Below are 140,507 nucleotides of genomic sequence, written 5' to 3'. Positions count from 1 at the left end.
GTCGCATACACAATAATGCGACTACTACACAACCGTATAACAACGTTTAACTGCGTACGCAAAAGTGCATCTTTATTACGCGCGCAAAAATGCGACTTAGCCGCGTGCGCAATACTGCAGCGCCCCTTTAAACGTAAGGTTCTATCAAAAAAAGGAAAACAAACTTTTTCCTCTCTTGTCCCTGGATTCTAGTCAGCGTCCTTTGCTCACACGATAACGGGTAGCAATTTCTCAGCACTGAGCGTTTGCAGGTAAACCCTGCGTGTGGCCACTCCACTCTTTGGTGAGATATTGATAACCGTATGTACCGTGTGAGTAGGAAAGTGACTTCACTCTGCGAGCCCCCAACTAACGATACTGACTTTGAACCTCTATACGCTCCTACCTATACCTTCTAAGGCCTGCCTATAAACCTCTAGAATTGACGCTTATTTGCGTACGCAGACATACAGTAAATAAAGACCTTAGACCTGGAACATGTGTTTCCAAAGCACAAAGTATTATTCAAGTAAAAAAGTACAGTCAGTTACACGCTATGATCTAAGTACAATTTAGCGCAAAGAACTATACAGACCCAAGTACAGTATATATATGCATGCACTCTGGACCAGATATCGGCATCAACAAGAAACCTCCGTCAATCAGCATTCAGCAAGAAGACTCCAGACTGGGGTCACAACACACACATTTATACCCTCACAGAAAGAGACAACACAATAGAAAAGTTTGTTGCTAATACCATTGGTCCTAAAGGAGTGTGCATATGTTACAAGGCATTTAACAGGTTGATTCAAATAGACACAGTCCAGCCCCTAACAACTGGTGGTCTCTGGTTTCCCGCCTCATGCAAACATTCACAGAAATACATTTTGCTGCGTTAAATCTCTTTGGTTCATAAGTTGAGAATGCCTGTTGCGATCTTCACACCGACGATACCGGAATGCTGTTGAAAGAGTGCAGATCAGTATAATATCAAACATGACTTACTTATCATGTATTAAATCTTAGCTACCAAATAACCTTTATTTCACAGCAATTATAATAAATGAACAAACTTGAATCTTATACTTTAAAGCTTATGAGACCTTTTATGTGAATATGTACTGTGTAAGTATTTGGGGTTTGATATAAAGACGCTAGTTAACTTGGGGCAGATGCGTGCGCACGAAGCTAAAAAACAGCGTTTTCATACAGGATCTTATGCATTCGCTAATATGCGACTAGTTAACAGCGCAATTGTGCATATTTATGTGTGAATGAGAAATGGTGAAAGATGCAGTCGCATGATGCTAATAGTAATATCGCCATATGTACTTAGGTGTGAGTTTATCTAAAATGGCGCTTGGGCTGCCATTCGCAAAATGGCGTCTTGTGATCTCATTTTCTAAAATGGCGTCTTGCGGCCAGTCACAAGATGGCATCTTTACGATCTAATTTTAAGCTGATCTTGTCTCAGCCAATTATCCAGCTTCGACATCAAGTAATCACATCATAGTGACTGGTTAGCCAAACACAGAGGCTCTGATGCCCTGAGATGTGCATTGTGTGCAAATGATAAATGTGTAGGTGCAGTGTATTAGGGAATAGTTATTATGAAGAAGGTGACGTACTAAATACAGGGTTAAGTAGAGAAATACTGCATGAGAAAACATTTCACCAGTAAAATAAATATAATGAACTGACTTGCAGTATATATAATATTGAACATGGATAAATTACTTGTAGAATATGAATACAATTGATATTAGATAATGATACAATATGATACAGTAGGAAGACGTATGCACAGGAGTATGTATATGGATGCTATACATCTCTAATATATTGATAATTATTGTGACTACTGTATACATAAATGCACAGATGTATATACACATTGTATATTATTTATCATACAGTTGATGTATGGTACTATCACATATTTGTGTAATATACAGTGCATCCGGAAAGTATTCACAACGCTTCACTTTTTTCACATTTTGTTATGTTACAGCCTTATTCCAAAATGGAACAAAATTCATTTTTATCCGCAAAATGTTACACACAAAACCCCATAATGATGTGTAAAACGTTTTTTTTTTAGATTTTTAGATTTTTGCAAATGTAATAAAAAAAACCCACTAAGAAATCACATACACATAAGTATTCATGGCCTTTGCCATGAAGCTCAAAATTTAGCTCAGGTGCATCCTGTTTCCACTGATCATCCTTGAGATGTTCCTACGGCTTAATTGGAGTCTACCTGTGGTAAATTCAGTTGATTGGACATGATTTTGAAAGGCATACACTTGTCTATATAAGGTCCCACACTTGACAGTGCATGTCAGAGCACAAACCAAGCATGAAGTCCAAGGAATTGTCTGTAGACCTCTGAGATAGGATTGTCTTGAGGCACAAATCTGGGGAAGGGTACAGAAAAATATCTGCTGCTTTGAAGGTCCCAATGAGCACAGTGGCCTCCATCATCCGTAAATGGAAGAAGTTCAGAAACACCAGGACTCTTCCTAGAGTTGGCCGGCCGTCTAAACTGAGCGATCGGGGGAGAAAGGCCCTAGTCAGGGAGGTGACCAAGAACCCGATGGTCACTTTGTCAGAGCTACAGCCTTCCTCTGTGGAGAGAGGAGAACCTTCTAGACGGACAACCATCTCTACAGCAATCCACCAATCAGGCCTGTATGGTTGAGGTGCCAGACCAAAGCCACTCCTTAGTAAAAAGCACATGGCAGCCCACCTGGATTTTGCCAAAATGCACCCGAAGGACTCTCAGACCATGAGAGACAAAGATTGAACTTTTTTTGGCGTGAATGCCAGGCGTTATGTTTGGAGGAAACCGGGCACCGCTCATCACCAGGCCAATACCATCCCTACAGTGAAGCATGGTGGTGGCAGCATCATGCTGTGGGGATGTTTTTCAGCGGCAGGAACTGGGACACTAGTCAGGATAGAGGGAAAGATGAATGCAGCGATGTACACAGACATCCTGGATGAAAATCTGCTCCAGAGCGCTCTTGACCTCAGACTGGGGCGACGGTTCATCTTTCAGCAGGACAACGATCCTAAGCACACAGCCAAGATATCAAAGGAGTGGCTTCAGGACAACTCTGTGAATGTCCTTGAGTGGCCCAGCCAGAGCCCAGACTTGAATCCAATTGAACATCTCTGGAGAGATCTGAAAATGGCTGTGCACCGACGCTTCCCATCCAACCTGATGGAGCTTGAGAGGTGCTGCAAAGAGGAATGGGTGAAAGGTGTGCCAAGCTTGTGGCATCATATTCAAAAAGACTTGAGGCTGTAATTGCTGCCAAAGGTGCATCAACAAAGTATTGAGCGAAGGCTGTGAATACTTATGTACATGTGATTTCTTAGTTTTGTTTTTTAATAAAATTTTGCAAAATTTGCACAAAAACTTTTTACACGTTGTCATTATGGGGTATTGTGTGTAGAATTTTGAGGACAAAAATGAATTTATTCCATTTTGGAATAAGGCTGTAACACAGGCTTGCCTACCCTCCCGATTTGGACGGGAGTGCCGCTCCCGGCCCCCCGGAAAGGCAGGCAAGCCTCCTGGCATCCACCAACCATCCCAACCTCCATCCAGAATAAACTAGAAACCTCGCAGCGGGGGGGGGGAGGTGACGCGATTTGCGCTGAATCACGTCATCGGACGCGATTCGCGCTGAATCGCATCATCGTCCCCCCCCCTGCTTCACAATGCCGAAAATAACTGTATGTAACTGTCATAAAGAAAATGAAGAGGACTGGCACATACATTAATGCATATATATTAGGGGTGTGCACCGGCCACTTTTCGTGTTTTGTGTTTTGGTTTTGGATCTGGATCTTTCTTCGTGTTTTGGATCTGGATTGGTTTTGCCAAAACCACCCTTCCGTGTTTTGGGTTCTGGGTTTTGTGTTTTGGATCTGTATTTTTTTGAAAAAAAGCATAAAAACAGCTAAAATCACAGAATTTGTAGGTTTTTCTGCTCCTATGCTATTATTAACCTCAATAACCTTAATTTCCACTCATTTCCAGTCTATTCTGAACACCTCACACCTCACAATAGTGTTTTTATGTCCAAAAGGTTGCACCGAGGTAGCTGGATGACTATGCTAAGCGACACGAGTGGGCGGCACAAACACGTGACCCATCTAGGAGTGACACTGCAGTGGCAGACAGGATGGCAGTTAGAAAAACTAGGCCCCAAACTGTACATAATGCAAAGAAAAAAAAGAGGTGCAAGATGGAATTGTCCTTGGGCCCTCCCACCCACCCTTATGTTGTATAAACAGGACATGCACACTTTAACAAACCAATCATTTCAGCGCCAGGGTCTGCCACACAACTGTGGCTGAAATGATTGGTTCGTTTGGGCCCCCACAAAACAAGCTGGCAATTAATGTGTCCCTGCACAAACTGGCTCTACGGAGGCAAGATGTCATCCTCATCCTCCTCATCCACCAATTCCTCACCCTCTTCAGTGTGTACATCCTCATCCTCACAAAGTATTAACTCGTCCCCACTTGAATCCACCACCACAGGTCCCTCTGTACCTTCTGGAGGCTGGTCTTCCTGGAAGAGCTGATAATTCATTTTGATGAACATCATCTTCTCCACATTCTGTGGAAGCAACCTCCTACACCTTTCGCTGACAAGGTTCCCGGCTGCACTAAACACTCTTTCGGAGTACACACTGGAGGGGGGGCAACTCAGGTAAAATAGAGCCAGTTTGTAAAGGGGCCTCCAAATTGCCTCTTTTTCCTGCCAGTACAGGTATGGACTGTCTGACATGCCTACTTGGATGCTGTCACCGATGTAATCCTCCACCATTCTGTCAATGGTGACAGTATCATATGCAGTGACAGTAGACATGTCAGAAATTGTTGCCAGGTCCTTCAGTCCGGACCAGATGTCCAAACTTGGTCCTGCCTGCCCTGCACCACAGCCAGTGGGTTGCTTAGGATACCTAAGTTTTTTCCTGGCAGTCCCAGTTGCGGGAGAAAATGAAGAAGGAGCCGTTGACGTGTCACGTTCCGCTTCAGCTGACAGTGTGTTCACCAGCAGGTCTTTGCACCTCTGCAGGCTTGTGTCGGCCGGAAAGAGAGACACCACATAGGCTTTAAACCTAGGATCGAGCACGGTGGCCAAAATGTAGTGGTCTGATTTCAACAGATTGACCACCCTGGAATCCTGGCAAAGCGAATGAAGGGCTTCATCCACAAGTCCCACATGCCGAGCGGAATCGCTCCGTCTTAGCTCCTCCTTCACTTTCTCCAGCTGCTTCTGCAAAAGCCTGATGAGGGGAATGACCTGACTCAAGCTGGCAGTGTCTGAACTGACTTCACGTGTGGCAAGTTCGAAGGGCTGGAGAACCTTGCACAACACGGAAATCATTCTCCACTGCGCTTGAGTCAGGTGCATACCCCCTCCTTTGCCTATGTTATAGGTGGATGTATAGGCTTGTATGGCCTTTTGCTGCTCCTCCATCCTCTGAAGCATATAGAGGGTTGAGTTTCACCGCATCACAACCTCTTGCTTCAGGTGATGGCGGGGCAGGTTCAAGAGTGTTTGCTGGCGCTCCAGTCTTCGGCACGCAGTCGCTGAATGGCGAAAGTGGCCAGGAATTTTTCGGGCCACCCAAAGCATCTCCTGCACGCCCCTGTCGCTTTTCAGAAAATTCTGCACCACCAAGTTTATTGTGTGAGCAAAACATGGGACGTGCTGGAATTTGCCCAGATGTAATGCCCGCACAATATTGGTGTCGTTGTCAGATATCACAAATCCCCAGGAGAGTCTAAGTGGGGTAAGCCACTGGGCGATGATTTCCCTCAGTTTCTCTAAGAGGTTGTCGGCGGTGTGCCTCTTACTGAAACCGGTGATACACAGCGTAGCCTGCCTTGTAACGAGCTGGCGTTTCTGAGATGCTGCTACTGGTGACGCTGCTGCTGTTGCTGCGTAAGGTGATACATCTACCCAGTGGGCTGTCACAGTCATATAGTCCTTAGTCTGCCCTGTTCCACTTGTCCACATGTCCGTGGTTAAGTGGACATTGTGTACAACGGCATTTTTCAGGACACTGAGGACACTTTTTCTGACGTTTCTGTACAGTCTCGGTATCGCCTGCCTAGTGAAGTGGAATCTAGACGGGATTTGGAACCGGGGACACACTACCTCCATCAATTGTCTAAATCCCACTGCACTAATGGCGGATACCGGACGCACGTCTAACACCAACATAGCAGTCAAGGCCTCAGTTATACGTTTTGCTTCAGGATGACTCCTGTCGTACTTCATCCTCCTCGCTAAGGACTGTTGGAGGGTCAATTGTTTAGTAAAAGTAGTGGTGTTCCTACTTCCTCTCTGGGATGATGAATGACTCCCAGCAGCAGCAACAGCAGCAGCGGCAGCAGTAGACGTAGCAATGCAGGATCCTCCGGAGGAATCACGGATAGGAGAGTCAGTCATGCCAGTGACATGGCCTGCAGGACTACTTCCGATCCTGACTAAGGAGGAAATTGACGAGGAGGGAGTTGACGGTGTGGTTTGCAGGCGCTTGGATACAACAGGACAATGGGATTTAGGTGTCCCTGGACTGCTTACGGTCTTAGCCAAAGTTTCTGAACTTGACAGTAACTTTTTATGAACGCGCTGCAGGTGCCGTATAAGGGAGGATGTTCCTAGGTGGTTAACGTCCCTACCCCTACTTATTTCACCTTTACATATGGTACATATGGCAAGACAGTTGTTGTCCGGATTTGGATAGAAATATTGCCAGACCAAAGAGGTGGAATGTTTGGTCTTCTGCCCAGGCATGACCGTGATGGGCTTTTTCATCCCACGGACAACAACTGTCTCCCCCGGAGCCTGATTTAAACAAACCACATCACCATCAGAATCCTCCTCGCCAACTTCCTCCTCAGCGCCAGCTACACCAGTATCCTCATCCTGTTGTACTTCAACAGTGACATCTTCAATTTGCATATCAGCAAGTGGACTGTGGGTGCTCCTTTCAGCACTTGCAGGGGGCGTGCAAATGGTGGAAAGAGCCACCTCTTCCCGTCCAGTGCTGGGAAGGTCAGGCATCGCAACCACCACCACACTTGGACTCTCCTTGGGGATTTGTGATATCTTCTTAGAAAGCACAGTTCTTCGCTGTGCTTTTGCCAGCTTAACTCTTTTGATTTTTTTAGTGGGAGGAGGGCTTCCATCGTCATGTGAAGCTGAACCACTAGTCATGAACATACTAGGGATCGACCTTAGCCGTACCTTGCCACTCCGTGTCGTAAATGGCATATTGGCAAGTTTACGTTTCTCTTCATCTGATTTAAATGTTTTTTTCAAGGTCATTTTCCTGAACTTTGGCCCTCATTCAGAGCCGTACGCTCTGAGCAGAGCGCACGCTCTGAATGAGGGCCGGGCTCCATTTTCATGGAGCGTCCTCCTGGACGCTCGTATAGCTGTGGGTCACCACCCACAGGCTATACGAGCGTGCATTGTGATGGTCGCGATGGTCGAGACCATCGCGACCATCGAATTTGCGAGCCGGAGCCTTGCGGAGCCTCCGCAAGCTCCGGAGTGATTTTGGCTCTATCAGAGCCAAAATCACTCCCACTGACATCACTAGTGATGTCAGTGGGCCGGCTTTTGATGGGAGGCGTTCCCGTGGGAACGCCCCCGTCAGGGAGGCACGCCCCTGGCACGCCCACCAAAGGGGGCGTGCTGTCAATCAACATTGACAGCACGCCCCCTTTGATCGGACACAACGAGCGAAGGACTTTCCTTCGCTCGTCGCGTCTGGCGCATGCGCACGACGGAGCTCCCTCCATCGTGCGCATGCTCAGTCCATAACATCGACCCACTTGCGAGCGGACAGCCGCTCGCGAGTGGGTCTGAATCAGGCCCTTTGTCATTTGGGATTGTATGTGCCCTCTACTATGACATTGGGCATCGGCCTTGGCAGACGACGTTGATGGCATGTTATCGTCTATGTCATGACTAGTGGCAGCAGCTTCAGCACTAGGAGGAAGTGGTTCTTGATCTTTCTCTATTTTATTTTTATCGGAGAAAGTTTGGTCCTCCATTTATGTTATATCGATTTGATATATACGTGCGGCTAAACACAGAAAATAATTTTTTTTTTGATTTGGACTGGAGTGTACTTTCGGGGGTTACAGCACCCTTTAACGGTCAAGCCAGCCGGCCCTTTACTTATGACACAGGCGCACGCTTGGCACTACTTTGTTGATGCACGTGCGGCTACTGCGCACACAATTCACAAACACAGAAAATATTTTTTTTGGGGGTTTGGACTGGAGTGTACTTTCGGGGGTTACAGCACCCTTAACGGTCAAGCCAGCTGGCCCTTTACTTATGACACAGGCGCACGCTTGGCACTACTTTGTTGATGCACGTGCGGCTACTGCGCACACAATTCACAAACACAGAAAATAATTTTTTTTTTGGTTTGGACTGGAGTGTACTTTGGGGGTTACAGCACCCTTTAACGGTCAAGCCAGCCGGCCCTTTACTTATGACACAGGCGCACGCTTGGCACTACTTTGTTGATGCACGTGCGGCTACTGCGTACACAATTCACAAACACAGAAAATAATATTTTTTTTGGTTTGGACTGGAGTGTACTTTCGGGGGTTACAGCACCCTTAACGGTCAAGCCAGCCGGCCCTTTACTTATGACACAGGCGCACGCTTGGCACTACTTTGTTGATGCACGTGCGGCTACTGCGCACACAATTCACAAACACAGAAAATAATTTTTTTTTGGGTTTGGACTGGAGTGTACTTTGGGGGTTACAGCACCCTTTAACGGTCAAGCCAGCCGGCCCTTTACTTATGACACAGGCACACGCTTGGCACTACTTTGTTGATGCACGTGCGGCTACTGCGCACACAGTTCACAAACACAGAAAATATATTTTTTTTGGTTTGGACTGGAGTGTACTTTGGGGGTTACAGCACCCTTTAACGGTCAAGCCAGCCGGCCCTTTACTTATGACACAGGCGCACGCTTGGCACTACTTTGTTGATGCACGTGCGGCTACTGCGCACACAATTCACAAACACAGAAAATATATTATTTTTTTAGCACTTGGGGGGAGCACCCCTGATGGACAGAGCACCCCCTGGACAACACTACAGCACCCCTTTAGGACTGGGACACTGCACAGGACTTTGGAGTGGACACAGCCCCTATGGAGAACTGACTGCACAACACAGTCCAGCCAGCCCCTATGGACTTTGAAGTAGTGGACACAGCGACTATTAACAACAGCAGCACAGCACAACACAGCCAGCCCCTATGGACTTTGAAGTAGTGGACAACAGCAGCACTACACTACACTACACTACACAGCCCTAACTCCCACCCTCCCTCTTCACTGTCCACAGCCGAGTGAGAAAATGGCGCCGACGCGGGTACCTTATATAGGATCCAAAACCCGCGAGACTCGGAAGGCGGGATGATGACGTTTTGCCTCGATTTCAGATCCGAGTCAGGCGGGAAAAGTTGAGCCTGACTCGGATCGGACTCGGATCGGGGGGGCTCGGGGGGGTTCGGATTTCAGAAATCCGAACCCGCTCACCCCTAATATATATAGTGGCACATATAGAATAATTCCAGTGCCTGTACAGTAAAATGACGGTAAAAGAACGGAGTTGTTAATTGAAGAGTCTTTGTGGACAGAAGTATCATTGAGCTATAAAAATTATGCTAGATTTATATCTATGTTCATTCCACCCGCCGACCAGTGTGTACCAGCGATATGTCTGTGAATGACGTCGTTCAAGATACATCGCATCGGCTATGCTGCACAGCCAATGGCAGGTATAGCTGTCCATCGCGCTGTGTGTACGGGCAATCAGAAGACTGCCCTTATACCGCTGACAGATGCAACCCGCTGACATATGGAAGATGATGGTTCAGTGTGTATGAACAACCATCATCTGCAGATATATCTGCTAGGTGTGTACGCAGCTGGGGGCAGATTTTTGGTGGAGCAGCTTCCCGGCATGTGAAGCAGTCAACAGTAAACTGGGAATTTTGTGATTTGTAGTTCCACCACGGTAGCAGTCTTACAGTATCTTGACTCAAACAGTCCTCAAAGCCACCACATCAGTTGGTTTTCCCCTCCATCAGAGGTATCAGGAGGGCTCTGAGCCTCATGATAATTGTACTATACAGGTCACTATCTTATCTGTGACTAACACATACCTCCCAACTGTCCCGCATTTAGCGGGACAGTCCCGTTTTTATGGGACTGTCCCGCTGTCCAACCCGCGGGCCACAGTGTCCCGCGGTGGGGGGGAAGTTGGGGAAAGCACGCCCGCTGCTCTGCATAGCAGACCAGCGGATGTGCAGAAGGTGAACAGATGCCGAAGGGTCCCGCGTCCATGGCTTCAAAAGTTGGGAGGTATGCTAACACATAGCTGTATATACACGAAAAAGGGTGTTTTGGGGGGATATCCTGCAAATTTACTTTAGTAAATAGGTCTAATAGAAACAAATTCAAATTATAGCTTGCCGCCGGGCATCTGGGATGAACTTACGCCACTGTGGACGTGTACTGGTACATCTGAGAGGCATGCTATAAAATTGACTTATATCCTAATGTAAACCAGTCCCAAAGCAGTTAGTAAGATCTATTGTTAAAGAAAACACACTGATACTTTTAAGGGCTTGCTCACGTATTGTCAGTAGTGACACCGGGTGCGGACCCATTAGAGGAGATAGTAGTGCCGGTAAAAAAGGTGGTGTAACCTCACGGGTAGGGGGCGTGGCCTCGTGCCCCGAACACCCGTTTTAGTCACACCGGGAGTCCGGAGATGCAGGCTGCCCTCGGGGACCAGCCCGAGTGAAGTGCCGGCTCCCTTACTGTGTCAGGAGCCAAGTGTTGCACTTAATGCTACAGTGCAGCACCTGGCTCCTGTCACTGTGAAGGAGTCGGCACTTTGGTGTCACCCCTAGGCAGGTGACACCTGGGTGCGGCTCACACCCCCCTTGTGACGCCACTTTGTATTGTATTTTACAAGTGGTTCCATATTAGTGGCCACGAGAAACCTTATATGAAAATACATGAGGCCATAGGTATCATTGTGCCAAGGCCGAAACTAAGATATCTGTCACCCGGTGCAAGGCAGCAATTTTGCGCCCCCTCCCTTCCCGTACCTGGATTTTGTCCTTGCTCCTCCATAAGGCAGTGCCACACACCAGAATGCCCATTATACACTATGCCTCACACTGTAATGCCCATTACCAAAGTGCCACTTACATATTTGCCCGACACCATTTTATGCCCCACAGTAAGGCTTCTAATTACTTTAAAATGACCTGCTCGTTGCCATGGGGTTTCATGCTCGTTGCCATGGGGGTTTATGCTTGTTGCCAGGGGTTACATGCTCGTTGCCAGGGGGTTTCATTCTTGTTGTCAGGGGATTTATGCTCATTACCAGGGGTTCCATGCTCAGTGCCAGAGGTTTCATGCTCGTTGCCATGGGGTTTATGCTCGTTGCCAGGGGTTACATGCTCATTGCCAGGGGTTACATGCTCGTTGCCATGGGGTTACCTGTTCGTTGCCAGGGGGTTCCATGCTTGTTTTCAGGGGATTTATGCTCATTAACAGGGGTTCCATGCTCGTTGCCAGGGGTTCCATGCTTGTTGCCAGGGGTTCCATGCTCATTGCCAGGGGGGTTATGCTCGTTGCCAGGGGTTACATGCTCGTTGCCATGGGGTTTCATACTCCTTGCCATGGAGTTCATGTTCATTTCCAGGGGGGTTTATGCTCGTTGCCACGGGGTTTAGTAGGACCTCTAGCATCTGTCTCCTCCTTGGCAGCGGCCATTTTTGGATGGCCATTATCAGCAGAGTCCATGCGGACGGCTAGTCCGCATGGAATCTGCTGAAAACAACCATCCAAAAATGGCCGCCGCCAAGGAGGAGACATACACTAGAGGTCCAGTAAGGATCTCTAGCATTTGTCTCCTCTTTGGCGGCGGGCACTTTTGAATGGCTGTTTTCTGAATCTGCAGCCCCCAAGCCACCGCGAGCAAGCTTTTTTCACCACCCGCAATCCGACACCCGGTGCACGTGCGCCTCTAGCCCTCCCCCCCTAGTTGTGGCCCTGATTGTGCCTTATAACCAATGCAGGAAAATGCCACTGATGATACCAACTGTTTTATTTTATAAGTATATAACAGCTACATACTGTAATAGGGGTAAGATGCAATCAGGGAGATCGCTAGACTCAGAAGGGAGTCAGGGAGATTGCTGCTATTTCAGGAAGTCTCCCTGACAGTCAGGGAAAGTTGGCAAAAAATATGATTATGTGATGTTTGGGAGATGGTCATGTATAGCTTTAATAGATTCAGGGGCCTATACATCATCGGAGGCTGTATGGTCCCCGATGATTAAGGAATGGTCTCGCTGCAAGGGATACTTAAGTATCCAACTCTCATCGGGGGACACGTGACACCAGAGCCATTCATCATTGCTCCGGTGAGAGGACAACTGCTCAGAAAAGCATCTGTCCCCTCGTTTAGTATCGCAGCTACAGAAGTTACTCACCTCGTCCCCATTGGCCTGGCTACGCACAGCCACCGGGGAGGTAATGAGGAGGCGAAGGAGGGATCCGCTCGGATCCCTCTTCGCATCCCCGGAACTCCTTCCCATAGAAAGAAGTGGGGATCCGAGCATAGAGCCGTCTAAAGATGACGCTTGTTCTCGGAAGCAAACTCCGAAAAAAATGGTTACCGGGCCATTTATCGTTTGATGAATAGGCCCCTCAGTGATTAGAAAATCAATATATGAATAACTAGAAAATATAGATATTACTGCAATTTAAAGAACTGCAGATCAACCTTCAGTTTATTGTCCCCATTTATGTAAAATGCAAACATATGTATGGCCCTCATTCAGACCCACTCGCAAGCGGGCGCACGTACGTTAGGCGTACGTACAAAATTATTTAAATTCAATGGCTCGCTCGTATTTTCTTTCGCATCTAAAATTCCTCCCTAAACTCAGGCGACTCCTCCTCTAACGAACGAGCGTGCGAAATAGCGAGCGTACATCCCCGAAATGGCTTGAAGGGAACGCACGCACAAGTGAAACCGGAAGTGGCCTTGTCAGATGTCGATTACCTGCTCCTTTATTCTGCCTACCTCCCTCAATCGTATCATGCCAATCAATGTATCAATTAGCTTAATTGTTTTTTTTTTTTCAACACAGTGCAAGAAACTTTACTCTTGTCCGTGTTTGTGTTTACCCGCAGAATACGTACGGATGGAACATTCGCTTTTATTGTTCAAAAAACATGTGAACCACAATTAAACAATTGTTCTATTGCTGTGGATCCTCGCATATTTTCCGGGGTTCATTTCTTTATTTAAATTTGCAAACGCATGTCACTGCATCAAGCCTATCATAACTCTCCAGAGATTTCTGGCCCTGTTGAACACATGACTCATACACTAACCAATAAAATTTCTCCTGTTAATTTCCAAAATACATTAGCCAATCAGAAATTTATTGCACACTTTATCAAAAATGTTTTGTATGAAAAACTCCATTGCCATCATGAGAGCCTCCGCATTCACCAGGCGCGAGCTGCTGGTGCTTACGGAGGTGATGGATCGCCGTATCACCAGCCAGCCTCCACCCATCACCAACCGGCAGAAGCGCTCCGCGTATGCGGAGGCACGGTCCCGCCTGCGGTCCTTAGGTTCACGCCGCAACATCGGGCAGCTGGAGCGCAGGTGGTCAGACCTGCAACGGCGAACGCCCCGCTTGCTGGCATGCTTTCGCATGCAGATCCTGGAAAGTAAGTGTTATGTATTGTGGTTTTCATGTTTGTGTTTGTGGGGCAAACTGCGTGTGCATGTTTTCCTGTCTGTCCTATTTATTATTTGTCCTCATATCTGCGTGTGCATGTTTTCCCTCTATTTCTGTTTTTTTCATTCTACTCCTATTTGCATGTTTTTTGTTGGTGGTTTTTTTTTTTTTATTTGGGCCCCGGATTTGCCCAGAAACTAACCTCAATTTGTTTGACATATTTTAGGAGGACAGCCAAGACTACGCCGTCACCGTCCGGCCAGACGGCGTTCCCGGCCACTATCCCCAACCCCCAGCCAACACTCCACCCCAAATATTTCCCCTATACCCCACTCCTCCCCAGCCTTCCAAGACCCTCTCCTGGAACTGTCGGGCCTCCTTCCCCTCCGTCCCACTTCCACCTCTCCTCCACCCACCCCTCTTCCAATTACCCCCTCCCCGGAGTCCGTCATTACCCCTCCCCGTTCTTTGGGGAATGAAGGCTCCTCCGAGGAAGAACATGGAGGGACTTCCGGAGCTCCCGTTTTGGCTCTCGGTATGTTTTTCTTTCACATTTTTTTTAACCACAAACTGTTTGTATGTAATGATGTGTCGTGCCTTTATTCGTGCTTGTTTGGTTTACTTTTGGTGATTTAGCAGTTTGCCTTTACCTCTTCCTGCTGATTTCAACATACACATATCACACCTGTGGGAATTTGTACATAGGCCTTGTATTTTTGGCAGCACCCCCTTTTTGTTTTGGTTTTTTTTTTTTAGGTTTAGGAGTGATTTCGTTGTGTTTTTGTTTTTTTAATGTGGATTCCCTATTGTTTTATTAATCCACACACTTTTCTCACCCACAGAGGAACAGAGGCGTCGACAAGAGGTGGACGAATGTGTTGGCCAGATGCGCCAACATGTCATTGGCATTCTTGTGGGCCTTGACCGGCTGTCTGGCATCCTTCGCCAGTAGTTTTTTTTGTTTATTTTCGTTTTCTAAATAAATTTTTTTGTTCTAATATACGTTCTGGCTCATTCTTTTTTTCCAAAACAAAAATAGTTTTCCCTGACATAAGTAGACTGTTCCTGCAAGGATTTCCCTTTTTTAAAAGTTAGATTGTGTTTTGTATTTGTATGTTAAACAGCCACAAGAAACACATAACAGTAACAATGTCATTTCCCTTTTTGGGTGTAGTGTCAATTAGATATTTCGACATTTTACAGGTTCCTAGTTGGTGTGCAAGCTGCTTAGGCCAATCTTCAAAATCCAAAGGTTTGGACAGGCTTCCTTTTGGTGTGGGTTGGGAACCAGAAAACATATTTCAGTTTACATCAACTGGTGTCAGTACTGGATTACCCCTTAGTCAAATGTAAGGTGTGTTAACCTGGTTACACTTGCTGTTAACGTCCAAAAAAAGGAAGACCATTTCACTCTCCAAACATTTATTCACCACATAAATGAGAAATCAAAGTGGTCACTCCCAAAAAAAAAACCAGTGATAATCTCAAATACAACACATACAAATAAAATATTTAAATAAAAAAAACAATCAAGAACTGGTTGACGAAGGACCATGCCAACATGATTCCACAAACATGGCGTTGCGATATGGGTTCCAGAATATATGCCCAAAATCACCAGATCCAGGTTTGGTAAGGGTAGCAGGAAGTAGTGAGCGTTGGAGTGGCAAAGATTATGTGAACAAACAGAAGATGGTGAAAAAAATAAAAATAAATTAGATGTTCGCAAACAAACACAAACACATTAGGTATAAACACTGTAGTTTTGGTCAAACTTACCTAAAAAATCTGGCCACCACATCATCGCGTATGGCCCCCCCACATACTGACCTCCGACCAACCTCGGGGGGGCCATCCTCAGGTAAGGCATCCTCTGGCTGCATTGGGACACCACTCCTTATGGCGATGTTGTGAAATATCCCACACAGGACCACAATTTTCAACACCATATCCGGCAAATACATGAGCTCGCCACCAGAGCGGTGGAGGCATCTGAATCGGCCTTTTAAAAGGCCGATACAGCGCTCCACCACTTGCCTGGTGGCTGTAAGTGCGGAATTATACTCACTTTGTGGGCCTGGTGTGGGAGCCAAATAAGGAGTGAGCAGCCAGGACATGCAAGGGTATCCACTGTCTCCTGTGAAAAATAAGAGACAACATCAGGAACACTGTGTATCAAGCTTAACATTGTTATGTACTAAAGGTCTCCACTTACCCAGAAGCCACGCATCACCAGCTTGTAGGTTGGTTAATTTCTGCCATATCCCTGATTGCCGGATGACGAAGGAGTCATGTGCACTTCCTGGTAATTTAGCATTCAGGGACAGGATCTGGAGGGAGGCATCACATACCACCATTACATTCAGGGAGTGATAGTGTTTCCTGTCTCTAAATATTGGCTCCAGCCGTGCTGGAGGCTGAAGTGGTATGTGAGTACCATCCACAACCCCTATGATGTGTGGGAAGCCAGCTATTTGGTAAAAATTGGCCTTGGCCACACTAAGGGCACCCATATCCAAAGGCATTTGAATAAAATGATGGAGGTGCTGGAAAAGTGCCTCCATCACTGCCCTCAGGATCCGGGAAAAGGAGGATTGTGAGATGCCCGCCACTATTCCCACCGTTGTTTGAAATGATCCTGAGGCACAGAAATGTAACACCGCCATAAATTGCGTCAGTGGTGGTATTGCTGTTGGACTGTCAATTTGCCGCTCAAGATCACTTTCTATTAATGAGAGAGTGTCTATGATGATTTTGGGAGGTAGACGGTAGCGTCTTAAAACCTCATCATCGGGCATTCCAAAAAGGGTGACACGTGTTCGAAATATCTGGGGCCTTGCATGCCTATGATGCCTACGCCTGGGATGAGATTGAGGTTGGTCGGCTTCCGGGAGCATGGCCAGAACAATCCGCCCCAGATCAACCTGAAATTCAAAGATTTCAAAGTAAGGCTTTTGACCCACCCCAAAACTATATTAAAACAACTTAGCTTGATGATACCATCCATTGCTGCTTACATGCCGGGGTATTGTCATGATACGTCCAAACTGAAAATAAACACCAAAATTACTTGACACATTTCACTCTGCATTTTTGTTTAAAAATTTTGTGCTAGACCAAAGTTAAAATATGCCAAACACCCATTTAGCAAAACCGCAAAGCGACATTTAACACAGTACATCAAAACGGGTCGAAATGTTGGCTCAAAAAGCGAAAGATAAACCACCAAAAAGTTAGAATGATTATTAAGCTGTTTAAAATGCGCTAATTAGTTCGCTAATACAACTCACAAGAGTAACTACTAAAAATGCGCTAATTAGTTCGCTAATACAAGTCACAAGAGTAACTACTAAAAATGCGCTAATTAGTTCGCTAATACAAGATAAAAAATGGACTTACCAAGAGCAAATATCTAAGATGCAAAATCAAAAGGTCTTTGGGGTCGAAAATAAACAAAATCTAAAATAGAAAAAATTAGGGATCCAAAAATTACAAAATATACGAAACACAATGAAACAACAACTGAACAAAAGTTAGACTTCACAAAACTTACCAAATCAAGAAACAAGGTCCCAAAAATATAAACCAACAAAGATAACGGGAAAAAAAACGCAAATCTAACCAACAAACGAATCTCCAACCGCCAACTCCTTTCTACGCAATCAATAAACTCCAGCCAAGATAACCTCCAACAATCCAAAAACGCCACCTCGACTTGAGACACACCAAGCCATAAATAGTGTTTCGTTTCCCGCACAAATTAAGGAGGGATCATAGGGCCGCACAATCAATGATGCGGCCGCAAAATAAGGACGCATGTATAAATACGTCACGAAAACACATTCAAATTCTGGTGTATTTCTTGTTTGGACCTCAGACATGGCGACAGACCAGGGAAAAAATGGCCAAGAGTCAGGCGGTAAGTCTTTCATGCATTTTCTATCAACGATTAATTTGAAACATAAGATTAGGCAAGTTGTGATTTTGTGAATTCTGTAAATTTACACAAATAGGTGAGGAGGATGACATGGAAGAGGCTGCTGGGCCCAGTATTCCAGCCAAAGCAGGCAAAAAAAAAAGGCAGCCACATTTCACAAGAAAGGAGATGGAGGTTTTGATCCAGAAGTGTATGGACATCCTGCCACAGGCAGACAGGAATATGAGTCTAAGCCAGAAGTGGAGAATGTGGGAAGAGGTAGCCGTTGCTGTCAATAGAGTGGGTGATTATGTCCGTCTAGCCCGGGATGTCAAACGGCGGTAAGTAAACCCTTGCCCCCCCTAAAAACAAACCCCATTTTAAACCAAAGGATAATGGCTTCCATTTTTCCCCACAGATGGGGCGACTTCAAATATCGCCTAAAGCAAAAACTCGCGGACAGGGCTAGGCATGCAAGGGGGACAGGTGGGGGTCCCACCCCTGTGTCATTGGAGTTGACGGATTTAGAAGAGCTGGCACAGGGGTGTGTGCAGCCTGTGGAGGTGTTTGGCGTGTCCAACATGGATACGGACATGCCTGACTTTGCGGCTCCTCATGTTGGCCCAGGTAAGTATTGTGATGTCACCAACTCTGAAATGCTATTGTGCCAATATGTAGATTCTAATGAGACTCTTTTCTCATTTCTCCAACAGAGACACAGGCGGATGAGTCTGCTCCAGAGGGAAGCCTTGGCCCAGAATTTCTGCTGGCTCTGCAGGGGAGGAACCAGTACATCCGGCTGAGGACCCTGCAGAAGCCAGTCCAGGGCGTGCCCCCTCGCAGGCAGTGTGCCTCCCCACAGAACTCAATTTAAAATCGGATCTCCATACGGAGATTCTGCAGAGGATGGACGCCAGTCTGATACGGGTGGCTGAGGCCCTGGAGCAAAATGCTGCGGCCAACGTGACCATTGGTCAGGCCCTGGCGGAAAATACCAGGGCCAACATCCGCATCGCCGATGCCCTGGAGCAGCTCGTTTGCCAGCACATGGTGGAGCCGACCTCCCTTCCTGCCGGAACATCAGGATCCTCCACCTCTGGCACAACATCAACCAATCCTCCAAATGTGCCTAGCCCTGTGCCTAGTCCAGAGGCCACAACATCTGCCTCTGGACAGGCCAGCCCGATGGCATCCCGGACCCGGTCTGGCGCCCACCCTCCCCCATCCAAACGGGCGAAAAAACGGTGACAGCAATGGTGACTTTTCCCACACTCCTTCTGTGCTTGGCTCATATTCCTTTCTGGTCAAAACTTCCCTCTCCTTTCTTGTGAAATGTTTTTAATTTATTTTTGTACGTTTATGTTAGCAGTTATTGATTATTTATTTTTGATAAAAAGTATCTTTGCCAGAAAAAAACAAAACAAAATATTAGGCCAATTGGTTTGGGTTTAAACAATAAATTTATGTTAAAAATCTGACATTGTATTGTGACATTATTGTACAAATGGGTTACATTTAATCCTGGCCCTAAAGGCAAAAAAGGACACCAAAAACCATTTCATTTTTAAAAAAAAAAGGCCTCTTGAAGGAACGTTTAAAAAATCACATAACGATGCAAATTCCACATTAATAAAAAAAAGGGGAGCTAATTAAAACATGATGACATTATTGTCACAATAGGCCATAAACAACAAATTGAGGCCAAAAAACCCCCCCAAAAATGTACGCCAATTGATTGTGTAATCCTGACATTAGCAGGTATGATTTCCACCTGCGTACGGTTTTGTGCTATCCCAATAAACTGCTTTCCAAACACATACCAAGCCGGTTTTCAATACAACACTAATTGCTTTTGTGACCACCCGCGATTAATCGCTGCAACATCATGGAGTCCCGGGACGGAGGAGAAGGCCATCGCCAATGTGGTCGAGTAATCCAGACCCTAAACTGTGCGAGCATTTTGAAGGGAAAGAGGATGTTCCAGTGACGTATGTGACGGCCCGAACACATTTGACGTTCGCATCTGCTAATGTATGTACGCCCCAAAAACGCCTCGCCACGCCTGCGTTTTTCCATCTCCACCCCCGTCAACACTCAAAAACGCCCTGTTCTGTCAATCACATTTGACATGTCACTTCCTGTACGCTATTTTAGGAACGAGTGAAAAAAAGCTCGCAATCTGCCGTACGCACATGCGCAGTGTAACACCGACACATGCGCGGTTAGTCAACATCGGAACGCAACGAGCGTACTGTTGGTAACGTGCGGCTCTGAATGAGGGCCTATGTCAGAAGTGCAATGCTACCACCTAGTGGTTGTTTATTAAAATGACTTTAATATGAGACCATACGGCAATAGTATTTCCTGCATTATTTATTTTCATTATTATTGTTGTTATTACTACTATCATTACTATTATTATTATTATTATTATTATTATTAATAATAATATATAATATCCTTCATTGTATGTATGCTTCCAGGCACATGTCCACAGTACCCCACCCTGTTGCTTTTTGTGTTTTTTCCCTCTCACTCACTAGATTATTCTGCTCTGTAGAACATCATAAAGGAGAATCTCAAAAAATATTCTGCACGCTGGGCTTGATTCATCACGGATCGCAATTGCAACAGCGTACGCAGATCGGCCAAGGTTGCGGACTGCGCATACATATGCATTGCAGTGCGCGTGCCTGAGTTAGCATTACGATAGCACTGCAATCATTTATGCAGATACAAAGCCATCGCAGATTGAGTGATGGGAGGTCAGTGTTTGGGGTTGGTGACGGGAGAGTGGTCAGAGAAATGAAGGCGTGCCTGTCCGTTTCAACGCCGTTACTTGGGCATGCATAAATTAGCCACTGCGACGGCATATGCAGCTTGCGTACTCACTGCAGGTGACGAGGTTAGCAATTTCCGAGTAAGGTCAGATCTGTAGTAATTGTGCGTGAGGGGCCGATGATACCAATGTAAACACAGGACTGCGCGGTATTCCAGATGTAAGTTAGTGGTAGTGGGCGTCTCTATGCTGGCTGTGCGACGGCTTTGCGATTGCAGCCATTAGCATATTTTGCTAAATGTTAAAGTCTACTTGACCTTTTATGAGACTAGGCAAGTATGACTGATACCCCACTTTGCACAGACAGAGAGACCCTTCTGTACAGAGAGTGAACTTCCCTTACCCTTTTGCAGAAAAACACCCCACCCATGCAAGACCACCTAGTTCACTCAGACCAGTGCGTGACTACTGGAAGCAATGGAGGTGCTCATCAGCTATTGGGGCCATCACGTGTGCCAAGTCAGGGGAGAGAACCCTGGTACAGAATAGCGTGACCAGAGCTGGTAAGAAATGGGGATATTGGGAGACGCTGACTCCGGGGGGGACGCAGATGAAGTTCCGCCAACAATTTAAAAGGTAGAATAATTAAGTGCAGTCATGAAAACAAAAGGTAGGGAGGGCATTCTGGCTATATGTGGAACATTAGCTATTTGTGTTGGCATTGGATGCTGCATGGGGTGCACTGGCTATATATAGCCACAAATGAAGATGAAGTATCTATACTCCTCATCTTCCTATTCCACTACCTCTGATCTTGATCCAATACCCTCACAACTCAGTAGAACTCTGTCTCCTGTGCTCCATACTTACCTACCCTCCCGATTCGGCCCCCCGGAAAGGCAGGCAAGTCTCCCGGCCCCAGCGACTCACCTGCATTAACCCGGCAGCGGGGGGCCGATGACGTGATTCGCGCTGAATCGCGTCATCGTAGCTCCGCTCCCTGCATCACAATGCCATTAATCTCGGCATTGTGAAGAGGGGATCATGCTGTCACCCCCATGCCCCGCCCCCAAAAGACGTGTCATCCTCTGAACCACGCCCTCTTTCCCCGCGACACGCCCCTTTTTTGCCTGCTACACTCCCCCGTGTGGTTGCCGGACAGCTCCCTCCCGGAAGGAGGGAGCTCAGTATCAGCAACCCTGCTGTGCTCATGCCAACCTTATCTAAAATCTGTAATTTCTCTCTTCTCTCTCTACTGATATCTTTCCATCAGTATTCAAGCATGTGGTGATTACTTCTATTCTAAAAACAGTAAATTCTGACCCTAACACTCTCAAATTACTGTCCAATCTGCCAGCTCCCATGCCCCTCCAAGCTACTTAAAGACTTGCCAACCAAACTTACCTCGCACCCTTTTTTTACTTGCACAACTCTTTGGATGCATTTCAGTCTGGCTTTTATTCCTGATACTCCACAGAGACCGTACTAACTAAGGTAGTGAATGATCTGATCTAGGGGTATGCACCAGCCACTTTTCGTGTTTTGTGTTTTGGTTTTGGATCTGGATCTTTCTTCGTGTTTTGGATCTGGATTGGTTTTGCCAAAACCACCCTTCCGTGTTTTGGGTTCTGGGTTTTGTGTTTTGGATCTGTATTTTTTTTTAAAAAAAGCATAAAAACAGCTAAAATCACAGAATTTGTAGGTTTTTCTGCTCCTATGCTATTATTAACCTCAATAACCTTAATTTCCACTCATTTCCAGTCTATTCTGAACACCTCACACCTCACAATAGTGTTTTTATGTCCAAAAGGTTGCACCGAGGTAGCTGGATGACTATGCTAAGCGACACGAGTGGGCGGCACAAACACGTGACCCATCTAGGCGTGATACTGCAGTGGCAGACAGGATGGCAGTTTGAAAAACTAGGCCCCAAACTGTACATAATGCAAAGAAAAAAAAGAGGTGCAAGATGGAATTGTCCTTGGGCCCTCCCACCCACCCTTATGTTGTATAAACAGGACATGCTCACTTTAACAAACCAATCATTTCAGCGCCAGGGTCTGCCACACAACTGTGGCTGAAATGATTGGTTCGTTTGGGCCCCCACAAAACAAGCTGGCAATTAATCTGTCCCTGCACAAACTGGCTCTACGGAGGCAAGATGTTCATCCTCATCCTCCTCATCCACCGATTCCTCACCCTCTTCAGTGTGTACATCCTCATCCTCACAAAGTATTAACTCGTCCCCACTTGAATGAATCCACCACCACAGGTCCCTCTGTACGTTCTGGAGGCTGGTCTCCCTGGAAGAGCTGATAATTCATTTTGATGAACATCATCTTCTCCACATTCTGTGGAAGCAACCTCCTACGCCTTTCGCTGACAAGGTTCCCAGCTGCACTAAACACTCTTTCGGAGTACACACTGGAGGGGGGGCAACTCAGGTAAAATAGAGCCAGTTTGTACAGGGGCCTCCAAATTGCCTCTTTTTCCTGCCAGTACAGGTATGGACTGTCTGACATGCCTACTCGGATGCTGTCACCGATGTAATCCTCCACCATTCTGTCAATGGTGACAGTATCATATGCAGTGACAGTAGACAAGTCAGAAATTGTTGCCAGGTCCTTCAGTCCGGACCAGATGTCCAAACTTGGTCCTGCCTGCCCTGCATCACCGCCAGTGGGTTGCTTAGGATACCTAAGTTTTTTCCTGGCAGCCCCAGTTGCGGGAGAAAATGAAGAAGGAGCCGTTGACGTGTCACGTTCCGCTTCAGCTGACAGTGTGTTCACCAGCAGGTCTTTGCACCTCTGCAGGCTTGTGTCGGCCGGAAAGAGAGACACCACATAGGCTTTAAACCTAGGATCGAGCACGGTGGCCAAAATGTAGTGGTCTGATTTCAACAGATTGACCACCCTGGAATCCTGGCAAAGCGAATGAAGGGCTTCATCCACAAGTCCCACATGCCGAGCGGAATCGCTCCGTCTTAGCTCCTCCTTCACTTTCTCCAGCTGCTTCTGCAAAAGCCTGATGAGGGCAATGACCTGACTCAAGCTGGCAGTGTCTGAACTGACTTCACGTGTGGCAAGTTCGAAGGGCTGGAGAACCTTGCACAACACGGAAATCATTCTCCACTGCGCTTGAGTCAGGTGCATACCCCCTCCTTTGCCTATGTCATAGGTGGATGTATAGGCTTGAATGGCCTTTTGCTGCTACTCCATCCTCTGAAGCATATAGAGGGTTGAGTTCCACCGCGTCACAACCTCTTGCTTCAGGTGATGGCGGGGCAGGTTCAAGAGTGTTTGCTGGTGCTCCAGTCTTCGGCACGCAGTCGCTGAATGGCGAAAGTGGCCAGAAATTTTTCGGGCCACCCAAAGCATCTCCTGCACGCCCCTGTCGCTTTTCAGAAAATTCTGCACCACCAAGTTTATTGTGTGAGCAAAACATGGGACGTGCTGGAATTTGCCCAGATGTAATGCCCGCACAATATTGGTGGCGTTGTCAGATATCACAAATCCCCAGGAGAGTCTAAGTGGGGTAAGCCACTGGGCGATGATTTCCCTCAGTTTCTCTAAGAGGTTGTCGGCGGTGTGCCTCTTACTGAAACCAGTGATACACAGCGTAGCCTGCCTTGGAACGAGCTGGCATTTCTGAGATGCTGCGACTGGTGACGCTGCTGCTGTTGCTGCGTAAGGTGATATATCTGCCCAGTGGGCTGTCACAGTCATATAGTCCTTAGTCTGCCCTGTTCCACTTGTCCACATGTCCGTGGTTAAGTGGACATTGTGTACAACGGCATTTTTCAGGACACTGAGGACACTTTTTCTGACGTTTCTGTACAGTCTCGGTATCGCCTGCCTAGTGAAGTGGAATCTAGACGGGATTTGGAACCGGGGACACACTACCTCCATCAATTGTCTAAATCCCACTGCACTAATGGCGGATACCGGACGCACGTCTAACACCAACATAGCAGTCAAGGCCTCAGTTATACGTTTTGCTTCAGGATGACTGCTGTCGTACTTCATCCTCCTCGCTAAGGACTGTTGGAGGGTCAATTGTTTAGTAAAAGTAGTGGTGTTCCTACTTCCTCTCTGGGATGATGAACGACTCCCAGCAGCAGCAACAGCAGCAGCGGCAGCAGGAGGCGTAGCAATGCAGGATCCTCCGGAGGAATCCGGGATAGGAGAGTCAGTCATGCCAGTGACATGGCCTGCAGGACTACTTCCGATCCTGACTAAGGAGGAAATTGACGAGGAGGGAGTTGACGGTGTGGTTTGCAGGCGCTTGGATACAACAGGACAACGGGATTTAGGTGTCCCTGGACTGCTTACGGTCTTAGCCAAAGTTTCTGAACTTGACAGTAACTTATTATGAACGCGCTGCAGGTGCCGTATAAGGGAGGACGTTCCTAGGTGGTTAACGTCCCTACCCCTACTTATTCCACCTTTACATAAGGTACATATGGCAAGACAGTTGTTGTCCGGATTTGGATAGAAATATTGCCAGACCAAAGAGGTGGAATGTTTGGTCTTCTGCCCAGGCATGACCGTGATGGGCTTTTTCATCCCACGGACAACAACTGTCTCCCCCGGAGCCTGATTTAAACAAACCACATCACCATCAGAATCCTCCTCGCCAACTTCCTCCTCAGCGCCAGCTACACCAGTATCCTCATCCTGTTGTACTTCAACAGTGACATCTTCAATTTGCATATCAGCAAGTGGACTGTGGGTGCTCCTTTCAGCACTTGCAGGGGGCGTGCAAATGGTGGAAAGAGCCACCTCTTCCCGTCCAGTGCTGGGAAGGTCAGGCATCGCAACCACCGCCACACTTGGACTCTCCTTGGGGATTTGTGATATCTTCTTAGAAAGCACAGTTCTTCGCTGTGCTTTTGCCAGCTTAACTCTTTTGATTTTTTTAGTGGGAGGAGGGCTTCCATCGTCATGTGAAGCTGAACCACTAGTCATGAACATACTAGGGATCGACCTTAGCCGTTCCTTGCCACTCCGTGTCGTAAATGGCATATTGGCAAGTTTACGTTTCTCTTCAGCTGATTTAAATGTTTTTTTCAAGGTCATTTTCCTGAACTTTGTCATTTGGGATTGTATGTGCCCTCTACTATGACATTGGGCATCGGCCTTGGCAGACGACGTTGATGGCATGTTATCGTCTATGTCATGACTAGTGGCAGCAGCTTCAGCACTAGAAGGAAGTGGTTCTTGATCTTTCTCTATTTTATTTTTATCGGAGAAAGTTTGGTCCTCCATTTATGTTATATCGATTTGATATATAGTGCGGCTAAACACAGAAAATATTTTTTTATTTTTGCTGGAGAGTAGTGCACTTTGTGGGTTACACCAGCCTTTAAGAAATGAGCCAGCCGGCTCTTTACTTATGGGACACAGGCGCACGCTTGGCGCTGCTCCTTTGTTGATGCACGTGCGGCTACTGCGCACACAATTCACAAACACAGAAAATATTATTTTTTTTGGTTTGGTCTGGAGTGTACTTTGGGGGTTACAGCACCCTTTAACGGTCAAGCCAGCTGGCCCTTTACTTATGACACAGGCGCACGCTTGGCACTACTTTGTTGATGCACGTGCGGCTACTGCGCACACAATTCACAAACACAGAAAATAATTTTGTTTTTGGTTTGGACTGGAGTGTACTTTGGGGGTTACAGCACCCTTTAACGGTCAAGCCAGCCGGCCCTTTACTTATGACACAGGCGCACGCTTGGCACTACTTTGTTGATGCACGTGCGGCTACTGCGCACACATTCACAAACACAGAAAATATTTTTTTTTTGGTTTGGAGTGTACTTTGGGGGTTACAGCACCCTTTAACGGTCAAGCCTGCCGGCCCTTTACTTATGACACAGGCGCACGCTTGGCACTACTTTGTTGATGCACGTGCGGCTACTGCGCACACAATTCACAAACACAGAAAATATTTTTTGGGGGGTTTGGAGTGTACTTTGGGGGTTACAGCACCCTTTAACGGTCAAGCCAGCCGGCCCTTTATTTATGACACAGGCGCACGCTTGGCACTACTTTGTTGATGCACGTGAGGCTACTGCGCACACAATTCACAAACACAGAAAATATTTTTTTTTTGGTTTGAAGTGTACTTTGGGGGTTAAAGCACCCTTTAATGGTCAAGCCAGCCGGCCCTTTACTTATGACACAGGCGCACGCTTGGCACTACTTTGTTGATGCACGTGCGGCTACTGCGCACACAATTCAAAAAACAGAAAATAATTTTTTTTTTGGTTTGGACTGGAGTGTACTTTGGGGGCTACAGCACCCTTTAACGGTCAAGCCAGCCGGCCCTTTACTTATGACACAGGCGTACGCTTGGCACTACTTTGTTGATGCACGTGCGGCTACTGCGCACACAATTCACAAACACAGAAAATAATTTTTTTTTTGGTTTGGACTGGAGTGTACTTTGGGGGTTACAGCACCCTTTAATGGTCAAGCCAGCCGGCCCTTTACTTATGACACAGGTGCACGCTTGGCACTACTTTGTTGATGCACGTGCGGCTACTGCGTACACAATTCACAAACACAGAAAATAATTTTTTTTTTGGTTTGGACTGGAGTGTACTTTGGGGGTTACAGCACCCTTTAACGGTCAAGCCAGCCGGCCCTTTACTTATGACACAGGCGCACGCTTGGCACTACTTTGTTGATGCACGTGCGGCTACTGCGCACACAATTCACAAACACAGAAAATAATTTTTTTTTTGGTTTGGACTGGAGTGTACTTTGGGGGTTACAGCACCCTTTAACGGTCAAGCCAGCCGGCCCTTTACTTATGACACAGGCGCACGCTTGGCACTACTTTGTTGATGCACGTGCGGCTACTGCGCACACAATTCACAAACACACAAAAAATATTATTTTTTTAGCACTTGGGGGGAGCACCCCAGATGGACAGAGCACCCCCTGGACAACACTACAGCACCCCTTTAGGACTGGGACACTGCACAGGACTTTGGAGTGGACACAGCCCCTATGGAGAACTGACTGCACAACACAGTCCAGCCAGCCCCTTTGGACTTTGAAGTAGTGGACACAGCCCCTATTAACAACAGCAGCACAGCACAACACAGCCAGCCCCTATGGACTTTGAAGTAGTGGACAACAGCAGCACAGCGCAGCACAACACTACTCTGCACTACACTACACTACACTACACAGCCCAGCCAGCCCTAACTCCCACCCTCCCTCTTCACTATCCACAGCCGATTGAGAAAATGGCGCCGACGCGGGTACCTTATATAGGATCCAAAACCCGCGAGACTCGGAAGGCGGGATGATGACGTTTTGCCTCGATTTCAGATCCGAGTCAGGCGGGAAAAGTCGAGCCTGACTCGGATCTGCCTCGGATCGGGGGGGCTCGGGGGGGTTCGGATTTCAGAAATCCGAACCCGCTCACCCCTAATCTGATCACTGCTAAGTCTAAAGGCCATTACTCACTTCTCATTCTCCTGAATCTCTCTGCTGCATTTGACACTATTGACCACTCTCTTCTCATATAAACACTACAATCCCTAGGTCTTCAGGACACAGCCTTATCCTGGTTCTCTTCCTACTTATCTAATTGCTCTTTTAGTGTTTGTTTCTCTGACACCACCTCCTCTTCACTACCTCTATCAGGTGGAGTACCACAAGGCTCAGTCTTAGGTCCTCTGCTTTTTCAATCTATACCACCTCTCTTGGCAAACTTATCAGCTCTTTTGGATTTCAGTATCATCTGTATGTGGATGATTATCAAATCTACCTATCCTCAGACTTGTCACCATCTGTATTGGTCGTTGCTAAATGTCTTTCTGCGATTACATCTTAGATGTCATTTCACCACCTCAGACTTAGGGGCCTATTCATCAAATGATAAATGGCCCGGTAACCATGCAGAAACGCTAGATTCTGCATATTTAAGTTACCGGGTCATTCATCATCAGGGGTCCGATAGGACACCCTTGATATTCAGCAAACTCTGAAAACTGAAAGTATTCGGAGTTTGCTGCCGAGTACAGGCGCCATCTTTAGATGCCGCTTTTTCTCAGATCCCCGCTCCTTCCTATGGGAAGGAGTTCCGGGGATGCGAAGAGGGATCCCTCCGCCACCTCTTCACTACCTCCCCGGCGGCTGTGCACATGTGTGACCTCAGGTCACGCAGGCTTAGCCGGGACGGGGAGCAGGTAAGTAATGTAGCTACATCTGTAGCTGCAATACTAACCGAGGGGACAGCTGTTTTTTCGGAGCAGTTGTCCCCTTGCCGGAGTAATGAAGAATTACTCCGGTGTAATCTATCCCCCGCTGCAAGTTGGATACTTAAGTATATCTCCCAGCGAGTTCAGTACTTCATCATCGGAGTCCATACGGCCTTCAATGATGAATAGGCCCCATAATCTTTCCAAACAGAGGGGCTGATTCAGCGTGCAATGCTGAACACCGACTGCCAATTATTGTGAATTCTCAAATGTGCAGAACAGGTCCTGCGTGATCGTATGTAGCCCCTGCTATGCCTCTGTCTGAATGACAGGCAGAGGCATTTAAGGGGCGTGTGGGGGCGGGGACTGCCGGCTTTACCGGAAATGTGTCGATCCTATTTTCCGGGAGTTACAAGGCCAGGGGCTATGTCTATGGACACAGTTTCCTGGGTTCACAAGCTGGCCAGCCTGTGTAAGCTGAGGCTTACTCAGCTGACCGGCGGCCTGGCGCCGTCCACCATCGCAACCATCAGATCCTAGCCTGGGACCTCGGTCACAGTGCTGGGATCGCAAATACAGCAGGAGGTGTATGACACCTATTATCAAGGATGGAATTGCAAAGCTGCCTGCGTGCACTACACACTACAGTATATGCCTACGTGCGGCTTTGCAATTCTGTCCTAAGCTGAAACACCACCAGAATTATTAATATTTCTACCGGCAATAGTAGTTACTAACCTGATATCTCTATTACTGTAGATAACTCGACGATAAACCACACCCCACAAGCTCGCTGCCTAGATATCATCCTTGACTTTAAACTGTCCTTTGTTTTCCCACATTCAGGGGCCTATTCATCAACACTAAAATAACGTTTTTAAGGACATTTTCCTTAAATAACGTTATTTTGGTATTCATGTAGCCACTTAGCACAGGAGATATCACAGATATCTCCTTGCTAAGTTCCCTTGCGTTAATTTCCACACTCCCCATACATTAGTACATTAGTATGGGGATGTGGAAATTATGGTATTCATCAAATTCCGAAAATTATGAATTTTCGGAATTTGATGCAGTTACTATTCGCCACTGTGAGGTGGCGAATAGCAAGTGAAACTTACCTGTATCCACGTGTGCAGGTCCCCCGACGAGTCCCTCCGGCGCTCTGCTCCGTCCTCAGGCTCTGGAGGCTGGTCTGTCATGTGTGCTCCCCAGCAGAGCACAAGAAAGTTTAGACAAAAAAAAAAAAGTTTTTTTTATTTCTAATCTGTCATGTGGTCTGCTGGGAAACCACATGACAGACCAGCAGGATGGTAAGTGGGGGGGGGGGGGGGGAAAGGTGAGCGGAGGGGGTGGGGGGGATCGGGGGGGTACGAAACTTAACGCATCTGTAGGCAGTGCTGCGCATGCGCTGGTTTTGCAGATGTAACAGCGCATGCGCAGGACTGTTTCCAGATGCGATAAGGTAGTGTAGGCAGGGAAAAGTATCTATTTCCCGAAAAGCTGTAATCGCAAAAATGACAGCTTTTCGGAATAGATACTTATGGAGAGGTGGAATGATGAATTCCACCTATAATTAGCTAGAACTCCATGAGAGTTCTAAAGCTAATTATCTCCAGAGAAGTTTTACTTACGTTTAATGAATAGGCCCCTATGTCTGTTTCCAAATCATGTTACAAACAGCTAATAAACATATCCAGAACACGCCCATATTTTACACAAGACACTGCAAAAACTCTAATTAATGCTCAACCAATATAGCACCTATCCTTGTGTATCAATGCCATTTAACCCTATAGAGTGTAAGCTTGCGAGCAGGGCCCTCTTACCGGCATTTCAAGTACTGAACCACCCACTGGAAGATCTAGTGCCAGGCCGCCAGCTGACTGCAGCTGTCGCACCAGTAGACAGACTGGATACACTCAGCCAGCCCTGCCCAGCAGGGAGGCGTCGGACTGGAGAGGTGCTGCCACTGCCTTCTCCATTTGCCGGGCGCCGCAGAGATATTGCTACCAGCGGCCTGCTCCCTCCCTACAGCCAGAGGCTGGAGCTCACTCCTGAGCTCCGTCTTCCAGCACCTGCAGTGGATGTTATGAGAGAAGTCATTGGTCACTACTACTGTGGGCATTACTATTGTGGGTATTGATTGTATAAGGGGTACTACTGCTGTAGGCATTGCATAAGGGGCACTACTACTGCAGGCATTGTATAGGGGGCACTGCTACTGTGAGGGAATAATGTGTATAATAGGTACTATGGTGTGATACACTACACTGATGAAAAATGGTCGAGGCTTAAGGTCACGCACCCTATTGAGTCTCCACGCCCCCTTTTCCAGTGCGCATATAACTACAACCTTAGATTACCCCCACTTCAATATTGTTCCTTCGACCACTGATAATAATATGAGCTATATGGGGGTATATGAGGCTATATGCAGGGCCACCAAGTCCTACGATGGGCCTGGGAGTTACAGAATGGGCATGGACAAATCTGGAAGGCGTGGCCACACACCCCTATATAAATAATCATTGAACAATACTATTTATTATGCTGCAAAGGTTTTTTTTTGTCCTCCTAAGCAGGTGGATCGGGCCCACACTGGGCCCCTTGGACAAGTGTGGGCCCAGGTAATTAGTACCCACCCACTCAATCTTCCCTGCCCTGTCTTGGTGCCCATGACTATTCTTATGAAAGCAAATTTTGTTCTGATGTACATGCCTTTTCTTTTTCCATACTGAGGGCCTGGGCCATGTCCAGGCTGTTGCAGCTGAGAACAGTTCTGACCAGTGAGTGACAGGAGGGAGGAGTCATCTCAGAGCAGAGGAGCTAGGACTCGGGCCCGGAAGGTCGGGCCATGGTGGTTGCCATGACGATGCCCATCCAATGCCCAGGGCAGGAGGAGCAGTTGTTGAGAGGAGGCAAAAGCCTGGAGTGACCTACCTAAAAGGAGAAATCACTACTCAGGAGTGGGAAAGAGCCACTTGTTAAAAGGGGGAGAGTCCCCATGTGTGAGAGGCCCTTACATGTGAACAGTGCATGTAGCATACTTGCCGACAATCAGTTCCTTCCTTCCGGGAGGGAGCTGATTGTCGGCTAACAGCGGGGGGCGTGCCTGGCCAAGATGGCACATTTGGGGGCGGAGACGGGGTGGAGCTGCGTGATTGCATCATTGTAGCCCCGCCCCCTCTTCACAATGCCATTATTTTTGTCATTGTGAAGCAGGGGGCGGGGCCACGACTCCGCGATTCAGCGCGAATCGCGTCACCGGCCCCCCCACTGTGGGGTTTTTTAGTTTATTCTGGGGGGTGGTTGGGAGGGTTGCCGGCAGGCTTGCCTGCCTTTCCGGGGGGCCGGGAGCGGCACCCGAAAATCGGGAGGCTCCCGGCCAAATCGGGAGGGTAGGCAAGCCTGGCATATAGGTGATGCAGTAAGTGTTGTGTAGAGCTACAGGTATCAGCCAGTAAAGTACCATTTGGGCCTGTGTGCACTGAAAAGTATTTAAAAGAGCTGTGTAGGACTACAGGCACTACTATATGGCAAAAGATTAACTAGGGCACTACTATGTGCATACAATTAACAAGGGCACTACTATAGGGCTTAACATTAACTAGGGCACTACTATAGGGCTTAACATTAACTAGGGCACTTCTATGGTTCATAAAATGAACTAGGGCTCTGCTACGGGGCATACAATTAACTGGGGCATTAGTATGGTTCGTAAAATGAACAACCACTGCGGAGAGGTGTCTCAAGGAGCATTAGGGCAGGGGCCTTTTGAAAATGTTGCTATAGGGCCCACAAAAGCCCTTGGGCTCTGCTGTGTGATAGATTTATGCCATTTCAGCAATGATAGTTAATCTCAGCTTCCAACCAATAACTAGCTTGGTTTTTACACCCTGGCTATCGCAGCTATCAGTGAATGATCATATTGTGGAGCCAATGATGCTATAAAGCTGCAGGTCCTGAGTTCTTGATGCATGTGTTCCCAGCAATTATCCACCAACTTGTCCTCCATGCATTGACCTGGTCTATTTAAGACTACAATGTACTCTGTGCAGAGGTGTAAGTTCATCCTAGTCGCCCGGAGGCTAGTTCGAGTTTGGCACCCCCCAAAAAAGAAAAACAAATATGGTGTATATATCTATGAATATGATTCTATGGGGTCTAGAGGTGTATGATAATTTACATTTCAGGTATAATTGCAGATGAGCTTTTGTGCCTGATTCAGAGCTGCTATGCCCCGGGGTCCTGCAGTATCAAGACACAGGTGCCTATTCATTAAACCTAAAAATTCTCTGGAGATAACTAGCTTTAGAACTCGCATGGAGTTCTACCTAATTATAGGTGGAATTCATCATTCCACCTCTCCATAAGTATCTACTCAGAAAAGCTGTCATTTTTGCGATGACAGCTTTTCGGGAAATAGATACTTTTCCCTGCCTACACTACCTTATCGCATCTGGAAACAGTGCTGCGCATGCGCTGTTACATCTGTAAAACCAGCGCATGCGCAGCACTGCCTACAGATGCGGTAAGTTTGTGTACCCCCCTCCGCTCACCTCCCCCCCGACTTACCTGTCCGCGCAGGTAAGTCGATTCTGCTATTCGCCACCACACAGTGGCGAATAGTAACTGCATCAAATTCCGAAAATTCATAATTTTCGGAATTTGATGAATACCACAATTTCCATGGGGAGTGTGGAAATTAACGCTGGGGAACTTAGCAAGGAGATATCTGTGATATCTCCTGTGCTAAGTCTGTTCATGAATACCAAAATAACGTTATTTAAGGAAAATGTCCTTAAAAACGTTATTTTAGTGTTGATGAATAGGCCACTCAGGGATAGTTCTCCTAAAGTTAGTCCATAGGTACAAACATATACAGTATGTATGCGTTTCGCTCTGGCTTTTACAAGGATAGCCTTGGCAGCGCCGAATTAGGCACAGATGCTCACATACAATTATGCCTAATATGTACATTTTGTTCCAGGGCTCCAGGTTCGCTGCCTGACAACAGCTGGTGGGTCAGAGTCAGACAGACTCACCGAGTGCAGAATATGCTGGTGAGCAGCTGTTTGTCGTGATGCAGAATCAGAGGTTAGCGGCGTGTGGCTCTCTGTACCGGTGGTCCCTGGGGCAGGAGATCAGACAGGTGTCTCGGGTCCCAGCTCGGTATGCAATCGGGAAGCCGACTGCCTAAATGCCGGCAGACGGCTTCCCGACTGTCATATCCCGGCAAAGGTGAAATGCCGGGTGTCTAGATGTAGACGCCCGGTATTTCCCCGACGCCGGGAGACCGGCGCCCAGCATCCCGATCGTAGTGATGACTTAGATTTGGGCAGAGGGGAAGGGGGTGGTTAGGGTTGGGCACTTAGAGGGGGGATTAAGGTTAGGCACTTGGAGGGAGGTTAGGGTTAGGCACCCCTAAGGAGGGTTAGGGGGGTTAGGTTAGGTTAGACAATACTTACCTATCCACAATCGGGATTTCCAGCGCTGTCAGGCTTTCGCTGACGGGATCTCTGCTGATGTCGGGCTGCCGCTGCCGGGAATTGAACCGCCATGCGGCCGGCGGTATTTCATACCAATTCCCCCAGCTCACTGTCTAGCAGCAGTGGCGGGTCGGGTGCACCATCGCTTGCTGCAGGGCACGCTGAGGGGTATCAGGCAGGATACTTCCTGTCCCATATTGCAGGTGTTAGCGGGGCTCCCGGGACAGTGCAGATCCGCTGTAGCAGCAGCAGGTGCACGGCTGCAGAGCTGCAGTGGAAGATCAGCGGTCACACTCGTTTTCCTCTGTGAAACACACAAGTGCTGCTGTACATGCTATAGATAGAGGAACCCTTTCAAGGCTTGGCGCCCAGAGGCAGACGCCTCCATTGTCTCTGGGAGTTACGCCCCTGACTCTCTGCACCCTGACGTTGGCCTGCTCCTACTGACATAATGGGGAGAGCAACCTTTAAAATGATTAAGTGCCCAAGCACTATCATTAGTCTCCTGTTGAGCTAACCTTTGTTTCAGACATATAGGGGTCTATTTACTAAGCAGTGTTAGGAGACAGAGTGAAAAGTGATGTCAGTAATAAGGTGCCAGCCAATCAGCTCCCAACTGTCATTTTTCAAACACAGCCTGTGAGATGGCAATTAGGAGCTGATTGGCTGGTACCTTATCACTTTTCACTCTGTCTCCTAGTCCTAACACTGCTTAGTAACTAGACCCCATAGTCAACATGCTGCCAGTGGGAGAGTTAAGTAGAGTGGTGGTGAGGACCCACCAGATTGTCTAAACTCTGAACCTATTTTGGGACCAACATGCTTATATGATTTTCGACCCAGAACTAAATTTTCACTTTTTGATGGAATTGTTCTTTTAAGAAAACAAGAGAATAACAAACTACCCCACACATCTGGAGAGGAGCCAAGCTGTGCTTGGCTAATGGCAGCAGATAGCTAACTACACTGCCTGGCTGTACAAACGCATACAATATAAGGGGTTGTGAATTTACGTGAGACTGAGATGGTCACCCGGGAAAAGAGTCAAGAAGCAGTTTAAGCAAACATTGAGCTGTCTTATTTCCTCCAAGCCGCAAGTTTCGCCAAGAATTCCTGATTAATGGAGCTGGGTCATGCTTTGGTTTGCCTTTAACGCAAGAAACAAAATAGACCTATGCCCTTTTGCTCCAAACATTCATCCTTAGCAAACATCAACACATATATGCATATTCATACACTGTGCAACAGCCCAAATAGCTGCGGTTCCAGTGGGATTGTATCATAGTCCAGTGTCACAAGAAGCATTGACTTTAAGTACACATTCCAAACCTCCAGCAGGGAGTAAGGGCAGGCTCCCAGTTCCAGGCCTCGGTGCTCCTCACTCTTCATCAAACCCTGTTTCTCCCCCCTTCGCTGTGTTACAGAATGAATTAAAGGTGAATTAAAAGCAGAAAATAATTGCAGGAAAACTCTATGTTATTAGTGTGCCTGTACAGTGTTATTGTGTGATACTGTTTGAGAATAATATGCAAAAAAGGATTCTAAATAATAAAAATGGATACAGTACATTTGCTTTTCAGGGATTTCTATTGTAATATAGTATTAATGCAACATTAAAATGATCAATACATGGGTGCTGTATGAGGGTCCCCCACACCCTGATAAAACGAATAAAGCTGATTCAAACACAGACTCTGATTCAGAGATGAACACAAATCCTGTCGCGACTGCACCTTTGTACACAGAGACTGCGCCTTTGTACACAGAGACTGAGCCTTTGTACACAGAGATTGCGCCTTTGTACACAGAGACTATGCCTTTGTACACAGAGATTGCGCCTTTGTACACAGAGACTATGCCTTTGTACAAAGAGACTGCGCCGTTGTACACAGAGACTGCGCCTTTGTACACAGAGACTGAGCCTTTGTACACAGAGATTGCGCCTTTGTACACAGAGACTGCGCCTTTGTAGTTGTACACAGAGACTGCGCCTTTGTACACAGAGACTATGCCTTTGTACAAAGAGACTGCGCCGTTGTACACAGAGACTGCGCCTTTGTACACAGAGACTGCGCCTTTGTACACAGAGACTGCGCCTTTGTACACAGAGACTATGCCTTTGTACAAAGAGAATGCCCCGTTGTACACAGAGACTGCGCCTTTGTACACAGAGACTGCGCCTTTGTACACAGAGACTGCGCCTTTGTACACAGAGACTGCGCCTTTGTACACAGAGACAGCGCCTTTGTACACAGAGACAGCGCCTTTGTACACAGAGACTGTGCCTTTGTACACAGAGACTGCGCCTTTGTACACAGAGACAGCGCCTTTGTACACAGAGACTGTGTAAAAATATGCAAATATTGCAGAGACTGCGCCTTTGTACACAGAGACTATGCCTTTGTACAAAGAGACTGCGCCGTTGTACACAGAGACTGCGCCTTTGTACACAGAGACTGCGCCTTTGTACACAGAGACTGCGCCTTTGTACACAGAGACTATGCCTTTGTACAAAGAGAATGCCCCGTTGTACACAGAGACTGCGCCTTTGTACACAGAGACTGCGCCTTTGTACACAGAGACTGCGCCTTTGTACACAGAGACTGCGCCTTTGTACACAGAGACAGCGCCTTTGTACACAGAGACTATGCCTTTGTACAAAGAGAATGCCCCGTTGTACACAGAGACTGCGCCTTTGTACACAGAGACTGCGCCTTTGTACACAGAGACTGCGCCTTTGTACACAGAGACTGCGCCTTTGTACACAGAGACAGCGCCTTTGTACACAGAGACAGCGCCTTTGTACACAGAGACTGTGCCTTTGTACACAGAGACTGCGCCTTTGTACACAGAGACAGCGCCTTTGTACACAGAGACTGTGTAAAAATATGCAAATATTGCAGCCGCCGGGATTTGTATTAAGACGCCCACTGGCGACTTTGCAATTCCAACCGTTTGCGTACAGAGAAGCAGCATCAGCTCATAATCTAAGTTCTGAGTAACCCTATGATCACAGAATGGGCGGCGGCACTGAGAGGCGGAGCCTTTGCAACTGCATACAGGATCGCAGTGACAGGCCGAGACACACTACCAAAACGGTTGTGACGTGCCTGCATTTTAGTCACCCTCGTTGCTGCCCACTAACAGTCCCTGCCTGACACGTGCAACTCTGATGCAAGCGCAGTCCATTGCGCTGAATCAGGCCCACAGAACGTTACAAGAACTTTGGCACTGCGTCAGAGTCTTCTGATAATGTGCAACAATTGTTCATTAATTCTGGTAATTACTTCAGTAATATAGAGCCAACGACATTTTTCCAAAGATTTCAGTAGAATAATGGCATGTATGGCAGCAAGGCAGGCAGGAGTTAAGTCTGGCTTGCCTACCCTCCCAATTTGGCCAGGAGGCGGGGCCACAATGATGCAATCGTGCAACCACACCCCGGCCCCACCCCCAATACATTATCATCGCCCGACCACGCCCCAGCTGTATGCAGACATTCAGGAAGGGAGCTGAATGTCGGCAAGTATGGAGGTAAGTAACTGAAATGGATGCAGGGTGCACAGTGTGGGCCCTCTTGAATCCATGGGCCCATGTCCACCGCACATCTTCACCCATTATAGACACGCCACTGAGTCGCTGTGTCTCCAATACTATGGGTGCCATTTTTATCCATTCAAAAGCTTCCTACAAGCCGTCATGAAAGTCTTGTGAAGAAAGACGCCCTTGTCATGGGCAGTCACTCTCCTAATCAGAACCACCTCCGTGTCTGAAAGGAGGAGAGACGAAAGCGGTTATAGGAAACTCATTGGGGTTTATGTATCAAGCAGTGAAAAACGTGGAGAAGTGGACCAATCAGCTTTCAAGTAGCATTTATCAAGTACAGTCCATAAAATAATAGAAAGGAGCTGATTGGTTTGGGCAACTTTTCTACGGGTCCACTCCTCTACTCTTTTCACTGCTTGATACATAAACCCCGTGGATCTCTATAGTGAGATGGAAGGGCAGGATACACAAGTGCATTTCAGAAGCAGAAGAATGGAGCAGGGTTTGGAGGTAAAGTAGAAAATGCTGTTTTTTTCCCGAATTCATGGTCTGGCATCCACCTGTGTAATGTCCTCATGCTCACTGTCAGTCCTTCTCTCCACGGAGACAATTCCAGTAACTCCTCCTTTTCTGTGTCAAAAACTGAAATGGACGTGAGACAGATATCAAAACAGCTGTGTATAAAACAGCCTTATTCATAATAGATGTGATTCCTTCTTAAGAGAAACAATCATTTTTCACCCCTTTTAAAATATACAAGCGCCCTGGAAATATAAATCACTACCTTGCATGAAACATTAGCCCATATGTTGTCTGTTTTCATTATGTCATGTTACCGGTACGGTGCTGCATGTCAGCATCTTGGATATATCATGATGGGAACTGTTGCATGATGCAGGTCACTTGAGGATTACTTCTAGCACTTTCCAAAAGAATGTTAAAGTCTTCACCCCTAGAAATATGAAAATGTAGCAGCAGAGAACCAGCTTCCTGTATCATTTCCTGTTCTTAGCACTGTTTACCTAGGAAGATTTAAGATAATATATATAGCTTACCAGCAAATGGCCAGGAATTGAGAGTATAACACAGCGTATGTGACGTGACTATCGCCTGCAGAAAAACATGTTCGCATTTTGTAGTGTCATTTAGCCTGTGATATTTTCCTGTTTTGCACATATTTTTCTTTTGTGCATTTAACCTCTCTCACATACAGTCAGATGTGTCATGTGTAATTTTCTGGTTCTCTGGCTCCTTCCCTCCTGGCTCCTCAGGGTTTGCATGCATGCTGGCCATTAAACAAGAAGAAGATAACCCGTTTTTGACATTTACAAAATTGATGTGACATAGACTGTGCTGAAAAGTTCAGCTGTCAATCATGCAACACTGTCCTAAAGGAACAACGTAAAAAATGTATACTGTTACCGTACTATCGTATATACCTGCCAAGGTGCTCAGATATTATTTTGGAACTTTTTTGTTCCGATTGTAATCTCAAAAACATATTCAAATATTGTTTCCCACGCAAAACAAATATATTGTGATATAGATGAGATCATCAGTACTCTGGACTTGGTTGGTGCAGTTCCATATTCCTGCCAGAGGTGGAGCTGTGGGTTAGATTTATGCCATTTTCGCCATGGTAGTTTAACTCATCCTCCAGCTAGTATTACAGTAGCAAGATTACATTATAACATCCTGGCTATCGGTTCCAGATTGGTGATCCAATGACGCTATGACGACTGCTTCCTGTCGCCTGTGTTCCCAACTATAATGGATAGACCCCTGTGTGTTTGCCTGTTCTGTTTGAGACTACACTTTCTCTCTGCTCCCAGACTGTGGCCTATTCCTATTCATCCTTTCTCTGTATGCAGCTAGATTGTATGCATTTGGATGTTGTGAGCACCACACTGGCTTCTGTTTATTCCGGAGTGAATTTGATCTCCTACTGTTTATGCCTGAAAGATTTTGCACTTACTTATCCTTTATGTCTGATACCCTTACAATGGAAAGATCTGACTAGCTTCTATAGGTAAGCAATGAAAAATAGTAATAACTAATTCAGGCGCAATGCACGTATAAATAGTATATAAACACTATAGATAATTGATATGATGTACATGAATTCAAATAGCTTGTAAAAAGCAGCTCCTAACTGCTAATGATGGCTTGCTTCACTGATAGTGACAGCTCTTTGGATCTCATATTGAGAGTCGACAGCAACTGATTCCAAATGCAAATGTCACACCTAGAATCAACTCCAGACCTTTTACCTGCTTAATTGATAATGAAATAACGAGGGAATAGCCCACACCTGTCCATGAAATAGCTTTAGAGTTGATAGTCCCATTACTTTTGGCCCCTTAAAAAGTGGGAGGCACATATAGAAACTGTTGTAATTTCTACACCGTTCACCTGATTTGGATGTAATTACCCTCAAATTAAATCTGAAAGTCTGCAGTTAAAGCACATCTTGTTTGTTTCATTTCAAAGCCATTGTGGTGGTGAATAGAGGCCAAAATATGAAAATTCTGTCAATGTCCCAATATTTATGCACCTGACTGTATATTCTGATTCCCCTCAAATATCAACATATAAGAAGTAAAACCCTAAATATCATTAAAATAATATGTAGTAACGCTAAATAGACCAATATGGAAGATAATTAACTAATTTAGAAGGAGCGCTAATATATAAAAAAATATAAATTTATTACATATGAACACCACACACAATAAAAAAAATAAAACCAAATAATCAAAAAATTTATAAAGTAAACAGTCAAGTTGATCAAGACAGGCTTACAAAAATAAAAATATATAAATATATGCCATCAATCCATATTTGACTTAGTGACTACAAACATCAATGAAGTCTCCTAATTTTTAGGACTCTTATCCTTCTGCAGTAGGTGTCCAAAAATAGGGATAAAATATGGTCTGTGGAAGGAGACAGGATAAATGATGTTTAGTATATTTCACACTTCTGACCATCCTATTAAGTAGTGGTCTGGAAAATAATTTTTTTGTAAGCCTGTCTTGATCAACTTGACTGTTTATAAATGTTTTGATTATTTGGTTTTATTTTTTATTGTGTGTGGTGTTCATATGTAATAAATTTATATTTTTTTATATATTAGTGCTCCTTCTAAATTGGTTAATTATCTTCCATATTGGTCTGCTTAGAGTAATTACATATTATTTTAATGATATTTAGGGTTTTTATCTATAGGTAAGCATTTTCAGAGAGCTCAGATGATCTTATCCAATTTTCTAACTACTATGATTTTAGAGTCCCCAATTCTGTAAGCATTCTGATCGCCACTTATCTCTCTTCCTATGCTCTCTATATGAAACACTGTTTGGCGTTGAATTAAAGGAACAGCATAAATATGTTGCCCATAATACCACTGTGTAACCCAACTTTTCCAATTAATTGTTAAATGGGATGCAAATCTCTATATATCTATATAATAAGCGAGAAAGTCTGTCTGTCGGTCTGCTTGTACTTTATGCATGGCCAGTTACAGGGCAGCAACTGTGGGGTTTATGGTGACACTGGTAAGATGCAGGGAGTTGTGGTGAGATGCAGGGGACTGTGATGACATGGTAAAGGTTGTTATTAAGAATGGGACATGGGTGTGTCAGAACCACCCACTTTGATTGGCAGGAGAGCTAATCGTGGTGTACCCAAGTTCATCCATGATTCTGCTTCGCCAAGTTACTGAACCCTTGAGGAGAGGTGGGGCCCACCGGGGATTTCCCCTGTATACCTGTGGGCCAGTCTGACCCTGGTCCTACAGCTGTATAGGCATACCTTATTCCCAACAAAAACAAGCTGTATGTACTGTGTGAACTTTGTTTCCTGCATAAGTTTGCCTTACATCACTATTACTGTACTGCGGGAGGATGCAGATCCTTCAGTTATCTAACTCTAAGGGGTAAATTTACTAAGAATCGAGAATGGTCGAGATGCCATTTTTAGGAGAGTTTAGGCTTGATTTTCAACTTGCAAAATGACTAAAGGCAAAGTCGGGTGAGTTAGAGAGAGATTTCTGTCTTCTCACTTGCAAAACTCGGGTGAGATAGCAAACTCGAATCTTATCACCATCGGGCAAACTCGGAAGTACTTTTCACCTAAAATATACAGCTCGCAAATTTACCAAGAATCGAGATGACAATCTCAGGTGAGATGCCTGCAAACTCTCTGCCAAATTGAAGTTTTAAACACTCACCTCCGGAGCTGCGAGTTTGGCTGAAACATACACAAATCATTGTGATTTGTGTATGTTTCTGCCTGTAAAGAGTTTAAATAGGGTATATTTAAAAAAAATGACATAGGGACCCCCCCAAAAGCCTAACCAAAACCGGACTTGCAGGCCTGTCCTGGTACCTAAAATTACGGGGAACAAAGAGTAGGGTTCCACCGTAATTTAGGTACCAGCACCAGGCTGCAGGGCCAGTACTGGTTTTAATTATAGGGGGAAAAAATTGCGTATTGGGTACCCCTATAATTAAAACCAGCACCGGACCCTTTCTAGTGGGGGGCTGATGCCACAGCCAGGGGAGCACTTTCACCGGGCCCCCCAGCTGCAGCATAAGTCCTGACTGCTAGTCAGCCCAGGCCATGGATCCCTGGGGAGTTTGGGACCCCCCAATAAAGGGGTCCCCCTCTACAGGGCACCCCTGGCCTAGGCTGTTAGCCCTACGCAATTTTTTTCACCTCTACAATTAAAACCAGGACTGGCCCTGCAGCCTGGTGCTGGTACCTAATTTATAGTGGAACCCTACTCGTTTTGTTCCCCGTAATTTTTTAAGAACATTTAACCCATTTTTTACAGGTCTTAACACACAAGCAGCCAGCACATATCTCACTGATATGTGCAGGCTGCTAGCTCGGGAGAGATTTGCAGAGAGAAAATACTGCAATTTCGGGTGAGTAATCTCATCTTCACTTGCAACTCAGGGGAGATATCTCGATCTGCTTCACCATCCCCCAACTCACGTTCAGCTAAACTCACTTCTTAGTAAATTTCCGAGATGAAAAACTAGAAAATCACTTGAGATTCAGCGATGCAAATCGAGATATAAAAAACTAAACTCGACCATTCTCGATTCTTAGTAAATTTACCCCTAAGTGGCTTATTTGAAAAGTCACCAACAGATCAGTCTGTAGCTTGCATTCATTTCCTTTCTCACATCACTACAATGCCTCATCAAGTGCAACCCTACTCTCACTAACATAAAATAGAACATGTAGAGGCAGATCCAATGCACTTCACCTCTTTTATACTCCTAATCACAGGCACACCCACAATTCCAAGCATTGGTCAGCTAACAAACCACCTGACCCCTTAACCACTTAATCTGCCTAGTAACAAGGCTGTCAAGACAGCCAATCAGGAAAAACCCCAGGATTCTTTTTTCACTCACGTTTAGGCAACCTTTGTTTTCTATTTTACAGGGTAAACACAGTGGACTGTGGTGGGATTATGGTCCCCAGGGCAGGGCAAGTGGGCATCTATTCCTTCCCTGTGGCTCCTGACCACATTCTGTAACTTATCTTGTATTCATTCAGAAAGCTCAGATGGAGGGTGATTAGGACATTGTCCTGGTTTATCTAGTTTGGCCATCAAAACCCTCTGCTAATACATCCATTGATAATTGCAGAGATGCTCCTTTGCCTTCGTCCATTCATGGCTGCCACAATCACTTATTATAGGGCCCATCTCTGAATCAACAAACCAGTGCCCTCATTATCTACTCTATTAGATCACATACTCCATGCTATTACACTAACTTACTTCTGGTCTAGACTTTTCTTTCAAAAAAACTACTAGATTTACTCTCACAAAAGCTCAATACACTTATCAGTAGTAAAGTGTTGACATGTATGTACTAGTTTGTGATATACACAACAGTTGTTAAATAGTATCACCAGCAGAAAGTATTGCTGTAGACACACCAGCCAGATAGACTTAACCAGGAGTTTGGCTTTATTGCAGTGAACAGCCGTACTCGCAGTTACATATACAAGCAACGAAAATGGAGTGGCGCATACAGCGGGCTGTCCGGTCAAGTATGTAGGCGGTATAGCAATTCCCCATGGAGCTGAGTACTACACGTCTGCGCAGTACTGTAAAGATGGCGCCATACATGCACAGACTAACGGCGGCCATCTTGGTGAAAGATACATGCTTCAGGTATGGAGCGTCACAGAGGTAGCGCAGTAGTGAACTCCATATACCAACATAAAGTACCCAATATATTGGGGGCCTATTCATCAACACTAAAATAACGGTTTGAAGGACATTATCCTTAATTACCATTTTTCTTTTTAGTATTCATTAACACACTTAACACAGGAGATATCACTGACGGATGGACACAGAATTACCGCAGCTATAATCAGTGTTGAGCATGCGCCGTTTCTGTGTACGTAACGACGCATGCGCAGCACAGATTACAGCTGCGGTAAGTTAGTTTAGATAGGGAAAAGTATCTATTTCCTGAAAAGCTGTCATCGCCAAAATGACAGATTTTCAAAATAGTTATGGAGAGGAGGAATGATGACTTCCTCCGGTAATTAGGTAGAACTCCATGCGAGTTCTAAACCTAATTACCTCAATCAATATTTTAGTAATGATGAATAGGCCCCATATTCTCCTTTCCCTATGCTGCTAGGAGAAAATACTAGTTAGAAGAACCTTCATCAGGTCCTTGGTTTATTACTATTCCAGGAGGATTTCATATAACTACCAAGGGCTGGATTAAGATTGATTTAGCGAAGTACCAGTTTTGTAGAACTAGATATTGTTAGAGACTTGGAAGACCCTTCTTTGTGCTATTTGGAAACAAAGCACCTCTACAATCCTCTGCTCCTTTTGGCGGAAGACTTTACAAAACTTCTACTGATGTCTAGGAAACCTTACCACCTTGCCAAGGTCAAAACTATGTTGGATCTTATTTGCAATGTCAGTCAGCAATTGACATTTCTCAATGTAAAGAGACATTTGGAGGGCAGTAGAAATGAGGTTTCTTTACCTGCTATAATGAGAGCTGCACAATGTTCTTCTCAGAAAATGTTTTCATTGGCAACCATCTGAAACTTTCAGATTATGTGCCCAGAGTATGCCAGTTTATTCACCAGCTACTGCTGGGTGGCATCCTCCCGAATAACAAAATAGAGTGCACAGGAATCTATGATCTGCAAATCTTCATCTGTTCAGGGGAAACAGGATAACAACCTAGCGACAGCACACATAATATAGCCTGTAGATAAAAATATATTGGAGAATAGGATGGACACTTTTCTGTTCATGGCAAGGCTTCAGCGCCACCGATTTTTCAGGGAATCAGTATGATTTACGTTCAAATCCCGGCAGCGGCAGCCCGACACAGGAGGAAATCCCGATCGTCCCTAAGGTAAGTACTAACTAACCTAATTCCCACCCCTAACCCTCCCTTAGGGGTGCCTAACCCTAACCTCCCCCCAAGTGCCTAAACCTAACCCCCCTTCCCTGCTGCCTAAACCGCGGGGGGTGCCTAACCCTAACCTTCCCCGGGGGTGCCTAACCCTAACCCTCCCTCCCCCTTGCTTAACCCTAACCTCCCAGGGGAGTACCTAACCCTAAGTCCCCCCGGGAGCCCCAAACCTAACACTCCCTCCCCTGCGGCTGTCCGCAGCCGGCTTACCTTCGCCCGGTAAGCTGGGTGTCGGGCTCCCGGCATAGGTCTAATAACAGGCGTCGGGATTTCGACGCCTGTCATTAGTGCCTTTTCGGGTTTAAGCAGTCGGGAACCCAGCGGTCGGGATTGCGTCCGTCGGCTTCCCGACTGCTTCCCATTTTTCAGTTACATCAAGGAGACACAGGACTTTTATAGAATTTAAATTGTTCTGAACAATAAATTGTTAAAATGTAAAAATGTGTCCTCTTCACATCTTTATCTAATTTCAGATGTCTTTCTCTGTACATGTTTGTTTTCGCACTGCCCAAAAAAGCTAGTTCAGAGGAACTGCAGCACCGATGCTCCGGCCGGCACTGCAGCACCGATGCTCCGGCCGGCACTGCAGCACCGATGCTCCGGCCGGCACTGCAGGTGCCGCTCCATGTTAATAGATAGAGTTTATTATAGCTGTTTTGATAATCAGTATTCTTAGTGCTTAGAATGTGCACCTGCATTTTCCTTTTACTGAATGCTGACATTTCACCTTTCGACATTCTGAGAATGTTGACATGTTGCCTGATGACATTTTAACAATGTCGATGACATAACTGTCGATATTGTGTTGTCGAAATTATGAATGTCATCAGTGTCATGCTTTTGACTACATCCCGTAAGTTTGAGATCTGCCACCCAGCCATCTTTATTTTGGTATTAGTACAGAAATGATCTGGTGCTTACAATGTGAGTATTTGCTGCTTGAGCTGCTAGTGTAATGGCAGAAAATGATATTGGTACAGCGCAGCCAATGTATGTTACATATCGGTTGCCTTTACTAACTCATTCTAAGGATCTGAACTGTAGTAACCATTTTGAATAGCGCACAGTGTGTTGCACGTCACTGAACATTCCGAACTTCACTCCCCCATTCCAATCCTACATGGATGTTTAGCAAACGTTATACTCATTTATATATGTCAGAGGTCTTTAGCACATTTCCAATAGTTATCCAGATCCTGCAATGTCCCCTTTCCCTTCTCCTCTAGGGAATTCACACTGTCTGTTTTCTCTCACTGGAGATGTGTGTGAATGCAAATGCTGCCACTGATTGTGTTTGTAAAAGTTTATATCTGTTCTCTGTCAGAGTGAACCCTTTGCACACAGGGATGTACATGTTAATGTACCCCTTTTGCTTGCACATACCATTTTAAATAAACAGTCAAATATGAAACAATGATTTGAGGAATTTGAACCATGAGGCATCCACAAGCTCTTCATCGCCGTGATAAGGGTCTATTACTAGCCCCAATCTCCTATTCTGTAAAAATGGGTAGTTAATTAACATTTTTTTTATATAGAAGCAGCATACTGCTCTGTGCTTTACAATTTGTTAATAAAGTATTAACACACTGCCAGATGGACAGTGCACTACCACTTGTCTGTAACTGGCATTGTGGCGCATTCTCACATGTTGCAGTTGTCCATGTTTTGCATGTGCACTGCCATCTGTCATCTATAGCTGGTATTGCGGTGGATCCTCACAGTAGACTCCCTTGAAGGAGCAAACTCCAGAAGCCCTTCCAGTGAACTAGGCACAGCCTGCCACTCCTTTCCCTGTGTGAATCAATGACTGACTGGACGATGTTGCGCGTACTTGTTTGCAGGATGAATACCTGAGGGGACAAGGAAGGACAGGACAACTACCTGGCGTAAAGGATGGTCAAATACAGAATGTAGACTGTGGAGCCCAGCACCAGTTTATTCCATGAGGACTCTGACCACACAAACAGTTGGAATAATTCATCATGGATTTACACGACAATCCAAGAAATAGACCCACTAGTCGGAAGTAATCTCCAAAGTAAGTCCATGCAGCTGGAAGAATTTATATAATGTTCTTCTAAGACCTGTCCCATCTCCAACATGCATGATCAGTGGGACCTGTTGCGAACAGCCGGAAAGGAGGAGGACCCACCAGGAATAGTTAAGTATGCAGCTACGGTGGTGAGGGAGGGAGCAGAAGGGGAAAGTGGGATAGAGCAAGTAGAAGGGGGCAGGATGGGGAAGAGCATGACATAGAGGGGGTGGGGCAGGACAGAGCGGGGGCTGCAAGGGGAGGAGCAGAAGGCAGATTGAGGTGACCTGACATATGCCGGGTCTCTTTACTAGTAAGGCATACCTTGGTAAAGATCTGGGAAAGTTGGTGTGCCAATGGCAGTTTTTCATGGCTGTTAGGTGGGACTTGTTTGGAGAAGTTATCAACTGCCACTCGGATGGTGGTGGTAGCTTGGGAGCTAGAAATTCATTGCCTTTGTGGAATGTACAAAGTCATCAGGAATCCAAACAGTGGGCCTGATTCAGAGCCGCTCGTAAGCGGCCGCTCGTTCGCTATGAGCGATGTTCGCACAACTGCGCATGCGTATGGGTCGTAATGCGCATGCGCAAACCAGTCATTTCGGTCGGAAATCATGCGCTCGCAAAACAGCGAGGGGCTGCTAATGTGATTGACAGAATGTACCGTTTGTGGGTGGTAACAGGGGAAGGTGCTTGAAAACGGGGGAGTGGAGATCCGAACGCAGGCGTGCCAAACAGTCAAAAGGGCGTTTAATGGGAGTGCATAATTAGTAAAGGAGCGTTATCGACCACGTCACTTGGTTGTCTTTTAGCCTGAACTGCTCGCAGTGATAGCGGTAAGAAAAATCTACCACAAGCACTGCGAGCAGTTCAAATGCCTTTCGATGTACCCGATTAATCTAATAAATACCAGAGATGACGTGTGTTGCGAACGGCAAAGGGGCGTCTTTACAAAATAGCGAGTGCATTTTTCGTTCGCTCGCTCAGACATAGAGGCATCAACAAACCGCAAAGAGCGAGCGCTCAATTTAAATAGCCGGCCCCTTTTTTGGAACGACCGTCCGCAAATAGCGTCCGGCTCTGAATCAGGCCCAGGGTCCATTACACCTTGGTTCATGCAGATGTAGTACCAAATTGATTATGTTCCTGTTGTTGTAATGCCATGACAATCGTGAGTTGAATCTCCATTGCAGCAATTTTAGCTGGAAGCCAGGAGGAACAAACTTCTTGCATATAGGTGTCTTTGGTATCTTGATGAGTTTTGCCATTTTGACCTATAGTAGATCTGGCAACACCAAACAGATGGACACTCCCAGGATCAGTAATGGAAGTTTTATGACCTTCCTCTGATTCAGGATAAATGTGGATGGCATTGAATCAGCTCCCAGTGACTGAAAATGACATGCATCAGCACCAGGATAGTCTTGTGGGTGTTTTGGGTCATCTATCTACAGCTTCTACAGTCGCTATCCACATCCTTAGGAACATTAGTAATGCCATCTAGTGGGCCACGTCCAAATGTGTTCAATTGTCCATGGTTCTAAAATACAAGATGGCATCTATATTTATGGAGCAAATCACTCAGAAAATTACGATGGATAGCTTAGGTTAAAATACAGAAAGAAATAGGAATAATTGCCATGATGCTCACCAGATTTGCATCCTGTTTGGTAAGGAAGACTGTTTCATGACTGTTCAGATCTTTATCTTTTTTCCAGTGACCTCGGCAACCACAATAAAGACATCCGCCCATTTCTCAGCGGTAATATCTTTTACCCTCAAAACTACCCTAGGTGCTTTGGCAACTTGAAGTGCTGGGCTGGCTCAGCATGGATCATCGGTGGCTGATGAGCTATTTTGTGTTGGCTACAAGCCACCACTTAAGCTGATACTGACTTAGAGACATTTGTCATCTCCCAGGTAAGAGGTTCAACATCTATGTACTGCTCTGAGAAGAATACAGTGTATATTTCAAACTATGAATCCCCTGCAGCTTTTGTGGTTGCCACCAATGGCTGCATTGGAAAGTGTGATGAATGTAAAGCTATGGGTCATCATCCAGGTCTGTCGTGGGGTTAGAATTTTTCCCCATATATGGTATTGGGGATCGGTATGAAATATCACCGGACATACGCCGGAAGACCGGCAGCAGTGAAGATCCCAACAGCTCCAAAGGTAAGTATTTACTAACCCTACTCCCCCCCCTAACCCATCTTTAGGAGTGCCTAACCCTAACCTCCCTCCCTAGTGCCTAACCCCCCTCTAAGTGCCTAAACCTAACCCCCCTTAACCCCCCCCCTCCCCTAGCCTAAACCTAACCCTCCCGTGGGGGAAGGTGCCTAACCATAAGTCCCCCGGGAGCCCTAAAACCTAACCCTCCCCCCCATGGCTGTCCGCACCCGGCTTACCTTTGTTCGGCATGCCATGCATCAGGCTCCCGGCGTAGGTCTAATGACAGACATCGGGATTTCGACGCCTGTCATTAGTACCTTGCAGGGATTTGACAATCGGAAAGCCGGCGGTCTGCATTTCGACCGTTGGCTTCCTGACTGCATCCCATGGTATGTAGTGTGTGCCAGTTCCAGTTTTCAATCACTGAGAAGGGGGAGGTACTACCTGCCCCCAATGGGATCAAATAATGATTTGGCAAATGACAAGATGTGACCCAGATTTATGTTTCAGGCTGTAAACACAATTAATAATGTGCACTCGGGTAGTGATTAATATTGTAATCTTATAATGAACAGTAGTGATGACTTGATGCATATCCCTAAAGTACATAACCATTGTATGTTTGACAGAGTAGTTAGAATAGTGTTTACTCATATCCTTATTGCAGCAACTATTGCACTGTGTGTATCTAGGTGGCATTGTTAAATTTTGAATGACGTTTAAAAAAAGGTTATACAGTACAAGTGTGTTGCTGCAGAGTGACAAGCGGCTACCAAGTTTTGCGCTTTAATAAAAACATCTTTAACCTCAACATGCCTGGACAATGTCCTCAATTATCTGCTGCTAACTTGTTATGGGCACCTAGCGGTGAATGCCAGAAGCTTAAGAAACATGGCTTTTAATAGCAACTGAATTAGGTTTACAATGGCAAATCAGACAAACCATTCCCGAACTAAAAATGATGGAAGTTTATAAAAGAGCTAAAAATGTATGAATGTAGAGGGAATTTGCAGCTCACCCCCTAGGAGTGTCATCCTACCAGGGAAAAGGTTGTTTAGAATACTGGTTCTCAAACTCAGTCCTCATGACCAGGGCCGGATTTACCGCTTGGCATCCTAGGCGGATGCCTAGGGCCCGGCGGGTCCCAAGGGGCCCGTTGCCGGGCCCCCCCGGAATCCGGCCCTGGATAGAGCCTGCATTTTAACTCCACCTCCTCCTTCCCTGTCCTGGTAGGAGCAGGGCTCTGGACGTGCTGCTGCTGTGTCTCCTCTCACCGGCCGGTGCCAGCAGCAGCAGCAGCAGTACCATGTCCAGAGCTCTGCTCCTACCAGGACAGGGAAGGAGGAGGTGGCGTTTCAGTACAGGGCCAGTGAACGCTGGCCTCTGAAGTGATCGGAGGATAAGGAAGCCTCCGATCGCTTCAGAGCCAGCGTTCCCAGAGATGCACTGCGCGGGTGACGTCATCCGCGCCGTTAGGGGCCTGCGCGGCAGCGACTGCTGGATGAAGTCAGATCCAGTCAGTACGGCAGCGGAAGCGGCAGCCCGGACGACGGCCGCGTGGAGTCAGGTAAGTATGGGGCGGGGGGTGGGATACTGCTACAGGGGAAATACACAGGGGCAGTACTACTACAGGGGCACTAATACTACAGGGGCTGTACTACACAGGGGCAGTACTACTACAGGGGAACTACACAGGGGCAGTACTACCACTACAGGGGCACTACTATTACTACAGGGGCACTCAGGGGCTGGCTGGCAACTTTTAGCCTGGGGGGCAAATGCATGCAGGCGGCCCTGGCAGAGGAGTAGTGTGTAGCCAGGGTGCCCGAAGAACGTGCGTGCTACGGCCCCCCCCCCCCTCAAGTGTTCCAGGGAGGAGGCGGGTCCATGTGGGATTAATGTAAAGTAAATATAAAGATTAGGGACAGCCCCGTCGTGGTGCCCATATGCAGTGCCCCCCTGTGCCCCAGAAGAGGACCCCCTTATGCAGGCCTCCAGTAGTGCCCCCAGTAGTGATCCCTATGCAGTGCTCCTTATATAGTGCCCCCAGTAGCAGTCCACACCCCATGCAGTGCCCCCAATAGTGGTAACCCTTATGCAATGCCCCTTAAATAGTGGCCCCAGTTGTAGTCTCCCCCCTATGCAGTACCCCCAGTATTGCCCTTTTTATAGAGCCCCCAGCAGTGGTCCCTCGATGCAGTGCCCCCAGTGGTAGTCCCCTCCCCCCTATGTAGTGCCCCTAGTAGTAGTCCTCTCCCCCTATGCAGTGCCCCTAGTAGTAGTCCCCCCTAGTAGTCCCCCCCTTGTAGTAGTAGTCCCCCCCTTAATGTGCCCCCAGTAGTAGTCCCCCCCAGTTGTAGTCCCCCCCTTGAAGTGCCCCCAGTTATAATCCCCAGTAGTGGTCATCCCTTGTAGTGCCCCCCCTGCAGTGCCCCCAGTAGTGATCTCCCCCTTGTAGTACCCCCAACAGTGGTCTCCCTCTTGTAGTGCCCCCAGTAGTGGTTCCCCCTTTGTAGTGCCCCCAGTAGTCCCCCCCCTTGTAGTGCCCCCATTAGTAGTACTCCCCCCCTTGCAGTGCCTCCAGTAGTGGTGCCCCCAGTAGTGGTCTCCCCCTTGTAGTGCCAGCCCCCCCCCCCCAGTAGACACACGTAGTAAAAAAAAAAAAAAAACACTTACCTGAATCCCCACACCCGCCGTCGCCATCTGTCCTTCCCGGGCCGGGCCGCTCTGCATTATGGGAGAGACGTCATATCATTGCCCATTGCAGGAGCCGGAAGATGGAGCGGCTCCTGCAGTGGGCGCAGCAGCAGCTAAAGAGAGTCTGACAGACTCTCGTTGGCTGCTGATCAAAACAAACACACAGCTGCCGGAGTCGGTGGCTGTGTGTTTGTCACTTGTGTAGCGCTGACCGAACTCCGTCCGGTCAGCGCTACACACGCGGTGCAGTCTGTGTCACAGTGACACAGACTGCCCGCGGCCTGCATGATGCTGCGGCCCGGGGGGCACATGGCGCCCTGCCCCCCGGCCCAGCCCGCCACTGGGGGCACTAATAGTACAGGGGCAGTACTACTACTACTACTACTACTACTACTACTACTACTACAGGGGCACTAATACTACAGGGTCAGTACTACTACTACAGGGGCACTACTACAGGGGCACTACTTTAAAGGGCACAACTACAGGGGCACTACTATAAAGGGCACAACTACAGGGGCACTACTCTACTACAGGGGCACTACTTTAAAGGGCACAACTACAGGGGCACTACTACTACTACTACAGGGGCACTACTTTAAAGGGCACAACTACAGGGGTACTACTTTAAGGAGCACTGCATATGGGCACCACTACGGGGGACACTGCATATGGGCACGACTACAGGGGGCAATACATATGGGCACAACTACAGGGGGCCCTGCATAAGGGGCGCTGCTACAGGGGGCATTACATAATGGGAACTTCTACAGGGGGCATTGCATAAGGGGCCCTGCTACAGTGGGCTTTGCATAATGAGCAGTACTACAGATGGCATTGCATAAAGGGCACTGCTACAGGGGGCATTGCATAAGGGGCACTGTACAGGGGCACTGCATGAGAGGAGAGGGGGTCTATGCTGAGACAGGAGAGGGGCCAGTGAAAGAGCTGGTCTGTGCTGTGAGGGGAGGAAGGGGGCTGTGATGTCAGGGGAAGGGTTGGGTTTAGGCTGCACGGTGGGTTAGGGGTAGGGTTAGGATACTTACCGGCAGGTATCGGTATCCTAACCTTGTCGGGATGCTGGCATCTGGTTCCTGAGCGCCGGCATCCCGTACCCAACCCATACATATATACATACATAGCCAATGTTTCAAGGCCGCAGCGTACCTTTTCTTAAGGGTGCTGTACAGGGGAATGAATCAGAAATTAAAATATAGTGCTATGGAATGTTTGAGGGAGGGGGCCCCAAAACTGGTATCTTGCCTAGGGCCCCATGAGATCTAAATCCGGCTCTGCTCATGACCAAGAAAGGTTCATGTTTTCCAGGTCACTGTGGATCTTTAAAAAGTGACAGTTGGTCATACACCTGTGCATCTGCTGGGTGACCTGGAAAACCTGACCTGGTAGGGGTGCAGGAGACTGAGTTTAAGAACCCCTGGTTTAGAAGTTGTACTGTAATTCCATCTCATTTCAACTGCTGGAGCCAGTGCTCTCAATTGTCATTGCTCTCTTGGCATCTAAAGCTGGGTACACACCGATGTGTGTACCCAGCAATGCGACGCCCGATGGGCTGACATATCAGGCGACCGATGCACATTACACAATCCGGTGCCTGACCCCCCCCGATATGTCGGGCACCGGCTCCATTTACCTGCCTGCCGTTGGCAGCTGGGTCGTTTCGTCAGCCCTACATGCAAGGCTGATGGAACGACCTACGGGAGCTCGCATGGTCATCCATAGTGGGTACACATTTGTCGATATGGGTGATAAATCAGCCTGATCCACCATATTGGGCGGCATATCGTCTAATGTGTACCCGTCATGTAAGCATGACAAACAAATATGACCACAGAGCAGGAAAGACTTCGGGCCTACAGCTGAAGGCTTGGGTGGCCACATATGGCCATGGGCTGCCTGTTGCCAATCACTGGAATAGATAGGCAGTAGTACTCAAGGTCAGTACAGAGAAGTCTGGGCAGACGGGATGTGGTCAATTGACCGACAGCCGGGATGCCGACTGCTGAAATCTCGGCGCCGGAATCCCGATCAGCGTGGGAAGACCGGCGACGGAATCTCGACATGGCTGGAGATGCCGATGCCAGAATCCCGACAGGTCGCATCCCGATTGTAAGTACAGCGGGGCCGGGTAGATGGTAGTCGCATTAGGTTTAGGTGCCCTTGGGGGGCTTAGGCTGCAGGAGGAGGGAGGTTAGGGTTAGGCTCCAGACAGGGGGGTTAGGGTTAGGCACCACTGGGTGGAGGTTAATGTTAGGCACTAAGGGGGGAGGGGTAGGCACTAAGGGGGGGGAGGTTTAGGTTTAGGCACTTACCGGGGGGGGGTTATCATTAGGGTGCGGGGTAGGGAGGGTTAGTGTTAGGATGCAAGAAAGGAGGGTTGGGGGGTAAATAGGACAGAGGAACTACTTACTGTTTCCCTGTCGGGATTGTAGCCATCGGGATGTCACTGTCAGTGTATTGACAGCTGGCATTCTACATGTCGGTATACCCAATCCGATCAGACAGGTCCAGCAAACCATAATTAAATTTATAACAATATAGTGTTACAATTTGTTTCACTAAAAGCAGTGACGTAACAAGGAAGCAGTGAGCTCTGTGCCGGCCCCACACCCTGAACACATGATGTCATGATGTGGCGCTGAGGGACCTGGGCCACTAGCACTGTGAAGTACAGCACTGCCCGGAGCCTCCTCACGATACACTGAGCGACTGTACAGACTGCATGGCGGATGGCACTGCAGCAGGCCGGCACTGCAACAGCAATACTGGCTACCGAGTGCCAATCCAGGCACCCTGCTAGCTAAATGCGGGGGCCGTAGTGCAGCGATGGTGCTGCTCACAGAGCCTTGCGTTCTATGCAGCACCGCCACTTACATACTCCTAGCTATTGCCCTGGCTGCCGGTAATAGAATGATACACATAACTTAGGAGCTTCAATATTTAACATTGCTAAAAGACCTCAAAACAAATTACCCAAGTAGTGACCGAACTTTATAAAGTTTATTTAGAATTACTAACATACAGCAAAATTGTGCTTAGGGTCGCCGAGAAGGGGGGGGGGATGGGTACTAATTACCCAGGCTTGATGGAGGGACCCAGCGAGGACCCGGGTCCACCGTCTGCCTCTCCCTTACCTGTCACTCCTCAGTCCAGCACAAGCTGCTGTGTGCTGGGCTGCAGTGTGACAGAGAGGCTGCTGCCACTGATCAGCAGCAGCAGTCTTCTCTGGCAGTGCGGGGGGTGGGGGGGGAAAGGAGGGGAGCCATCACACAGAACGTACCCCCACTCGTGTTTGCCCCTGGCTGTGGTGCACACGGCCCCCCTGTGGAGCGCTCTGCTTCGTGACACACCTAGTGCTATTAGGCCACACCCCCAAAAACAACTTGGGCCCGATGATCCTCGCTACGGCCCAGAGCATGCCACCTTCCAACAGGACTCTTCTTCTCCCATCTAGAGCAGCTGGTCTCGCAATAGTTGCAACAAGTCTCCTTTATTCCACAGTCTGGTCCCAGATGGCAGTGACTGCAGAGACTTGTTGTTTTATGTTTTAGGGGTCTATTCACGTAAAACCTAAATTGGCTACCGAAAAATAACACTATATATCGCATCACATCAATGCGATTATATATATATATATATATATATATATACACATATACACACACAGTATATACAGTCAGGTCCATAAATATTGGGACATTGACAGAATTTTCATATTTTGTCCTCTATTCACCACCACAATGGCTTTGAAATGAAACAAACAAGATGTGATTTAACTGCAACTTTCAGATTTAATTTGAGGGTAATTACATCCAAATCAGGTTAACGGTGTAGGAATTACAACGGTTTCTATATGTGCCTCCCACTTTTTAAGGGGCCAAAAGTAATGGGACAAACTAAACAATCCTAAATCTAACTTTCACTTTTTAATACTTTGTTGCAAATCCTTTGCAGGCAATTACAGCCTGGGGTCTGGAACGCATAGACATCACCAGACGCTGGGTTTCATCCCTGGTGATGCTCTGCCAGGCCTCTACTGCAAATGTCTTCAGTTCCTGCTTGTTCTTGGGGCATTTTCCCTTCAGTTTTCTCTTCATCAAATGAAATGCATGCTCAATCAGATTCAGGTCAGGGGATTGACTTGGCCATTGCGTAACATTCCACTTTTTAGCCTTAAAAAACTCTTTGGTTGCTTTTGCAGTATGCTTCGGGTCATTGTCCATCTGCACTGTGAAGCGCTGTCCAATGAGTTCTGAAGCATTTGACTGAATATGAGCATATAATATTGCCCGAAACACTTCAGAATTCATTCTGCTACTTTTGTCAGCAGTCACATCATCAATAAATACAAGGGAACCAGTTCCATTGGCAGCCATACATGCCCACGCCATGACACTACCACCACCATGCTTCACTGATGAGGTGGTATGTTTTGGATCATGAACAGTTCTTTTCCTTCTCTTCTCATCACTCTGGTACAAGTTGATCTTTGTCTCATCTGTCCATAGGATGTTGTTCCAGAACTGTAATGGCTTTTTTAGATGGTCTTCCTGTTTTTGAGGCTCACCAATGGTTTACATCTTGTTTTGAACCCTCTATATTCACTCTTGTGAAGTCTTCTCTTGATTGTAGACTTTGACACATATACACCTACCTCCTGGAGAGTGTTCTTGATTTGGCCAACTGTTGTGAAGGGGTTTTTCTTCACCAGGGAAATAATTCTTCTGTCATCCACCACAGTTGTTTTCCGTGGTCTTCCGGGTCTTTAGGTGTTGCTGAGCTCTCCGGTGCGTTCTTTCTTTTTAAGAATGTCCCAAACAGTTGATTTGGTCACACCTAATGTTTTTGCTATCTCTCTGATGGGTTTGTTATGATTTTTCAGCCTAATGATGGCTTGCTTCACTGATAGTGACAGCTCTTTGGATCTCATATTGAGAGTCGACAGCAACTGATTCCAAATGCAAATGTCACACCTAGAATCAACTCCAGACCTTTTACCTGCTTAATTGATAATGAAATATCGGGGGAATAGCCCACACCTGTCCATGAAATAGCTTTTGAGTTGATAGTCCCATTACTTTTGGCCCCTTAAAAAGTGGGAGGCACATATAGAAACTGTTGTAATTCTTACACTGTTCACCTGATTTGGATGTAATTACCCTCAAATTAAAACTGAAAGTCTGCAGCTAAAGCACATCTTGTTTGTTTCATTTCAAAGCCATTGTGGTGGTGAATAGAGACCAAAATATGAAAATTCTGTCAATGTCCCAATATTTATGGACCTGACTGTATATATGAGCGGATTCAGATCTCAGGGTTTTCCCGCCTGACTCGGATCTGAAAACGAGGCAAAACGTCATCATCCCGCTGTCGGATCCTCGCCGGTTTTGGATTGTATAAAGGTCCTGCAATCGCCACCATTTTACATTCTGGCTGTGGAGATTGAAGAGGGAGGGAGCTGGGCTGAGGTAGCTGGGAGCTGTGCTGTTCTGTGCTGTTATGCTGTGCATAGGGGCTGGCTACTGTTGTGTCAGGGGCTGGCTGTTTATTATGTCCATATGTGCACAGGGGCTAGCTAGGCTACTGTTGTGTCAGGGACTGGCTGCTTATGTCCATAGTGGGCGGGGCTGGCTGTCGTCCATATACTGGAGCTGGCTTGCTGTTGTCCTATCCACTCCATAGGGGCTGGCTGTTGTCTATAGGGGCTGGCTGCGCAGCTGTGTTGTCCAGGGGGTACTCTGTCCATCAGGGGTGCTATTAACCCCCAGTGTGAAAAAAAGAAAGTATTGTATTTTTATTTGTGTGTGTGTGCGTGCCTGTTAGCCACACTTATCAGCAACCTGGGTGCGCAGGGGTGTTGTGCTACCTGTGTCTCATTTATCAAGGCTCTGCTGCCTCGTTCAGGGGTGCTCTTCACCCCCAGTGTGAAATAAAATAAAATAATTTTTTGTGTGTGCGTGTTAGCCTGCCACACCACCAGTGTGAAAATAAAAATTATTTTTTGTGTGTGCGTGTTAGCCACACCACCAGTGAAAAAAAGAAAAACTATTGTGTGTGTGTGCATGTGGTTGTTAGCCACGCCACCAGTGAGAAAATAAAAACAATTTTTTGTGTGTGTGATTGGTTGTGTGTATTAGCCGCGCTATAATGGCTTGGTGACACTGCTGAAAGACTGTGAGTATGGAGCACAGTCACATGACAGGAGAGCAGGATCCACATACCAGTCTTGTAGCTGCCGGCAGCAGTCATGATGACGATGCAAGACCGTCAATTTCATCTATGAAGGCCGATGTACCAGTGCTTAAGCCAGGCAAAAAAAATTACTTTTACCCTGTTAAAGAAAAAAAAAAGCTAAGTCAGCTTTAGAGAAACAAAAAATTGGCAATATGCCATTCACTACAGAAAGTGGCAAGGGAAGTATAAGGCCTTGGCCTTTATTTATGACTGGTGGTTCTAGTTGTGATAATTTAAGCCCTTCTGCTTGAAGGAGAGGTACAATTTTTTTTTTAAATTGTCTCCGAAAAGTCACAGATCCCCGAGGAGAGTCCAAGTGTGTCCGCGGTTGCCATGTGTGAGCCTGACATTTCTGATACTGTACTTGAAGAGGATTCTACTTCCACCACTTGTGTGACCTCTGCAAATGTGGGGATGAGCAGCACAAGTCAACATTCCAACATAGAAATCAAGGATGCTTCTGTGGAATTGCACCAGGAGGATATTTATGTAGTTGGTGATAACAACAACAAGGATGATGAGAATGTTCTTGATGAGGAGGGTGTTGATGCCGAGGATGTTTGTGCAAAGACTGTAAATCAGGCAACAGTTGTTGCCCACGGCGGGAAAATCTCATTGTTGGCATGCCTGGGCAAAGGATCAAAAAATCCACATCTCACGTGTGGAATCATTTGTAACCGTTGCCATGTAACAGTGGTAAAGACCTTAGCCATCTTGGAACCTTCTGCCTATTACGTAATTTGCAGTGCATTCATCAAATTGGAAAGGGTATAGAAACTTTGGGGACAAAAAAACAAACAACAATCAGTCCAGTGTCACCTAGCTGCTCCCTTCTATCTGGATTCAAGTGCCTGCAATATCCACCACCAACACCTGCATCATCATCAACATCCTCGTTCGTGATCGGAAGTAGTCCTGCATCCAATATCATAAGGACTGACTCCTCTCCTATCCGTTGTTCCTCAGAAGGATCCTTGAGTGTTACGCCTGCTGCTGCTATGAGTGGATCTTCATCCCAGAAGGGGACCAGGAAGAAGACTACTTTTAGTAGTTCAAGTTCAACCAAACAATTGACTGTCACACAATCCTTTGCATTGGCGAACAAGTATGACAGCAAACATCCAGGTGCATAGCGGATTACTGATGCCATAACAGCTATGCTGGTATTAGATGTGTGTCCAGTGTCCGCCATTAATGCAGTGGGTTTTAGATAGTTAATGGAGGTCCTGTGTCCCCGCTACCATGTCCTTTCTAGATTCCACCTTTCTAGAATAGCAATTCCCAATCTGTACAAGGACATTAAAATAAACCTTATGAATGTCCTTTGAAATGCCATTGTGCCCACTGTCCACTTAGCCACAGATATGTGGACAAGTGGTACAGGGCAAACTAAAGATTACATGACTGTGACAGCCCACTGGGTAGATGTGTTGCCTCCAACAGTGCAAACAGCAGCAGCATCTAACAAATGCTAAGAGGCGTAACGCTGAGAACCTCTTATAAAAACTCAGGGAAATCACTGCAAAATGGCTTACCCCAATTGGACTCTCCTCAGGATTTGTGATTTCTGACGATGCCAGCAATATTATGCGAGCATTACATGTGGGCTAATTTGAACACATCCCATCTTTTGCTCACACAATGAATTTGGTGGTGCAACATTTTAAAAAAAATTACAGGGGCGTGTAGGAGATGCTCTCGGGGCCCAAAAGATTTCTGGACATTTTTGACATTCAGCAACTGCGTGTCAAAGATTGTAGCACCAGCAAGAACTGTTGAATTTGCCCTGCTATCAGCTGAAGCAAAAGGTAGTAACTAGGAGGAATTCTACGCTCTATATGCTTCAGCGGATTGAGGAGCAGAAAAAGGCTACACTGCGGCCTATGACATAGGGAGAGGAGCGGAAATGCACCTTAGTCAAGCACAGTGGAGAATAATTTCTGTGTTGTGCAAGGTTCTCAAACCCTTTGAACTTGCCACATGTGAAGTTAGTTCAGACACTGCCAGATTGAGTCAGGTCATTCCCCTAAAAGACTTTTGCAAAAGCAGCAGGAGAAAGTAAAGGAGGAGCTGAAACGGAGAGATTCCACTAAGTATGTTAGACTTCTAGATCAAGCCCTTCATTCGCTTCGACAGGAACCAAGGGTCGTCAATCTCTTGAAATCAGATCACTATATTTTGGCGACCATACTTGATCCTAGGTTTAAGTCATACCTTGTGTCTTTCTTTCTGACGGACATAAATCTGAAAAGATGCAAAGGGCTGCTGGTGAAAAAATTGTCATCTTAAGCGGAACGTGACACGGCAGCATCTCCTCCTTCAGTTTCTACTGCTGCCATGAAAAAACAACATTTTCCTAAGAGACGCACTGCTGGTGGTGATGCAGATCAGTCAGCAAAACCTCATGACATCTGGTTGGGTCTTAATGAACTGGCTACAATGAGTGACATGTCTACCATAACTTTGTCTGATACGATCACCAGAGAATGGTGGATGATTATTTTAGGGATAGCATCCAAATAGGCATGTCAGACAGTCCCTTTCACTACTGGCAGGAAAAAAAAGGCAATTTGGAGTCCCTTACACAAACTAGCTTTGCTGTACTTAAGTTGCCCACCCTCCAGTGTGCACTCTGAAAGAGTTTTCAGCGCAGCCGGTAACCTTGTCAGTGATCGTCGTAGGAGGTTACTTCCCCAAAATGTGGAAAAGATGATGTTCATCAAAATGAATTACAAATTCCACGAGGAAGACCTTTACCAGCACTTAAGTCCAAAAAATACAAAAGCATCTGTAATGGTGGATTCCAGCGGGGACAAATTCATATTGTGTAAAGAAGAGGAGGATGCATACACTGATGGGGATAACGATGACAATGACGACATCTAATATAATGTATTGTAAAGCCAGCTTGTGTATGGGATCATTGCTACCAATGTCCACTGCGCATTGGCAGCTTGTTTTGTGTGGGTGCGGGCAAACAAACCAATCATTTCAGCCACAAGTGGCAGTCCCTGTCGCTGAAGTGATTGGTTTGTTAAACTGTGAATGTCCTGTTTCATATATACACAACATAAGGGTGGGTTGGGGGGCCCAAGGACAATTCCATCTTGCACCTTTTTCCTTTCCATTATGTGCTGGTTGGGGCATTGCTGCCTGACATTTTTAATGTTATGGTTTATGAATGCCCATAAATTGTAATGGCCACAGACAGCATCTCCTGCATTCCCCTTTCATTCATAGCTCTGTATTCCACTACTACTCAGTCCGAAGGCTGCATGAACAATTAACTATCAATTCTTCAGCCAGGGGCTGCACCAATTATCAATTCTTCAGAAAGGGGCTGCACCAATTAGCAATTTTTCAGCCAGGGGTTGCACCAATTAGCAATTTTTCAGCCAGGGGCTGCACAAATTAGCAATTTTTCAGCCAGGGGCTGCACCAATTAGCAATTTTTCAGCCAGGGGCTGCACCAATTAGCAATTTTTCAGCCGGGGGCTGCACCAATTAGCAATTCTTCAGCCAGTGGCTGCACCATTTAGCAATTCTTCAGCCAGGGGCTAAACCAATTATCAATTCTTCAGCCAGGAGCAGCACCAATTTATCAAATATCAACTCTTCTTACTTCAGCCAGTGGCTGCGCCAACTATCAATTCTTCAGCCAGTGGCTGCACCAATTATCAAGTATCAACTATTCGTACTTCTGCCAGTGGCTGCGCCAACTATCAATTCTTACTTCAGCCAGTGATTGTATCAATTATCAACTATCAATTCTTCAATGCTCAAGGGGTACCCCCACCATCATCTTTGCACAGTCCTCAACTCTATTTATCACTCAGTTTTGAGCCAGCTAGCTGGATGCAACCTTTTGGCCCTTAACTAGATGAAAAAAATCTATATTGTGAGCTGTGAGGTGGCCAAAATTGACTGGAAACGAGTGGAAATAAATGTTATTGAGGTTAATAATATTGTAGGAACAATAAAAGGCCAATTTTATGTGATTTTAGCTGTTTTTATGATTTTTTTAAGAAAAAAATCCAGATCCAAAACAAAAAAAACAAAACATGGAGGTGAAGTTTTGGCAAAACCAATCCAGATCCAAAACCATGGGAGATCCAGATCCAAAACCAAAACACAGGGATCAGCGCACATTTCTATCAATTACATACCGAATAAAGGAAAGTTCACCCCTCCCCAGAAAAAAGGAGCAAAAGAATAACGTAAAATGAATATGAATATATACTAATGCAAAATAGGCTTTACTCTGCCTGTTGAAATATATTGTGTGAAACATTACACAAAACCAGCTGTAGCAATTCTTTTCCAGAGTGACCCAATTACCTTAACGCACAATTATTTGTTGCGGTTTTCCTCTTAGGGCCTGATCCTGAGCCATACGCAATGTCGATGTTGGGCACAGTTGAGCAATTTTTTTACTACACAAGCGTCTAAGTCACACTGCACTGCGCATGCCCCCAGAGCCCGTGTGCACAGAGTCGCAGTTGCGATTGAGACGCTCGGTCCTAGAAATGTCTTGAAAATGTATTGGGCATTCGTGAGCGCTAACAGGGAGGTGGCTATGTGGATGCACGGAGATGGTTGGTCTTTATGGCCATGTTAGGGTAGTGTCGCAGGCGTGTCACTGAAGCGGTTGCAAACTCAGATGCTACATCACTCACATACTCTGAAGGACAATCTGGACGTAACATGGGGCTGGTGCAAATTTCGATGGTGCAAATAATGGTTGCGTCTAAGTTGCACCAAGCGGTAAAAGTGGAAGTCTCAATCCTTGCACAGTCAGTCGCATGGCTGTACACCAGGGAATGGCATGTAGAGGCATTTGCAAAAAGTCGCAGATGTACAACCAGAAAAAGATGCAGACACGGATGCCGCTGTGTCAAACTCAAAATCAAGCCCTTTGTCTACAACCTACTACAGGCTGATTTAGAGTTGGCGTCATATAACACCTCTATTATCCATGATTTCATTTAGATTTAGACCAAGTTACAGCAATTAGAAATAAAGAGGCACACCAATGCGACTGGGTGAAATAAAGGGGCACACCAATGCGACTGGGTGAAATAAAGGGGCACACCAATGCGACTGGGTGAAATAAAGGGGCACACCAATGCGACTGGGTGAAATAAAGGGGCACACCAATGCGACTGGGTGAAATAAAGGGGCACACCAATGCGACTGGGTGAAATAAAGGGGCACACCAATGCGACTGGGTGAAATAAAGGGGCACACCAATGCGACTGGGTGAAATAAAGGGGCACACCAATGCGACTGGGTGAAATAAAGGGGCACACCAATGCGACTGGGTGAAATAAATGGGCAACACCAATGTGACTGGGTGAAATAGGTTAGCCATGTACAGTAATCACTATTATTATTGTTTATTTATATGGCGCCACAAGTGTTCCGCAGCACCTTACAAAGCACATAACCAACAAAATGACTTAAGGTGCATACACACGTAACGATTTTGCAACCAACGATCTGTCAGATTTTCCCTTGAAAAGTGAATGATTTTTACAACGATGAACGAAAAATGTTCCTTCCCATAATGAAAATCATTCTGTTGGACAGTCTGAAATGAACTACAAACTACAAATGGGAGCGTGCTTGAACGATTTTTGTTCATTGTTACAACTCAGAAACTGAACGATTTTTTGAACGATAACGTTGTTATAGTTAAATCGTTAAAAAAATTGTTACGTGTGTACGCACCTTTACAGTACAATACAATGCAGGACAATGACATGGATAATATACATTGATACATTAGTGGCCATAACACCCAATTAAGCAACAGAGCATAAACAGCCAAGTGTTAGTTGTCCTACTGGTGAGTAAGAAGTAGATGAAAATACAGTAAAGAGAAGCACAAGAGGGTAGAGGGCCCTGCTCGCAAGAGCTTACATTCTCAAGGGGAGGGGCAGACAGGGAGAAGGGAGCATGTAGCAGCAAGTTAGGATGAGAGCGAGAAAGCATTGATGAAGTAGTGGGTCTTGAGAGCCCGTTTGAAGGATTGTAGAGAGGTGGAGAGTCTGATGGGGAGAGGGAGAGAGTTCCAAAGGTGGGGAGCAGACGGGCAAATTCTTGGAGGCGGGAGTGGGAGGAAGTAATCAGTTGGCATGAGAGGCGGCGTGCATTTGTTGAACGAAGGGGCCGGACAGGAGAGTGAAGGGAGAAGAGGTCATAGATGTAAATGGGAGAGGAGTGTGTGAGGGCTTTGTAAGCGAGTGTGAGAACCTTGAATTGAGGTCTGAAGGTTAAGGGGAGTCAGTGGAGGGCTTGTGAGAGAGGGGAGGCAGATGTAGAGCGTTTAGAGAGAAAGAAGAGTCGAGCGGCATCATTGAGGACAGACTGGAGAGGAGAGAGATGGTAGTTGGGGAGGACAGATAGGAGGAGGTTACAGTAATCCAATCTGGAGATGACCAGTAACTGTATTAGGGTCTTAGTAGCATCCTGGTGAGAAAGGGTCTGATCCTGAAAATATTTTTTAGATGGAAACGACAGGACTGAGAGAGGTTCTATTCTATTCTAAACCCTGACGGTTTGGTGGCGGGTTCTATTCTGTTCTAAACCCCAGGGGTTTGGTGGTGGTTTTGCAGTGGTTTCTAAATGACAGCTCTGTTCTATTCTATTCTAAAATGTGTTTTGACTGTGGTTTGGCGGCGGTTTTGCTATCTGCAGATTTACTAAGGCCAAAACCCCTGCAAAACTGCCATCAAAACACATTTTAGAATAGAATAGAACAGGACTGTTATTTAGAAACCGCTGCAAAACCGCCACCAAACCCCCAGGGTTTAGAATAGAATAGAAACCGCCACCAAACCACCGGGGTTTAGAATAGAATAGAAACCGCCATTAAACTGCCGCTTAGTAAATTTTGCCCATTAAGTTTAATAAATTGCTGGGACATCCAGGAAGATATAGCAGAGAGACAGAGAGTGTCATCAGCATAGAGATGATAATGGAAGTCAAAGGAGCTGATGAGTTTACCTAGAGAGAATGTATAGAGGGAGAAGAGGAGTGGTCCAAGAACAGAACCTTGGGGAACTCCTACTGTGAGAGGATGTGGGGGGGAAAATAAGCCATCTGTGAAGACAGAGAAGGATCAGTCAGAAAAGTAGGAGGATAGCCAGGAGAGGGCAGTGTCACATAGACCAAGGGAGTGAAGGATTTGCCGCAGGAGCGGGTGGCCCACAGTGTCAAAAGCAGCAGAAAGGTCAAGGAGAATGAGCAGAGAGTAGTGGCCTTTGGATTTGGCAGCAAGGAGGTCGTTGCTGACTTTAGTAAGGGCAGTTTCAGTGGATCGGAAAGAACGGAAGCCAGACTGAAAAGGGTCAGGGAGGGAGTGGGAGGAAAGAAAGGTGGTAAGGCGGTTGTAAACAATATGCTCAAGGAGTTTGGATGCAAAATGGAGGAGATGGGTCGGTAGTTGACAAGAGCGTTAGGATCAAGGGTAGGTTTTCTAAGAATGGAGGAGACAAGGGCATGTTTGAATGCAGAAGGGACAGTGCCAGATGAGGAGAGACTGAGGAGGTGGGCAAGATGGGAACAGGAACAAGGAGAGAGGTAGCGGAGGAAACTTGAAGGGATAGGGTCAAGGGAGGAGGAGGAAGGAGGGGGGGGGAAGGACTGGATAAGGGCCGTGACTTCCTCCTCCCCAGATACAGGGGAGAAGAATGTCAGTGTAGGTAAAATGGAAGGGGGAGGGATGATCCGGGAAAGGAGGTGGTGTAGTGCTGGGGGACTAGTGGGATATGATATCCTGAATTATGCAGTAAATTTTAGATGTAAAGTAGGTAGCAAAGTCAAGGGCAGAGAGCAAGGAGGGAAGGCGAGGAGGGGGTGGGCAGAGGAGGGAGTTCAGGGTGGAGAAGAGACGCTGGGGATTTGAGGACTGGTAGGAGATGAGGTGCTTGAAATATGACTATTTAGAGAGGGAAAGGACAGCACTGTAGGTTGAGAGCATAAATTTGAAATGGAGAAAATCTGCCTTAGAGCCTTACCTTTTCTATTGGCGCTCGGCGGTTCGTGAACACTTTTGCAGATATCTGGTGCATTTGGAATGCCAGGGTTGAAGTGTTGATCTGTGAGGGTAAGTAGTGATTGCCGGAGCAACAGAGTCAAGGGAGGCATTGTATAGGGAAGCAGCTTGTTCAGGGCAGGAGAGAGAAAAGGGGAGAGAAGCGAGTCAAGTAGGGAAGAAACAGAAACTGTCGATAGCCTCAATGTTACGCCTAGTGATAGTGGCCTTAGGAGGTAGAGGAGGGGAAGGAGAGGGGGATAAGTTAAAAGAGAGAAGGTGATGGTCAGAGAGTGGGAATGGGGAAGTGGAATAATCAGAAATATCATAACTGTGAGTGAAGACCAGATCAAGTGAATGCCCACTCACATGGGTGGGTGAGGAGGTCCATTGGGAAAGACCAAAAGAGGATGTGAGGGTAAGGAGTTTGGAAGCAGAGGATTCAGTGGGGATATCAATTGGAATATTGAAGTCACCTAGGATAATGGAGGGAAGGTCTGAGGAGAGAAAGTGAGGGAGCCAGGAAGCAAAGTTGTCAAGGAATTTGGAGGGAGGGCCAGTTGGACAGTAAATGATAGCTACTCGCAGGTGTACTGGTTGGAAGAGGCGTATAGCATGAACCTCAAATGTAGAGAATGTAAGGGTATAAGTTGATAGGTGTAACCAGGGGATAGAAGGATGCCAACATTACCACCATGGCGACCCCCAGGCCGAGGGGTGTGAGAGAAGGTGAGGCCCCCAGAGGAGAGAGCTGCAGCAAAAATGGTGTCAGCAAGTGAAATCCAGGTTTCAGTAATGGCTAGGAGATGCAAGTAGTTGGAGATGAAAAGGTCATGGGTGGGAACCAGTTTATTACAGACCGATCTGGCATTCCAGAGGGCACAGGATAAAGGGACAATGTTTGTTGGAGAAATGTGAATGAGATTATCAGGGTTACTGTATTGAGTATGTGAGATTAATTTTGGGGACCGAGATGAATAGAGTGGAGAGATTGTGTGGGCACCAGTGCTGGGAAGGAACCCTGATCCCACCTCCATGTGAATGGAGGTGGGATCAGGTGACATGGAGAGTAGGGTTGGAGGATGGATTAGCAGTGGGTAGTAGGACCATGGTGGGGTAGAAGAGAGTGCAAGTGTAGAAGTGGGAGAGAGGGAGGAAGGCAGACAGAGGAGGGGAGAAAAGGGAAGGAGAAGGTGAAGGAGGCAAGGGGGAAAGGATAAAGGTGGAAGAAGGGGGCAGAGCAGAGGTATAGTGTGGCAGAGGTGAATAGGGGGATGAAAACTGGAAGAAGGAATAAAGTATGAATGTGAGTGACAGTGCAGGAGATTTGCAGAAAAGCAAGTGAGAGTACAGTGGAGAAAAGGTGTATGCACAATAACAAAAGTTTATTATTGAGGGGAGTAAAAGTGGAGATTTAATGGGTGTAGAAAATGAATGTTAAAGTAGACTGTGTTAGAAGCTAGATTGCATGTGGCAGGGCATAAGACTTCGGTAACAAATCATTATTTCTAAGAGGAAAACTGAAATTGGCACAGAATACAGTAAGCTTTGAAGTCTTTGTGTAATCAGAGAGCTAGCACAAAGTTTAGCAAGTATAGTGTTAAGTTCTTACAATGAGCAAGCAGAGTCCAGTGATTAATGTCCTGGTAATGCTGGCATCCGGTGCTTGTATTGAATAAGTTGTATTTGAACTCACATGGAAAACATAGACTGTTGTTATATTTGTCCCACTCATTCACAAATCTTATTAATAAAAACAAAAAAGTTTTCGTGCTTTACAACATTTATAATGTATTCAGTCTTTTTTCTGATTTTTATTTAAAGATCATTGTTCCAAACCAGCTTTAAGATAATTTTCTCCTTAAACGCCAGTAATTTTCTTTCAGCCTTGCTATTACAAACTGATTTGCCAACACTGAATGGCGTATGAACAGATGTGCCAAAATATTTGACCCTCTAGCAACTATGGGCCTGATTTGCTACCGATCGCAACTGCGATTACGCACGCAATCAGCTGATTGCGCAAAGACTCCACTGTGATCGGGACTGTGACTACGCAGACCCATCGCAGTGTGATTGACAGGGGGGGGGGTCAAGGCTGCCACCAGAAATTGCGGGGCTCGGTACTGTTAAAATAGGCAGGCCCCCCCGGGTGGCAGCTGTGCAGCACTGCAGATATGCACCGGCAGTCAGCTAGTAACAGGCATTCCATATATGGCACCGGCCGCGAGCCAATCACAGCTTGCAGACCGGCAGCCAATTAGGAGTGGCCGTTCCTGAATAGCTTCCGGTCTGTGAGCTATGATTGGCTCGCGGCAGATGCCATATTTGAAGTGCCGGCGGCGGCGCTGTTTCTCCCTGGCTGCAGTACATATCTGCAGTTTTGCACTGCTGCCACCCGTGCCCCCGCTTTCTCAGGGCTCGGCAGTCCCACCCTGATGGCGGCCCAGGGGGGGTGGTCGGCGAAACGCAGGCATGCCAGTGAGTTTGAAGGCTGTTAAAGGGGCGTGCATAAATTAGCCATTGCGATGCCATACGCAGCTTGGGCTTTCGTTGCGTGCGATGAGGTTAGCTATTCCTGAGTAAGGTCAGGCCTTGCGCAAGTGTGCGTGAGGCTCAGATTGTACTCAGTGTTACAGATGGTTTTGCAGTCTTGCTAAGTATTAAGGATGTGTGTAAGGTAAAGGGGGCGTCCTTGTTAGGCTGCAACGGCATTGCGATTGCAATCATTAGCATACCTTCGCAGTGCAGGGGCAGCACTATGGGAGACAATGGAGGCGCCTGCTGCCAGGCGCCAGCACTGAAGGGGCACCTCCTCTATTGTCCACAACATATTCTCCCCACTTAGGTTTGTAACTATGTACCCGGAGTGTACTGTATCGGCCGCCCAATACATGGCACCCCTTCCCGGCACCTGAGAAGCCACCATACACTACTGGAGAGCTCCATGTCAGACCATCAGCTGCTGCCTTTGTCTATCTATAGCCTGTCTGCATGCGAATTGTTACATTACAGTGTCAGCGGCTGTGACGGGGGGGCACCAAATTATAACTTGCCTCCGGGCTTCTGGTATGAACTTACGCCACTGTCGCAGTGAGACTGTGCGTAATTACTATTGCGATTGCAATAGCGATCCTTACTGATTCAGGTCCTATGTTTGTTGGATCTTCTTGATACATTGATAGCAATGGTCTAGAAAGGCCTTTTATATCACTTCATGTAGAAATGTCCCTCACCTCCTCTGCCAAGTACGGTATCTTATTCCGGCTGTGGAAATCTGAGTAAAAAAGTGGCCCGCAACAATGTACGTATGTAATTGATAGATGTAGCGGCAACTCTTACCAGTAACTCATGGGGGTTCTGCTGCTCTGCTCCCTGCCTATCTGAAATGTGCAGCTGCCTTGTGCACATGTGCGGGATTGCAATCCTGCACATATTGACAAATAGCCCAGGCTTCTAGGGACTGCATTGGATGCAGCCCCTAGAAGCCAGATAGGACTGTGAGTGCCTTCCCATTGGAAGCGCTCTCGCTGCAAACTGCAGTCTGGACTGGCTGTCCCAGTGGGTGATTAGCAGGGAGCACTGCCATTGGGAAGCCAAGGTTAGACAGTCCCTGCGGGTGGTGGATTTTTACTGAGGGTAAAAATCCACCACTGGCTAAATTCCATGTTTATAAGGGGCATGCTTTCGTACCTAAAGAGGGCTACCTTATTTATTAAATAAAAGCTTGTCAAACCAGTGACATTCCCAAAGGTTTATAGACCTATCACCCCTGACACATGCCCTGAGCAGTATTACGCTTTGTGATCCATACCTGCAATAGAAGCTAATATAGGCTCATGAGCTCAGTGATACACAACTGCAACAGTAGCCAAATAAGCTCACATGCTCAGTAATACATTACAGCAACACAAGCCAACATCTGCTCACATACCCAGTGATACACATCTGCAATAAAAGCCAACATAAGCTCACATGCTCAGTGGTACACATCTGCAATACCAGTCAACATCGGCTCATGCTCAGCGGTACACACCTGCAACATCGGCTCATGCTCAGCGGTACATACCCGCAACATCGGCTCATGCTCAGTGGTACACACCTGCAACATCGGCTCATGCTCAGCGGTACACACCTGCAACATCGGCTCATGCTCAGTGGTACACACCCGCAACATCGGCTCATGCTCAGTGGTACACACCCGCAACATCGGCTCATGCTCAGCGGTACACACCCGCAACATCGGCTCATGCTCAGTGGTACATACCCGCAACATCGGCTCATGCTCATTGGTACACGCCCTGCAACATCGGCTCATGCTCATTGGTACACACCTGCAACATAGGCTCATGCTCAGTGGTACACACCTGCAACATCGGCTCATGCTCAGTGGTACACACCCGCAATACCAGCCAACATAGGCTCACATTCTGATTAGTACATCGCAGCAATACAAGCAAACCCACATGCTCAGTGATACACACCTGTAATAGAATCGTGTTTTTAGTGATACACACCTAACAAAGCTTTTAATCATTCCTTAAAAAATGCTCGGTTAGAAAAGTTATTCATCTAATAAGGTGGCAGAGGTATTTTCTTGACACTGGTCAGGAACAATGTACCAGATTCTCCTTTAAATATTACAACAAAGTTGGACATCATAGTGATTGTATTGTATCCAATTGGGGATTTGATTTTTAGACTGGTATGATATCTGAATAAAAAAGATATATGATAGCTGTATATATAGGATGTAGTCAATGTCCACATTTACATTGTCAACATTCATACAGTTATGTTGACATTGAACATGTTGGCATCTGCAGAATATCCACTTGCTGCAGGTAGGGAAGGATAGGGTTAGGCACTAGGGCGAAGGTTAGGGATAGGCTGTGGAGTGGTTAGGCTATGGTAAGGCACTAGGGGGAGGATTAGGGTTAGGGTACGGGAGGGGTAGGTTATGAATAGGCACTAACCATAACTGTTGGAAGTGCCACACAATGAGTCGGAATTCAGAAGCAGATCATCGTTGAAAATGGAAGACACCAATGGGGCTGCCGGACCCGCCATACCGGGTTAGTCACCACTAGACCACCAGGGGCGTTTTGTCAACATTCTAAAATCGGTAGACATTTCATCAGTGTTGACATGAAGAATGTCAACATGGTCAATGCATGTCGACAAAATATACAACACCCGTATATACCGTTTGCGATGTGTGTTTTTAACCTTGAACTCCCACTTTAATTTGCAGGCTACAGCTCAGATTAGTTGTATATCTGGGTATGATACTTATTAATGAAGTTTGTTTTACAGCACATCTTACAAACCGGGCCCTCACCAGACCCCAAACTCCATCCCAATTCTCTGGGCAAGTATGTTTTTTAAAAATATATATTTTTAATATTATTCAAGTACATTGCACATAATAATACATAGCATAGACAAATTGTACATTTGAATAGGTAGATACATATGTTGGATACATGGGCTATTCATGAAAAAAAGTGGATCATCAAATTGATTTTTGATTAAGGCACAGACCATAAATCCATGACAGAGATATCCAATAACCGGGCTAAAAAATGGCAAAAAAAATTAATTATTAATTAAAATTATATATATTTAGCGCTTGTGTTGCGTCTTCCATTTTGTTTTGTTTTCTCCTTACATAAAAGTACACTTCTTGCATTCAGGTAAAAGTGGCATAAAATATAAACACTGAACAAGAAATCCTACAGCGTTCACCGGCTGCTTTTAGGAAATGTATTTCTTGAATTGTGGACAATATAAAAAAAAAAAAGGAGTAATTTCTTTTGCACTATCAAGTGAAAGGAATGTGGCAAGATGAAGCAGACTAGGCATTTTTTTTTATAATTAAATACATGTATAAGTTATTTAATATAGATATATGGCTTGCTAGTACACGTGAAGCAGTACATTGTCCATTTGTCTATTTCCTGAGGTGTAATCAAGGGCAGGAGGTTACTGCTTAGCCTCTGTATTAAAAACATACAAACAAACAAAAAAAAAGTTCACATTCTTAGGTCTGACCCGTGGCAAGTACAATGAGGTTGAGAGAACATCGCCTACTGACCCTATGGAATTGCATACATGAGATTCAGACCAGCTGAATCCGAAGTATAAAAAAAAAAAAAAGTTTAAAAAAGGTTGGAAAATAAAAAAGTAAAGAAAAACAAAATGGGAAAAAAAATATTTTCAGACAAGCATGTGTCTCTTTCTGTGGAGGGCGAGGTGGTCCGAGCGGGAGAAGCTACGGTCACAGTCTGGACACTGAAATGGTTTGATTCCAGTGTGTTTACGGAAATGCCGTGTAAGCTCGTCAGAGCGCGCAAACTTCCACGTGCAGCCTTCCCAAGTACACTGATAAGGCTTTTCCCCTGCAGAGAGAACAGGAAGGGAGATCAAATAAGAACACGGAAAAGTAGTTTTAGTGCAAACAAAAGCAGGCAGTTACCAGTTGAACAATAAAAAAAGTGAATAGTAACCACTTGCAAAATCAACAAGCACGGTGTGCGAGGAAACATCAGCTGTATGCAGAATCCCTGTTATCCACTGGGAATGTCATTAGTAGTAACTACTGCTCTTTCTTTAGCAATGAGCATCAGAGCCGTAACTAGACTTTTTGGTGCCCTGTGCCAGAGAGAGCATTGGCGCCCCCCCCCCCCCCCCATTTTTTAAATAGAGACATAAGATAGTGCACCTGAAAAAGGGCCATGGCCTCTTGGGGAAGCGCCATGGAAGAGAATGGCGGCCAGAAGATGCTGGGGACAAAAGAAGAGGAAGCTACAATTGAGAATGATAATAAACAGGAAAAGCGGCAGGCCCAAACAGCGCCCCCTGTCCTGCGTTGCCCTGTGCCATGGCACAGCTCGTACTACCCTAGTTACGGCCCTGATGAGCATTAAAGTTAACTGGCTGTGTTAAAAAGAGTTGAATAAGGTAACTGGAAGGTTGAGAATTTGGATGAGATATTCTAAGGTATTAGCCATGTTTACCATTAAGTTACATTTAAAAAAAAAAAGCAGAACTTGTTTGATGGGAGGCCAATGCCTCGAGAAACATTCTTGTTATACTAACCTGAAAGTTACCCTGGGAAGGTAGTTCCACAAGGGTATTATTTCTTATGTACACATTGCATTATTTTTTCTTTTATGTAGGGCAAAAAGATATTTGCAAAGGTTGGGAAAAAAAAATGCACAAAAATAACAAAATTAGTAAATGAAATAAACAGCAACGCTGCACTGGAATATTGCGTTAAATAAGCACATGTGCAGATATACATTTTTAGGAAATGAACAAAACAGCAATATGTTTTATTTTTCATCCACTTTACAAATAGATTATTTGCCTCTAAGGCTGGGTACGCACTTGGTGATATATATCTGATTCTATCGACAAGCGATATATTGCAAGTGAATCGGTGGGTGTGTACAGACGATATGTCTGTTAATGATGTAGTTCACAGACATATCAGGTCAGCCCTGCATCACAGCCGATGCCAAAATATCATGACTGTATGTACGGGCAACCCGCCGACCGACTGTAAACTCACTGCAGGACCCGTCGACACTGACATCTTAACTGGACGAGCAAATTTAAATAACGGCCCAGTTGTGATGTCAGGCCAGACATATCGAGCGGCCGATTGGTAAGTGTGTATAGCTTACCAATCACCTGCTAGGACATCTAAATGTGTACCTAGCATAACATTCAGCAACAGTCAGATATGTGGATCATGTACCCAATTCTTTACCTAAATATATACGTTCACAGATACATTCAATGATATATATTGGCAGATAAATAAATGATATAGTGAGGGGGAAATGTATCAAACCATCTAAAGAGGATGAGACGTTACCCACAGCAACCAATCAGATCCCAGCTCTCATTTATACAGCACAGTCTATAAAATGATAGCTTAAATCTAATTATTTGCTAGGGGAAACACCTCTACTTGTCCTATTTAGAAGGTCAGATTAATCTCAGGCTGTCTCTTTAGATGACTAATGTACAGACCTGTATGTGTTCTCCTGTGTGCCTTTAAATGGGAGCTTTTGGTGTAAACTTTATTGCATCCGTCATAGTCACATCTATGTATTCTTCTCTTCCGCTGGGTCTCCGGAGACTCCACTGGTAATGGCCTCTTCCCTGAGTGTACTATAACGGACGGGTGATGTCTGTGCAAAGAGAGAGAATTTTATATTACATACATTTCCACATACATTCCATTATGCAGACATTCACATAGAAGATATTAACCTGGTTTGGAAAAATGCATATCAATTGCCAGAAGGAACAGCATTATTTAATATAAAACATTGCAAACAACAAATATTTATTCCTGAAAATAACATCACATAATCGCTCTCTATCTACGGGGCTGATTTATTATCCCCCACAATCTTCCCACGATAGCTATCATTTTTTATCACCACGTATCTCAGCAATAACAAATGAATGATTCCTCTCAGCACAATAAAATAAATAATGTTTCCTATTGGGGGCTAAGCTGGCTAAATTGTGCAGTTTCACAGCTCACATAGAAAATCCTTCATAAAATGGCGCAAATATACGTTAATAAGTAAGCCCCTATGAATGCATTCCGTACTGGAGTGTTTCTCAAACTTGTTCTTCCTGGAACCCTAACAATGCATGTTTTCAAGGTATCCTCAGGAATAATTAGTGCCACTCGTAGATCTATTGGTGTCACTCAATTAACACACCTGGGGGTATATTTACAGATGTGAGAGTGTTTAGAAGTGGAGATGTAGCCCATAGCAACCAATAAGATTCTACTTAACATTTAACTAGCACCGTCTAGAAGAGAATAGCTAGAATCTGATTGGTTGCTATGGGCAACATCTCCACTTCTAAAAACTCTCACTTTAGTAAATTTACTCCATGTGCTCCAGCTACATGCACTGTTAGGGTTCCATGAGGATCGGGTTTGAGTAACACTGGCTACTGTAACCACAGTCATTATCTATGGTGACATACTACTTATCTAACAGCCAACTCTTCAGTGTTCATTTCTCTGACTCCACCTCTTCTTCGCTACCTCTATCAGGTGGAGTACCACAAGGATCAGGACCTCATTCAGACTCGCTCGCAAGCGGGTCGATGGTAGGGCACGGCGCGTGCGCAAGCCCCGGAGTGAGAGAGAAATTCTCTCACTCCGGGGCTCGCTACAAAAGGGGCGGCTGTCGATGTTGATCAACAGCTCGCCCCGTTTTGTAGTCGTGGTGGGAGGGTGGCTGAAGGAACGCCTGTCATTTGTAGGCAGCCCTACTGACAGCACCAGTGATGTCAGTAGGGAGTTTCCTGCTCTGTTAGAGCAGGAAGCTGGCTGGGGCTTGCGGTAGACGGGACCCTACTGCAAGGTTCTCCTCGCAAGCCCCGAGGGTCGCGATGGTCTCGACCATCGCGACCATCACCTAGACACTCGCTAAAGCTGTGGGTGGTAGCCCACAGCTTAGCGAGCGGCCAGGAGGCCGACTTTCAAAAGAAAAGCGGCCGCCCTCATTAAGAGCGAGTGCTCGCATTTTGTGAGCGGCTCTGAATGAGGTCCTCAGTCTTAGGTCCTCTTCTTCTCTCAATCTATACCACATTTCTTGGCAAAATGATCAACTCTTTCAGATTTCAGTGTCATCTGTATGTGAATCCTCCCAGGTTATGTCACCATCTGTAATGGCCCATGTGACTGAATAGCTCTCTGCCATTTCATCTTGGATGTCATCTCGCCACCACAAATGTAATCTTTCCAAAACAGCACATAACATTATTTCCACTGGCCAATTGTAGTTACCAATCTGATATCTCCATCACTGTTGATCACTGGACAATCAGCCCTACCCCGCTTGTCCTCTGCCAAGGTGTCATCCTTGACTCTGAACTGTGCTTTGTTCCCCACAAGCAGTCTGTTTCCAAATCATGTTACATACATCTAAAAAACATATTGAGAATACGACCGTATCTTACACAAAAGACACTGCAAAAACTCATGCACTCATTATCTCCCGCATTGATTATTGCAATCGTCTCCTTACCGGTCTTCACCAAAACAGACCCTCCCCACAACAATCCATTTTGAAGGCAACTGCGAGGCTGATCTTCCTCGCTAAATGTTTATCGGCTGCTCCTTCACTTTGTCAATCCCTCAATTGGTTGCCTGTATTCTACCGAATTCAGGGCCCCATTGAACAATGAGTGTTAAATTGGCAGATATATACCAACTAACGTTCGCAGATGTATTTTTAATTTTTTTACCTGGATTCATCAAGCTCCCTACTATCGGCGAGTGTTAATGAAAAAAAGCCTGCAGCGCTGACTCACAGCTCCAACGAGCGAAGGAGAAGCAGATACATGGAAGGTGTGGCACAAGAGAAGGGGGTGTTTACCAAATCGGAGCATGCGCCCTGTGATGCGGAGGATGCCATAGCCGGTTGCCTAGGAGACAGGACAACCGCTGGGGATTATGGCATATTTAACTCCCTGCCGAGGGCACTGGAGACCCGTGGAGCCTCATCTGCGCTAGATAACGGATGCTGGAATGTGGAGGTAAAAATATATCAGCGAGCGAAATCTTTAAAATAGCGCTTGCTGTTACACAGAACACTATTCAAAGTTGTGAAGAAATTTTATTTTCATAGCGCTCTCGGCGCTACTCTGAAACTACACTATAGCCCCATTGATAAATAGCGCTCGTTTACAGTGCTAATTGGCACTAAGCTAAATGACATAACTCGTTGTTAAATGGGGCCCTCAATATAAAATACTTTTACTGACACTTACTGTAAAGCCATTCACCAAACTCCACCAACATACATCTCTTCGCTTATCTCAGAAGATCTCCCAACCGGACTTCTCTGCCCTGCACAAGATCTGTATCTCTCAAGCAAACGCATTGCATGCTCACTTTATTCAGGATGCACCCACTCTTTGGAATGCCCTCCCACGCACAATAAGACTTTACAAACTCTACAAACCTTCAAGTGTTCCCTGAAAATTCACCTCTTCAGGCAACCTTTTTAAATTACAGAACCACCCACATATCCTCCATAAGCTATCCTCTCCTCTATACAGTACATACATAACTTGACATATTTTCTCTTTCTTAACTTTCACATCCTCCTGACCCTTGGCCAACATTCCTGTGTGACTGGATCATACGGCCCACCATGATCGTCTGTAATCTGGCTGGACCATTATGCAAATAGGTAGCACTTATCCTTGTGTATCATTGCCTATTTCCCTATATAGAGTGTAAGCTTACGAGCAGGGCCTTTTGATCTCTTTCTGTCTGTTATTATCCAGTCTTGTTCTATTACTGTTTGTTCCCAATTGTAAAGCGCAATGGTATATGCTGGCGATATATATGTAACTAATAATAAGTCATTTATTTTCATTAAGGCCAGCAAAACGCATAATCTTCATGCATTGACATCAGAAAGCAATTTATCCAAACTACTCTAACATAAATACACGTCATGTTATTATATTGGATTTTTACATTATTACTGAAATCTGAAAAAATGCCTTTGGAGACCTGGGGTAAATGCCCTCTCTGCCCTTATTCTGGTCTTGCTGAAAATATAAAGCAGATCCTTCAAACGGATACATTTACCATGCCCTATATCATAGGAAAACTTATTATAAGTTATGCTGTGGAATCAGGAGATGAAATAAGCACTACTGAAATGAAATGGAAAAAAAGGAACTGGTGACTTTACGGATGAGTTTATTATTTTTAATAATTAACAAGATCATGCTCTCCTTTCCCACGCAAACATTTCTGAGGATTGCAAAACCGAGATTACGTTACAGTTTGCTCGCTGTGCGTTTGTTTACATGCTCAGTTTCCCCCACACGTAATTTGAAACAGCTTTTTTTCCTCTCCCTGAACAGTAGAATAAAAAACCCTTTTAAATATTGTAGCTTTAAAATCCTTAAGCCTCATAAGAAATATTTGTTATTGTCAGTCACTCCTTTACAGAGCAATTAAGAATTTCCTGTTGTTCTGTGCCAATTAGAGGGTGCGGTCCTTGCTCTTTGTCTGACGTCAATTTCTAAAAAGGTAGAGATCAGCCCATGTTACCCCACCCAAGGGAAGTTTTCAAATTGGCTCTTCACATTCAAAACATATTGCCACACTGCAAGCAGAGCGAGCAATGATTTCATATATACGCTCTTAAGTTTCTTTTCATTTTTAGCCATGTCATGTAAAAATAATGTTCACAAAGGCATTGTAAAAAAAAAGAGAGAGAACCATTAAATCTAATATCTTCCCCTTTGTGATCATTTTGATGGTAAGATTGAGTACTAATTACTAGAGCTGTGCGAGTTCGCTTCTCAGAGAACCGTCAAATGAATTTATGGGTTCCGAGTTTAACCGAATCTGAGATCACTTTGGGGTACAGAGTCCCCCCGCGGTTCAGGAGTCTGATTGAAAAAGAAAAACTTTTTTGGATTGCATGCTAACATCTCAAAATTACACCATTTAAGCTGTTTTTTTATTATTATTTAAAGAAAATATAGATCCAAAAACTAAACCAAAACACGTGAGGGTGGTTTTACAAAACCAAAACACGAAGATGAATCCGGATCCATAACCAAAACCCAGGGGTCGGCGCACATCTCTAATAATTAACTCCTTCCACTTTTGCATCCAAGACTTCTCCCTCGTTGCTCCCCTCCTGTAGAACTCACTCCTCTGCCCTATCAGAATCTCTACCAGCCTCTATGGATCCATGCACTTATCATTTCCCGCATTGACTATTGCAATAGTCTCCTTACTGGTCTTCCTAAAAACAGGCTATCGCCATTACAATCCATTATGAATGCAGCTGCGAGGCTTATCTTCCTTGCCAAACGTTCATCGTCTGCTGCACTGCTCTGTCAGTCCCTCCATTGGTTGCCGGTTTTCAACCGTATTCAATACAAAATACTTTTACTTACACATAAGGCTATTAACAAAACCACACCAACATACATCTCTTCACTCATCTCAAAATATCTCCCAACCCGACCTCTCCGATCTGCGTCTCTCCTCCCCACGCATTACTTGCTCCCATTTACGGTTACAGGACTTTCTGTGGGCTGCACCCACTCTATGGAATGCCTTACCACGCACAATAAGACTTTCCTCTAGTCTCCAATCCTTCAAGCATTCCCTGAAAACTCACCTCTTCAGGCAAGCTTATCAGATTCCAGAACCGCCCACATAACCTTCATAGCTTCCATATCCAATTACATCCCCTTTCACAGTCCACACACAACCTCACACATTGTCTCTCACATCCTCATGACATTTGGCCGGCATTCCGCAATATATAGCACCTATCCTTGTGTATCAGTGCCTATTTCCCTATAGATTGTAAGCTTGCGAGCAAGGCCTTCCTACCTATATATCTGTCTGTTATTACCCAGTTTTGTTCAATTAATGTTTACAATTGTAAAGCGCAACGGGATATGCTGCGCTATATAAGAAACTGTTAATAAATAAAATAAATAAATTTAAACATGATCTGGAAACACACCTGTTCATTAAAGCCCACCAGCCCTCCTCACTCATGTCCTCTGTCCTCCCTCCTCTTCCATCTCCCTGTTTTACCCTCTACTCCCCTAGGACGAGATGTATCAAACAAACTGCGGTAATAGCTCAGATAAATGTAGTTTCTGATTTTTCTTTTCTGCATCACTGAAAGTTCCCCTGAGTGTACGATCAGGATCCGTAGCAGTTATCTGAGAGATCTGCTGCGGACTGTTTGCACAGCAGTCCCCAGAGGTGTGTATGGGGCCGCGATCTGGCCAAATGCACCAATCTCCGAAAAGCCTAGCTTAGCCCTGGTTCCGAACTACAATTTTAGATGGCGTAGGCCATTGTAGCTTATTGGCTACAAAATCACAAAGTGATCTGGAGAGAGATCCAAAGTGACCACTAGTGTATGCGCAGCATAATGGCCGTGCAAGCGCATGACAGCAGCCGGGTCATAAACCTGGAAGTGATTACATCGCCGGGTCAGCTGGTTATCGCGGAGCTGTCCTGGCAAGATTCTGATTAAGAACTCTGGTGGTACTAAAGCAGGTAAGTAGGTGTTGATGTATGTTAATCAGCGCATTATAAATACGGACACGAATATATATCTTGCCTCTAGTCTGTAAACTCTCATAAGCAGGACCCTCCGCCCTCTTGGCTCTCTCCCTGCTTTATCCCTGCCTCCAGTGCACTGCACCCTCACAGTCAGAGACTCTGAACCCTTCTGTCCTCCTTTACCAGCACTGGGTCACTGAGTGCAACTCTTATTAACGGTCACTCTCTTAAGCTAGGTACACTCTACACAATATATCATTCGATATATCGTCCCGACACGGATGGGAACAATACATCATACACATCGTATAGTGTTTATGCCCATCCATCGCTCATCGCATCGTCCCATCTGCTGTTCTGAACAGCAGATGGAACGATGCAATGAAGGACACAATGCTGTTGCATGCAGCATGTAACAACACAACGCGCCGTCGTACAGCGGATCATGCAGTGTGTATGGCACGTGCGATGTATCGTTACATCACCTCACACGGTCGCTGAGTCACACATCGCATAGTGTGCAGCCAGCTTTAGTTGTATAATTATCTCACTGTTTGATTGCTTTCCCTCTCTATACTGTCTGAACCTTTTTTATATTGTATTGTGTGTTATATATCACTGTAATTTATCCTGTATGGTGATACGGACACTTAGTGGCGCTATATAAAAATAAAAGATAATAATAATAGCCCCCCAACTGGTGGTCTGTAGGCCTGATGTATCTTTCCAAGCACATTATTTTTTGTTTGTGGCATACAGTGTGTGACTAATAGTTTGATAAAACTTTGTGTCACGGGGGTTTCCCGGATATCAGTTCTGTGAGGGGTCTCTAAAAAGAACGTTACTTTCTTCACAATCAACTACTGGTTAGCAGCACACTGTGAAATTATGTTGTCACAACCATTCATAGGACTGGAACGCCTGTACGTTACACTTTCATCAGTTAGAAATGGAACATTTCAATTGTTCTTGGGTGTTTCAGTTATCACCTCCCTTTTATTCTTAGAACAGTAATTCACCAGGTAAGAGACATGTAAAGTAAACCTGTCACTCAGGAATGTGGAGGAACAAGTTTCCCGAGCATGTTAATAAAGCTGTGTGCTAGCAGCATTACCAGTGCACAGATAGCCGGGGATATGAGATTAATACTGGTGCTCAATCATATCCGCTAATCATGCAAAATAGTGTAAACTACTGAAAGAGGTCGGGCTTCTGCCATTGGCTTTAATACAGCGACACTTACTCATGGAACATCATCTTCGGAGGGATGCTGATATCCGGCGACATTTGTTCGGGGTAAGCTTCAGTCATTGGCTGCTCCAAACCGGGCTCAACCTTTATGCTTTTTATTAGAGGAGATTTTTCATAACAGTCAGACACGGCCATGGACACTTAAAGGAGAGAGGACACGGTTTCATATAATTCCACTGTGTTGTCCCTATTTAAATACATCATACAGTAATCACCGCTACCACAAATAACTATTGTTAATAAATGATAAGGACATATAAAAGCAAGTGTAATGGTGAGGTCACCTCCTGTACCATCATTATCCCTGAGCCTATTTGAATAGCAAAAAATAAAAAATGGAGAAAGGAACAATTTGTTATGTTCAGCATTTCCGCAGTATTCGCACAGTGGAGCGTGTCTACGTTTAATTGTTCACAGTTCCTTAAAGTACCAGGGCCCGGGAACTTTTTATAGCAGCCTTTTTTGTGTTTGATGGAAGTAATGATGGGAAAATAAATGGCCATGTGACCCGCATGACTGTTTAGGTCTTCACATGTGTCTGTTTGGGAGTGTAATGCAAATGAGAGCGTTTGGGGTGGAGAACCTGAGCTTGGGCTGCACATAGGGAGCCATTTAGTTTTGTGTGCCCAAAGTCGCCTGCACCAGATGGTGGCTGGGGTGATGGTGTGAGACAGGAGGGTGAGAATTTGGCTTATCCCCTGGTTTCCACTGCACCCAAGGGAGTATATTTACTAAAGTGCAGGTTTTTAGAAGTGGAGTTGTTGCCCATAGCAACCAATCAGATTCTACTTATTTATCCAGTGCCTTCTAGAAGATAATAGCTGGAATCGGATTGGTTGCTATGGGCAACAACTCCACTTCTAAAAATCTGCACTTTAGTAAGTATACCCCAAGTAATCAGTTTAGGGCCCTATTATGTTAAATTCACCCCCATTGCTCTAGCACTCAATAGTAAATAAAAAAGTGGGTATACTTCTGTCCGTAAGTATAGTCTACAGTGATATATCGCTGGCTAATGTAGCTTAGCAATGGGGGGGATTTAGCGGAATCACATTGCTGCAAAAAAGGAGCAGACAAAACTGGTAATAACTAAGAGGGACTAAAATGACTCAATACAGGGATGACCCAAAGTTTAGTTGTTTGGGAATAGGTAAGTATGTTATGGACACAAACGAAACTACAAATACAAAACTATCTGCAGCACAAACATGTACAGCTTTCCCAGGCATGAAAGAAAAATACTGAAGTGAAATAAACAAAGATTTGAAAATCAATGTATCAATGGAAGTCGGTGTTATACTTCAGTTAAATGTTGCGTATTTCTAAAAGCAAAATAGGCCTTTTAAACCCACTCTCGTCAGAGATGCTTTGCTCAGGTGTCATAGCTTGATAATGGCAATTAAATGTTCTATCACCTTCTACTGGAGTCACTTTTTCAGTGCAGTCTAATGGTGCATTACACACTTAACGAAATTGTAACCAACGATTTTCTTCCAGATTTTCTGTCAGATTTTCCGTATAAAAAGTGAACGATTTTTTGAACGATGAACCAATAATGTTCCTTTCCTTAATGAAAATAATCATGTTGGACAGTCTGAAATGGACAATGAACGATAACTACAAACGGGAGTGCGCATTTGTGATTATCGTTCATCGTTATAACTCATAAACTGAATGATTTTTTTTTTTAACAATTTAACGATAACGACGATAACGATAACGACGTCGTTATCAACAAATCGTTCAAAAAACCGTTACGTGTGTATGCACCTTAAAGCTTATATTTAATTTTGCCCCCTAGACTCAACATTTATAAATCAAAATCATGGTGGAAAAATAGGCCATATGCGCCAGATTTGTTTGGTAAAAAGTGGCGTGGTTTCATGCAAAACGTCATGGTACGGTTTTGGTTTGAACAGAGCAGTGAGTGGCCTAATTTTGCTTGATTTTCCAGTTGGAAATTTTAGCAAATGGGCGTACTTTGGGTGGATCGGGTGTGGTTTAGTCAGACTGGAGACGTAGCCAAACTTGTCCTCAGGAATGTTGGCAGGTATGGAAGCCAGCGGGTGTGCTTACGTAGAAAACATTATTTATATGTAAATATATTTATACACACAAACACAATTATTGTTACACCGTTACTATACTTACTGTGCTTGCCGCTTTGGTTCTCCAGCTCCTCGGCTAGTACAGTCGATACCATGATTGGCTGCTGGAGGTGGTGGGTGTACATGAAAGGAACCGGCTGTACAACCACCGGCTGTAAGAGGGGTAGGAGTCCTGGGTTCCTGTAGCCGTGCCTCGGATACGCAGATAACATAGGGTTGATAGAAAACGGCATTGTAAAGTTTGGTCCAGCAGGCGGCGATGGGGATAACTTTTTCAGAGGAGGACTAGGCGAGGGCATAAATAAAATCGGAGAACTCCTTCTCTTGGGAGACTGGTATTTCAAAGGAGACGGGGAGCTTCCAGTGGAGGGAGGAGAATTTCTTTTGTTTGTAGTGAGATCAACCGGTTCCATTTGCAATGCAGAAAATCCTTCCGCACTGTGGTACAGTTTAGTGTGCAACATGTTCGGTGTCGGGTAAATGACACTATATTTATTATTTGTCTTCAGTGGCTCCATATAACTGGATTGATAGGTCTACAGAAGAAAGAAAAAGAAAACACCTTAGTAGATAATATATAAACTCAAATAATAATTATTTAGGTTATGAAATTCCAGCAGACACTAGAAGCAAAGTTTTTCCATTTGCATTCTGCATGATCCATCGCCGGTAGTTCAAAATAATTCTAAAACAGCTCAACTGTGGCCAGCACTCAGAAGCGGCAGCCATCTTTGGTGGCTGGCACAATATTCATGAGGAAACAGTGACAGTGCTGCATATAGCAAAGCGGTCATATTAATCTACTGCTCAATGTCTTCTCGATCAAAGCGTATTAGAAGTTATAGTTCAAGGAAAGTTCATATTAACTTCGGGTGTGATTAACCAGAACCATCATGGGAAAAATAATGACTTACTGTAGATAAGCCAAGTCCTTTATTAATAATAATTGAATTAATTTTTTTACAGCTATAAGGACTCCAGGAGGTACTCACCCCGGGGCTTCTGGCAAGGAGCTTGTCCAACCTCTGGTCACCCTGGTAGCAGCCTATGCCACAGATATGCCCTCAGACTTAAAACAACAAACCTGTCTAACCTGATAGGACAGGAAGGATGGCGGTGTGGCGCTATATAGCCTCCAGGTTTGTCTTCTTTCCTATCCCGACTGTGGAGGAGGGGTGGATTACCCCCACTGTTTGCTGCCATGTGGAGGATGAAAAAATTGCTATATTATTCGGAAATTGGGTTATTATTAGGAATGTGCAGGCTCGGTTCTACTCGGTTCCGTTCGGTTCTTTTTACCGAATCTTATTGGCTATCCAAAACTCGTGACAGCTGAAACCCAATAAGATTCGGGAAAAAAATCCGAACGGAACAGAGTAGAACCGAGCCTGCACATCCCTAGTTATTATGGGATGTTCTATATATTTATAGAGGGGGGGGGGCAGCACAGACGGTGTAATGGTTAGCGTTACTGCCTCACAGCACTGAGGTTGTGGGTTCAATTCCCACCACAACCCTAACTGTGTGAATTCTCCCTGTGTTTGCGTGGGTTTCCTCCGGGTACTCCGGTTTCCTCCCACACTCCAAAAATATACTGGTAGGTTTATTGGCTCCCAACACAAATTAACCCTAGTGTGTATGTGTGTGAGCATGTGGTAGGGAATATAGACTGTAAGCTCCACTGGGGCAGGGACTGATGTGAATGGCCAAATGTTCTCTGTAAAGCGCTGCGGAATATGTGTGCGCTATATAAATAACTGGTAATAAATAAATAATTTAATAGCCAGTATTTAAAAAAACAAAAAACAAAGAAAAAGAAAAACAATATACCATATATACACATTTTGTGGATACTCAAGAGTTTCTATAGGAGAGAACAAAAGTAGATAGCGCCTCGGATTCTTGTGAGATAGGGCAAAATTGACTAAGCGGTGGGTTCTAAACCCCGGCGGTTTGGTGGAGGTTTGACGGCGGGTTCTATTCTGTTCTAAACGCCAGGGGTTTCGTGGCGGTTTTGCAGCGGTTTCTAAATGACTGCCCCTATTCTATTCTAAAATGTGTTTTGACTGTGGTTTGGCAGCGGTTTTGCTATTTGCAGATTTACTATGGCCAAAACCGCTGCAAAACTGCCGTAAAAACACATTTTAGAATAGAATAGAATAGGGCTGTCATTTAGAAACTACTGCAAAACCACCACCAAACCCCGGGGTTTAGAACAGAATAGAACCCGCCGTCAAACCGCCACCAAACCGATGGGGTTTAGAACCCGCCGCTTAGTAAATTTTGCCCATAGTATTTATTTCTCAAGGCTTGGTGGCTAGGGCACATGGCTTATTTTGTCCCATATGTTTTTATTTTAGAATGTTGGGAGGTGCGCCAGTTTGTACACTTTTCCTCCGCTTCTATAAGCCAAGTGGAAGCTGTGTAGATATAACGTAAAGCTTTAGTCTGCTTAGTATGTTGGGCTAAAACAACACCTTCAGTTTCCTAGAGGTTTAAAGTTCAATATTCTCTGCGCCAATTTTTTTTTCCCCCTCTACTTTTACAGACCCAAAAAGGGTGGGGAGACCTCTTCCAGTAATCAGGCTCAAACTCAGAAGGCAGGCAGTGATTCAGGGTAATCTAATCATCGAATGCTACTTGTCTTTTGGCGACATGTATCCAGCACAGCCATAAAACTGCGGCGTAAGCCTATCCACTTTCCTTCAGCCCGCCCTCTCCTAATCCAAGATGCTGGGATGATTAGTGTGGTTTTCGTTATATAAAAAGCAATGGACGTAATGCAGGGGTGATAGGAGAAACAGATGGTAGACAAAGCTAATGTTCTGCACTTGGCCAGGCAGCAGACTATTCAGAATTAAAAAAAAAAAAAAAAGAAAATTAAAACCCACACAGAAAAATATGTTCCGTACACCTAAAAGCCTGCCAAATCCATAGTGTGGTTCTTGGCACAAGCCTTTATAAAACTAGATTGCAGCCTGTAATAGTGTAATTACTGTATCGCTATAGAAATATCCATTATATTATTAGAAAATCTCACTTTCCATGGTGACATTTTAATAAATGTTTGAAAAGAAAAAACAGAATTCCACCGAAAATGGTCAAAATAATACAAGACGGTCCTGCCCTCCCTGTATTTCTTTCTGGTACATCTATTCGGCACCATCGGAGGGGCTTTGGCAGAGGGAAAAAAAAAATGATGACTTCACAATTGAAAACTTGCAGCGTTTGCTTAAAAGTGCTATAAAATATAGCTGATCCAAAGGAATTTACATTTCCATGCCAAGTAAACTTGGAAGAAGTGTTTCGGGAGGTATTGGAATAGGTCTTTAAACAACAGTGCTGACCCCACACCTCCGAAAGCTTTGGCAATAGGTTTGTTGAGCGCGTCACCTTGCCATGAACCAGCTGTGACATTCTGTTCTGTAGGACAAAGTAGCTAGATGCAAAGTACACAAGCTGATGTTTGTGTTTGGGGGGGAAAACAGCCCCCAACCTTAAATAATTGCACACAGGCATGTGGCAATAAGAATGACGAAACACACCATCTTTCGTCCTACGCAATATAGTATCAGGAACTAGGTTAGAATTCTGGGAGACCCAAAATGGTCAGTTGGTTTAGGAGTTCAATTAAAGGTTACGAACTGTATCACATTATAAATACAGTTCTAACAATAGGAGACTATGTTAAAGTTGAAACTTGGAGAACCTGCAATCCTAGTGTAAATGTCCTTTGTATACCACACCAAACACTGGGCACTAATAAATCTATTAGACTCTATCAAATTGAGTACGTAGCAGCATACACCTGTGGGGTTGTGTGACCCCACTGGACAAGACTAAACCACCTCTAGTCGATAACACAACTAAGTAATTATGTATGGTGTTGCGCTCATTATTTTAAATATACAAGTCAAATATACAAGTTGTTTTGACATGACAAAAATATTTACATTTATCACAGTATATTGTCGTCTTGGGTTTTCTAGGTAAGCACGTATCAAAATAGTGTATATGATATACATAATGCAATAAGTATCAACATTTAATAAAAAAATCTGAAAATTTTTGTTTATAATATGCAATGACCGGTTCATATAAAAAAAAAGTCCTCATTAGAGAACCATAATCAAAATTATTCCAAAAGTCTGTTGCAGACCCTAATTTCTCACCAGACTTTGTGATTCCAAAGAAATAACTGTCCTCCTTTACCAGACCTTTGTTGATGTGTCATAAACAGACACGCTGTTCGGGCAGTGTTTGATAACCGCAAGGTACAGAGTGTCCCAGCTTTAGGGCATAAACCCAAATCCTCAGATGGTCTCAGTTCTCCAGGCTGTAATTCAGTCAGCTTGTGAACACTTATGTATTGGCTGTTTCATTCTTATGATGCGGGCTCCGGCCCGATGTACTATAGCACAGTTCCTGCTTGGTACATAAATGAAGTCCAGTGGCAAATGCAGGATTTCTAGAGGGGGGTTTCCAAATGCTTGATTTTAGAGTAAGTGTGGCCAGTCCATGAAGAAGGTAGAATTAGCACTTATCCAGCACTTATATGCGTCATACAAAGTATATTGTGTGTCATAATTCCAGCAAATAGAGGACCAACAATCACAGTAAGCCCTTAGATGTGGCAGTAGGGCCATCCTGCCTGAGCTGAATGTTTTTATTTTAGATGTGGGCACCATTCCAGAGTATTAGAGCAAGTCCAGGAGTCTGGTGGAGCAGCAGAATAACCTAGCACTGCCCTGGACATATATGTACATATTGGGCTCTATAACAGTGCATCCCTAATAGTGCATGTTTTCCAGATCTCCTAGTTGGTGCACAGGTGTACTTATTACTGACTGATACATGTTAAAAGATACACAGGTGGTGATAAATATTTCATTTGTGATACTGTGAAGAACATGCAGCACTAGTAAAATTGTATTACATTACTATTTCTATTGTTGTCATGGTGTGGGCTGGGGAGGGGGGTTTCCAGACAGATAGAAACCCCCCCTGCGTTTGCCTATGAAGTCCTTGGTAAGGGTTTAGATGTCCAGCAAGATATGAATGGCAGATACCACTGATGCGTTTTGCTTCTGATTAAGGTGAAATATCGCCGGGTTTGTCTTCCCGATCAAAAAAAAATAAAACAATTGAACAGTATGTACCTAGCTTTACATGTGTTATATACATTATTCACCACTGGGTCGTACATAGGGGCCCTTACAAACTTTTGCTAGGAGGCCTTCAAATACCTAGTTACGCCCCTGCTTGTTACCAGTGGCGGCTGAAGGCACGGGCTAGCAGGGCCGTCGCCCGGAGTGCCGTAGCCTGAACAGAAGCACTCACCACCAGTCGGCTCTGGAAAACCCTACCCTCCACCCACTCGCTGGCGTAACTGGTATAAGCTAAGGGGGAGAGAAGGGGCGCGAGAGTGCAGCACAGGACGGCACTGGGCGCAGAGAAGCCTAGTAACTGCTGGTTGTTACTAAAACAAATATTAAAATAAAATAAAAAAGACCCTGTTTAGCAAACTCTGATCATTAACAAACAAAAAAAAAAAGTGTGACACTTTCACCATAAATCAAAACACTTTCACACATGAGCACAGAGCATTAGTACAAAGATGAAAGAGCAGTTCTGGGAATATGATTTTTTTTTTTTGCTGTGACTATGAAATCGTTAATCAACAGTTCATCTGTTGTCCGAAATTCCTTACGTCTGATGTCAGAGAGAATCGCATTTTTAGCTATTTCCACTTTTAAAAAAAACTGTTTACAAATGTAAAACATACATTTTGGAAGCCATTAATCTAACAAGCACAGGAAGCTGAGCAATATCGTTTCCACACAGTCAACCGAGTCATTTCAGCCTCTCCTGTTCTTGTAACCGAGACCAAAATCTTACAAAACCTGCAGAATAAATACGCTCATGTTCATCTGGTTCTTCCATTAAAAGTTTTCTTGTTGTCTGAATATGTAAAAGCATCTTTATTGTCAGGAAAAAAAAAAAAGTTTGGTACTTTAAGAAAACAGCTTTGAAATATTAGTAAAAGAGAATTCACTCCCTGAAGTGCCAGACAGGATGACCTAATACAGGCAGATGATGGTGATTATTTTAAAGAGCCTATTTAAGAAGTGAAGGCTGGAGAGTGCCCAGAGCTCTGTTAAGCAGCCCTGAGGAAGGTGATGTCATTTTAAGTAACTGGCTGGGGTTTGGCAAAGGGAATAGGTGTGCGTTTGGTGCCAATTTAGAAGCCTGCATTTCTTTCAGACAGATAATCTTGTGATCTCGCTCATATATGTTGTAGTTGCTGAGAGCACGTCTGGCTAATAATGTAATTAGCAGGATGGGAACCACGTGATTTCCGGGTCAGTCCACACACCTTGCAGATTCTGACATCATGGGCTTTACAGGAAAAGTGCGAAGCTGTAACTCATTTGTACAAGTGCTAAGATTAAGGGTTTCCTGGCAAGGCGAGACTAGGAATATTTTTATGAGACCTCTACCATAAACTCCCATTTTTGCCGGGAATAGGGCTTTTCACCCTTTGATAAACCTGCCACATAAACCTTATAAGGCATTTTGGGACGTATTCATTAGGTTGACAATTATGCTGGGTACACGCCTGAACGAAAGATATATCTGTTCTGAGAATATTGGCAAATAAGTCTTTTACTCTGTAACCCTACTGCGCGGTCGGCCGGTTGTCCGTACACACTGGCAGATGTACAGATATATTTGTTACATATATCTGTTAGATATATCGTCATTGGTTGTATAGCAGGGTGCCGCCCTGACAGACCTGTGAACGATGTCGGTCACAGACATTTCTTCTGTACACACGGACAAATGCACTATGCGATAGGTTTTTAGCTGGCTGACTGAACGACATATCGCATAATGTGTACCCAGCCTAACAATATCGACGCCAAAATGTCAAAATGTGGAATGCCGACATTGTCAGAATGTATACATTAGGCTGCAGGATGGGAGGGATAGACACAAATGTGAGGTTAGCGTTGAAGGAGATTAGGGATAGGCACTACAGGGTGGGTTAGGGAAGGTATACTTATCGGAACGCTACTCCGTAGATTGACTCCGCTGGACGTGACACTCACATGACCACAGTGACTCTGAAGACGACGCTGCAGCTGTTGGGAGCAGGTAAGTCACCGCTCGGTCACCAGGGACGATATGTCGACATTCTAACTTGGCGACAGTTTATCAGTGTCTACATGGTCAATGTCGCTGTTATAACAAATATCAATGTTGACATATCACCACACCCGAAACTTTCCTAGGCATGCACTTCAGTAACATATCAAATAATTGATTTCCTGACTTCAAAGTGACTTCCAGACAAATGTAATGTTTAATGTAGATTAGTATGGTAAGTGTACCTGTAATGTGTTTTCTTGTATATGTGCCAAATACCAGTCTCAAACAATGACTATGTTGTTATTATATAGGCTAGCTTGTGCCATATTCTAGCAGGAATGAAGATCTCTGGATGACCTTTGCGAAGGTCAGGAACAGTATATTTCTGACTGTGTTGGAGAGAAGGAAACAGGGAGGTGGCCATTGTTTAGTGCGCATGCAGGGGAGGAGCACTGACAACCACGCTCGTCTCTGTGAATGAGATGAACTAAAGTTTACGGATTGTTAAAGTCTGGGAACCAGAGTAGATCAGGTGCTTGGGTTAAAATACACAAGGGTCATGCAGGTCACCATGAAGCCATGTTTAGCTGCATAGTGACTGCAGTGCATGTATGTATCATATAAAAGAAGGTTCATTGGAGAAGGGCACATGCTTTTTACAGTGTGGTCATTAAGCATCATCATATTACCAACAAAAATTCAAGTCATGAAATTAATTAGATTAAAGGATGAAATCGATTGTGAATTACGATCTGTCTATGTCAGAATATGGGACAGGGTCAAAAGGTCGAAAGGTCAACACACAAATGGTTGTTATATGTTTTTTTTGTAATTTAAGCCTAATCTTCACCCCAACCCTAACACTCCCCCTAGTGCTTAACCCTAACTCTAGTGGTTTAACCCTAGCCTTCCCCCAAGTGCCTAAACCTAACCCTAGACTATCCCTAACCATCCCCGTAGTGCCTAACCATCCGCTCCGGCAGCCTATCCCTAACCCTCAAAATGGTGGGGGAAAAAAACATGTGCCGATCATTTTTGTATCGACCATTTGTACCCATCAACCTTTTACACTTTCAGTCGACCTTTTGACCCTGTCAACCTGTTGCCTGTCGACCATCTGGTGTTGACCCATCGAGTGTCTATCTGACAATGTTGATCTTTCATCCAGATAATGTTAAATGCAAACCCACTGACCAGTGGGGTACAAAATAGTAATATAACAAAGCATAATCACAGTTAAGTGCAGAATGCTTTTTCTGTGGTAGATAAAAAATACTATGGGGTTGCTGTATCAGCAGTGAAAAAAGTGGAGAAGGCAGGTCACAGAGAGTTTCTTCTGGAGTAAACTCTTCATCACCAGTGTCACTTCCATGCGGTGTCCCACAGGGTTCTATACTATCTCCCAAGCTTTTTGCAGTATACATGCTACCATTGGGTGAAATAATCAGACGTCATGGCCTGGTCTACCAATGCTATGCAGATGATACACAACTGTACCTGTCCTTTGCTCCAGGTACAAAAGGACCCAATAACAACCCTAAATGGCTGCCTAGCTGAGCTTCAGGAGTGGATGAGTGCCAGTTGGCTGCGACTGAACCCTGATAAAACAGAGGTTCTTATGATAGGTCACAGGACAGGGCTACAGCATAGCCAACCAACAGGACTTACGCTTGGGGGTTCAGAATTACAAAACACTAAACATGTGCGGAATCTTGGTGTTGTCCTGGATAGTGGCTTGACACTTAAACATCAGATATCAGCCACAATCAAATCCTCATTCTTTCATCTGAGGAACAGCCAGAATCAAGCACTTAATTCCCTCAGAAGATCTGCCTAAAGTCATACATGCAGTTATATCATCACGCCTAGACTACTGCAACGCCCTCTACCTCGGTCTCCCAGCAAAAGAATTACACCGCTTGCAGATGGTACAAAACGCAGCTGCCAGGCTATTTACCAACCAGCCCCGTTCCAGCCACATAACACCCATTCTCTACTCCCTTCACTGGCTGCCTGTCAGATGGCGAATTGCTTTCAAGATTGGATTAATAACTTACAAAGCTCTTCATGACCATGGCCCAGGGTACCTGAAGCAGCTTCTGATTCCTTACTGTCCCACTCGATTACTGCGATCCGTTGACGAAGGACTATTAACAGTACCTAGAATCTCACGGAATTCGTCTGGGGGGTCAAGCTTTCAGTTTTGTGGCTCCAACCTTTTGGAACTCACTTCCCCGCAGTTCGAGAGGCCTCCACTCTAGAATCCTTCAAAAATAGACTTATTTTGTATTTTGTACTGTAAATGTAAAGCACTTTGAGTCCTTTAGGAGAAAAGCGCTATATAAAATTATTATTATTATTATTATTATTAACCAATCAGCTAGAATGTACTTTATAAATGATACCTCAATGCTGATTGGTTGCTATGGGCAACTTCTCCACTAGTCCACTTATCCACTATTTTCCCTGCTTGATACATCAACCCCTATGTGTGACACACGGGAATGTTTCCTTCGGAATACAGTCATATTTTGGAATGATTGTCCCTGCATAGTTAAACTGTTATATTAGTTCTAGACATGAGGGAAAACTGATGTCGGTCTTCGGTTCGACATAGTTACAGAGAAAAGGGACTGTATAAGCTCTCTCGACTTCATAGCATCAAACAATTGTTGGATCACTGCTCCCAACGTCCATAAGAAGCCACAGCATTTTATTAGGACTAAAGTTGGAGAGTGCAAGCTGGCTTCAGCTGGGGTAAAGGCTCCAAATTGGACCAGGCGCTTTTAGCAATGGAAGCTAGAAATGTTTTCTTTCAGATTATTTTTGTTTCACTCCGACATGTCAGCAGAATTTTCAAGGATTTCCACACATGCCTCAAATATGGAGCTCCATGACAACCAGATTCTATTTTACAAACATTAGGCTGGAGGACCAGAAGCCGATTTATAGGAAAGGTCTTATTTTATAAGCTCTCATGACTTCAGATGTAAACCAATTGTTATTTTGAAAGTTTATTTCCAGCTGCACAGAAGCAAAAGTGACAAGCAGCTGGCTCCATTCCCCCACAGCTCGCAGGTTATGTTGGAATAATGGAGTTATCACATATGGAAAACCTTGCGTTGGTTCCAAGATGAATGAAGTTTACCAGTTGTAGTCTACTAAAGTATTAAATTGCTTTTGAAATTGAAATAAAAAAAGTGTCCGGACCAAATCACGACAGTCGGGAGGCCGGCGCCTAGAATGCTGGCACCAGAATCCCGACACCCGTCATAATCCTGACCGCCGGCATTGCAACGTTATGTACTGGGGTTAGGCACTATGGGGGTGGTTAGGTTTAGGGTGTGGGGAGGGGAAGGGGGAGGTTAGGTTTAGGCACCAGGGAGGGAGGGTTAGGGAAAGTGTCAGTATCCTAACCCTGTCAGGATCCCGGCATCAGGATTCTGACCGCCGACATCCCAAGCGCCAACATCCCGTGCCCAACCCAAGTGGAAGTTCCCTGTACTGATCTAACCAAATATTAAGGACATTTCTAGAATGTCCTTGTATTCGGACTTTATCTAGTGTCTATCATGTTGCAAGGCTCGCCAATTATGTGCATCGATTGTTTGCCATTATTTATCTATAATACCTTTCTCTGCTTCCATAGCTCTACTGTAAATCTTATGTGTGTGACATTGTTGCGGGTGGTGCGTGACGTTATATGGGATGTGGAAAGGTCCTAAAATCAGGCAGAGCTGGAAGAGATATCGCAGACACAGCTCGCTTAGGGTGTATAGCCTCAACAGAGGCATAAAATAAAACTATGTCTAGCATAAACATTGTTCGGTACAAGTCACAAATAAACACATACAATGTTTAAGATCAGTGTTCTATGAAAAGAAGTGGTAGTGCCTTACAGTACTGTATCTAGGGGTCGGAGAACCCCTGGCAAAGTGTAGTTCCTGACTAATTACAACTTCTACTAAGCAGCGCTGAATCATCATGATGTATCTCACGCTGCACCTCTGGGCCACAAGATCATGGAGGCTCACACCCAGGCGTTCTGGCCCAAAGGCAAAGCTGAAGTAACTTGCAAAGATCCTTCCTTGGTGTCAAGGCAGCCATGCCCCCCCACCCCAGGACTTAAAATTTTGGGATGGCTGTGTCGGACAGTGCCCCCTACCATTGCCTGTCGCCCCTGGTGAGTGCCGCCTTGGCCAACCTCAATGCTCCTTTTGTGTAGAAACGTTGCAGCCTTCCAGCTTCAGTATAATTTCGAAGCTGCAGTTTCTGTAAGCCGCCACTTGCCGGCGGGTGGAAGGTGAACATTTAAAACGTCTTTCGCAGTTAGTGTGAAGCCCGCTGTTTTATGCTGAGCACAGGCCAGGCAAACCAGTCTCTCATAGCCAAATGATTCCAATTCGGCTGTACGTATGGATGGCTCACACGGAGGTCTTTTAGTTTGGTCTGACGGGTAACCGTGGACGTAAGTCAACAGCAGCTGTCTACTGACCAGAGATACAGCCATGCCAGATAATGAACCATTCATTTCCATAACATCATTCTGGGGTATTGAACTCATTTTGAGGGGGCCACAAAACCAGCGATATTCGACTGATTTGCCAAAAGTATGTAATACACATATATTCTAGTTACACGCAAGTGAATTCTATGTGAACACACAGTTACAGTACCACGGACATGGTTCCCTACGTTGGTGGACATTAAGTAGAAAAGCACAAGAGATGTACTATACCAACAGGACATCTGCAACTTGCTTGCCTTTTAGTTCTATACTGTATGCCTATGGGCAGATATCGCTTTACCTGTTATACAAGGTAAGATCTAAAAACCTGTATCCATCATTTATGCTAAACGTTCAGCGCACACTTCTCATCTGAGCTCCTCATTCTTATTTCTTTAGGCTTTTTTTTTTTAAATATATTTACCACGCTTTCCAAACTTAAGATGTCACTAATACCTCAAACAGACAAAAGCTTAGCTGTATATAAAAGTTCCTGTACACCAGTAGTACATTTTGTTAGTCTAACTGTTTTGATAGACATTACGCACATGAAGTATACCATAACAAACAAGCCCATCATAGAAACGATTAAGAATCAAAGGAACGATATAACGCTCATAAACATACATGTAACTTTCCGCAGGGAATAGCCTGTTACTCAGGTCCTGCAAAAACAATTATTTACTGTCTAAGTATCCACATCCTGCCTCGGGGACAATTACATCCGCCATGCGAGACGCAGGTCTACACAGAGGCAGGGGGGAGAGTTGATGAGGTGATTTGTGCACCGGGAGAAAACCTGGCTCTAACTCTTGACCAATTCCTCATTTTCATCCAACTGTGGTAGGAGACAAAGAGGGGGGGGGTGGTAATCGGAAGAATTAGCAGCAGACAGGCTCCTGCAATGCTACTTAGGTTATTCAGAGCCTGCTTCTGGGGCACCAGTGTGAAATAGCTGTCGTGGAATACTTCCAAACACAAAGATCAGGGTACGGTTGCAGAATAGTGCGATACAACTATAGACACAACGAAAAAACAGGAACAGGAAAGAAAAAAAAAACCTCTGTGCTCCCCAGAGTTAAATTAACTCTGGGGAGCACAAAAAGTAAATTTCTGTAGAAACGTTAGAGTTACTCCAGAATAACACATTACTATAAGCTCAGTTTGTTTCTACATCCCAGTAAATGTATCATATCATTTTGCCTTCACTGATTTTCAAGTGCTAGTTAATAATTAGATCGCGGAACAACTTCAGTTTTCTTCCTTAAAGGCCGATAGGGAAGGAAGAACACGATCAGACCATCGGGAGAGGTGTATGGCACAAATGTGCTTTAGGCCCGTATTCAATTAGCCGCAAAAAGTCTCCGACTTTTCACCTATTGTACTTTCTGCCGCATTAGCCAGTTTGGGATGCGAATTTGCGGCATGCGCGTCACCGCGTTTTGCCCTATTCAATTACAGAACAGGAGAAAACGCAAATGAGCGAATGCATAGCAGGCGGAAAGTACTGAATACATTGGGGGAATCAAAATAAGACGCACTGACACTGGAAATCATTACAGATGTGTACTATTAACCCTAATAAACATACTTTGTGTGCTTAAGTTGTGCTTTCTAGAAGCATATTTGTAAAAGTGGTGAAAAATGATAGAAAACAGTATTTTTAAGGTGAAAAATAGTCCAGTCAAATTTGGGGTACTTGAAAATGGGTGCTACCGTATTTTTGTGTCTCTAAAGTGCACTGTTAAAAAAAACCTTGAAAAATCCACCTGCTGCGTGCACCTGCAATCCTAAATACACCTGACCCATCCATACAGCCCCCCCAAGAAACCTATTTAGCTACTTTTTATCCTTGTCTTCCCACTTTTTTTTTCATTTTCGCCCCAAAAATGACCTGTCTTTTTTGGGGTGTTCTGAGGTAATTTTTTTTTTTATATTTTTTTTGCTGATTTGTCCTTTGAGGGGTGTCCAAAGGGTTCTGAATCAATTCCCCACATTTGCACCCCAAAATAGAGATTTTGTACTTTTTTTTCCCGCCTGCCATTCATTGGAGAAACTTTTCCGCCTGTTTCAGTGCATTGAGTTTCCGCTTGGGCGAAAACGTGCTAGAATTGAACTTGGATATAGAACTTTTTCGCAGATTATGGCTTTTCGTGTCTAATTGAATCCGGCCCTTAGGGAGAGTTGTAGAAGACCTTCTAATGAGGGCTAGTGGAGAAGTGTCCCATAGCAACCAATCAGATTGTAGTTATCATTTATCACCTACATTCTATAAAATGATAGCTAGCAGCTGATTGGTTGTTATGAGCAACGTCTCCATTTGTCCTCTTTAAAAGGTTTGATACATATCCACCATAGTCTTCCAAGATGGCCCTAAAGATATTCTAATTTCATAGCCCCTGCAGTTACTGGTGACAGATTCCCCCTTGAGATTCAAAGGCTTGGTCGCAAATGCTTTTGCATTCCCCATCACAACACTATTATCTCTTATACCACACCCCTCCCAAACCCAGCAGGGACCATTATTAAATGCTGCATACTTACCATGGCATTCCCCATCACAACACTATTATCTGCTCAAAAATATATCCATCTGATTTAACATATATTAGTCCATTTACCCATCATTCATACTGTATTTACCTGTGGTCTACCAACATCTGCAAAGCTACATACTACTTGGGCTTCAGGATTCTGGATTCTGGGTAACACAGCATGCTTGAAGCTGAACCCTAATAGCTTTTCAGCTCAACTTCATAGTTAAAGAAATAGATTAGGGCTAAAAAACAAACAAAAAAAAAATAATTGTCGACCATTTTCATGTCGAACTTTTGACCCTGTCGACCTTTTGTACCTGTCGAACTTTTTACATGTCTAACTTTAATGTGTCTGACTTTTGTTTGTGTCTAACTTTTTTCCCTGTCTAACTATTGACTGTCTAACATCTGGTGTCTATCTAGACATTGTCTAATGAATTACTGTCTATCTCTTATACCACACCCCTCCCAAACCCAGCAGGGACCATTATTAAATGCTGCATACTTACCAATGACATGGGCTCCATGGCCTCCTGCTTGATAGGAACTGGATCAAACATCAGCATCTTTACATCAATCCCAAAATGTGTATTCTTGTCTGAAACGATAATAAGGATAAGAATTTATTTTCACAATGCTCTGGTGTTATACGGTTATTCAGTAATTATTGACGGTCGCAGTTTGCAGTACAAACAATCTCAATGAAACAGTAAGAAAGATTATGGATATTCCTAAGCAGCCAGTGAAGAATTAGCAACATTATGCTCATAGTCTTCCTCTGTAGTAGGAGAAGTTGCTTCTGTGTAGACCATTTAGATGGTAGCCAGCCAGTGCTTTAACCACTGGGTGTCCAGGGCGTGACAAGCCAAGATTAAGATAGAATACCCCAAACAGGAAAAGTGTTTCATCAGTGTTTCAGTTGACAGTGTAAAGCGTTGTTACTATGTTATTGTTATTGCAAAATAAATAAAAAAATAAAATAACAAAGAACAGTAAATCATGAGTTTGATAGTGGATTGATTTTGTTTCTGTAAAAACAAAACAAAAAAAATTATATATTTTTAAAGGTCTTTAAAAATTTGCAACTAAATGGAAAAAAGTGTTACAGCGAGAAGAATTGGCAGTGTAACATGCAGTTTTCCAGGAGAAATGAGAACACTGGGTTCTGTACACGGTGACATCACTGACATAAGATACATTACTACCCCGCCATGTCACTGCTCACTTTCAGTAGATAAAGACTGTGAGCTATCCCTCCCTGCTTCTGAGTGCCACTGACACGTTGAGCCTGGTGAGTGACAATGGCATAAGCCCAGGGTAAGAACGGCTTGTTGGTAGCGAAGAGTCCACTGTATCCCACGCTGTGCAGTAAGCAATTGCCATGCTCCCAAAAAGCAAATAAAAGTTATAGTACATTAACAGTATAACTGCAGAAAATATATATTTATAACAAATTGAAGTAGTGAGTCTAAACAGTTTGTGATGGGTTGATAACTTCTGTATGCCTGGTAACTAGGAGAAAGGATAAGACAACAATTTCTCAACCACCAAACTATTATTAATATAGATCTTCTTTAAGGAGGTATGTTTATAGAACGGCAGCATGTTCTACATAGGTGTTTAGATAGATGAAGACTTGCAGGAACAGACTTAGGGGACAATTTATTGTGGTCTGCATTTTTGCAATGTCAATTAGAACCTGTTGTCATGGCTAATTACATTAACAGATTAACATGTAACATGGCTATTTATCACTTGAATTATGTCAGCACAGTGTATCCAATACAAGGCTGTCCAGGCAAACACTTTCCCCATTAAAAGCTCCTTTTACCACTTGTTTTTGGCAGTAGTGAAGTAGATGCTTGCGTGGGGTATGCACGGCCATTGGGAAGTACAGCCGAAAGATCCCGCACTAGGGAAACTGTTACCTGTAGGCTACAGTGACTGCCACCAAGCTACCTTCCGGTGCTTGCTAAATTGCGCAAAGACTGAACAAAAATGGTGACAACAATATCCTTGGTAACTTAGCTAAATGCAGGAGAACTCTCTTGTATCTCCTGCATTCAAGTTTTGGCAAATAACATGCTTTTCATGGGAATAGCATTAATATATAGGCCAATAAAAGTTGATTTAGCTAAACATTATTTCACAACAGGATTCTCAGATGATCATACCTACAATTGGCCAGTAGGTGGCATCCATTTAATGTTCTATGCCAGACAACACTTTTGTTTTGCCAAAATTAATAAATAAACATAAAAAAACAAAGTTAAAATCTGCTCTATTGAAATAAATGCTTGTGAAATTAAGGCTATCCTAATGCTAACGTTATATACATACTGTATGTATATATAAATATAAAATCACAGTGTACACACACGTTTATATATATTTTAAATATGGGAGCAGTGGCGGCTCCTTCCTGTATCCTCCTGGGGGTTAGCTGCTCTCTGTGTGGGATCATGGTCCAAGGGAAGCCCACGGCCCATCTGCATGTGAAATGCTACGTTACAGGGTCACAGCTACCGACACTATAACGTAGCATTTCACATGCAGATACACCCGCACTGGCACACAGAATATAGACATGCTGCATATCATTTTAATCAGCATAAGCTACTTGTGCATCCTATTTGCATCGCTTTGCAAACAAGACATTTTAAAGGGAAAAGGTCTTACGAAAAGACGCTCTGCGCTAAGAGTTGGGCCATGGCATAACGTGACTAGAAGGGCTGTTTAACACACAAGGAGGCTCAGGCGTTACGTGTAATGCCACTTGTAGCACATGGAGGGTAAATGTATGTGGACACATCTGTATATACAGTTATCCGTTAGCACACTTATATATGGGCGTACTTCAACACAATTTTACTTTCTAGAGTTTTTTATCGCAAGATTCCAGGTTAGTGTCTCATAACATTTTACCAGATGTATTGTAAAAACAACAAATAATGAAACAGTCGTTTCAAAGAAAGAAAAAGCTTGGACGCCACTATGCTGGCAGATGAGTCCGGTTCTGTAGCCGCCATGTTGGCCTTAAAGTCCTAGAGAGGACAATCCTGTTTCTGCACTCTGAGAATAGGTGGTTTGTAGCAGGTCTGAGGAAATAAAATAAATAAAATACACGTAGTTTTTCTTCCTGATCTAGCACAGAAGTTTACATTTCCTCATTACGGATTACGACGAACTTGCTGGCCGAGGTCATCCAAAAGGAGTGTGTTTGTTTTGTTGCCTACATACACTCTTGTGCTTCTGCGGAGTATCAAGTACTTCTGCTCTTGCACAATAATCTATGCTGATGTACAGAAACCTCATACTTACTAACTCTCCCTGATTGTCAGGGAGACTCCCTGAAATAGTAGCAATCTCCCTGATTGCGCCTCACTTCTTATGTAGCTGCTATATATTTGGACTAAAAATAATAATAATCAGAGATATATACATTAAAATGGTATAATCAGTGCTATTTCCCTGCATTGGTTATAAGGCACAATTATCCCCAAGGCTGTTTACATTTTTCTTTTGGACACATATTCTACACCTATATTCTGTGTGCGAGTGTGGGTGTATCTGCATGCAAAATGCTACGTTGCAGTGTCAGCAGCTGTGACAGTGTAACGTAGCATTTAGCATGCAGATATACCCACACTCGCACACAGAATATAGGCATGCCGCATATCATTTTAATCAGCAGATTTGCCGTGCGAATAAGACACATATGAAGGTAAAAAGTCGCACAAAAAGATGCTCGGCGCTACAGAGTCACTCCACAGCATGGCGCGACCAGAAGGGGTGTTTAACACGCAAGGAGGCTAGATGTATGAGGTAACATCTGTATTTCTATAAAACTAGAACAGGAAATTAGGTGTATTATATAAAATATCCAGCTCCATTTCATTGCATTTCAACCACGGTCAATATAGGTGACTACTAGCATTTATGATGTGGATTACTTTTGGCTGCTAAAATTTTCATAACATTTTGTATTTGATAAAAAAAAAAAAAGTGCATCGATCGCATTGTGGTCATGTGACAAAGGGCCTTATTCAGCACGGATCGCAACTGCGATCACAATAGCGATTACGTATGAAGTCTCACTGCGAAGATATGGTAATGATTGTGATCACAATGCCATACGCAGCCTAACAGAAGGCTGCCTCCTTTACCTTACACACCTCCGTAATACTTAGCAAGACTGCGAAACCATTGGTAATATGGAGTACCATTGCAGCCTCACGCACACTTGCACAAGGTCTGACCTTGCTAACCTCATGGCACGCAGTGCAAGCTGAAGCTGTGTATGGCATCGCAGTGACTAATTTATGCACGCCCCTGTAACGGCGTTCAAACTTACTGGCACGCCTGCGTTTCGCCACAGCCCCCATCACCCACAGTACTACCTGTCAATCTTTCTGTGATGGGTCACGTAGTTACTGCAATCATTATCCCGATCGCAGTGGAATCTTCACGCGCTGCGATGCATATGCATGCGCACAACGCAACAATCGGCCGATTGTGCGTGTAATCGCAGTTGCGAACGCTGCTGAATCAGGCCCAAAGTCATGGTGAGGCCAATAATATGCCTTTATTCAGGGCCAACTCATAAAAAGGTGACCGGAGGACCTAGACATAACAAAATAGGCCCCCAGCACACAAAATAAACACATCAGAGAGACTGTAGTGTAGTCTGGTGGAAGCAGTTAGTTAGTAGCTGTCTCTATGTATGAATGAAACAGATGACCATCAATCTGACACTAAAGGTGCCCACACACACAGCGATGTGTTCTCAGTCCCACGATGTGCATGATTTCCCCTGAACGCTCCCCAGGCAGCTCCCGGCAGTCGTGGTCACAATTTGGAGTAAAAAATGGCCAATCTGACAGAAGATCTATCGTGCATCCAGTGCATTGTGTCCCAGATTGGCAAATCTGCCCTACAGCACGGCAGATTTGAAGATGCGAGGTACGACGAGTTGGGACGCGCATCGCCATCGTGATCATGAGTGGAAATTCTCGATTTGGCCATATTTTACACGATTTGTCCTCAGGATTCGTCGAAATCGGCCAAATTAGGTAAAAAAAAAATCGCTATGTGTGTGGGCAGCTTTATGAGCAAACATTGGGTCCGATTTAGGTATGTAAGCAATGCCGATATTTGTACAGCTGAGCGATTATCGTCCGACTGCGCACACGGATGCACTGTGCACGTGGCAAGGTACTGTGGCAATGCCGTTCGCAGTGGGGATTTATTTGCAAACCATGACATTCAGGGACCATTTGGGGGTGGTTACGGGGAGTGGCAGCAAAAACTAATTCGTAACGCAACTGTTTTAGGGCGTGTCTCAGTCTACAACTGTGATACCGTACACAGGGCCTGATTCGGCAAGAGTCGCTATTGCAAACACGTATGCAGACGGACGTTATTGCGTACTGTTCATGCACGAATGTTTCACGGTGATCGCATTGCGATCCAATGACCACGCAGAGCAATCGCAGAGTGATTGACAGGCAGAGAGCATTTGGGGGTGGTGACGGGGGGGGGGGTTTGTCGGAGACGCAGGCATGGCAGTGCATTTGAACGCCATTGCAGAGGCATGCATAAATTAGCCACTATGACATACGCAGCGAGCACAGGAAACTTATCAATTTATAAGCGAGATTGACCAGCCGTGATTGTGCGAGAGGCTCCGATGTACTTCGATGTTTTGGATGGATTGCAAGGTATTATGGATGTGCAAGAGGGGAAGTGGGCATCTACCTGTTGTCCGTGCGAGTGCTTGGCGGTTGCATATGTGTACGCAATTGCTTTGATTTGCGATGGTCCCCAGTGGTCTCCATACATATCCCAGCATCCGCTACATTCGCATATTTTCGCACAGCAGCTACGATTGCATTAGCGTACATATCTGAATCAGGCCCTCGGTCAGCTCCAGATCTACTATAGTATGGGCAAGTCATAGGAGCCTCTTGGTAACAAGATAATTTGTGCCGCACTGAAGGTCTGATTCGGGAGGATGCATTCGAGTTAGTGATATTGCTGACAAACTGAACATCTCAGTGGGTACTGTGCACAACACCGTTCATGAGCAACTGGGGTACAGGAAAAAGTGTTACGCTGGGACCTGAAGCAACTCATAGGAGGTTTACAATATCAATAGGATGGGATTCTCTCTCGTGCACTTGACGTGGTACCATGAGGAGGGAGTGCAGTTCCTACAGCGTATTGTTACAGGCAATGAAACGTGGGTGCATCGGGTTGGGTGTGATATCTCGGCGGCTGAATGGTTTATATACAGATGCCGGAAGCCCAACTGTTGAAAATCCCGACTACGGCTGGAAAGTACCCTAACCCTCACCCCCCCCCCAACCCTCCCTTGGTGGTGCCTAACCCTAACCTCCCCCCCGACGTGCCTAATCCTAACCCCCCCTTCCCCGCAGCCTAACCCTCCCGGGTTGGTGCCTAACCCTACCCCCCCTCACCGCAGCCTAACCCTAAACCTCCCGGGGGAGAGGTTAACCCTAATCTCCCCCCCAGGGTTGCCTAAACCGCCGACGCCGGTATCTTCATCCTTCATGGCGACATCGGGATCTTCGTCCTGTTGGAGAATACTCTGTCAAGATATTAGCGGCCGGCATCCCGTCCAGCGGCATCCTGACTACATCCCGGGTGCGTCATGTGACACCAGAGACGAAGCAAGCATCCATGACATGGAAACACGCATCCTCCCCATCTTCAAAGAAATTCAAAACAATTCCATCTGCAAAGAAGGTCATGGTGACCAGGGCCGGCTCCAGGGTTCTGAGCACCCTGTGCTGGCTCTTGAGAGCGCCCTAACTTCGCGGGCGACCAAATTTGGGGGTGTGGCCTAATTACCATAGGCCACACCCCGTGTGACGTTATTTGGAGGCGTGCCTGCATGGCACACCTCCAAATAATGTCAGGCTGGGGGTAAAGCCCAGCACTCCGTCACTGGCTGGGCTTCTCCCAGCTCTCTTCCGTCAGTGAATGGTTGCCGCGCGCATGCGCGCCGGCATCCATTCACTCTCTGAGGGTCCCCAGCTTCCTGTTTTGACCACCCGCGGGCCACTTCGGCCCGCGGGTGGAACAGTGGGACAGTACTGTGAAATCGGGATGCTAGGGAGGGGTGCCACCCTCAACGGGTGGTGCCCCTGTGCGGCCGCACTGGTCGAACACCCCTAGAGCCGGCCTTGATGGTGACCATGTTTTGGGACCACAAGGGTGTGCTTCTTGTCGATTTTCTCACAAAAGAGATATTGCGAATGCTGTCAGCTATTTTTACACATTGAGCCTATTGCGGAGGACAATTAGTCGAAAACGATCTGGGTTGTTGCAGACAGGCGTTGTATTACAGGCCACATCCAGCCACACGTGTGAGTTGTTCCGGCACTACCAATGGAAGGTACTGGACCATCCTCAATACAGCCCTGACCACCTGACATCCGAGTGATTTCTATCTCTTTGGACCACTGAAGAAGCACCTGGTGGAAGGTGATTCACAACCGATGGTGAAGTTCAGCAAGCCGCCATGTCCTGTCTTCAGGCATCTTCTACGCTGGCATAGATGCCTTGGTGTACTGTTGGAACAAATGCTCAGACAAGTATGGGCCTATGTGGAAAAATAATCTGTACCAAGGCCATACTACTGATTATACGTATATGTACGAGTCGAATATATTTACACAATGCGAGGTCTTGTTACCTTATTTATTGAACCACCCTTGTATATTGTTTTGTGTTGCAGAAGAAATGATCTTAAATAGAAAAAAACAAGCTAACATTATATCACTGATCTGTATTGTAAGTGCGGTTTATGATACAGACAGGAGCACACTGTTAAACCACCAGAGTGCAGAGTGAGGCAGCCTTGTGTGTAATAGTCTGGGAATTCTGAATTTAAAGAGAGATGTTCTAGATATTTAAGAGAGAACAGGAGCAGCTAGAACCAAAGATGGCAACTATAGAAGCATAAAAGGCTGGTAAAAGGGCAATGATCATGATTTCCTTAAGTAATCCATATGACCTTTAAACGGATTTACATAGAGGTCTTCTCAGCTGCTGCATTCCTGGGATCAAGCGGTCCATGTTGTTGCAGTGATAGGGTTCTATTACTTGCCGTCTACAATAAATCTTTTTACACTGTCTACTTCCCCCTGTGCAGGGAGACTGGGCTGTGATTTCTCTGGCTAACTGTTCTTGCTACTGTTGATAACTGAGATGGTGAAAGGTCGAATGACATCACGGCATGTTTTAATTCATGGATCCCTGGATGCCCTTTCATGGTTTGAAGCACTAGGGTGTTGTTATAAAGACCTAGCTGCACAAGAAAAAACACCTCTACAGTCTTAAAACATTACGCACGGGGAGGGATTTCTAGCCAGTAATAACTATGGCAAAGAAAGAAAAATCTAGACAGGATTTAAAGGAGAAGTGGGTTACTGTGAGTGTAACCGGCATCCAGATTAGCCATTTATATATTTACATAGCTGAGAGTATCGACTTTAAGATGACAGAACAGCCTAAGCAAGCCTCGAGCTGTGATTTCAATAGACAATCTGGCCTTTTTAGACTGGACTGGCCAAATTGCAGTGGCTAGGAGACAAAAAAAAAAAAGGCCTCAGATCCTAAAAAAAAGAAACATTTGAGTTGTTATTTTTCAGATGTATATCAGAAGGGACAGTGGAACGATAGCGTTATCTGACTTCTGTAACGGTAGGGCCTGGTATGATCTGGCAATTCGGGCCAAAGGAAGATTGGCAAGAGCTGTCATAATTTGCTCTACGTGTATATGACCCCAAATCTGCATGTGAACCCGCAGCTTGCCGGTCGGACGGAGCGGTCAGAGAGAAGGGAGTAGGGCCAGTTATTCTGGTAGAAGTCTAGTACAATCAGCCAGCCAATCAGCTCCCAACTGTCATGTCACAGGCTGTGGGGTCTATTTACTAAGCAGTGTTAGGAGACAGAGTGAAAAGTGATAAAGGTGCCAGCCAATCAGCTCCCAACTGTCATTTTTCCAACACAGCCTGTGAGATGACAGTTGAGAGCTGATCGGCTGGCACCTTATCACTCTATCTCATAACACTGCTTAGTAACTAGACCCCTGTGTTTGAAAAATGACAGTTGGGAGCTGATTGGCTGGTCATTGATCACTCCCCAGTTTATCACTTTCCAGAGCTTAGTACATCTGGCCCATAGCTGTTAGGCAGCTAGTAAAAAGCAAACATTTTGGGCGGAATTCAATTGTTTACGCGGTCCGGATCTCCCGTCTAAAGTGACAGGAGATCGCGGGCCGCTATTCAATTGCTTCCGTTTTTCGCGCTGATCGCACCCCAAGTGGTCGGGTTTAGCAGCGTAAAGCAGCTACCCGACCAAAGTGCTGGGCGCGACCGCAAAAAGTGATGTTTGTCACTTTTCGCACATTTCAGCTCGCACCCCGCTGGGGCTGCGAGCTGATATGGAGCGCTGGCAGCTGATCGCGCCCGACAGGAGCAACAATTGAATAGCTCCGTCGGGCGCGAATGGGGGTAGAAACAATTGAATTCCGCCCAAAGAGCATATGATATTATGCCACTACATGGCAACAGTGCCCAGCATCCACCGCTGTCCCTCATGGGTGAATCCCTTATGCAAAACTGATTCGGTCTCTTTACAGAGAATTATCTATGAAATGATTTGCATTACCCCCCACTTTCTTCTAGTTGAGTACAATTACAGATGACACATGTGCAGAAGAGGTTTGCAATCACAGGCAGTATAGCATATATAGCTCCAGCACACAGGCATGTGCTACACACACACCGGCTCAGAGATTTCAATGACAGAAGTAACTATGGCCACACAGCCAGCAATACAGAAATATGTGTGGCCCCAAAACAAGCGCACCGCCTGGGACTAATACAATGTAAAAGCCGGACGTTCCAAGTATGACCAGCTGTGTGTATAGGCAAACTGGAAATGCCGCACTCAGGCAGTGTAACAGGATTGGACCTGCTTAATATAAAGCCAATCTGTTCAGTAACAGGGTATCACTGAAGCATTACTGTAAGTAGCGGCTGGCATGGCATGCTGGGACATGTAGTTGAATAAAAGCTGCCCGATTGTAACTTTGTTCCATGGGAGTGTATAGGCAGATATTACAATTAAGCGAGAAGCATATCAGCTCCCACATATGCGTAAAAGCATATACTGATGATAGAATTAATATGTAAAGTAACATACAGCACAAATAGACTCTGCTCAGACACAGCTATGTCCTTCCCCCATGTACTGTAGGTTGTGCATCATGAGGGATAAACACTCCCGGCGAACATGAGCAATAAGAGAACCGTACATAAAATCTAATAACACATCTGTGTTTGCAATCAGTGCCTTCTGTATAGGACATTGAAAATATCCTTCATTCATGCTATTTCGTTTCTTTCTCCACCATACACACTGAACACTTCTGCTGGGGGTAGGGAGGAGGGGGGTTGCCAGATGTTGGTGTGCGGGGGCTGTGGGACTGTCTGGTTCAGAGCACAGACCTTGGAGATCAACAATGAGAAAGGAAGAAGGGGGAGAGAACCAACACGATCCATGCTCTGACCTTTTCACTGCACTTCCTATGATGTGCTGTAGACATATTGGGGCTTAGCCACCTCAGAGCAAGGCCTGTAAATCATTACATTACAAAAGCACTGCAGGCACCGCGGGTGCTGGAGGGTGTAAAGGCTGGCTCTGAACTCCGCAGAAAAAGGAGCCAAGCTTAACACTTTCATAAAATAGTTTGTAAACCATGACAGCATTGAGAATGTCTGTCATATACGGAATCATATAGTGTAGCCAGGAACAACCTAGTGTGCCATCGGCCATTCTAGTCTCTAGCAGGCTCCGTGCAGGGTTTAATTCAGGACGTTTAGGGTACATAGGTGCAAATTGCTTCTCCTGTAGCCTCTCGGGTGCCACATTAAGATAAATAATTACCTTATTAGCCAACAGTTGTAATGGCAGCATGAAATATGTCCAATCCTGGGGGTATATTTACTGAAGTTAGAGAGTTTTTAGAAATGGAGTGGTTGCCCATAGCAACCAATCAGATTCTACTTAACATTTAATTAGCACCTTCTAGGAGAGAATAGCTAGAATCTGACTGGTTGCTATGGGTAACATCTCCATTTCTAAAAACTCTCACTTTAGTAAATATTCCCCCTGGTGTCATGTAAGGCAGGGTCAGGGAAACATGGAACTTCATTTGAAGTTAAACTACAACTCCCATCGTGATGTGCCAGGTTAATACTACTCCCAGTACACATTTACTAAGCTTGGCACTGCCACAGTTGATATTAAACCACAACTCCTATTACTACTTAGCAGCCAAGATATGACATCTCATAATATCAAAATAAATTCACCTGGATAGCTTGGGCCACTCGTGATGGGGCTCTTCCTCCTCTACAGCTTTTCCTAGTTTTCCTATAACCCCCTCTCACCCAGGTGACTTATTACCCTCACACATAGCCTGCTCCTTACTTCCTTGCTACCTACCTAAACTACATACCAACACCCCCCCCCCTTACATCTCTAACATTAAATGGAAATACACTTTAATGACCCCACCACCGATACACAACCCGACTACAGACATTGTAAATATCTCCTTATTGTATACTTAACTGGTGATGCAAAATAATAATTAAAATAAAGGTAACTGAAGTTGTATTAAGTTTTACAGGGAGGAGTGGAAGCCAAATTGTGGGCTGAAACAATATTCCGCCTCCCAATGCATTAGGAACAACCGCTGTCAGTGAGGCATGAGGCACACAGCTCTGCATGTTGCAGTGATTTTATTAGTAACTAGTGAATGAGTAGGTTGCACATATTTGCCTGCTTCTCATATCTCACTCATGTAAGCTGCAGAGTGGAGGTATGAAGAGAGGTAGACTGGGCATGATGACATAAATTACATCAGACAGGCAGTGCGAGGCAGATGGCTCTAAATTCATCACTCTGCCTGGTCCCCCTCCGCAGTTAAGAGCCTTTCTGGGACAATTACCAGCGCCCTCAGGAGTCGGGTAAGTTTTTGTGACTCGATGCAACTTGTGTTAACAAATCTAAGACTATGGTTGTGTTGTAATCAATCAAAAAGTGCTGATATTATTAAGAGAGCATAAATCAATATTCTCTTTAGTAGTGTACAAACATTATTGTCAATGAACATCCTCATGTGAGAAGGTGGCAATTATATATCTGACAAACTTGTCCCTGCAGACTTATATACAGTAGTAGTTGCTACTTACTAAACATCCCGTGACCCATGACACTAGGTCAGTGCCATTACTCAGGGAGTGCACATTGATCTGGGCAGTTTGTGGGACTGTACTTGTTGATCGCATCAGGGAAGGGGAGATCTGTCTCTGCTGCTGGAAGTAGGCCACTGGCTAGCAAGGATAGCTACCGCTGTAAGGTCAAAGACACCTGATAATGTTGATGATGAATTATAAATTAGTCGTTTTTAGGACAATTTTTTTTTTAGATCATAAAAAAAAAAATGGAAATAAAAAGTGAAGTTAGATATATATATATTTAGAACCACATAATAAAATCTCACTACACGAGGCCCGAAAAAAAAAAAATGATTATAAACCTCTATGGCACTTGCCACCCTACTCGTGGTGTGGCCACATGAATTGGAGAGCTGTGCGAGCCTGTTGTTCTGCAAGGTCAGACAACATTACTACGTGCCGGGATAAACGACGGGCAATGCACATGTTGCCAAACACCTTGGGCAATTGAGTTTAGTGGCAGGGCCCCCCCACAAGTTACATGCCATTGGACACCCACAAACCTCATTCTGGCCCTGTGTGTCTTCATGTGGTCGCACTTTATCATTATCATCATCTTTTCTCTATAAACACACCACAAGAGTTCCATAATGCTGAACATAGAGGATGGAACGTACAAACTAGCAGTCTTCCAGCACAATCTTATTTTTACTTTCTTTGTAACCGTCTGCTGCCAGAGTAAACAGGACACACAGATATAGATTCAATTCACACCCACTGGTATTGTCAGAAGAGAAATGTCCTAAGGAGAGGGCAAGGATTAAAACATGAAAACTCAACTTTTCAACGATACATGGCAGAATTCTGCAGAGTCAGGGGTCTAGTTATCAAGCAGTGAAAAGCGTGGAGAAGTGGACCAGTGGAGAAGTTGCCCATAGCAACCAATCAGCTCCTACCTATTATTTTATAGACTGTACTTGATAAATGCTACTGCAAAGCTGCTTGGTTGCTATGGGCAACTTCTCCACACTTTTCACTGCTTGATAAATAAACCCCTAAGGGCATTAGATACTTTTATGATATGAATGATCATCTGGGTAACTGTACATTAACATCACTCTCATCACTTGTGAATTAAGGATGAAGCTACTCTCTCAGCAGCCAGTGGCCTCAAGCTGTATTCCCATTTGACAGAGTAGCTGAGCAAAACAGCATAAGATTGAATGGTCTATTTGCTAAGCCTTGGATTGAGATAAAGTGAATGGACATAAAGTCCCAACCAACCAGCTCCTAACTGCCATGTCACAGGCTGTGTTTGAAAAATGACACTTACGAGCTGATCGGTTGCGACTATCACTGTTCACTTTATCTCCATCCAAGGCTTAGTAAATAGACCAGTTTGTTACAATAGGGCGCTGACAGCTTCTTCTTATTTTTGTCATGGCGACGGATACACATATAATTTACAATCATCATTAGGCGCTTTTATTTTTTTTATCAACCACAATGAGTTTTAAAACACTTTTACTATGCCAATGTGAAACAAGAGGTAGACAGCCTGGGGCGCTCTATCTGTTCTGAAACCTACAATTCCATGCATTTCCAGCTAGGTAAAGGCTTGCTGGGACTTGTAGTTTTCCACAATTGGAGATAGAGAGGTTGCTGAAAAATGCTGTAAACAACGCTCAAAATGTACATGTCGTATGAACAGAACTGTATTTTGTGGCTGAACCAGTGTTCATGACAATGCAGCTTATCAAATAAATAGGAACTACTGAAGGGGATGTAGTTTATATCCTGGCAGTGAAGGGGATGTAGTTTATATCTCCACAGTCAGGATGCTGGCACTCAAGGCCAGCGCTGGAATCCCGATACCAGCATCCTGACGGTATGTATTGGGGTTAGGGTGAGGGTTAGGTACTACGAGGAGGGTTAGTGTTAGGCTGCGGGGAAGGAGGGTTGGGTTAAAACTATTACCGACAGGTGTCGGTATCCTAAACCTGTCGGGATGCCGGAGTCGGGATTCTGAGCGCCGGCATCCCGTAACTGGGATGCAGTCAGGAAGCAGATGGTCGAAATGCCGACGGCTGGCTTCCCGACTGTCAAAATCCTGACGCCTGTCATTAGACCTACGCCGGGAGCCCGGCATATCGAACGAAAGTAAGCCTGGCGCAGACAGCCGCAGGGGGGAGGGTTAGGTTTCAGGGCTCCCGGAGGGACTTAGGGTTAGGCACCACCCCGGAAGACTTAGGGGGGAAGGTTAGGCACCCCTAAGGGAGGGTTGGGTAGGGTTAGCATTACTTACCTAACTCCGCTGTTGGGATCTTCACCCCTGCCGGGCTTCCAGTGTCTGGATTTGAACCACCGGCCGAGCGGCCGGCGGTAATACATACCACTTCCCCGACACCAACCCCTACTGAAGATCAGCTTAACGAATGCTTTCCACCGTACCAGACACTTGAATTTTGCCCATTTATTCTGGTTTATGACCCGGGAGCCCCTCTGAGTATGCGGAAGCTGCGGGGGGACCCTGAGAGGGATCTCACTGGATTGCATTTTCAGAGGTTTGACCGTATTTTCCAGCATAGTGCATCCCGCCCCTGGTCATAGGGCTGCAGTATTGGATCGCTACCAGCACAGCCAACATCTGAAGACAATAAGAGATGCCTGGCTCACCAGCCCCGTCTGACTTGCAAGGTACAGAGAAGTACAGTAATGCTATACTTAGCAAAACAGTATGGAAATTCCCCTGCAGTGTGTTTATGTGAAACATACTGCAGATTACCACTTGCAGAAGTACAGTTTATGGAAATCATACAATATCGTTTTTCTGGCCAAAAGTTGCAAAACAAAACAAAACAAAATAAATAAATAACAGTTATAAATAACAATGTATTTAGTTCTGATTTAAGATCTGGGAAAAAAATCCACAATGAAAAAAAGCTATACTGTACACACCTCCCACCATACGCCTCTGCTGTGTTTTGCAATCCTGATGCTTATCCTAGGCAGCCACACATGCAATGCTTTTTAGACACTTCAGACACTTGCAAATTGTTCATTATTTCATAGAGCAATCAGAACACATCGGCACAGAACAGGGCAGGGCCGTAGTTATCATAAAATGCAACTGTGATCCCTACATAAACTTTTTGTGTCTTTAAAGTTCAAACTTCAAAGTTTTATCATTCTGCTTGAAACTACAGGAGTAGGACAAGGACAACTACAGGACAAGGAAATTATAGGTTTTGAAACTATTCAGCATTTTGGTCTAATCTATCCCCCCTCCCTTTCCCCCTTTATGACCATGACTCCATACATAACAGCACCTGTGGTCCCCTTCTCTTACCTGCTTTACTGTCAGATTGGTTTGTTAGCTTGAACCTCTTGCTTAGTTTGCCAGCTAAGATGTTATTACAAATAGGTAGGTGTCTTTGATATTGACTTACCTTATACTGAGATTTAGGCTAATGTGCGCCACTTGTAAAAGGTTAGACGGTCGCCCATGCGCCCACTGAAGAGTATCCTTTTGCCTATCCCTGGTCTAGAACATCTTGCTTAGAATGGACCATATTGGAATTCATGTACCTATGTTATTCTAAAACCAAATATGTACTTATAATAAAGCTGGGTCCCACAGACAGGGCTACTGGACAGATTTGCTAAATACATATTGTTATCAAGTGTTGCTTTGTGAAATAGACAAAAAGTAATCTGAAAAAGTTAACGCCCCTATTTAGTAGCAAGACACAAATTATTACCATTGCACTTCTAGCTAAAAGATCTGCCAGCTGTGAAGTGTAGCTGAATAGCTGTATCAAATGATGTGACCTGCCAGATAACCTGTTTCACACAAAGGCAGAGGCTCCAGTCATTTCATTACCACTGTGTGGTACAGAGACAAAAAATTCCCTACTTCTCAGTAGCGTTTATCTCTTTACCACTCAATATTGCATTTATATTGTATACCTCCTACACAATAGGGGGGGGGGGGGGTTGCTCACGTACTATAGAACTTCCCTCCATCTGATATAACACTCCCAATTATAGTATACAATACAGAGAGGTGAAAAAGTGGCATTGGCCCTAAAATCATTCAGCCACACACGTCACCGTTTCCATTTAAAACTCGTGAACCAAATCGGGCCCAATGAAAACTTTCAAAGTTTACGGCTTCTTCAGGTGATGATGTGCTCACCGGCAAGTCATCAGCTTTGATGATAACTTCATTATCCGCAGACTCCTATCTGATTATGGTTCAGTAACCAACATCCAAAGTCTGGAAACGGTCATAAAGGGTATACAATCGGGAAGCCGGCTGCCTTAATACCGGCAGCTGGCTTCCCGACTGTCATATCCCGGCGAGGGTGAAATGCCGGGTGTCTAGATGTAGACACCTGACATTTCCCTGACGCCGGGAGACCGGCGCCCGGCATCCCTATCGAAGGGATGCCGGGCGCCGCGAGCGGACAGCCACGGGGGGGAGGGTTAGGTTTAGGGCACCCTGGGGGGACTTAGGGTTAGGCACCCCCCCGGGAGGGTTAGGCTAGGGGGAGGGAGGGGGAGGGTTAGGCACCCCCGGGGGGGTACTTAGGGTTAGGCAGCGGAGAAGGGGGGGGGTTAGGCACTTAGAGGGGGGAGGTTAGGGTTAGGCGCCCCTAAGGAGGGTTGGAGTTAGGGGGCTAGGTTAGTCAATACTTACCTATCGACGATCGGGATTTCCAGCGCCGTCGGGCTTCCGCTGCCGGGAACTCTGCTTTGGTCGGCCAGGCGCTGCCGGGAATCGAACCGCCGGCCCTGCGGCCGGTGGTATTTCATACCAATTCCGTCATAAAGATCTGCGAATCATACAGGTGTGCAATCGTATGAAGGAATGGAACAACCTACTCTATTTCCACTAATATCAGATGTGTCACTGGCATACATAGTGCTAAAGCCCCCACACACCGTGCGACTTGCAAACGATCCGACGTCATTTGCAATTTCCCCTAAAATCCTGAACAAACAATATTGTGCCTACACATGGATCGATTGTACAAACGACCAAACGAAATAGATGGCTCGTTAACGATATATATCGCTTGGAAGCAAACAACCTCAAAATGCATCTGCCGGAACACTTAAAAATAGTGAAGGGGAGTGGCCAGGATCAGTGACGACATATCAACCATCGCATTGTTCATCGTGCACACACACAAAACGATGTGTGCCAAATCGTGAAAGATAGGTCGATATCTTCCTGCAGGTTCAATTGATCAGCGACCAAGATCACCGACAGCGGGAGCTCGCATCGGCGTCGTAATCACCCCTACACAGGGCACTTTTTACACGATTGGTCATTCCAAATTGATCGAAAACGGGCAAATTGAGTAAAAATTGCACCGTGTGTGGGGGCCTTAACAGTAGTCAAACTTGTGCTTCTTGAAGGGTGTGAATCTTTAGGGAAGTCAAGGAGAATATTCTGCGCTCAAGTGGGTTGCTGGTATGTAAACAAGAGTGCACCCACATGGATGTTAAGTCAACCACAAATATGGGCACCTCAGGTTCCAACTCAGAACTGGTTAACGCAAGTAGGTCTTATATGGTGGCTTCTACTTCTACATGCTGTCAGGGGAAAGGGAGGGCTCGTTACTCGGAAAATAGCCTCCCTGGTCCCCTCCCTCAGACAATACCATCCCTTATCAGAGTAGACTGCTGTCTGGTTTCCTGTCTCAAGCTTCTGCATTACCGTTTTGGACAAGCGAAACAGGGTAGGCTAGTTAGCGGAACAAAGTAGATATCAGATCCCACTGCTGAAACTATGCAGACTAGCTCCCTCCTCCAAGGCAAACTCTACCGACGAAAGGAACAAGGGGCTCTCTTGTCTGCAGGGATAGTGCTGGAAACTGTTCCCAAGCACATCTGAGTACATGTCCTAAAAAAAAAAAAAAAAGGTTCAGAGTAAAATTGAAACATAATAGCAAAAAAAAAAAGCAACATCCAAATCTCTGGATAGGTCACTCATCATAGTGACAGTGTCGACATTCACAAGGTCAACACAGACATGTCGCCAGTACATGTCAGTGTTAGCTCTTGGGCTAGGGTTAGTGTTTAAACACTGTAAAGCGCTATGTTGACAAGCCAGCAATCTACCATAATGACATATCATCCATGTCGGCATTCTGAACATGTCGACATTTTGTAACACACCCATATTCTTGCACACTGGGGAGTGATGGATATTTTTTCTCAAATGCCACCCAGCATTTTAATATTACCTGGGGACTGCAGTCTGGCGCAATGATAGAGCTCAGGAGAACTAGGATGGGATGAATTTGATGTTTACTTTCCCATTTAAGTGCAGATTAAACCTGTAATGAATATTTGCTTAGAGATATATATTTATATATATATATATATATATATATATATATATATAAATATATCACCTAATTTATGGTTAGAACACATGTGCAAGAGGTGACTCGCTCTATCGCATTCCGCAGGGGGACTATGGTCCCTATATACCAAATTCCAAAAAGCGTACCTTTTTACAGTTTGGCCCCATACTTATGAAGCCATTTTTGCAGTCACAGTTTATATATATTATTTGTATTTAACATTAATATTCAATAATGTGCATATTAATAAATATGCAGATCACATATATTTAATACTTATGTAGTATTATTTATTATGTTTTCATGTTCTGCACCTTTTACTTTGTTCACAGGTAAATATTGGAAAACTAGCAATTTTCAGGTATATATCTGTTAAAGCACCTTATTAATAAAAATTGTTGTATTTTATTTATAAAACCAGTTTGTATTTTTTTTTTTTTTAATAGAACAGGTGGTGTATGCTTCATATAATCAAAGAGGGGAGGGAGATTGAGATGGTTGAATGTAGGTGGGTAGCTATGCTTCATGATGCTAGCCACACCCCATAGTACAGACCACACCCCCACATCACTGGACACACCCCCATATCAGTAATCACACCTTTTGCGGCAGCACGCAATAGGCCTTTCTTAAATTTCAGCTCCAGGCCCACAAGGGCCTTAATCTGGCACTGGTGACAGTGCTGTGACCACTTTATGAAAGCGGACAATGATAATAATAATAATAATCATCATTATCTCATATATATGGCACCACTAGGGTTCCGTAGCAGTGTACATAGGGAATAGAACTTATAACAAATTTACAGAACTTCTGGAATCAATCAGCTTCAGACAGAATATAGAGGAACATTACCATTAAGTGGACATCTCATTTAATGAATAAAATTTGATCAGGCATTGGCTTTGTGGTGTGCTGGTCAGAACCTGTCTCCCATGAATCGGCCTATGAACGACTTCCCAAGCTTTCTTTCCAACAACTCCCATTTCCTATAATACCCCTTTTACACCAGAGCAAAAACCTGGGTTAGTGCTTGGTCTACCCGGGTCACAGCTCAGTGTAAAAGGGTCCCTGAAAAATAACCCAGGTCAAGTGACCCAGCAATCCAACCCAGGTAGCTACCAGGGTCGGAACCATGGTGCAATGTAAATGGCGAAACCCGTGTTATCCTACCTGGGTCATGCCTAAAATTAGCTGATTGCTGGCTGTGGAGCAGTCACCTCTCACTTTTTATGACATCACAAGTTTAGCAGGGCAAACCCAGGTTCAGTGTGAACGGGGCTGACCTGGGAATAACCCAGATCGATGGTGTTGTGTAAACGGTGTCTGACCTGGGTTGGAACCATGTCTGAAAACCCAGGTTGGGCCCGGGTTTTTGGTGATAAAGAGGTATAACATGTCATATACTGATAAATCAATTTAATTGCTGTACGATCAATTCCATGAACTGCTTAAGCATGTATGAATGATGCCAGGTTTTTATCAATCTTCCTGTTTTGCAAGCTAATCCTTCACGAGGAGAAAAGTGCAAGGCTCACACCCATGACAAGTTTTAATGACAGCGTGCACAACGCCTGTTAATTTGCCATAAATTGAATGACTACAATGCAGACTTTTCAATTGGATCATTATCAGATGAACATTTCTCACTAATGCAGGGCATACACTATGCAATTATCTATCAGATATCTGTCCAATCTGGCTGGTTGGAATGAAAACCTGGTAATGTATGGGAGCAAATGATAACAGCAATTTGCTCCCAAACACTAGAAAACGGACAAGATTTTCCTTCCCACCAGACAGATTCAACAGATATCCGACAGATAATTGTAGAGTGTATGCCCAGCATTAGTCAGGTATGATTGATTTGTCTATCTACATTACATTGTACAGGACTGGATGTCACTCACATATGAATTGCTTTACAATTTGATTTAAAAAAACAAAACAAAAAAACATTGCATTTTACAACCATATTGATGCACATAATGTGTCCTGTGACTCATACCATTATCAGCTAATTATTAATACTATGATCTTTCTGTACTGGGATAAGATGTCTTTGCAGATAAAAATGTCAAAGGATCAGCACACGGATGTGAAAACAAAAATTAAAAAAAAAAAAAAAAAAGTCGGCATTGTTTATATGCGACTTCCTGTCCATGGCTGAAGAATTGCTGCTATGGTATTTTTAAAAAGGTATTTATGTAACTTTGCTGTATTTTGTTTGCAGTTCCATTTTAATGGGATGTAGTCAAACTTAAGACAGTCAAAACTTTGACAACCAAAATGTTGATACCAAAATGGCAATATAATCAAAATGTCAAAAGTCGGCATGGACATATGCTTGACAGGGGTTATAAGATCAACAGTTAAAATGTAGACAGGGTCAAAATAATTACAATAAATGTCAACGTTCATAATAAAATAACACAGCCGCTGCTTAAAGCCAAAGTCTCAGGTGCCTGTGAGGGCTGCTTATTTAGATGCTGCCAGAGCTGGCTCAGCTGGGTGCTGGTTATTGAAAAATAGGAGGAACCACACACAGCTTTCCCCCCCGATTTTTAAATACCATCCCAAGCTGAGGTTCCTTATATGTTGAATGTCACCAATTTGGCTGTGTCTACATTTTTACTGTCAACATTTTGCGTGTGTACAGGTGGTCTCATCTCTATCATGAGCAAAGGGCTTGTTTTATTTCATGGTGCAAAAAGCAATGGTGTCTTAGCAACCAATCGGACCTCAGTTTTTCAGCAATCTAGTGTAATCAGACACATCGCAGCTGGGATGTAATTGGTTGCTATGAGTTATAGCACATGAAGGCTCTTTGAACCAAGCTATTTAGGGGTCTATTCAACATGTTAATTATTGGGGTCCAAACGGACCCCAATAATTAACGTTTCTTCTTGACGTGAGCGCCAGAGCAATTCATCATTGCTCCAGCATGGAGACAGCTGATCTGAAAATCAGCTCTTTCCCCGAACACTCCTACAGGTCACACATGCGCTCAAGAGCCTCGGCGTCCAGTGGAAGGAGCCGGACAGGGTCGAAGGGATCCAAAAGGATTCCTCTTCGCGACCCGGGACTCCTTCCCGATAAGCTGAAGAAGATGGCGAATGCTCCCGCAATCAAGCTCCAAAGATTTTCGGAGCTTGAATGAATTCTGTCTTCATACTAGTGTATGAGGCCATTCTGCAAGAGGAAGGTTGATGAATGGCCCGATAACATAATTTATACAACATTTTCACCTGCTTTTGTAGAAATTAAGTGATGATGAATAGGCCCCTAAATCAGGCCATACTGTCTTATTGCCCCTTCTACTCATTAAGAACCAGGGGGAGAGTTATCAAACCTTTTAAAGAGGAAAAAGTTAAAAAAGTGTTGCCCGTAGCAACCAGATTCTAGCTATCATTTTATCGAATGTACTAACTAGGTTACTATGGGCAACACCTCCACTTGATCTCTGTAGAAGGTTTGATAAAATAACTCCAGATATTACATACATTTACACTCCCTGATAATGCTATAAAGGTGGTTGTATGATTCTTGCATGAACCTGCACATATGACACATGCCTTTTGAAGATTAGAAGCTCTTTATATGGACAATCCAATTAATGTCTTCACTTCAACCAAAACAGAAAATTGCCAGTGTGTGTACTAATTTACTAAGCAGGTCAATGCGATAACAATTGGCAAAAATAAAAAGTGAGAATGAAAGCTGCGATTGTCTGGGTACACATGGCATTTGTGGTCAGATGCATGTTGAAATCAGCTTTAACATCACTTGGAATAGGGATCATTGCTCAGTGCGGAAAAGTACAGACGACATGCATAGAGGATAGAACATGATAGCTACTTACTGTATTTTATTGGAATGAAGGGTCCATCCAGCTTTCAGTACATGTATTTTTCCATAAGGATAAAAGATCCCTATTCCAAGAGTTTTTGTTGGGGTTGATCCCTATGTCCTGCTACCCCAGGTAACAAATAGGGGTCCCTCTACCAGGAGCCCTGAGGAGATATACAACCGGACTATGATGTAAATTCAAAGGACGCTCCTGTGACTCATAGTGCAAGAGAACGCATTCCATCCAGTCAGATTGAATAGGGCAGAACGGCCGTGCGCTGTTCCAACAGTGGACAAAATGTGCTTTCTCCATGTGGCTGGACGAAATTCAAGTTAGTCAAGGCTATGGACCCACGCAGACCTTTAGTACTTGGCTTAGAGTTTATATTGTGAAGGTAAAAATGAACTATAATCCAGAGTCTCCAGTAGAACAATACTGCATTTGTTAAATTGCTATATAAAATTATATAACACTTGATAATTCATAATAACTAATAAAAGTAAAATGTGAACAATGTATTTCTCAGACATGGGAGTACAATCACACTATTCAGCCAGGAGAGCCATCCTGGCACGAAGAATATTGCAGGTCTATCCAACTATAGTTATTGCACTTACAGAATTGCTCCCTCATTGGCATCAATGTTATCAGCGCATTTCTAAGGTTGTTTCAAGTTACGGCAAAGATAAATTCAGTCTCTACCAATCTCAAACCACTAAAGCAATCTGTATTGAAAATGACTTTTTTTTTTATTTGGTTAAAGCTTATGTGTAATCTGTTGTATGGTATTATTATTATTATTATTATTAAGTATTATCATTTAATTTATATAAAAAATAAATAAACCATTCCCTGCCCAATAAAACTTCCACCAGTCACTCAGATACACCAGGGCCATGCTCTACTTAATAAACAATTATTTTTCATTTAAATAAACACTTTAATTAAATTTGGGGCCCAAAAATTCCTATAGACATTAATAGGAAAAACCCTGCGCCACGGGGTTTTTCATAATTTTGCCTGCAATTAAATATGCCCCATAGAGTAAGCCAATTAACCTACCAATATGTCTTTAGTCAGTGTGAGGAACCCCACATGAACACGGGGAGAACATAGAAAGTTGACATTGAGAGCACGCTGGGACGGACGCCAACCCATGACCTCCGAGGAGGCTACGCTAACCACAGTGCAACCCTGTTAGCTGTGTCTCCCTATTGCACAATGCTGTGGAATATGTGGGTGCTTTATTGAGTCTGTTTTTAGTTTTGGACGGTCTTTGTTATTACATAAACTCTACAACCAACATAGGACATATAACAAAGGATAGAAGAAAAAAAAGTTTGTTTCATAAAGTTTTATAGTGTGTAGTTCGCTGCAGATGGCATGTAAGAGGGAATGTTCCCCTCCCCCATGTACACACAAGTTGTCTAAAAGGTGAGAAAAGGGAGTGCTGCTCGTGCTCAGATGCATGCTGGACCATATACATGCAAAAACTGTTTTGTGCAAAAAGAACAACAAATGAAAAAAATCTGTGTTATTCTTCCTAGATATTTACAGTTAGTGAAGGTTTTCTCATTCCACTATCAGTTAGTCTGCATGACCTGAAGCTTCTGTATTACTAGTTAATGTTTTACAGCTTTTTTTTGTTCCTCTGAAAAATATTGCACAATTCTTTGGCACTTTAAACTACATGTGATTATAAATCCATCCTCCTGAAGGGTTAATCCTCCTGAAGGGTACAAAGCACAGTTAAAAGGAAATGACATGTGCATTAAAAGGTGTGTCAGTGCCAGGTACATGCGCAGGAACATCTGATCACAAATAGATATATTCCTACAACGAAACACTGACGAAATGACAACACAAACTTTATAAGATAATATTAATTCTGCTCTGTATTATTTTAGTGAATTTGTATTTCTATGAGTGGATTTTTTGGTTTGGAGGAAAAAAAACAACAAACAAAACAAAATCATATACTGAACCCAATTTCTAATGGTGCATACACACGGGACGACCGTCAGCAATAACAATATCGCTGAGCAATCTCCCGGGGTCTGCTGGATGATCGATATCGATCATCCAACACACCACCAACAGCCAACAACCAACGATCATGTGTCCCTATAGTAACCTGGTCAATATCGACCAGGTTGGCCTGCATGCATGGGCGACGGACGATATCGTTATCGTACATGCGTGCCCGTGCATAACAGGTCATTGGTGGGTTGGAAGGAACCAAAACATGCACGATATCGTTCATATCGAGCATGTTAATCATCCCATGTGTATGCACCATAAGTGTAATGGGTTGTTTTAAATCCAGAGCAGTGTAACCATATTATAGGGGAAATGGAGAGAGATAAAGTGAAGATGCTCATAATAACCAATCTAACCAATCAGCTCGCAGAGTAGCACGGGACCTGGCGGTTCACTCACAACAGGCAAGTCGCGCTGCGTGCCATAGGCTAGATGTAGGAGGACATCTTATCCTTAGCCATGGCTCTTGCAATAGCTACAATGCATACATTTTGAATTTATATTGACCCGATGCAATGAACCTGGTGCAAATTTTGGAGTTGACGATTGATGCATCTTTGGTTCAGATGCATCTGTATGAAACAGATAAGTTTGCTTGAACTCAAGATGCATGCAACTTAAAATACAGAAGTTGAAAATGCAAAAAGGTACAGATGTATCTCTGCTCATACACTAAGTAGGGAAATCTTTATGTTCAACTCTGAAATCACACGGCATGAACTAAGCTTACATACAGCTTTGGCAGATGGATGAAGGATTTCAGGAGATTTCCTTTCTGTCTGATAAATCTCAGCCATTGTACTATCTTTAGGTGTGATTATTCCTCCATTCTAAACAATCCGCTCAGTAAGGCACAGGGAACATTTTAGTTCAGCCACTCTGTCCAGGTAAGGGTCTCTTTCTCCCTGGAATCAGATTCCCCTTTGCAAGCATCTAAAGCTCAGGCTCTATTAGGGTGAAAATGCAAAATAGCAAAAATAATCCACATGAACATTGTTTGCATCATCTGCTAGACAGCTAGATGCAAAACAAACAGCAAGACTCAGCTTTCTTACATCTATAGTCTTCCCCTTTTCTGAGACGTACTTCCCCATGCCCACCCCTCACCATCAAAGTCTGCTACAGTGGGGGAGAAGGGGCAGCTCTGGAGGAGCCTCGCCCTGGTTAGGAAAACAAGTTTGGAGCCTTAACAGCAGGGGAGTATGAGACATTTCCTGAGGAATCCAGGCAGGATTGTTCCCTTCCTGCTCAGTTACCTTTTCCTCTTTCCTCTCCCACAATATTGCAGGGTCACATCTTTTAGAAGTTGCTGGGTTTAACACTTTCAGTTCTAGTGTGACAGTCAACTTCTGTCAAGTGATTTTCACTATGAATGGGAATTCCTACAGGCTTAATTTATTTTTTTAGGGGGGTGGGGGAGGTAGGGTTATGTTTATTTAAACCCTTTGGCATTTTTAACAGTTTGATAATCGATAGAAACACCTTCAGCTGCAATTACAACTGTGAATCTTTTTCTGCAGGTCTCTACCAGCTTTGCACATCTGGACACTGCAATGTTCCTAATTTCTTCTTTTTGATTAGGGATGGCCATCAAATAGTGCACCATCAATGATCAGCGATATACATTGATGATGGAGAAGCCATAGACAATAAATCATCGATGGTTTACTCCATCAATGACCATCCCTGCTTGTGAGACTTGTCCGTAGCAAACCAAACAGGGAAGAGCGAGCAGCGGTCAATGATGCATGGGGTGGGGCTAAGCATCATTCCCCTCTCCCTACATTAAAAAAAGTAAATAATCCCATAGCCACACTCTGTGGTCGATGGAGGTGAACCATCGGATCTCTGCCATCGATGGCAAACAATCAATGGTTGTTAATCATAGATGGTCGATGGTCATCCCTATTTGTTTTATTGCTTGATCGTAACCATTGAAAAGCAGTTTTCGAATGGTTACACACATTTTCAATAGGATTTAGGTCTGGACTCCCCCATATTGATTTTTTATATGTATTAATGATGCCTAATAATGGTTTATTCTGTTTGCTTTGTGTCATTGTTCAGCTGAAATATCCTTGGTCTGCAGCAGGTTTTTCTTTAAAGGTTTGCTTATATCTTATTCTATCCATTCTGCCCTTTTCCAGACCTTGAAGCGGAGAAGCATGTCTATAGCATTATGCTACCACTACATGGTAGGGATGGTGTTCTTAGAATAATGTTTGGCTTTCTCTAAATAATGGTGCCTAGCGAAAATATTTACTTAAAGTACTTTAAAATGTTTTCTTCTTCTTTAAATTTCAATAACAATTTATATTATTTTCTTTGAATGTTCTCTTATCTTCATGATGAAACTCATTTCAGTGGCAAACGCAGGATTTCCAGAGGGGGGTTTCCAAATGCTTAATTTTAGAGCGAGTGTGGCCTGTCACTGAACAGGGCAGAATTAGTACTTAACCAGCTTTAATAAGCGTCATACAAAGTGTATTGTGTGTAATAATTTCAACATATACAGGACCAGTGATCACAGTAAGCCATTAGATGCGTCAGTAGGCCATCCTGCTTGAGCTGAATGTATTTATTTTAGATGTGGGCACCATTCCAGACTATTGGAGCAAGTCCGGGAGCCTAGAGGAGCAGCAGAAGAATCTAGCACTGCCCTGGACATATATGTACATACTGGGCTCTATAGCAGCATATCCCTAACAGTGCATGTTTCCCAGATCTTGTAGTTGGTGCACAGGTTATTTATTACTGGCTGATACATGTTAAAAGATCCACAGGTGGTGCTATTTATTTAATTTGTGATACTGAGAAGAACATGCAGCACTAGTAACAATCTACTATTTCTGTGGTCATGGTGTGGGCTGGGGAGGGGGGTTTCCAGGCAGACGGAAACCCCCCCTGCGTTTGCCTATGCATTTGGAAATACACTAACCAGTTTTGCAGACTAGTGCAGTGGTTCCCAAACTTTTTAAAATTACGGCGCCCTAGTGCAGGGCCGACTCTAGCGGTGTTCGACCAGTGCGGTCATACAGGGGCGCCGCCCGTAGAGGGCGCACCCCTCCCCAGCATCCCGATTTCAGCGGGACAGTACTGTCCCGCTGTTCCACCCGTGGGCCGAAGTGGTCAAATCGGGAGGTTGGGGACCCCCAGCTCGCGGCATCCATTCACTAACGGGAGAGGGCTGGGGGAAGCCCAGCCAGTGACTGAGTGCTGGGCTTTACCCCCAGCCTGAAGTTATTTGGAGGCGTGCCATGCGGGCATGCCTCCAAATAATGTCACATAGGGGGCATGGCCTATGGTAATTAGGCCACACACCCAAATTTTGCTGCAATGTAAGGGCATATTATTAAGGGCCAGCACAGGGTGCTCTAACCCCTGGAGCCGGCCCTTGCCCTACTGCATCAGATTTGTTTTCACGGCACCCCTAAGCCAAAAGTTTGTTATTGAGTATGTCAGAAAAAAAATTTAGTGAAGTAGTACAGTGAAGTAAATTGTGCTGACCTGTCATCCTTAGGTTTGGTTATATAGTGGTGGACAGGTTTGTGCTTCGGTTTGTGCACATATTTACATTACATTGACCATAAAGAATTTGATTTGGTGCTGGACCACCAACCTGAGGCACCCCTGCAAGTGTCCCAAGGCACCCCAGGGTGCCATGGCGCACAGTTTGGGAACCACTGGACTAGTATATTGACTTATTGAAACACAATTGCACACAGGTGGAACTCCAATTAATTATGCGAAGTAAAAGGGCAAGCCAGGATTTATTCAATACTTATGTAATCAAATGCTCTCAGTTTTCTTATACAATTCAGAAGGAAAGAAAATCTTTATAGAGTTTTTTTCACTATTATTTAACATAAGAATATTTTGTGCTGATCAGAGACGGGAAAATAATTTCCCAGATCTTAAGTCTGAAAGGGGTATAATACATACAGCTTCTCCCTGACGGGAGAACTCATACAGGTCAAAAAGCTGTCCTGCAACACTGTCACCAAATTCAGGCTGTTCCGAGAAGCACTGCACTCCTCACAGAACATCCAGCTGCAGAGGAGTACAACAGTGGACATGTACAGTATAGTGAACTTCAGTTAATTCATGTAAATTACTCAGCATAATCATATCAAAACCTACACTATTATGACAAAACAAAGAGGTCAGATTAAGTTTTCATCGATGTCTTTTATATCAAGCAAACATTATTTAAGAACAATCAGATTTCTGTATTACTTCACAGTACTTGCGCAGGGTTCGGTATGATTTACCGCCGGTGGTTCAAATCCCGACAGCGGCAGCCCGACATGGGTGAAAATCCCGACTGCACTAAGGTAAGTATAAACTAACCTCTCCCCCTAACCCTAACCCTCCCTTAAGGGTGCCTAAACCTAACCTCCCGCCCCCAGTGCCTAAACCTAACCCTTCCCTTCACCGCTGCTGAAACCTAAGTCTCCCGAGGGGGGTGCCTATCCCTAACCTCACCCCCGGGGGTGCCTAACCCTAACCCCCTCCCTTCCCCTACTAGCCTAACCCTAACCTCCCGGGAGGGGGGTGCCTAACCCTAATTCCCCCCCAGGAGTCCCCTAACCAAACCCTCCCCCCCCCCGTGGCTGTCCTTCGATCGTTGGGACGCCTGTCATTTAGCCCTTGCCGGGATTAGACAGTCGGGAAGACGGCGGTCGGGATTCCGTCCATCGGCTTCCCTACTGCTTCCCTAGGTGCATGTGTAGTCTTTGATGTCAGGGTTTACAGAGATTACAAGCAGTTGACCCACAATGAAAGTTTTCTTCTACACAGTTTGTGATAAAAATTACATAAATAAATAGAAGCATGAAGTTTATATAGTGCACCAGATAATAATCCAGTCATTGACTAAAGTATCAAATGATTTGGCACAGGCGGATGAAGGGAATTCTGTAATCGATTAGTAGCATGAAAAGTGACTGAGAAACCACTCTTAAGGTGCCTACACACTTAGCAATATTTTACATGATCTTCCCGATTCCAACGCATCGGGACGATAAATCGTGTGTGTTTTAATCGTGAGTTTCACAATGCCGATGCGCGTACCAGCTAGACGTACATCGCATCTTTAGATCTGCCGTGCTGTAGGGCAGATTTGCCAATCTCAGTCACGATGCACTGGAATAGTTAGGAGACACGATAGATCGTTTGTCACATTGGACAGATTTTAACACCAAATCGTGCCCACGACTGCCGGAGAGAGTTCAAGGGGTTTATTTACTAAACTGCAGGATTTTTGAAGTGGAGAGATTGCCCATAGCTACCAATCGGATCCTAGCTATTATCTTCTATAAGGTGCTAGATAAATGTTAAGTAGAATCTGATTGGTTACTATGGGTAACATCTCCACTTCTAAAAACCTGCACTTTAGTAAATATACCCCTTATACCGCTTTCACACAGAGGAAAAAAAACAGGTTTTTGCATGTGAAGGCGCATCCACTCGAGTTTTTGTTATGTGTGAAGGCAAACGACCTGTCCTGAATTCACTACCCTGTTACCCTGTACCAGGGACGGGGACTGAGATCCAGTAAATTCATGGGTCTGAAAGGGGTATTACCGATAACGAGAGTGCTGGTGTCTGGTAAGAGGTTACCAGGCTCTAGTCTAAATTAAGGAAGTACAAGGCAATAAAAAGATATACATCTTTATCCATTTTGTTAACCAAGCAAAGGAAATGTTGACATAAGAAGACTCTCTCTGTTATTTGCATTTGGGAACAGGATTTTCTCACCCTTTCTTAAGGTGGGTACACACTATTGCAATATATCTGCAGATCGAGTGATCTGCAGATATATCTGCAGATGATGGTCGTTCATACCCACTAAATGACCATCATCTGCATGCTGCAGCGGGTCAGGCCGGCCTGTGGGCTGGTAGGGGGCGTGTCCTGTCCCCCTTCCCGCGGTTGCCGCTGTGTGTGTACGGACGATCGGCTGATCGTCCGTATACACTGCCGATGGACAGATAGATATGTCTGTAGACTTATCTGATCATCGGCTGTGCAGCACAGCCAATGTGATATGTCTGAACGATGTCATTCACAGACTTATCGTCTGTACACACTGGCCGACGGGGGCACGATATATTGGTCGATCAATTGATCGGCCTATATATCGGCCAGTGTGTACCCAGCATTAGGGCCGGATTCAATTAGGTTCGATACTTACTGCGCGAGGAAAAGGGCTTGTACAGGTAAGTCCGCTGCTAATTCTCTTTATCCCCAAGATTCCGAGATCAGTGCCTGGAGCTATCTATGGGTAACACGTATGTAGGGCAGAAAGCCCTACTTACTGCAGATTTCTGTTCGAGCCTTAGGAAGGGGCGAAGAAAAATCTGCATTAAGTGCAGCCTGTGGGCTTTTCACAGGCTGCAAATTAAATAGTTTCGGGCACTGCTTTGAGGCTAATGGTAGCTTCAAGGCTAATTAAATCCAGACCTTAATGTATCAAAACTTTAGCACCCATCAAATCAGAGATTTCTCCAATGCTCACCTAATTGTAAGCTTGCGAGCAGGGCCCTCTTACCTCTGTGTCTGTATTACCCAGTTTTGTGCTATTAATGTTGCTTCCAATTGCAATGTGAAACGGAATATGCTGCGCTATATAAGAAACTGTAAATAAATAAATACTGCTGCTTACCTTCACCTCATAGAACTCTACGGGGATGAGGGGCTTCAAAACTACTGTGCCGCCCATGCGTGACTGCTGGCCACACATGCGCAGTTTGCTGTAACCATTTGCAGGCAGAATTAGGCTAGATAAAACACCTTTGCAGAGGTGCATGATTTTTCTAAGGCGTTACAAGAGGAGCCCTGGATTGGTAAATTACGGCGCAACTAACATCTGTATCGCTGTGATAAGTGGCAATGCAGATTGATAAATAAACCACTAAGGGTTCTATGTACTTAGCAGTGATAAGTGACAGAGTGAAAAGTGATAAAGTCTGTGATAAGTACCAGCCAATCAGCTCCCAACTGTCATCTCACAGGCTGTGTTTGAAAAATTACAGTTGGGAGCTGATTGGCTGGCACCTTATCACAGACTTATCACTTTTCACTGCTTAGTACATAGACCCCTAAGTCATACCTCCCAACTGTTCTGATGTACACGGACCTCGAATGATAGTCTGATAGGATAATATTAGTGTGACGCTGGCAGAGCGTATCCTCATTTTATAATGTGCAGTTTCTAGTCAGGAACCCGCGGTATTCCAGTTACTCTACCCCAGGGATGGGGAACCTCAGGCCCCGGGGCCATATAAGGCCCGCGGAATCATTTAGTCTGGCCCTCAGCTTTTTTCTGCTAGCCTCATCTACCTAGCAGGGTGCCTAGAATGGCACACTGCAGCCAGAATCAGTGCCACCTGGAGCGTCCTTAGAACTGCCATTACAGCTCCCCGGAGCATCCTTAGGATGCTCCGGGCATTGCTGTAACCACCGGCGATTGTGGCCCCGCACCTGTGTGACATCACATGGAGGGGGCGTGGCCTGCAGCGGGATCGCGAATAATGTTATACATATCAAAACGGCCCTCGGCAGAAAAAGGTTCCCCACCCCTGCCCTACCCCAATGATATCCATGGGTGCAAATATTCCTTGATCCTTAAAAGATCCTGCTGGCACCTAATTTCCAGGGACAATCTCAGGTCTTAAAGATCTGACCTTACAAATTTTAATCCCAAAAGTTTTAATGTTGGCTAACAGCAGATTAGAGGGGGGGGGGGGGGGTGTACTAAACCTTGGAGAGAGATAAAGTATTAACCAATCAGCTCCTGTCACTTTACAGGCTATGTTTGAAAAATGACAGCAGCTGATTGGTTGGTACTTTCTCTCTCTCTCTCTCTCTCTCTCTCTCTCTCTCTCTCTCTCCACAGCTTACTACATCTACCCTAGATGCACTTTTTATCCTCTGGGCTATTTTAATTTAAAATGTACTAAAAAGAAGTGTATAAAATGCATAAAGTGTGTATCAAATCCAGTAAACATGACATAATGGGGATAGTAGTGCTCAAAATTCCACAATTACGGAATTGCTTACGCCATGCTTGGATGCACCAGCTAAGCAGCAAAATGTTCATGGAAACTATTTTTAAAGTGTTGCAACTATGCAACCGACATCACACTTGCATTGGGATATCCCTATTGTAGCACATGCAGAGTAACTTTTCAGCAACATGGTTATAAGCAAAAAAAAAAAAAAACTATTGCAGCAAACTTGCGGTTGTGGTTACAAAACTCACACTGCATCCACAGTCATCAATTCTTCACTTGACAAACAGTCCATTTTCGATGAATATAATACAGTTGCACGTAAATATAACCTAGTTTTCCACATCAAGATATTGAGGACTGTATTCTGTGGAAAATAGTCAATGGCATTTTAAAATACAAAAAAAAACAAAAAACACCAAAAGTCCAAAAATTAAAAAACTTTAAGAAGCAAACTTCAGATTTCATCTCAAACTAACAAGGTTATTTCATCAGACCCCCTGTCCTAGCAGTGACTTAGTACATTATATTTCCTGTACCTCCCTGAGACCTATTGTGACAGGTTCTCATTGGTTAGGGACAAAGGGTTAAGCGTCAGTGATCAGGGGTGTTCACACCCTAGGTGGGGTCTGGGAGTTACTGGGGCAGTGACAGGGGTTTGGTCAGGACCCGTGATCCATCTGATCACAGCCTGAAACAGGAAAAGAGCACACATATGCCACTTGGAATGTATGACGCAAACTCCAGCCTTGAAACAAAGGAAAGGAAACAGCTCTACTGGCTGCACAGCAGAGAAAGCATAGAGAGACTTAAGTCAGCTCCTGCTGACCAATATTCATGAGCAGCTGCAGTTACTCTATACAGCAGGAGCGGGTGGAGGTGTTTGTTCTAGGGGTGTGAATAAAAACAACAGCTATATAGGCAGGACCAGCCCCATTTACAAATACACCAAAGGTGTTTGTGCTATTTCTGCATGAAATTGTATAGACAAACATACAATATGACTAATGACCAGATCATGCCAACACATGACACAAATAGACAGGTTATAAAAAAAAAATAATAATAATAAAAAAAAAAAAAAGTCCTATCCACATACACTTTTCAATTTTATAGTGTTCCATACTATAAAATTAATTTTGGTATAGCTAAACATTTTACAAACAAAATAATATTATATAGTGTGTACACTGTATGTACAACACACACATATTTATACATTTAGAATTTATTTATTACACACACATTTATAAATTTATACTCACATATAAACCAACTTTTTGTATGTATCAAATTTTAGTGCAGACTGCATTAACAGAGGCCAGAACAGAGTACAATACAGTATCTTTACACCAGAGAATATCATTTGAAATCGCATATTTATATATATTTTATATATGATGTGATATTAGTACACTGAATGATTTTTCAGTTAATATAGATAAAAGACAGTTTTGGCGATACATCAATAAAACAGAAGTTATAGTAAGTTTGTTAACATGTACACTGTCTGTACCCCTCCCTCCCCAAAATGATCACATGCCAATATGGGTCTCCATACAACAATTATACAAATCCGAACCTCCAGGAAAGTCATTGCAGACCAGCCTGTGACCCACCAGAGCTCATTACACACCAAAATGTAATGCCACAATAAACACATACCAGTCTGTGCCCCCCACCCCCACAAAAAATGCACTACACAAATCTGAGTTCACTCACAACCCCCCCCCCCCCCAGAAGAAAAACCACACTACATTCTAGGCTGTACCCCACAACAGACATCACAACAACCTGTGTCAGCGCTGACTACTTCCCCAATCCAAGTGTAACCCTGGGCATTAGGAGAATGGCCACCTGACCCTTGGTGGCTTCAGGCATTACTCAGCCCTGTACATCGCTATTACTAAAGACATGCCCACAGCTGCTCTTCTGTCTATAGGTTATAATGGTAATGGAGCTAAAGTGCCACCTGCAATGGAAATAGTTGTAACAGTGAATGTACTTTCAGCAGAATCTAAATACTTGATGCTATAATGATTGGAGAGAAGGCTGTCATCTACAGTACATACCACCGCTGGTGCCGGAGATCTTTCTCCAGTCGCCAGGACACATTTCCAGTCACTATAGAGACAGGGACTTGCCAAGCCTTAGTACAGACAACAGTATAGAATACAGTTTGCATGCTATAATGGAACTCCTAAGTGGCCACAGCCAGATCGGTGAAGCATAGCCTTGTGTGGCCCTGCCTGCTGATCACACATGAGCAAGCCCAGGTGGAGGGGAGTAAATACAAAAACATTATTTCAAGTTGACATGGACTATGTTCCCCTGGTTGCAGAGCAATGATTTGCTCTTAGCTGAGTAAACATATTGGGTAACTGCAGGACACGTTGGGTAACTGAACCATGAAACAGTGTGTAAAGTAACGAACTATGTGGTACCAGCTAAACGGACAGAATGGAGGGCAAAATGCAGTATATTTTTGCTACATTTTTTTTTTTTTTAGGAAAAATAAAATGTATCATTCACCCATTATATCTGCTGGTGGTGTCTCACAATAATGGGTTTGTGCCATATATACCAGTCAGGCATACAAGGTGCAGAACTGTGGAAACATCTGTTCTCAACACTGTCCTGGGCATAAAAGAGTGAAGGGCAGGCTGAGGGCAAAGTCTTCTTTTTTTAGTCATTACAACATACTGTAGAAGAGACAACGCCAAAGTGGTCTGATAGTGTGGGTCCCAAAATGTGCAGCATTAACTGCTGCAGGGGCACCATGCAGCCACCTGGTTGTGTCTCAGCCAGGACTAGAATAAGAAAATACCACTTGGAACACCACGCAATGAAACAAGCAGAATACTTTTCTTCCACAATCATGAGCACTTTAAATGACAAAAAAAAATGACAGATAATACAAATATGTGTTTGAGCTATTCTACAAATACAAAAGGAAAAGAAAAGAAATAAAATGGGTTTTACACAGCTGTGTACACACGTTAATCTCGTTATCAGGACGTACATGTTAATATATATATATATGCACGATTACGGTTTACTGATAATACCAGGTTTGCCTTTTCTGTGGCTAAATGTTTTTTTTTCCAGTCATATATATCTGTAGGTGTAAAGATCATGGACTGTCCTTGTGCAATTTGTAAAGTATCTATTTATAAAACACAGTTATTGTGGAATATCATTGCTCAAAAGTAGGTTACCGAGCAGCAACGGGAAAAAGCCAAACCATGTATAAAGTAGCAAAATAACCTAAAATGGGTTACAGTGGTAAAATATTATAATCTGTTAATCTCCAAATAAGTACAAGTAATTAGTATTGTAGGCGGTATAAACTGTGGTGCTAAGTAATCAGCTGTAATCACTGACATGTTACAAGAAAGTCAGAAAGACCACGGAATATTAAACATATTAAGACAGGAAGTAGCTATGATTTAAGTTATAAGAAGTGTTAATAATTAATAACTTACACACATATAAAAAGGTGCAATGCATATGTACAGAGTACAGTACATACATATAGAGAAAGCAAGTGTTTAAGTGTCGGCTGTATATATAACTTATATAAGCAATATAATACTAATGACACATGAATTACTTTATGGCAGCAGCAGAGGTGGATGCCCCCTACTGAAATCCAGATGCCCCCAGCACATGCCCATCCTCAGTGCCCAGTCTGTACCTCCCGCCTGCCACTGATGACTAGCACTCTGTGCCCATGTAAAGCCCCGATCAATCAGCCTTTTTGTTGAGACAGCACGGTGCCCCCCTGGAGGGGCTCAGAGACCAATGTGTGGCAGCCAGCAGCGCTCCAGGCATCAGCTGACAGCAAGTGTAGAGTGTCCTGGGCACGGTGCCCCCCGCCAACAGCCAGGTGATCAGTGCCAGCTCCTTATTCCAGCCAGGTCTCCTTCATCCAGCAGCCCCCCAAACTTACCCCAACCATAAAAAGCAGACAGCGCTGCGCACCCGCTGGATACAGTGAGGGGCATATACAGAGCGGATTACAGTGCGGGTCGGATACAGTGCGGTTACAGCGTCCCCTCCGCACCATAGTGATCTAGATACTCTCGCCTAGAAGCAATAAGTCCACTTACTGTGACAGCAGGCGGCGGCAGGAGGGGGCCCCCAGGTGGTAAATGCCCCCCGGTGTCTGTGAGGATGATGGTCCGGACGCTGCAGTGTACACACCGCTCTCTCAGCTGTGCCTCACATGAGCAGTGCGCGGCCGGTGTGTGTGTGGCTACAGCAGCCTCTGGGCTGGGGATGGGAATACAGGGAGGGAGGGAGGGAGGTATCAGATCCTCAGCAGCAGCGGCACAGGGCAGGCAGGGTGGGGCAGGGCAGGGCCGGCCCAATGGGTGGAGGCTGCATTTGGGTGGAGGCTTGGACCAGTCAACATTGACACTTTCATAAATATATATTTACAGAGTCCTCACCCGCCTCCTCCTTCTCTCCTCCTGTCACACAGACTCTGACCCCCTCACACATACAATACTAATATTCCTCTCTCACAGGGGCTGAGGCAGGAAACACGCCTGAGTCAGTGTACATGGAAAGTAGGCTCCGCAAGCTTGCTGGGATTTGTAGTACCACAACAGCGAGGAAGGCTTGCAGCCAGGTTACCTGCACCTTATTGCATAAAGTGTGATGACGTCATATTATTACAGGGATGAGAGAATCTCCTGTACCATATACAGCAATACTGGCACCACATCCCATGATGTTACTAAATTGCAGGCAATACATTGTAACTGTACCTCATTATTTAATCAGAAATTAATATATGATGTGCACTGCAAAGCAATTAGTTTCCAAGTTCAGTTCTATACTGGACAAACATACGCGATGAGACATTGGGACAATAAGGGAGACACGAGGAAAAGTTCCATGGGAAGTAGCTACAGACACGAGGGTTTAAAAAAAAAAAAAAAAAATCTTTATAAAGTAATTTGTTTAAAAAAAAGTTTTTTGTTTGAAAGCGTGACACTATGGTGCGTCCCGGCCGCTGTTTAGATGCTCATGGAATAGCCTTACGCTATGGTGCGTCCCTGCCGCTGTGCAAATGGTCATGGAATAGCCTTACACTATGGTGCATCCCTGCCGCTGTGCAGATGCTCATGGAATAGCCTTACACTATGGTGCATCCCTGCCGCTGTGCAGATGCTCATGGAATAGCCTTACACTATGGTGCGTCCCTGCCGCTGTGCAGATGCTCATGGAATAGCCTTACACTAAGGTGCATCCCTGCCGCTGTGCAGATGCTCATGGAATAGCCTTACACTAAGGTGCGTCCCTGCCGCTGTGCAGATGCTCATGGAATAGCCTTACACTAAGGTGCGTCCCTGCCGCTGTGCAGATGCTCATGGAATAGCCTTACACTATGGTGCGTCCCTGCCACTGTGCAGATGCTCATGGAATAGCCTGACGCTATGGTGCGTCCCTGCCGCTGTGCAAATGGTCATGGAATAGCCTTACACTATGGTGCGTCCCTGCCGCTGTGCAGATGCTCATGGAATATTCTAACACTATGGTGCGTCCCTGCCGCTGTGCAGATGTGCATGGAATAGCCTGATGCTATGGTGCGTCCCTGCCGCTGTGCAGATGTGTATGGAATAGCCTGACGCTATGGTGCGTCCCTGCCGCTGTGCAGATGTGCATGGAAAAGCCTGACGCTATGGTGCGTCCCTGCCGCTGTGCAGATGTGCATGGAATAGCCTGACGCTATGGTGCGTCCCTGCCGCTGTGCAGATGTGCATGGAATAGAATAGCCTGACACTATGGTGCATCCCTGCCGCTGTGCAGATGTGCATGGAATAGCCTGACGCTATGGTGCGTCCCTGCCGCTGTGCAGATGTGCATGGAATAGAATAGCCTGACACTATGGTGCATCCCGGCCGCTGTGCAGATGCTCATGGAATAGCCTAACACTATGGTGCGTCCCTGCCGCTGTGCAAATGGTCATGGAATAGCCTAACGCTATGGTGCGTCCCTGCTACTGTGCAGATGCTCATGGAGTAGCCTGACGCTATGGTGCGTCCCTGCCGCTGTGCAAATAGTCATGGAATAGCCTTACACTATGGTGCGTCCCTGCCGCTGTGCAGATGCTCATGGAATAGCCTTACACCTGTGCGTCCCTGCCGTAGTCTGACGCTATGGTGCGTCCCTGCCGCTGTGCAGATGCTCATGGAATAGCCTGACACTATCGTGCGTCCCGGCCGCTGTGCAGATGCTCATGGAATAGCCTGACGCTATGGTGCGTCCCGGCCGCTGTGCAGATGTGCATGGAATAGAATAGCCTGACGCTATGGTGCGTCCCTGCTGCTGTGCAGATGCTCATGGAAGAGCCTGACACTATGGTGCGTCCCTGCCGCTGTGCAGATGCTCATGGAATAGCCTAACGCTATGGTGTGTCCCTGCTGCTGTGCAGATGCTCATGGAATAGCCTAACGCTATGGTGCGTCCCTGCAGATGTGCAGATGCTCATGGAATAGCCTAACGCTATGGTGTGTCCCTGCTGCTGTGCAGATGCTCATGGAATAGCCTAACGCTATGGTGCGTCCCTGCTGCTGTGCAGATGCTCATGGAATAGCCTAACGCTATGGTGCGTCCCGGCCGCTGTGCAGATGTGCATGGAATAGAATAGCCTGACGCTATGGTGCGTCCCTGCTGCTGTGCAGATGCTCATGGAAGAGCCTGACACTATGGTGCGTCCCGGCCGCTGTGCAGATGTGCATGGAATAGAATAGCCTGACGCTATGGTGCGTCCCTGCTGCTGTGCAGATGCTCATGGAATAGCCTAACGCTATGGTGCGTCCCGGCCGCTGTGCAGATGTGCATGGAATAAAATAGCCTGACGCTATGGTGCGTCCCTGCCGCTGTGCAGATGCTCATGGAATAGCCTAACGCTATGGTGTGTCCCTGCTGCTGTGCAGATGCTCATGGAATAGCCTAACGCTATGGTGCGTCCCTGCAGATGTGCATGGAATAGAATAGCCTGACGCTATGGTGCATCCCTGCCGCTGTGCAGATGCTCATGGAATAGCCTGACGCTATGGTGCGTCCCGGCCGCTGTGCAGATGTGCATGGAATAAAATAGCCTGACGCTATGGTGCGTCCCTGCCGCTGTGCAGATGCTCATGGAATAGCCTAACGCTATGGTGTGTCCCTGCTGCTGTGCAGATGCTCATGGAATAGCCTAACGCTATGGTGCGTCCCTGCAGATGTGCATGGAATAGAATAGCCTGACGCTATGGTGCGTCCCTGCCGCTGTGCAGATGCTCATGGAATAGCCTGACGCACATTACATAAACTTCCCCTGTGCTTGAGAAAAGAGATGTAGAAACAGGATTATCTGTAAACCTTATACATTAACAATGAAGTAATCTGACTGTCATATCCTTATGTCTAATCACTAAGAGTAAAGTTCCCAGGATTTATTCCACAAATTACAGACTTCCAATCCAAACCAGTCACTTCGAATTATCTGTCTCTCTGTCTGTCCATCTATCCATCTGAGCATCCGTCTATGGGGCATATTCAATTAGCAGCAAAAAGTCGGAAAGGTTTTGCCTGCTGTACTTTTCGCCAAATTCCCGTGTTTTGGAGGCGAAAACTTTTTGTGCGCGGCCCCGCTTTTTCCCCTATTCAATTCCAAAGGACACTGAGTGCAGTATTGCCAGGTGCCACTAGATGTTCCAATCTTCATTTGTGCTGTCCCTTCTGCCAGAAGTTGGCCCTGCAGTGCTGACCACAAGATCCCACTCAAGAGGATCAATAGATGGATTCCTACAGAGGAAATGAGTAAGTTTTGGTTTTGTATGTGATCTATTTACAGTCTCTCTCTCTCTTTCTCTCTCTCTCTGGGGGGTTTCTACATCTATCTATCTATCTATCTATCTATCTATCTATCTATCTATCTATCTATCTATCTATCTATCTATCTACAGTCTCTCAGTCTCTGGGGGATTTCTACATCTATCTATCAATTTATCTACTGTCTCTCTCTCTCTCTCTCTCTGGGTTTTTCTACATCTATATATTTATATACAGTGTCTCTATGGTGGGTTTCTATATCTATCTACAATATCTATCTATCTATCTATCTATCTATCTATCTATCTATCTATCTATCTATCTATCTATCTATCTATCTACAGCCCCTCACTCACTGAGGAGTTTCTCCATCTATCTAGCTACAGTGTCTCACTCACTGGGGGGTTTCTACATCTATCTATCTATCTATCTATCTATCTATCTATCTATCTATCTATCTATCTATCTATCTATCTATCTATCTATCGTGTCTCACTCTATAGGGTTTCTACATTTATCTATCTACAGCACAGGTTCTCAAACTCGGTCCTCAGGACCTCAAACAGTGCATGTTTTCCATATTCCCTCACAGAATCAAAAGTGAAATAATTAGCTTCACCTGTGGATGTTTTAAAATGTGTCAGTGAGTAATGAGTACACCAGTGCACCTGCTGGGTGGCCTGGAAAACGTGACCTATGTGGGGTGCTGAGGACCGAGTTTGAGAACCACTGATCTACAGTCTATCACTCTCTGGGGGCATTCTACATCTATCTATCTATCTATCTATCTATCTATCTATCTATCTATCTATCTATCTATCTATCTACAGTGTCTCACTCTCTCGGGGGTTTCTACATCTATCTATCTCTAGACTCTCACTCTCTGGGGGGTATCTACATCGCTGCCATTTGGGCCTCGTTGGAAGTTACACTATTGTTGTTGAAAAAGAGGATAGGTTGCGCTGCTGCTGCTAGATGTAATTGGCTTAATTGATCGTCATACGCAACTTCTCTGAATCACAAAAACATTTAATACACATAAAAATGACGTTATTAATAAAAATAATGGGTCTCATTCAGACCCAGTCACAAGCACTGATGTGCTCGCAACCGGGTCGATAGTTAGCCCTGCGCACGCACAGCGGTCGCACTGCACGTGCGCAAGCCCCGGAGCGACAGAGAAACTGTCGCACCAGAGCTCTCTACAAAAGGGGCGGCTGTCGATGTTGATCGACAGCTCGCCCCGTTTTGTAGGCGGGACGGGGGGGGTGGTTTCCAAAACGGAGGCTTTCCTTAACGAACGCCTACCGTTTTGTGGGCGGCCGCACTGACATCATCAGTGATGTCAGTGGGGAGTTTCCTGCTCTTTCAGAGCAGGAAGCTCCCTGGGGCTTACGAGTGCCCAGACCCAACCTTAGGGTCTGGTCGTAAGCCCCGATGGTCGCGATGGTGTTCACCATCCCGACCATCAACCTAGTCGGTCGTTAAGCTGTGGGTGTTAACTCACAGCTTAGCGATCGACAAGGAGGCGGTCGTTCAGGATGCAAATGGCCGCCCTGATTCAGTGCAACCGCTTGCATCTAACGACCGCCTCTGAATGAGGTCCAATATCTCTATAGGGAATAAAATTCAACAATTTAGTTGCAATCTCTGTGACAATTGAAATATCTGGAAAAGATGTATCTATGATTAGATATAATTAAATACAATTCCTCACTGCTCAATGTGTCAATTGTATTTATTATCCAACTGGATTAATCTAAACATAGCATGTAAATTTGTACTATTGGTACATCAAAGTCCTTTGTGTTGGAGCATATAAAGATTTACCACCATATATCCACAAAGTAACTTTCTTTCCAATTAAATACACACTAACAATCCTCCTTCAGTAAAATATCCAGCTATACTCAAAGAGCTAGGTCTGGCTGGGATCTGTAGTGCGCCAGTGTTGTTTGTTCGTAGGAAGGATGT

General features: G+C 44.9%; 1 protein-coding gene across 1 annotated transcript; it reads right to left on the bottom strand.

The window, feature by feature from the left end:
• Nucleotides 1-71,667: 71,667 nt before the first annotated feature.
• Nucleotides 71,668-134,985, bottom strand: KLF3 (KLF transcription factor 3). The gene is made up of 6 exons (XM_088482978.1): nt 134,816-134,985; nt 98,650-98,738; nt 83,988-84,480; nt 81,829-81,976; nt 74,513-74,673; nt 71,668-72,870 (listed from the first exon to the last, which is right to left on the bottom strand). The coding sequence occupies exons 2-6, from the start codon at nt 98,704-98,706 to the stop codon at nt 72,689-72,691; spliced, it is 1,041 nt and encodes a 346-aa protein (XP_088339104.1). The 5' UTR covers nt 98,707-98,738; nt 134,816-134,985; the 3' UTR covers nt 71,668-72,688.
• Between the last annotated feature and the right edge of the window lie 5,522 nt (nt 134,986-140,507).

The sequence above is a fragment of the Taudactylus pleione genome, unplaced genomic scaffold (genome assembly GCF_031769625.1).
Source record: "Taudactylus pleione unplaced genomic scaffold, aTauple2 ptg000302l, whole genome shotgun sequence".
Lineage (NCBI taxonomy): Eukaryota > Metazoa > Chordata > Amphibia > Anura > Myobatrachidae > Taudactylus > Taudactylus pleione.
The sequence above is the reverse complement of the archived record's forward strand: the minus strand, read 5'-3'. Positions and strand labels throughout refer to the sequence as shown.

Coding starts and splice junctions, on each gene's coding strand:
- KLF3 (XM_088482978.1), bottom strand. CDS start 98,706: ATGCTGATGTTTGATCCAGTTCCTATCAAGCAGGAGGCCATGGAGCCC. Junction 84,481..98,649: donor CCATGGAGCCCATGTCATTG/GTAAGTATGCAG, acceptor TTTCTTCTGTAG/ACCTATCAATCCAGTTATAT. Junction 81,977..83,987: donor GAACCAAAGCGGCAAGCACA/GTAAGTATAGTA, acceptor CTCTCCTTTAAG/TGTCCATGGCCGTGTCTGAC.